Below are 136,143 nucleotides of genomic sequence, written 5' to 3'. Positions count from 1 at the left end.
TACACATTTCTTACTGTATGCAGCACATACATTCAGCCATCTAAAGCAGCCCAATTCATTCACTCAAAATGTATTTATTCGTACACTATTTTCTGCCTATCAGTGCAGTATGTAGCTGTAATGAGACGGCAGGGCAGTGAAACCCTATCCCTACTCTTTCCTCAGATACCGAACATGATAAATCTGGTGTTGGGATTCAACAGTAAAAAAAAACAGCTTTGTGCTGCAGCTGATGGACACTCACTGAGTCTCAAGGGACGCCCGATTCGTCAATAATTCAGAGGAGGGCGAGAAATTTTATAAAGAAGGCAGAAAGATAGTGGACAGTAAAAAAAAAAAAAAAAAACAGCAGGGAGGAAGTGCAAAGAGAGTAGATATGGGGGAGAATGAAGGCTAACTCTTGTTTGCCTGTTTCTGACCCAGAGCAATAACATGTCAGCGGAGGCTTTCAGGGATTCCAGCTGTCAATCAACAACACACTCAGTGCAGGGGGAACGATGGAGTCAATGTGGAGTCGAGGAAAAGAACCATTTTTCTTCCATTTTCTGTGCCCAGTGTTCTATCAGAGAAATACATGTGATAAGAGATAATACGTGAGCAAACCGGTGTGCTACAGGTATACAGGAGACACAAGTGCAGACAATGGATGATGGAGCATTGATCAGTGTCTGCAGCGCGAATGCAAATCTCTGCAGAGAATATTTGCATGAGGCGTACTTAGCAGCTTGATAACAGTATGAGTGATGATGTGAAATATTAAACTGGCCAGTAGCATGTGTGACAACCAGCCTAACAAATGACAGAGATAATGATCTACAAAAAAAATGGTGTACACAACAGATGATTTGCCTCATGGAGGACAAAAGAAATATTGTACAGACAAGGTGAGTCTTGTTCTTATTAAGAGAAAAGATCTGGATCCTGATGAGTTAAGGATAAAAACATGTTTGATTATAATTATTACAGGTGAAAACAAGAAACCTGCTCAATAAATCACTCTCCTGTTGCTGTTTTTATCATTTTGTTAGTTGAATTCAAAGCTTACATGTAATAAGAAATACCCGATGGGGCAGATCATGTTTTCAGTCTCAATGATCCAGCATCCACAAGCACACATTTCATGACACAGTCCAATAACTGCACAAATTCACAACCTGACACCACAGAATAGATGTCGTATCAATGCAAGAACAAAGGCTTTTTTTACTTGAAAGCAAATAGCCAAAGGCTTGTTACGTCTAAATGTTGCTGCCAACTGAACAAAGGGAGGAGTCTCGCAGTGCTGCACAGCTCCTGTTCTCCAGAGGCAGAAATTCCCAGCAGGTATGAGGCGGGTCTTTTGTCAGGATCAGGGTACACTTTGAAAAATAATGACGCTCTGTAGAGTTTCTTAATCTGCTGTGCATATCAATGGATCGATGGAGACGGTGAACAGGGTGAAATTCAAAGACTATTTCTGTATCTGACAAATGGCACAAATGCACAGAGAAATTCTGAGAAATACAATCACTTTGACAGGGCTGCTTTAAGGCTTTAAAGCTTTGATTATTGCCATAGTTATCAACATCCACATCAGTAATCAAATGCTTAATTTTTCTATACCATTACCCCAAAAGCCCCTAGCCCATAAATTAAGAAATAGTAATCCAACATTATTTACTATGCATTAATGTTGAGTATTAGTTATTCTCAGACAAGACGGGCCTAGTTTTGTTACTCGGACAGTTTGACCCAAAAGTGAAGTGCCAAATATGCAAAAGGAAAGCTAACACTGTTGTTGTTATTTCTGGCTTACATGCTGCTAACTTCCTTTACGTCCTTTGCCCGTTGCCAGGCAGCCAACTCGGCATGGTATATATGCAATATCAATTTTATTACCAGCATGGGTAACTTTGTGTCACATGGCTTGTGTGTTAGCGCATATGACCATATTGCTGCATGTTTTAACATTTTATTAAGATCTACAGAATGGCTAATGTATTTTATCTATGGTTACTTTGTTTTGCTGCTCTGCATGTCTGCATGTAATAATAAGCTGTGTATTGGTGCTTCGTGTTGCTTGTATGTCTGTTTGTGCTAACATGCTGTTTGTTGCTGTTGCGTTGTTGTATTGTACTGACGCTGTGCTGTTGATTGTTGTTTTGCATGGCCTCTGTTATATCTTGAGAATTTCTGTTTGCTGTAGTTAATGCTGTCTTTAGCACCGTTTTCACCGAGCAGTACTGTACTGTTCAGTTCAGTTCAGTACACTTTTTTTTTCTGTTTCCACTGTGAAAAGTTGTAGATGGTACCAATGGAATCGTTCCATACCGTCCCTATTTTTGGACCCTCCTCTGTTGGTGTACCAAGCACACAGTTCTGGTGCTAAAAGGTGGAGCTGTAAACAAGTCTGTTGATACAGGACGGTCACTCTGCTTGTGGCTGGTTTTGAGGCTCATGAAGCCACTGCTCATACCGTGGGGGGTTTTATTACTGTAACTATAAAATGAAAGGATGTTTTACTGCCTCTTCCAGCAGCTGGAATCGGAGAAAAAACTAACTTCATTCACTGGGCCGACTGCCGGCAACTTTTAAGGTGGAACGTTAACTTGTTATGTTACCCAATGTATGAGTTGACGACATGAATCCATCAGCGCACCTTAAATTTCAGTGTGACAACTCTTCAGTTTTTATATGACATACACTTTTGGTAACAAGTGGATTTTCAGGCATTTTGACTAGGTTATGTGAACAGCATGTATTCTAATCCTCACTCAGAGAAAAAAAAAAAGCTGTTCTGTTCTGAAAATGTCGGCGTGTAACCTCACTCTATGGACAATAAACGAGGTGCAGACTTCCATCTGTGTCACCGGTAATGAGGAAATACAGTGAGTGCTGGACGGAGCATTGAGTGACAACAACCCCGCCCACATTTAAGAGTACTGTTTCCAGTGGAAACACTAGGGTCCAGGTATCATGTCTAAAGGGTTAAATTTGGTTCCAAAGGTACCATACTGAAAGTGTTTGGTGGAAACAGGGCTTTTATGTCTTTAAGCTGTCTTTGTCCTGTGAATTTTATCCTTTTATTGGTTTCATAACATCTTGCCAAAGGACTGCAGTTGAAAATCAGCCAGCTGGCTAACACTGATATATTTACAGAAATGTTGATTACTGTGTGTTGTCCTTATAAATAAAATTAAATAAATGAAATCAGTCCTAATTTTTGGGAATGTGCTATAAAAAACAAAATGACCTGACAAAATAAGTTACTTTTTTTTAATTATTCCCCTACTGTATCTGTATACAACAAAAAAATTACTTTCATTTCTTAAAGATAATAACTGTATCCACTGCGACAATTAGCTGCAATAACAACACTTCTGATTTGACTGCACCTTTGGGGTCCGTTAAGCAAACTGGCCCTGAAGTGCCACTATCCTTCCCCCATATGCACGCCACCTCCCATCTACTCACTGGGGCACGTACATGCAAATGACAATCTGCTGCCTTACTAATTAAGGTCTAGGTCACGTGAAAGAGAGCTGTGCGACTCCTCGAGCTCAACGAGGCATTTTTTTATGATCCAATCAAACTGTGAGCAGCCTGTTGAGGCAGGTAAGGGCTGTGATGTTATGAATAATGTGTCAGAAATCATCTTTGAAGCAGCATCTCAGAGGCTTGCCATAAAAAGAAGTAAAAAATAAGAAGCCGCATGATGTATTCTGCCCTGCCCATAGCATGCCCACAGGGGGTTTCCTTACTGGCTTATCGTCAATCCTCTCCGGGAAACGTGACTCAGTTCCCCTCTGCAGTCATCCGGGGAATCAATACCATGATGTCACTGTGACAGCAGGTGGATATCAAAACCAATACTGATAATACATCAGGGAAAGTGTAATCACAAATGCAGTAACATAATACTGAGCAGATGTTTCCAAAAAGTGCATCAAAAACCCTGCTGCTAAATGATTTTAATATTTCTTTCTGCTATGTGGATAATTAAAAGTGCACTGTAGGCTGAGCTGCAGAAATAACATCACATATAACATCATCTCTACAGAGCCAAATTACAGAGCAGCTTTTCTTGATGTAACAGCACAGTACAAACACGGTAGCAGGAGGTGACACAAATAATGCTTTGACAATCAACTCCTGTCTTTTAGAATGAACGCTCTCTTTTATCATCTGATCCCGACTCTGAAACACATCAGCTCAGATTATCTGAAAGTCATTTCATTACAGATCTGAACACTTCAATCATGCACTACAGCAAACGCTCCAGTTTACTACACAACATCACATTTTATAAATGACACAAGCCTTTTTTCTCGTGTCACACCGTGTTTACCGAAACCTTATTTATGACTGCTAGCATTCCTCCTTTAGTGTCGGATGAATACGTGTGTCTTTGTTGAAGCGGTGACATGTGGAGAGCAGCCTTTTGCTAATGGAGTCTGGCGTGAGTGATCTTAGCAGGAGACCTACACGGTGTGACGGCACTACAGTCTCGGTGGGATTTACCGTCAGCTTCAGAGGACACCCAGATTCCCGGTCGCCTGGCCATTTGTGCCAGACTGACTTTGACAAATCATCACGCTGACCACTTCCCAGTCTTCAAAGCAGTCATTGCAATCCATTAACAGTGACAAGAGTGATGGGATTGGTTTTAGAAACTCCAAAGAAAACCAATGTATAGTCTACATCTTTCTGCACTATACGGCTATTTACAATTCATGTAAGGAGGTTATCAGCATACTGAATGTAGAAATATTATCTGATGCTACATCAAGCTACAATAAAGCCATTTAAACCAGCAGTGTAACCCTCCCTTATCTATTCTCTGTTATAAGTTGTCAGACTTGTTCAGAAGTAGCCGAGTGTTTATCTCTTCAGCTTCAGTAACACACCTCAAAACAGAGACGTTTTATGACTGCGGGTCAAAATCCCTCCTCTGACGGGAGACCAGGTAGAAACTAACACCTACGCTGATAAGAAACCATCGTTCTATGCTACAATTACTTATGTTATGAAAGGACAGCAGATCTGATTGCTTTGTACCCGACAGAAGCAATGTGATCCTCAATATTGATCCAGTTCAGCTAAAACCCAGAGGTCTCAGACTCTGTAATAACTGCTGTGGTAGGAATAATGATAAAGACTCTCCCATGTTGAGCAGACACATTTCACATTAAAGGTTCAGTATGCAACTCTGGGGAAGTCGTCACATGCTGATGACTTTGGGTTGGTAGTCGGACCTAATGACCAACCCAAAACATTGGTATTGGACGACCTGGGAATGAGATACAGCAATCTTTCAGCAATAAGTATTGCCTGATTGCATGGGGCAAGTAAAATGCCACGTTGGGCTAGTAAATCTTGACCGTCTGGGCAAGTGGTGAACACAGTAGGTTTGGGGGGGGACTGAATAAGGACATAGCTGAAGATTGAGCCATCTTGTTTCCATCTCATCTTTGTTGAGAGTCGCACATGCACATTACAGATCAGGCACTTAAATGGTGGAGGGTAAAGACAAAGTTTATGAGCTTGAGAGCAAACTATTTTAAGTATTCTACAAACAGGAATTAAGTTGTGGTGTTAGAGGATGTGGGTGAAAGTTCAACTATGCATTGCGCAGTGTGCCATAAGTTTGTTTTTCAAAGGCAGATCAAGTTTCCGAAAAACATCACATCACAATTAACTCTGCTCTTTGTTGTAATTTAACAGCTAATAAATAAAACAGTTTGTACAGGGGCGAGTAAAAACTGACTTTGGGCAAGTAGATTTTAGGGCTGGGTGATATAACGACTATGTACGATGTATGGATGTATTTTCAAACAAGATATAGATTTTAAAAATGCCATTTAAATCGATATAGGGTCAAGTTGCATTATATAACACCGCTCTGCCAAAAGGCAATACCAGTTTGCATCTCTCCTCCTTCACTCTCTCCGCACAGCTCAGCCCCACTCACTCATTCACTCACAAGTTCTCCAACAACACTAAGACAGACACAGAGCTGCTACTCTGTTTAATCTGTGTTAATTAGTTGTCAGTGCGATATCCGTCTGTATGTTACACGTGCTACGCTAAATCACTCTGTGAGATGAGTGAAATTACCACAGCACCACACGTGCAGCCAAGCACTGCGCTGCATGTGGGAGACAGAGCTGCTTGATTGTGTCAGGTGAGCTAGTTTGTGTGTGAGGTGGATCGTAGCGCATCGCTGTTGTTCTTGGTAGTTTTAGTCTAATGTGGGACACTGAGACAGCGCCTGGATGCAGCAACAACACAGACGTTTCATATACAAGACATATATAAGATGGACAGAGTGACTCTTGCTCCTTCCCTCCCTCAGCCCCCCTTTTGATGCTATGCCCATAAATAAGATTAAAAATAGCACTAGATTCATTTGAAAGCCGTGGAAAACAACTTTTTAACTCCCCCACAAAAAAGATTTTTAATTTTTCCAAACTGCAATGGCTTTAGGCCTACTTGATACTTTTATACTCATGTTATAGTTTTGTGGCCTGTGCTGCAAACCTCTGTAGCTCCACTGCTATGTGCAAAAATGTTCATCTACAGCCCTGCTATCTACTTTATATAATTTTTCAATTACATGTTGTGCAGCTGTACATTTTCAAACAGGAAAAAGTGTCCCTATCTTTGCATTTTAATCATGATCACTGTCTGCTTTTATAAAAGTGCTTGTGACATCTCAAATGTGGCTTTGACTTGCAGCTGAAAACATGTTGCCCATTAAGCCTGAAAATACCGAGATATGAATTTTTGTCCATATCACCCTGCCCTAGTAGATTTCTGAAAAAAATAAATAAATAAATAACATTGAACCCTGCCTTTAATTTGACACCTGACTGAGGAATACTCTTATACTTAGAATTTTTGAAACCCATGTATATCCAGTACAGAGAATGTGGAGTCATATCACACCATGTGGGACGGGGCCGCCATATTCTGAGGATTGTCCCCTGTTATATCTATTACCAAAGTGCAAGTACTCAGTCCAAAAATGAGAGGTCACAATGTGCGGGAGTGGAGGTAGAGTATCGAGGTCTGTAATCTAACTTTCAACAGACAAGTCATACCAATCTATGAATCGTGATTAGTTTGTCCAAATACCATTGCTTAACCACAATAACACAGTGTGATCCTTGGCCCGTGGTGGCCTCGTCCAGAAAATTTAACATAGCGTAACGTCAATTTCACATTATCTACAAACTGTGTGTAAAGGGAAAAAACAATCTATGGAGTTTTAATAGAACAATCTGGTGTAGTCCAGATGGTGCATTCAACATTTCTCTGAAAGAGCTGAGCAAAATAAAAGATTGCAAGCTTCAAAAAACATTAAAACAATCATTACAATAATGACATTAAAAAATATATAAATTTAGAATGAAGACACACAAAAGAAATATGTAAATCCATCTATCAGCCAGAGCTCCACCTGTGAGGCCAATACGTGGGTGTTCATCCAGCCTCCTAACGTAGCCTCAGAAATATCCGAACATCACAGATATTTTCTCCCTGTCTTTTGTGCATAGCAGGATATTCCCCACAGCTGTTGATATCTGAGACAAGCTCTTGATTCAGCCTCATTCCAGCAGAGACGTGTGAAAGTCAAGCGTCTCTGAACACACAGTGAGACGCGTCTGCAGCTTCAGACTATGAATACATTATTCATCAGAAAAATCTAACGCTTGCAGACCGGGAGGCTTCCTCTCTTATGAAAACTGGTCAGACTCAGGCCCTGTGGCACAAATGATGCTCTGCTCAAAGGCATGCAAAATAACCAGACACTGGATTTACACCTCATGGAGGAGTCACTTAAGGTTTGGTTCTAGCTATGGAACTTTCTTAATCCAATATTACATTAAATGTTTCTGCTATTTGACACAGTTGTGATCAGAGCAACCTGGACACTGAAATAAAGGTAGGATGGCTTCCAGTTTATACTGCACATGATGTCAGACACAGGCAGAGGCTCTTCTGTATTTATATGTAAATAAAAACACACTTTTCATCTCTTAACAGAACCACTAGATACACACATGAAATGCTAAATATTGTGCGCCCAGAGAATCAAACCTAAAAGAAAGCAATCAGTATTTCTCTGCACTCAATTAAGCTCTTTGGGGACAATTTGGCAAATCTCTCATTTTGATAGCAATTATGTGAGGCATGCTGGGGTGAAATTTCGTTTCATAATTAAAAACTCTAAGATGTGAGAAATGCAAATCCCCCAGCAGACTGAGGCAGGACATGTTGCTTTGACGGGGAAATCCATATTCATAGCGTGTATCCTGAGATAAATGGTGTGTGTGTGTGCATCATTTCAGCACAAACTGATGACGGAGCCTTTCATTTTCTTTCTCCTCTTCGAGACATTTGTTGTGTTTCCCTGATTTAAAAGCCAGGTCTAAAAGCTAAGTGAAGCTAATAGGCCTTTCCCTGACACCTCAGTAATCAAATATCATTCCTAAAGAGCAAAGTACAAGATAAAAACAAACAAAAGCAAATCATGCTCCTGATTCCAGGAAAAAAAAATAAGGTCATGAAAACATATCAATATGATTGAACTTTCTGCCTTCCAGGGTTGTAGGTGTAAGATAAGACTGCAACATCCAAAATTCAACGACAAACAAATAATCCCCCGCACAAATGACCCACATCGCCAAAGCCTTTAAATTTATGCTCACACAGACCACCCAAACAACACACACACACACACACACACACACACACAGAATGACAAAATAGAGGCCGTGGCAAGGACATCATCTATCATGCTGACATGCACAACACCCCCTAAAACAGACATCAACACACAAACACACACAAACACATATACAAACACATGTACCACCTACAAGAGCAATAAATACATCCTCTCTTTGCTTTACAAACTCTGTTTCATCCTTTTTATGCCACTGCAACACATAATTCAGTACTAAACACCAAGCTAACCATTTATTAGATAAACCTGTAACATGTAATGCACCGTGTAAAGGAAGTGTGGATGCATCTGTAATTTCCCTTTTTTTACATGATATTATATGATATTACACTAAATTACATTACATTACATTACATTACATTATATTATATTATATTATATCACATTATGATCAGTGTTGGGAAGGTTACACATTACTAATTACCCTGTTAAAACTTTAATAAGTAAACAATTTTGATGTAACTGATTTAATTTGGGGCGGCACAGTGGAGCAGTGGTTAGCATTGTTGCCTCACAGCAACAGGGATCCTGGTTTGAACCCTGGTTTTCTCCGGGTGCTCCAGCTTCCTCCCACAGTCCAAAGACATGCAGGTTATTTGGTGACTCTAAATTCCCCGTAGGTGTGAATGTGAGTGTAAATGGTTGTCTGTCTTTATGTGTCAGCCCTGTGATAGTGTGGCGACCTGTCCAGGGTGTACCCCGCCTCTCACCCGATGTCGGCTGGGATAGGCTCCAGCCACCCAGCGACCCCTAAAAGGGCTGAGCGGTAACGGAAAATGAATGAATGAACAAGTTAATTTGATTACTTTTTTCTTACTTTTCTGTCAAATGTTTCAAACTGGGCATGTTGAAAAGCTGAAAAGTCCTAAAACCACAAATTATGTCCATGTTGACAGCATTTTCACTGCTGGAAAACAGAGTTTACACTGAGCCCTTTTCTGATTTCAGAAGGATTTTTTTTTTTTTTTTTAATTTCCAGCACTGAAAGGCATTGTTGTTGGACAACATGGCCACCCTACTTGGTATGGTGGACTGATCAAGGCACAGCAAACTCAGGCTGCAGAGCAATGTGCCTTGATTTAATTGCAGATGAGAGGTGGTGCAAATTTCAGAATCAAAAACCAATCAAAAACTATGATCAACATCTAAGCCCATACTGTCAAATGACTGCAAATGACTGGCGCCTGTCTGGACGTAGAGACAGCTCCTTTTAAGCCATCCTGTCCTTTATGGTGTTGCACTAAAATTTGTCCCAACGACTTTGCTGACCCGCATTGTCCAGATATATGCCAAAAAAGTCATTCTTGCATGGTGAAAAGATGCAGAGCAACAAAATGAACGTTACTGGAAATAATATTTTCAGATGTAACCCCTTTGTGGTCACTGACATTTTGATTAGTAACTTAAGTTAATTAAATCACATTTATTTTGTAACTTTATTACATGTAACTAGTTACTCAGAAACACTAATTACTTTTAATCAAGAGGCATTTAGACACACAACTGGAACATTATTTTCCCCAATAGCAGACAGGTCAGTGTGAGTGCATATACACAGCTATGATGTCTATAAAGTATTTCTTTATTAAAAACATTTAGTGTTAACTGTCATTTTAATGTAAACATATCATGAAAATCAAATCACATTCTTGAGTGTGTGCGGTGTGTTTGCAAAGGTGTTCTCCAAACGGTCACATAAAGAGGATTATTACACAGCAACTCAGACACGACCCTGCCTCCCCGCCATAAATTCAAGCCACTTGTCAGGCAGCCGCAGCGGGAACGTGACAGACTGAGCGCTGCACACACAAAGTGATCATGACCACTTTAATAACTATCAGGAAGATTTGTACTTGTCACAGGCTCCTTAGATATAACATCCCATTTTCAGTGTTCATAAGCTGGTAGATAAATCTTTCACTACCCGGCCTACAACAATAACAGCAATATATCAAAACAGAAACGACCCATAGGACTGAAATTGATTTTTTTTTTCCTAGTGGCTGTTAAGGTTCACTCAACCTTACATGTCAAGGTGCAATATTATAAAAATCCATTACAGTACCAGAAAGTGTTTCAGATTTAATCACACTAATCACCTCTGTTAAAGTCAAACATGCATTATTGCTAACAAAACAGTAGAAACTGTATACTGGTGTTTATTTGGCTCATGTGCTCAATTTGCCAAAATTGTCATCACCAAAAAGAAGACATTTAAATTGTATTTACTTAGCTCCACCTACACTGGGGTTTTCCAGGTGGTGTGTATGCTTTGTTCCAAATGTCACTGTCTATACTGCTAATTTGACTGCGTTTATTATCTTCGTAAAACTAGTCTGTAATATCTCTTCAGTTTCAAAGGCCACACTGGCAGTTCATTAGCTTGGAGAGGGGGAGAGGCAGCTAGTTAGCCTAGCATGTTATGTCCAACTCTCTGAGTGGAGACGAAAAGTCCGCAGCACACCGGGGCCTCCCAAATGTTGACTGTTGTAAGGGTTAGATGTTTTAGCTCTATTAGTACTCTAATAGTATGTGAGCCAGTTAAAAAAGGGGGTGTATTGATGTTAGTATGCCTACATTAGCCTGGCATCGCCACAACCTATCAGAGCAACAGACCTACAACCAGTCAGAGCAACAAAAAATGACATAACACTGAGTGACAGACGAATGTAAACAGACTACAGCGTGCAGAGAAGAGCTCTGATGGTGGAGCGTCAATATGTCTGTGAATGAATTTTGCTGTTTTTGCCATCAGAGTTTGAAAATACTTCTTCAACAGGAGGCTCCACATCAGCTGCAGCCATCTTGGTTGTTTTCAGAAAAGCCTTAATGGCGCTCTGTCTCTGTCCTAAGCTAGGTTTATGCTCGCCATAGTGTCCACGGCGCTAAGGTGCATGAGCCAAACATTTTGCCTAAAGCACAAAGGCTCTGCAAATTGTCAGTCACCATCTGAAACACAACCCACTAACTAGATTTAAACAGTTGTAATTGGCCCAACCAGGTGCAGGTCGGCTGGAAATCTGAACGGAAGAGGGGCCAGAAGCATCTGCTGGAGCAAATAAAACATGAGCTAATGGATTTGTCTGGTTCCCAGGTTAGCTATAAATAGCCACAACATGTTGCATTCAGTAGTGAAAAAGCTGCAACCACCAGAGCTGAAAAATGAAGCCAACGACAAAGTGCAAAAAAACCTGCAGTTCCTAAAATGGCCACTTGAGGCTGGCTACAAGAGCGAGTCAATCCCCGTAGGCCCCCCATATTAAAATGCAAAAATTTACAGCAGCAATAAACATGTTTACAGCCTGATACAAAATATGTTTTGTTATGTATGACTAACTTCCCCCTTCATGACAACTGAACAGGGAAGAATTTTTATATAAAACACCCGTTTACTTTTTATCAAGGCTTAATCGACGCATTTTCAAGGGCAGGGCTGCTTTGAGTGACAGGCTATCTATGAGGCATCACTAAAGTCTGTGAGTTAGATCCCTCCCCTCGCTCCTCCACAGCTCCACCCTCTTATCCAAATACGTTCACATCTGGCTCCAAAATACCAAGACAGCTGACATGCTGAACTTCAAAATGGCAGTCCGTACACCAATGGGTGACGTTGCCATAGCTACATACACTATTTTATACAGTTTATGGTAGCGTGTTTCCTAGCAATACTGGCCCTCAAATGTTGGCCAACTGTTGTCATGGAGATACCCACTGAAATGCTTCAACTTAGACACCATTACTACAAATTTACATCTGAAAACAGTTTTATCTTCTTTTGAAAAATTAAAAAATTAAGCACAATAGACGCAGCATTATTGTAGTTTCTCACACAAAGCAGGTTAAACTTCCATTTGACAGCATGATTGTGGCTTCTCTGTGTACATTTACTATTAACTAAAGTCATATTATTCCACTTGAACCAGACTGTACACAACAATGTGACAAAAACATATGGATTCACTGTATTTAGCTGAGGCCATGTGCCCAATGTGTAAATTATTAATTAAACATAAAAATGTAAATCTAAGCTGTTTTTAACAAAGCCAAATAAGAGGCATTTGGGTGTAGGGTGGGAGGGGATGTGCTGGAATATGCTTACACTGACTGAATCTTTCTGAAATTTACAATTGGCCGACCCAATTCAACTTCATTACAGCTGTCAACAGAGATAAGCAGTTCTTTCATGTCCGCTCAAATGTACATGTTTTTCCACCTCGAACACACGCAAATCCAATTATGTTCTAATTGAGTGTTACAAGGCTCATTGATTATGACAGAGGCAGTGCAGCAGACTGAGCCGGGGAAAAATATCCCCAGTAATTAGCCCCCTGCACCCAGGAGGCCCTCAGGAGCCATGATTTAATACTGAGGCAATATTTCTCAATATTACTCAATTTGAATTGACTTTGCCAACAATGAAACGTCGGAATTTCAGAGCAGATGCAATTTCATTTGTTTTATTCATAGGAGGCATCTTAAATCAAAAGTAGACTGTGTTGTTGCAATCTCCGAAGTGTACTTAAAATAATGCCTGCTGCAGAATCAAATTCATTCTCTGTAGAAGGACACTGTGATGGCACATTGCTAACTCAGTTATATGTTTTCCAAAGAAAAACCAGAGTCAGCTGGTTAATAATTATGATGGTGTGCTTGTCCTCATGGTATGATTACTCTGCTTCCTCCAGTTATTTTGAGTCACTAGGAAACAGCAGTCAGGGGAGGATGTACTCACTTGCTTTTATGGAAAGGTCATAAGAAGGTCATCTTTGGTGTGCGGAGGAACAAGTCTCGACTCTTTAGGATGCATAAAAAGCCCGCACTTGAGATTTCCACTTCAGTGTTGGCCGCAGGAAACTAGACAGGAGAAGAATAACAATTAGCTCTTGAATTCAGACTAATGGACACACAGTTATCAGGTCTGAGCCGTGAAGTTAAAATCCTAAAATACTAATGATGCTGTTGATATGAACAGACTGTAATTTGTGAGGTCAATACAGACAGTCCCTGTCCCTGCTCTATAATGAGAGGCAGTGAAACACAGTGGAGTCTGGTAGCTAAAACGCATTTGTAAAGGGCATCTTTGTGCACACAATCCTGATTTAATAATGCCAAAACAAGAAGAAGCTTATTTTAGTGGTGACGTTTTGTATTATAACAAGCTCCACTTGTATGTGTGGCTGGATTTGAGGGGATAAGATTTTTCCGCCTGGTTTGGAAAACTCCAGAGAAATGAGATATATGAATGTCCCTGGTGTTAGTGTAACACCAGAACTGGTACTTGGATAGAGCTTAACCCATCTCCCTTAGGAATCACAGAGCACTCTCTGCTACAAAAAAAATGAGTTAATGATGTTATTAACAAGGAGTCCGACTTCATGAGGGGACACAGTGAGCACTAGCCTGAACACCAGACAGTGCATTTACAGAAGGATGCAGTGCAGAAATTGATGGCAAAGAATCTCTCACCAGCTTTGACATTAACCTCTCACAATGTCAGCCTCTGTGCTGATGAACTTCACAGTCATCACCTCTGCCTCATTCCCTCTGCTGTGATGGGACTCTGTGATGGGATGGCAGCACAATGATGCAGTGGTTAGCATTGTCACGTCACAGCAAGAGGGTTTTCTGGTATGGGCTTCCTCCCACAGTCCAAAGACATGAATGTTAACTGGTGACTCTAAATTGGCCGTAGGTGTGAATGTGAGCGTTAATAGTTGCCTGTCTCTATGTGTCAGCCCTGTGATAGTCTGGCGACCTGTCCAGGGTGTATCCTGCTCTAACCCAGTGACAGCAGTGTTTCAGCATCAAGCCTACATTTTGGAGTTGGTTAATGCATGTTGATGCAACTATGGCAGGAACTATCCCATCTTTGGCCTGAAATTGCAACAGAGCAAAAAAACCCAGCAGGTTGTCACAAAGGTCACTGAATACACAACATTGAGACGCAATGTTAATGCCAAATGATATTTTTTATAACCTACCACCTTTCCTTATTATATTAATCATGTTCATGTTTCGAACTCTTGTTTTATTTTTGCAGATTCAGTGCAGTGGTCAGTGATTTGTTGAAAATGGAGTATCGCACTGTAATCAAATACCTTCACCTCAAAGGAATGTAACCATCTGAAATCCACCAACATATGCTCAATACTTTACATGACAACACCCCCTCATGTGCCACAGTCAAACACTGGGTACAGGAATTCAAGCATGGCAGGGAGAGTGTTGAAGATGGGTGCTGGGTCCCAACCTGAGAAGTTCTTTTCCACTGGGACAAAGGCACTTCAGCCCTTGTTGCCCTTGAGGGGGGATTATGTTATCTTGTTGTGTTTCCTGGAGGCTTAAAACTTTTCAGTCACCCCTTGTATTGGCAAGGGTGTAAGTTGTGATTCAATATTGGGAGGGGGCCCATATGAATCAGGAGGGTTTGGGGTCCTCTGCTAATTTTTTTTTTAGCAGCAAACACTTAATTTCCTGGATTCTGGTGACTTCATTGCACCAACTTGTGCCTTTTCTGCATCAATTTTTGCAATAAATGAAACTATTGCACATTCTAAATATTGAGGGGGGTATATCACCTGCTTCCCCTTTAAATCTGCCCTATGTATATTGGTTTAGCAGCCTAAAATATTAATTTCATCCAAAGAGTCACACCCAAATGATGAAGTGTTCTCTTTGTTTGCTTGTAATTTCATTAAAATTCATTCATTCAAATTTAATCACTTCTCATGTTGCAAAATGTCAGCAATTCTCAGTCTCGACTTGAACTTGACCACATTAATCACCTCTATATGTTTCACAACACCTTTTCCCCTCACTTTGCATGCAGCAGCATGTTTATGATGTTCTCACCACAACAAGATAGAGACCGGTCAAAGTCCCAACCACACACTGCATGTGAGGTGTCCAGAGAAAGAAAAGCTGCTCTTCAGATTGTTGTTTTGTTTATGTAATTATTGGATTTCTCTGAGGTGGGTGTGAGGTGGGAAAGTGCTGAAAAGTCAAGTCATCTGAAGTTCCCCAAACCAAGAGAGGTGAACACAAGGTAAGATCAGGATTTCATTCTGTAGTGCATGCTGTAGGATACAGGCTGCAGTATGGAGGTGTTTGGGGAAATTAATATGCTCAGGCAATGCAAAACAATGCAGCCTATTTAGACTGTATACTTGTTGGCGCTTGATAAAGTTAGCTACTGGTGCCAGCGGTCCTGCTTTGACATTAATCCACCTTCCACGCCCACCCGGCGCTGCAGCACACCTGCAGGCGGTCGGTAAGTAGCCTCGCATCTCAAAGTGCATAAAACTAATTAGCAAGTGTAGCTGATGTTAAATGCACTCACACTGTAACAGCCAGTCGATGTGTTTCCCTTCAGGTGCGCACGCAGGTCGAGTGATACACGCATAAAATACACGTTTAATTCCTCCTGTAAGTCGCAGGTGGTGCAGCAGGCCCTGCACGTGAAACAGAGGCACAGGTGACTAAGTTACCTGCCGTGACTCTCAGGCTCAAAGTCTCTTTGTTGTCAGGAGATCAAGCTCAACTTCAAAGGCATGAAATTTGTCCATGATGTCTGTGTGAAACAAAATCCAGAGGAGCTGCTGGCTGCTGCAGCAGTCATCCACAGAAAGCAGAGACACGCATGCTCAGCTGTGGGAAGTAGGACACCAATAATGCGTCTGCTGCAGTGCTGTAATGTTGTGTAGCAAAATAAAAATAAAGTGTCATTTAATTCCATGTCCCTGAATGGTGATATTGAAGTCACCTTGCCTAAACTGACAGTATTTTATCAGCTCTGATGGTCATAAACTAATGAGGTCAGAACTTTTAAAGGTAGAGTCAACATCTTTTATATTCATGCATTCATTTTTCTATTGTATTAGCGTCTGTTTTGAAGCACTGGAGGTATTTATTAACTGACTCTCTTTCACTTTTAATCAGTTTGTGGATGCCTGACTTGCCGCCGTCCATGGTGTTGCTATTTAGATTGTTAAAAATGGATTAGTAATTTAATTATGTTAGTTTTTACAAGCTCTCATGCTTAATGTATTTCCAACCAAAGGGCTTTCGAGCCGACTTCCTAAACCTGATACAAGTGAACTGTCTGGCTCAATCAAACTGTGGCTCTCTGTGATGTAATTATAACTGTTCAAAGCATTCTTTGTTCAGTGACCCCTTTATTTGCTGGGCTGCTTTTTTTTTTTTTTTTCTTTTTTCGGGAACACATTTGATTTGGTGGCTTACTATGCTTGAGAAAGCGTGTTTTCTCAGGAGTGTTAGGAGAGAAGTTTTGTTGCTTTTTAAAGTTTTGTGACTGTAATCCCGGCATAATGAGTTTATGCTGACACTGAGGCAGTGTTGCAAAACTGATTTAGTCTCAGCCGGCTGCAGCTGAAGGCAGGAATAGATCTCTGCAGACGTTTTGCACAAGTTTCATGGGACCCTTTTGTGTATGTAGTAGTGCACTTAAACATAAAATTTGAGTGCATTTGCTATCAATTCAACGTGATGCATAAAGAAAATAATTCAAGCGAAGGTGTTGCCATGACCCTTGACCTCGGTCTGTCTTGGTAGCACTCACATGCTTGTGCTTTACTTACGTTGGAGGCTCTTTGTGAGCATTTTACCTCTATTTATACTGCTGTTGCTGTCATTCATTCTCTCGAATTCAGAAGGAAAAACCTGCTTCCCAACTCGGCTTTCCTGTCTGCTTAGACATAAGTCATATTCCTATTTTGAGATCTTCTAACTCTTTTCAGAAGAAGGAGAAAGAAATACTTGATAACCTGTAATGTAGTGGAAATTAACCCAAGTGTTTGTGAACCACCTGTTGGCTGCAACATTCTGATGAGACTTAATATATAACAGAGATTTGTCATGACTCAGGAGTCAGGGCGCTTCTGAGGCCAAGATCCAACCTGGTGGGGTGAGATGACCCAGGTCACACTGTCACACTGTCACACTGTCATATGACAGTGTGACCCAGGTCACACTGTCATATGAAATACAAGACATGCAAACAATCTCTTGTGATTTTATTCAGTTTTGAAACCAAAAAGGATTGTGACTGTTGATCAATCTGCACATATCTTGAAATTACTCGATTGATTGGTTTACAAAATGGCAGAAATTAGGAAATCAAATAACAATCTCAACTTCTCAGCAACAGTCCAAAACCAAAAGTGGTGCAAAACATAAACAAGCTGCAAATTCTTACATTTCAGAAGCTAGAGTCACAGCACGTTTGCTCTTTCTGCTCTGCAAATGATTTCATGATTGATATATTATCAAAAATGTCAGTGATTCAATTGTGTTTCTCAACTTATCAGGTAATCAACTAACAATTTTGGCACTGATGTCAGTTAACCAGGAAAGTAGTTAACCTTTAATAGTGCACTAGACTTTGCAGCATTAAGTTGAACTTGTTCTCTAAGGCTGATATTCTGACGTCTACTCTCTTTTGTAAGTCCATACAATGGAGAGTTGTCCAAGTTTATTGTTGGGTATTATTTGTGCCTCATTAGCTGACAAAAGACACCATCAGTATGAAAAAATAGCTTCGATGAAATTCCTTTCCTGAGGGCAGTGTGACTGTACCTATTGTTAAATCCAATTCATCCACATATCATGTCCTCATATCACATTGAAAACATAGATTCTCTCATTGTATGTGTATGATCTTTATCAGTTGTTTACAGGATGAGTTTTGTCATTGGGAAATCACCTGTTGTCACGTTTACGATAAATCATGTTAAATAACATATTAAAAGAACTTGATACCAATGCGGCAAACGCAGGTATCTGGTTTAGAAAGCTGTTTCCTCATGAATATACCCTTGGACATCTTTATCTTAATTTATCTGCTGAAGACAAAGTACTGGGTTGAATGACCTCTTCCTTGATCCTTATCACACTGAAGGTGCAGAGTTATGTAGCGAGGTGAGGTTTAGTCTGACAGCATGCAGTTTCTTTCATCCTGCTTTATTTGGTTCCATTTGGTAACCTTTCACAAATGAAACCGATCCATGACTGAGGGGAACAACGTGAGAATTTCCCTGTTATCATCATGGCTATCTGCTCCGATAGGAAAGGCTCGTCGTCACTCACCGCTACCCACTCGGTCTCAGCTGGAGTTTTATAACTCTGCACATCTGACCTCCACAACCACCGGCCACACGTCCAATAACACAACCCAAAAAGTAGATGTAATCCAAGTAAGCCGCAGGTGGCCTTCCAGATTGGCTGCCCAGATCTCAACGTTTTCCCTCCTTTCACACACTGCCCCCCTCTCACTCTCTCACCAGGATCCCAGTGTGGTGGTTACCCTCAGCTGAAACAGGGCCTTTGCAGGGTGGAGGCAGCAAGCAGCAGCCAGGACCTGTCACATTACTCTCAGCTCCACAGTGGGACGAGGGCACCTGAATACAGCCTGTGAGGGAGAGTAACACAGTGTGAGACTTCACCAAACACACAGGAAGGCAGCGACGCCTCTGCAGCAGCAACAGAGACCGACTCGGGACTTGGGAGAAACTTTTATCTCTTGAGTCGAGGGGATCGCAGCTGTGTGTTGCCAGAGATTGTGCTTAAAAGTCCTCTAACCTGCTTTGTGAGACTTTGGACTTGTTTAAAAAAGAGACAGCACAATGGATAAGGATGCTCTACTGGACTATGAGTACCCTGACCTGGATCCTTTGCCATCCAAAATTGAAGCAGAGTAAGTGCATTCTTACCATCTCTCTGAGTACTTAACATAGTTGGTTTAGGCTTAAATGTCATCTACTTAGTTAAGTTTGTATCCCTTTAATGTTTGTCTAAAAATCACTAATTTAACGTGTATTAGTGCTTCGTCAAACTTTTTTCAGTGAGATACAGCTCTCTTTGAGATATTAGGTGACACTTGGCAAACTTCTACAGTGCTGGTGTCAGTGTGTGGTCTTGTTTCTGCTCAGTTCACTTGTCAAATTACAGCAGAGGCCGTTTTATTTTCATGCCTTGAAAACGCAGGTTGTGTAGCTTTTTCCAGTATTAGAAAAAGTTCTAAAAGTGCATTCAACCTAAGATCACTCACTGTTTAAAATGTTTTTACTGTACTTTTTTTCAGCCTTGAAAAGTGAAGATGTAGTACATGGTCCCGTGCAAAGCTGGATGCAAAGCTGATAGTAAAACATCATTCTTTGCTCCTGTCCCATCCCACAATGCAACAGGACACACACAGTATTCCCAGTTAGTTCTTTTTGGGATGCTCTCTTACATCTAAATTGCATTTTCATGTAAACATTCGCAGAGAGTGATTACTAGGACAAATATTATATTTAATAATGGCCTCAGACGAGCAGTATGACAGAAATACGATGGAGCAAATGTAATTTATCCGCAGCCACCACGTTCAGCTAATAACCCGTCTGGCTGTCATGTAAACGTATAAGTTGTGCTGAGATGAAAAGCTTTCATGTAGCTCACTATATTTCAGCCAGCTGATTTGTAAACACTAAAACGTCCTGCTGCACCTCCTTCTCAGCCAGCTCTGACTCTGGAATGTGAATTTTGACATCACCTTAAATTTACAAACCGTCTGCTCTCTGAGTGCCAAGTCACAAATTCACACATTGTTTGGACAGGTGAGAGACTGTTGTGAAAAATGTCACAACATCCATTCTGGTAGCTGCCATCTCTACGCTCACAGATCATACCCAATGTGTAGTATTTTTCTAAATAAGTCTCCCAACCTAGAATAGCCTTCTCTGGATATAATTACAACCCCATGACCAGGCATTCCTGCTCTTCCAGTGTACGGAAACGTGAACAGAGGGCATTAGTTGTTTTCCTGTGTCACGCTGATACCAATCCGTTTAAATGCAAATCTCTGCTGCGGGATTTTCAGCTGCAAAGTTTCCAGCCACAAATGGTCCTGACGGTGACGTATGAAAGGTTTAGTGAGGTGTGGGTGTGCCCGGTGACTCAAATCCTTGACTCTTAAGTTTGATTGTTTTGCTCATGTGTGAATGTGTTGTTCCTTTTTTTAGAATAATCCCTCCATGTGACCCCACTGCTAATGACAGGCTCTACCACATATGCATCACTGCGATATCTGTAAGTATGCTTAATGTGACGCATTACGCTGCCCTGTCTATCACTGTCATTCATTCACTGGGTGTATGATATCACACCTGGCTGTTGTTTATAATGTGTTCTTGTGATAAAGTTATGCAAGGTTTGACTGTTAAAATCAACCTTGTTAATGTTTCAGTCATTGCTGTTTGTTTGGCCATTAGCAGAACATCTCAAAAAACTGTGAACAGGTGGGGATGAAGTTTGGTGAAATCAAAGGGCCCTTGTTCAACAAAGAAATGATGGTTTTGATCTCGATCCAGATCCAGGCATGGATCCATGGCACACGGGATGATTCACATCACCAAATATGTCTATATGTCTACTGTTGTGTCTTTTTGATCCTGGCCCCAAAATGTTGACTTAATGTATCTGATTTATAATATATTTGGTGTCCAATTGATTTCCAGTTGCATAATACAAATCAAATCATACAAATGAAAAATTGATGTATAATAATAACTGAGTGCATTAGATTCACCAATGTAATTCTAAGGGCATATTGGTAAATGTTGTCACTCAACCATTATGCATAGGCTGCATAAAATAATGGACATAGACATTGTGACATCACCCACTGGTTTGTGGACTCCCATTTTGAATCTTTAAGTTTGGCATTTTGGCCGTCACCATCTCAAGAAAAGAGGCTGGAGCTATTGATGAGCGAGGGGTGGGTCTGACTCATAGACTGTGGCGACGTCTCATAGGCAGCCTGTCGCTAAAGTGAACCCACCCTTTAATATGCAGAACTTTAAGCCTTAATACAATTTAAATGGATGACTTAAATGAATATTCACCTCTGTACAATTTCCATTAATCATAATATTAGCTATAGAGACCAAAACTGTTTTCGTAACAGGCTGTAAAGTTGGGCCTTTTAACATAGGGGTCTATACTGATTGACTCGCTTCTGGAGCCAGCCTCAAGTGGTCATTCATGGAACTGCAATTTTTGGCACTTCCATGTTGGCTTCATTTTTCAGCCCCAGATGTTGCTGCTTGTCATTATGAGATCCAGTAATGTTCACCACCATTACCATTTGTGCTAATTATTTCTCATAATATTTATGTTTTCCTAACAATGTTTCTTGTTGTGCACTGTCTCTTCACTTATTTCTGCTTCAAAGATGATCTTGGTAGTTGGCCCAGGCCGACCCAATTCCTCCCATCCTTGTGTTTCCTAAATGTGTCGCAGGTCACAACAGGTCATTGAACTCTCACTGGTCAGTGATCCTGACTGATGACAGTTCATCCATGGGGAGCACTAATGAGACACCGCGGTTTGGCCTTTTGTGGCATCAACTCATTTTTAGTCTGAGCCAGAATGTGGTCTGATCTCTGGGGGGCCCACAGCTGCACGCTGCTCTGCAGATAAGGCTAACTGATGTTTCCTCTCCTCCTAGCTTGTCGTCATGCTGATCCTAGCAATCTTAGCCAGACGAACAAAGGTGGGCGACAGACAGAAAGGACTCCCAGGTTTACTCAGGTAAGACTGTATTTTTATCTTTTGTCTCTTTTTTTTTGAACGACATTGTCAGCCCCTTTGAATTGCATATAGTTTACATCACTGTTACCATTTTCCAAAGTATACATCAGATTTATAGACTGATTTCCTGTCTGCAGTTTTTGGCTTCCGTTCATTTCTGGAGAAATTGCATTTACGTTTAGCTGTCAGAATGTACACAACATAAACACATAGATGCTGAGATAAGAACTGTGTCACTGGGGTAGTCATTTTATGAGGGTAACTTTTAGCCGATTCTTAAAGGTCTTGTGTGTAGGATTTAGTGGCATCTAGCTGTGAGGTTGCAGATTTCAACCAGCTGAAACTTTGCCTGAGTGCCAAGCTTGTAGGAGAACTTCTGTGGCCAGCACAATAATGCAAATGGCTTTATCTAGAGTCAGTTTGGGCCATTGTAAAACAACATGGAGAACTCTGAAAAGAGGACCTGCTCTGTTTGTAGATATAAATGGCTCATTCTGACATAGCGAAAACACAACAATACTTATTTTGAGGTGATTATACACTAAAGAAAACATAGTTATTAATGTTATTAATTTCTGCCAATATATCCCCCTAAATCCTACAGACTGGACCTTTAAATTATGGATAACTGATGTTTCTCAAAAGCAATGGAACACACAGACAAGAAAAAGCTTTCGAAGTAGTACCCATTTGCAACTTAATTTTAATAGCACAAATGTTGTCAGCACTAATTTTAGTCTTATGACTGGCTGATGTACCCTCAAGCAATTAACCCCCAAATCTGCTCTGGTGCAGCTGCTCAGTGTAACTTCTAGGTGTGACTGTGTGTAATTGTGGGTTTTTGGAGGTGGGCACTGATGAGAGCTTTCATGCTCAGTGAACCTTCCCTGGATTAATTGAGGTGGAAAACTGTGATGGACTTTTCTATCTCAAGCAAGTTTCAAGCCTCGTTGATTTTAGTATACTGACATGAATGGAAGCCAAGGATGGCCCGGAAGGTAGAACATCACACCCAAAATATCTGATAAACTTGAAGTGAGCTAGTTTGTTGAAACTTTTTTTAAAAGTGTGTCATTTCTGCTCAATAACTGTTTCATCCAAACGTGAGGCTGGTAACATGTGGGCTCTAAATACCTGCTGCTTGATTTCACAGTCCGGTCAACTTCCTGGATCATACGCAGCACAAGGGCCTTGCAGTGGCTGTGTTTGGAGTGCTCTTGTGCAAACTGTGGGGCCTGATCATATCGCCAAACCCGCTCCCCTTCACGACAGACACAGAGAATAAACGTGAGGAGGTCATCTTGGTTCCTCCTGCTCTAGCTTTCATTTTCTTTACATGAGTGTGAATCTTCTAGAGCCATGTTTTAATCTTATCCTGGTAGTTTAGGATAGACATAAACATTATTTTTGTTAAATATCCGTTATGTAATTGGATTATTATGTTTCCATGTGTCTGTTATTTTTCGACTAAGCTTTACAAGAAGCCTTTTTTTCTGTGATGAAATTACATAAGAACTGACTGTAAGGATAAGGACAATCCCCAAACAGTACAAGGTTCAGCAAAGTAGGGAGCAGAGTTAGATCTTAAACCACTTGTAATTTCTAGGGAAAGTCATGTTAAGTGTAGGAATGAAGCAGAATTAGCTGTTAAAGTTTCAGTCTTGTGTCACATGTTTCATTAAATGCCGGCCTTCACACATTTATTTTGTATTCGCAGAGAACTGGGTGATTCTGGGAGTCTTCTACTACCCCGCGCTATACTACCCTCTCCTGGCATGCGGCACTTTACATAACAAAGTGGGCTATGTACTTGGTAGCCTCTTGTCATGGACGCACTTTGGTGTTCTGGTCTGGCAGAAAATTGACTGTCCCAAAACACCTCTGGTGAGCAAAGACAACATCTATAACTGCTTTTATGCAACAACGATAGATTTAGATGGTCTAGATTGCCTCTGGATTAATCGTCACTTTCTTTGTAATGTGTCATCTGTCTGAGTTTTAAGGATTATTTCAAAGACAAAGCTGATTTGTTCTGGTCTGGAAACCCATTAATTACCAAACAAAGCTGGTCTGTAGCAAAGGTGGGAGATGTGATTTGAAAAGATGAATATCAAGCCCCTTCAAATGGATTCACGGACACATGGTCGGAGCTTTCAACCATACTTGATCCCTGATTTTGTGCCACATCCACAGTGTTTGGGGTTTCTTAGCAATGAATGTCTATGACTCAAAAAAATTAGTTCCACTGTCTGTTGGTCTTAATCAAGAGGCTTTGTCACAGTTAATCAGTTTATAGTGTGTCAGTAAAAAAGAGACATCCAGGCTTTGGATGGGTTTTTTCCAATAGTGGCGATAACTGTCTTTTTATCCCACCATGAGCTGGCACACACCAAACGCTTCAGGGAGCATTTGAGCTGATCTGCATGACTAAGCCTCATCACATAAAGACAAAGAGTACATTTTACTAAATTATCTATTTATTTTTAAACATGGGAAAAAAATCATAAAATTAAATCCCAGTATTTGGGTGTGTAAGTTAAGCTGAAAGATTTTAAATACATGAACAATTTCTCTGTCACTAAATCGTAACTATTTGGTCAGTGAAGGTCTCAGATGTTTGTGTTGTGTTCAGGATCCCATTTGGCCAATATGACTCCCACCACAACACACAAAACCATTTGTGTCCCCTTTTTGTGTCAGTTTTAACATGTATGTGTCATTCCAGAAGTCCCAAAACAAGTTGTTAGGTGATTAAAAGTCTTATTTTATTCCTTTGCAGATACACAAACACTACTCCCTTTTCTCCAGCCTGCCCCAGATAGCTTGCTTGGCATTCCTTAGTTTCCAGTATCCCCTGCTTCTATTCAAGGGCTTAAAGGGCACTGAAAAGAACAATGCCACAGAGGTAAGTTTTGACCCTTTGCCATGTCTGCTTCAGTTTGGTTGTACAGCCGTTATAGTATTAATTGTTTGGCCTGTTTACGTAACAAATGACAAGTGTCTACGTTGATTCATAGTCTGCGTTCATGTAAACCTGAGCTATTAAAAAAAAAATCTCTAAGACGCACATTTCTTCTGAATCTGTGCACGTGAGGAACCTTTATAAGCTGCCTGCTAATCAAGGGGCTTATCGTGCTCATACAGTCTAGGCTGAGGGAAAATGTGAAGTCCAACGCAGCATGCTGGTCTAATCATTTTAAGTAGATTTGACGTAATTGGTTTATGTTGTGTTCTTGATCAGATTATGAAAAGGTTGCCTTGTTTTTTCACCGAGGACGCACAATGCTGTGTTTATTTGATGCTAATCTCAGTGTGGGTGTGACAAAGCTTGGGTGAGGCGATTGCCTGGAGTTTACACTGCCCCCCTCCCATTCCCTCCACACTCCCCTACACCCCACAGCAACGTACCTGACACCATAAATCTGCACAGATACAGATACTTATTTTAAAGGGACAATTTGCCAGTTTATCTGTTGTGCGGCTTATCAGTCTAGATTGTTCTGGTGTGAGTTTTCAGGTGTTGGAGATATCGAAGATGAGAGATGTCTGCCTTCTCCATAATATAACAAAACCAGATGACACTGATGCTCAAAGCACCAAATATGTATTTGAAAAACTCAAAAGCAATGTCTCTACCCAGAAATTATGACCCAGTTTATCAAGATAATCCACAGACCTTGTTGTGAGCAGTTTCATGTAGGAACTATTTTCTTTCTACCGCTACCTGCACCTGCCAACCGCATCACTGTGCAGAAGGAAGCACGTATCTACTCATGGACAGACCGAGATGTAAACATTAATGGCATCCTCCTCAGCTGAGCTGTAACTTCATATAGCTCAGTGATGATAGGTGACCTCGCAGAAGCACGCTTCCTTCTGTGCGGCGTTACGGTTGGTTTAGTTTGGTAGAAAGAGAAATAGTTCCTACATGAAACTGCTCACAACAAGGTCTGTGGATTATCTTGAGCGGGACTATCCAAACTTTTTCGAACAGGGGCCCGATAACATAATGTGAAGATACCTAGGGACCAGCTGTTTCTCAGATTGTATGAGTTATAAAACACGCACACACACACACACACACACACACACACACACATACAAATACATACAAATGACACAAACACAACTGTTTCATCTTTGAGTGGAAAACTATCCATCTTTCCACTGCTCCTGAAAGTGGCGGCCCTTGCTGTCGACTTTAGGCTCCTTTTCTGTGGCCATGTCTGCTACTTAGCAGGAAATGTCTACTTTTAGGTAATCATTTGTTAGTTTGTTTACCGTCTGTTCATGAAAAAACATTAGCTTGCTCAGCGTAGTTCCTGCTTGATGCATGTCTACAAACTGTATGATAGTCCTGCCATTGTGAGGTGAATGGAAAAAAGGCAAATTGAACTTGCTTGATTAACCAATATTGTGTAGTAGGCCACATGTAGTATATTTTGGATGACAAGCCGGGGTCAAGCCGATCTTACTGTGTCACTGCTGTTCAGTTTTTCAAATGTATCTTTTTGGCGCTTTGACCTCCACAAGCAAAAAGTCATCTGGTTCTATTATATTTGAGAGAAAGCAGACATTTCTATGGCTGATATCTTGTATGGTTGCTGTCCACTTTTTTAAGGATCTCAGCAGCAGCTATTACAAAGACTACGTGAAGAAAATGCTCAAGGAGAAGAAGCCCACCAAAATCAGGTGAGAATTACAGCCTGTTATCAGGAACACGACTGATTTGCTGCATTACTACATGTCATGTTGTCTCCTCAGCTAAAAGGCAATGCACAGTTTTGCAAATTACAATTAACTTAAGCCTCGTTTCATTTTGTGTGTAATTATGAGCTCTTGTCTCAGAATAAGAGACTTGGATTGATCTAACTACGGTCGATGCAAATGACCATCGTGTCATGCAGTGGTGGTCGGTGGATGAGCACCAGGAATTAATACATCTTCTCTTCCAGTTGGAGAGAATGTTTGACTCTAAATACATAGATACACATATTTTTTTTATTTGATGTATTTAAGGATGATGGCAACTGTGGCTCATTCATTCACAAATGTTGTTTCTCTGTTTACCTTTCACCTCAGCACATCGAGCACAGAGACGCCAAAGCTCCCTCAGAGGATAATGGATGCTGTAAAGTCATACATTTACACACCAGAGGAAGGTACACATGTTGTCTCGATCTTGTGTTATGTCTGTTCATGCCTTCCTGTGTGTTGTTAAATTTGTGTAACTCTTCTTTTTTTCTTTTGTCTCAAACAGCTTTCCGTTTTCCACTGAAGTTGGCTATATCTGGTGTGGTGTCATTTATTACCCTTTATCAGGTACTTGTCATATCTATTAGACTGTATAATGCAAATAGAATCCACAGCATAATACAAACAAAGTGATAAAACCTTAAAACCTTACATGCATATAGTCCACTTTTGATACTTCTAAAACCACCAGGCGATAAAAAAGTAGATATGTAAGTTTTACCTGAATCTTTATTGACTAATCCAAACCCTTAATTTGTCCTAATATCTTTAGTCCAGACTCTGAATATCAACTTTGACACTTTCTCAAAGTTTTGATGACTGAGAACCAATTTGAGGAGCCAGTACATGAGTGGGCTGTACAGGAAAAATGCACTTGTGAGCTGTCCACTGAAATTGCTAACTTAAGCTAACAGCTCTCGCATTGATGATGCAATTCCTGTGACACTCACATGGAGCCACTAGTTGCCATGTGACCAATAGTTTTATACAAGTTGCCATTTCCGACCTGACAGATGCCTGTTAGGGGGGTGCAGCTTGATGCAGTAGCCAAGCAGTGTATTAAATGTAAAAGAGTAAAAGTATTAAAATTGAACGCAGATCATTCAAATGTAATGAATGCACTTCATGTCATGGCGGGGGGCCACAACATGTTTCTGTGGGCCTCACTTTCAGAAACTATGTTTTACACTATTATATCAGCTGGAAGTCAGTTGACCAGTGCTATACCTTGTATTCACCTGCTGGTGGGTTAGTAATCAGTAGGGGTGAGAATCACCAGAAGATCCACAATAGGATATTATTGCGATATATTCTGATTTAATTTCTTTTTTCAACAGTAAATTTTGTCCCCAAAGGAAAACTTTGTCAACATCTGTTTTATCTAATGAGATCAAATTCTATCTGTTCATCTCACCTCAGCCATTTTTTGCAGTAGTAAAATATGTCCTGTGGACTGGAAAATCAATTTATTATATTATTCTAGTAGGCTCCCTAAAGTTGACTTTGTATTTGTCATATTAATAATTTATATAATAAAAAAAATCCTTGGCACTGTGTGGCAATACGATATTGCCACAAAAAATATCGCAATACTATGCTGTATGGATGTTCTCCCCCACCCCTGTTAATCAGTAGTGGACCTGTAAAAGCCGTTACATCACCATGCTAGAGTAAGAGTTTTTCCAGTAATGAATAAATGTCCTGGTTTGTTTTTTGTTTGTTTTTAGGTGGGTCTTCTACTGATCTCAGCCGTGGTACCAACTCTCCAGACTGCTCGCTCTGGAGTCGATGAAGACGTCGCCAACCTTTTAGCTGGCTTCAAGATCATGCTGTCTCCAGACAAACATGAAGTGGTCAGAATAGTGATTTACTACATGTGGTGTGTAGAAGGTGAGTGAAACCAGGAGTTAGATGCAGAATATGCATGTATTTATATAGTTAGATCACATTAGAGTCTGAGAACTTTAACATGTCCCTCCTCTTCTTCTTGTTTCACATTTGCCATGCTAATTGTTTATGAATGACATCCTCCCACCTGCAGTGCACAACCTGAATGTCTTGTTCTCTTGTCCCCTGCAGTGTGCTATATCTCAGCGATGACACTGTCTGGCTTGGTCAACCTGGCCATGCTCATGCGGTCCATGGTTCTGCATCGGTAGGTGTAACAAAAAAACAGCTGTCTTTTTCTTATTTTTTCTATTCTCTTCCTAAACTGTCCAAAGTATCACGAGCGTGCTTCTCATTCTGGTGCCTTCATTATAATGTAATGGTTCACAGAGGAGTTATTATAACATAATAGAGTACTAATCATCCAGACAGACAGAACAGCATTCACTCTGTGTTAACTGCTGCTAGAACTGAAAATGGCTATCAAGATAAGAAATGAAATACTGTGCCATTACCATAAATTACGTCGTATTAAAAGAAATGGGCTTCTGTGTCGAGTATTGAATTGCATTTCGGTCGTATCCAGAGCTAAATTACCTCTTCAATTAACTATGTAATTTGTGCACTTATTGATGGATTTGTTTGCGTTCCGCGCAGTGCTGCCATTGTCTTGATTGTGTCTTTGCATCTGTAGGTCAAACCTGAAGGGGCTGTACAGAGGAGATATCTATAATGTTTATAACTGCCAGAGAAGCATCAGGGCGTCGCGGCCGGCGCTGGTCTGCTGGATGGGATACACCAGCTTCACTGCAGCTCACATGTGCATCGGTACAGCTACATCTGAATGCTAAAGGAAACGAATATAAATTATTCTGATTTTTTTTCCAACTGTATTTCCAGTATGTTTACATTTTTTGGCTCTCCTTTGTTTTTCTTTTTGTTTTATTACTTCAGAAGCCTCGGCTATACCTTAGATTTTGTGTTTCATATGGCTACTGTACCTCTAAATAGAGTACAGATAAAATGATAGGCCAAATAGCCTCATGCCGTATTAAGCACTGTCTGTTCTCCTCCTGTTTGTATTTGTAATAGCAACATTAACTCAGCTAGAATAAAGATTTGTCAGTGTTTTATATGTGAGGATAGGTTTCCAAGAGAAAGTCATAGCTCACCCCTCCCTCTGCTGTGTTATGAGAGCAGAGTGGGTGTGCAGGGTGTAAAGCGTTGAGGCCCTGAAGCTCTGATCTCTCCCCTGCAGGCATGATCATCCAGACCATGGTGTTCTTCCTGTGCCTTCTGATCGCCGTCTTCCTCATTATCATGCCCGTGCTGCACGGACAGAATCTGATCCTCTTCCAGATCCTGTGGAGCATGTGGTGAGCGTTGTCACATCTCTGAATCATCAAACTTCTCTGTTTTGAATGAACTCAAAAAATGCGTGTCAGCTCTTTAAAACTTGACGCCTGGAACGGTTTTCAAATCAACAGCAACAACGTGCTCCATGCACTTTATGTTGCACAGTAATGGCTTTAGATCATTTATATTGCTCTGTCACTTACAAAACAGTCTTTGTTGTATCGCTGCAGGAGATGTATGATTGTCGACTTTGTCCCTTCAGGCCCTTCTGGCTGATGATTCTCTTGGCCGTGTTGATTCAACATATCACCGGCAGGTTTTGCTTCATCAAAAAAACAGCAGGCACACGAGACCTAGACAACAGGTGAGCAACTAATATTTGCTGATTTGTATCATATCCTCATTTTTATGGTTTTGCTGTCAGATTATTGCAGCGTCTTCCTGTTTGTACAGGGGTAATCTGTTCCTGCTGACGTACCTGCTGTTCCCAGTCAACGTTCTGATCGGCGTGCTACTGGCAGTGTGGCGCATGATCATCACAGCCCTGTTCAACATTGTCCACATGGGACGCATGGACATTAGTCTGCTTAACCGCAACGTGGAGGCATTTGACCCAGGTGAGATTGATATTTTGGACTCTACAGATGGAGCCATAATGTCACTGATGGTTAAGCCGGTGAGGCCAAAGCATCAGGTCAAATTCAATGTCATCGAAATTAAAGGCATTTCTTAATATAAAGGATAGTTTGTACCTTGGCACCTCTGTGTTCAAATAAAACACAACAATACATTTTAGGTAATTCAGTGCCTTAGACCTCATGCTCAATTATATTTTAGATTTTTTTCCTTTTGGTCTCAGACACATGATGTTAACATAGTTATTGGTATTAACATCATGTTTTTACCTTTCAAACACCACTGTGTTTTTTTTCCCACTCTCATTGTGAAGGCTTAAAGAGAAGCAATTTCCTATGAGCAAATGCACTTTTACTGATCCCACTTAGAGGCCAGAAATGCGTATCCTCTCCACTTTACCCTGCCAGCAGCTCACTGCGGCTCGTATGATATCTGTATTCTGTGCAGTGCAAGGGACTGTAATTGCGCACCGATCTCTGAAATGGCTGCAGATTTAAGACATCTGTTGTCAGGAAAAGCAGGTGGCTAAAAAAAAAAAGAAGTGTGATTGTATGGCCCATTATGTGTGATTGCCTCAAAGCCAACATGGGGTGCAGTCCTATGTGTTTATTGCTTTTGCCCAGTCAGAGTGACCCCCCCCTCACTTCCCTCCTCCCTGTGTCTGTCTGCAGCCTACCGCTGCTATGCTCATTATCTGAAGATTGAGGTGAGCCAGTCGCACCCTGTGATGAAGGCCTTCTGCGGGATGCTGCTGCAGTCCGTGGGCCAGGAGAGCAATGCTGCACAGAGGTCACGGGATGCGGAGGAGGGTCTGTAGCACAAAACTTGCATCATACTCTGCAAAAACACGACTCATTTCCTAAGTACTGATGATTCAGCTCACACTGTGGGTTCAGTGTTTTCATACATGGATAAGACTGGTGTTTTTCTGTTGTTCTTATTGTTAACAAATCACAGGAAAAGACCAAAAGCGGATACATAAGTCCATTCCTAATAGTTTCTGACTTCTGTTCATTCCTACTGAAAACAGGTGACAAATATACAGTTAATTTTTTACAGGTGTAAATAGTAGTAAATAATGCATTTGTCAGGAACTATTTTCAGTCATAAAAATAATACACATTTTGTGCTCTACTGAATATTTACAGCAGCAGGATGGTGTATGTCAAATATTTTCAAAATAAGCTACAGCGTCCGTGTTTATCATAATAAAAACATGTCACCCAATGCTGTTGATACTATACTCGTTAGAGAGGCTGACTCACTGACTACGTTTACATGCACAAGATATTCCAGTTTTTGCCCTTATTCCAAAAAAGACAGTATTCCCACTAACCTGTTTACATGGCTGACGAAAATGAATATTCCACTATTGTTCTTGTTAACATGCAGCCGGGCATACTACAACTGATTTGCCCTTACATGTCGTTTATCACATGGAAATTTTGAAAGTGGAACAGCTGGAGCTGGGTGTGCGATTTGGCTTCTTTGCATCATAATTAGAGTCTTGCTAAGTTTACCACTGTTGGCGGACTTGTTCAAACGTGCAAACACGGCCTCCCTATTTCATTCCTTCAACCACCTTCTTGACAAGGTCGGTGTTGTGATATTTGTTGCATAATCAAAAACCTGTTGATGTTGTTAATGTTTAGAAGTAGGTGTGTTTCTTCTTCCAACTGGAAATGTGGGCTTTTCTTCTGGACATGCATCCTTACCCTAGTCTTACATGCTGTTGGTTAGCTGGTTTGTGTGCAGTGTATCCATGACAACGTAGTGAGCTGACCGTAAAATGTCAAAAGGCCATGTGTCACAAACTGTGGCAAAAACTCCGAGCCAAGAAACATATTCCAAATGCGCTGTATACATGTCCAGATAATTCTATTAAAATCCAAACAATACCAGCATATCCCACATGTCTAATCGGAAAATGTTTTATTACGAAATAGGCCTAATTCGGAATATCCAAACAGAATATGCTTTTTACATGACCTGCATCAAATTCAGAATAATAAGGGGATATTAGAGTGCATGTAAACATAGTCAGTTTGGTCATTGATGTTGTTTCTAAGAGTTTTTGGACAACAATGGAGGTCGATGTCACAGATGAAGAAGCTAGTCAGGCTTTGGCATCACCGGTACTGCATGTTAGATGGATTGACCTATTGTTTGTTTTGGTCTTTTCATGACAGTAATATAGGATGTGGCCAGCCTCATCCTTTAAAGATAAACGGCAAATTAAAGTCAGTGTTGCGTCTTCAGTTTCTCCAGAGAGGTTTAGAATTCAGGGGCAGGTCACTGTGACACATAATCAGATCATAACACCGTCTTGCACGCGCGGCAGAAATGAAAGCTTAGCCGTTCAGATTTAATATGTCAGGAGCAAATTGAGTCTCGCTGCGGAATAATTTACAGTCCTGCTGCTGGTCTCAATCAAATCTGTCATAAACTAATCAGCTGTTCTTCATGGCGTGCCCACACTCGCCTCAGCCTTCAGCCTCTGTCACCAGGAGACAGCGTTTTCCTTTAGGTTGCCATTATACACATTATACAACCAGTGTGTCATTTATGTAATTCACACAAAACATGGACAGCTACTTTAAGGCTGGTTGCTTTTCTGCGGTGATGGTATTGACTCAAACAGCAAGTGAGTGATAGTCGCCTACACATGTGGTGACAAGAGGACGTAGTGAGGAATTAGCAGGGAAATTCATCAGGCTTCATCAGTTGTGGTGGAATTCAACTCTGCCTGGTGTAGCCACAGTTTAGTCTAATTATAAATGTGTTGTGGAGATGTTGCTTGTTTACATCTATGGAACAATGCATTATCAGAAGTAATCTATTGTATTGCAAAGATTAGTGCTGGAGTAGCTGATTACACAGATGAGCTACGCTAATTGCCTGTTTCATATTCATGCAGCCCAGGGGGCTTAAGCTTTCAGTGTGTTAATGGCATGCCCAATATGCTCCCACCATGCTTAGAGGATTAGAATATGATTGCTTTCTATTATTATTCTTTCTGTAGCTGGTCCTGGGTGGCCTTCACGTCTTTTACCATCCCAATGATGATAAAAAAAAAAAACAGTTATGTATTTGTGTGGTGATAGGAGTTATACATGACATACCGTTGGTGCTATCATGATGTCTGAATGTCCTCAGGGATCCAGCTGGTCCATCAGGAGAAGAAACAGCACAAAGTGTCCAGTGCAAAGAGAGCCCGCAGGCACTGGCAGCTCCTCTACACCCTGGTCAACAACCCCTCCCTGGTGGGCACCAGGAAGCACTTCCAGCGTCAGACCGCAGAGAGCTTTCTGAATGGAAGCCTCAACCGCAGCGCCAAGGAGGGGAGCAAAAAGGAGGCAGCAACCAAGGAGGCAGAGGCCGCTGCCAGCAACTGAGCATGAACGTGACCCTGATTAAGGATTGGCTGCAAAGTCTCTTTTGGTTTTGGGCAAATTCTATATCATTTGTTCCCATCTACTGAAATAAGTGCACTTATAGATCAGCGCCACATGTAGAGATATTCACCAAGCCTCTCCTGTCTGGAGACTGTGTCCACTTTATGCTCTTTGTGTCTCCCTGGTTGTTTATACATGAGGGCCACAGTCTCCAGTCTGAGGGGAGAGCTTGTGTGGCGCTGATCTCCCATCTGAACACACCCATTATGTCTCATTTTCAGCACCTTAATGTGCTTATTTTGGGATAGCACTGGTTTGCTCTACGTTTCAGCCTGCATACGTTAATCACATTTGTTCTCCAATATTTTGTTATTATCACATTGTGCAGATAATGATGCAAATTTGTTGTTGCCCAAACAAAACACATGGACGTGCATCCCCATGAAGCATCCTTTTAAAGAGGGTTTCACTATTTATGAATTTTCATAGCCAATGTGATACATTTCTTTTTTTTTCAACTGTACACATTTTGTGTAATTAACAATAACCTGTGGAATAGGAACAACCAGGAAAATTGAACTGTTTGTAATTTCTGTTTTATTTGTTGATCTCTACGTCCAAAACCACTTGCTGCTACCAGCGTTTTCTTATTGTTGTCTTTTCTGGCATTTCAAAGGCCGACGTTTAAGTGAAAATATGAACACCCGAATTTTCCTCCTGATTATTACTGTGAAAATAAAACTGAAACAAATGTTTTTCTCTATTTTAATTATTTGTATGATTGGAATATTTCATTCTAGAGGAGGTTCATTTAAATGCACGGTGAGCTGTGCGGGGCCAAAATGAAGAAGTGAAGACAAAGGGAGGCTTTGTGTTCATCATCGCTGGTTTTTTTCTTTGCCTTCTGCATAAACACCTTATCCAAAATGCCAGAGCTTGTATATTTATTTTCGTATTTTGTAACAAAATATGATAAGACACACTCCTACAATAAAAAGGCATCAAAAGAAGAAGAAAAAACGCATAAAAATGAATTAACCAGGCTGAAATTTGAATCGATTTCAAACGTAATCTGGTGGCAACAAATTATTTTAATTCTTTCAGATAAATTTAGAAAATCATATTTATTTTTTCCGTAAACATCTCAATCTGCAAAGTCAAAGACAAATCCAGAAAGAAGTCTGCATATATGTTTCATGTTTTATTAATTCCACTTACATAAAATGATATCAAAAAATCTGGAAAGGTCACGGCTTTTGTTTTTCGTTTCGTTTTACAACAGTTCACAAAAACTCACTATATGCATCCAATTACAAGACAGTCAGTGCGCCCTTTTTGTCGAGGCTTCATAGAAACTTACCGTCGTTAAAAAAAGAGAGAATAATTTTAAATTCACGTGGCTTTACATCACAGGTTGACAGTAACATCTAAAGTCCTCTAGACTACACTAAGAAAAACCACACAAGGAAATACGTGTGACATGCCATGGACACGTTCATTGTAAAAAGCGAAGAATATAGCAAGCACCCGTTGATTAAGAGGTTAAAGTCGCACATTTTTTTTAAAGCCTTACATTACGTTAAACAACATTTTGTTGGTAAATAACCTGGGGTTTCCCGTTAAGCACAACACAGCTGAAGGTTAAATGTCCCTTTCGGACTCACAGGACAGCGGGCAGGTCAGCACCGGAATCAAAATCAGCATCTTGAATTAAATATCCAAATCTGCGACACCTGAGGAGATGGACGCATCCTCATCCTGACGCAGACGCACACTGATCAGAAGTGCAATCGGTCCCTGATGTAGGTTTATTTTAAATGGCTTTAAAACATATGGCACTTTTTTTTGCTTGTGTTTTGTGATCTCTTACATTTTTAATATCGTTTTCAGTTGCGCGGCGAGCTCCGTTTGCGCAATTTACGCCCCGTGCCCATCTGTGTCTGTCCTGCAGAAAGGGAACATTTTGCTGCTTCTTTGTCAGTTTTGTGGTCTTATAAAACTGTAGAAACCTGTGTGCTTGCATTGTAAACTCATGTTGCTTATTTTAACCTTACAGTAGACAACAAATGTCACATGAATCAATTCACAATCTCGAGTGATTGACGGAGTACTTTCTGAGGTAAAACATAAATTAAAGATCCACCTTTTTTTGTATGAGAGGCCATCGTTGTTCACGTGAAGTAATAGTGGGTGAGTTACCTGCTTGAATGTAGGCTACTTTAAAGTAAAATATTTTACAGTGTGCTCGCAGACATCCGCGGAGCTCAGCGGCTTGGCTGCTTGTAGTTGCCGTTGATCTCCTCCGAGATGTTGACTGCCTCTGCACCCAGCGGTAATCTGTCACTGTACTCCGAGCCCACTTCAAACTCCTCCTGGTTGGTTTTGGATGAGGATCCCGGGATGGACTCTGTCACCACGCTCCCATCAGCCTCCCCTTCTCCGTCTCCATCCTCTCCCTCGGCCTCTCCCTCCCCCTCGCCCAACTCGCTGGGGTTAAAGGTTTTCTCTGACTCCACAAAAGACGCCCTGGGATCAAAATCTCCAGTCATTTGTTTCTCCATCTGATCCGGATTCTGAGCCTTCATGATCAGCTTGTAGGTCTTGCCTTGGTATTTGTATAACAAGTGGCAGCAGGTGGCCCCCAGCAAGGGCACAGTGGCCAGGCCCAGGAGGAAGATACTGACAACCACGATGATAAGCAGGGAGGGGATCTTCTTCCTAGTTGTGAAGACGACTTGGACTTGGCAGTCCTGCCCCCCATAGGTGAGACAAAGTGTGTAATTGGTGCCGGGCTGTAAACCATGGAAGCGGTATGCATTAACCCCCTCCTCTATATTGGACCACTGAACCATTGAGTGTCCGTTACCTGTATTTATACAGAGGTAGAGCATGTCCAGGGTGGCTTTACTGGATGAGGACTGGTACAGACCAAAGGCGTCTTTGTTCACTGTCTCCTGGTTTTCAGTGTGACTCAGGTGAAGGTTAGATTTGGTGCTGTGAAGCTGCAGCGGATTCAGCTGCACTTTGGCCTCCGTCTCGGACACTTCTAACGCAATAACACCAAAATCAAAAGTGTACTGCTTCAGGTCATCCAAGCTCAGGTTGAAGGCGTGGTTGGAGATGTACTCACTGCTGTCCCTCACGCCACACTTGCTCGCAAAGGTGGGGTCCTTTGAAGCACCACCGACCTGCTCCGTGTTAAAACCTTTGCCTGATGGACCCCCAGGACCGCCTTTTATCTTTTCATCAGGCTTGGTCAAGTCATTGAGACTGGTTTTGGAGATCTTGGGGTCCGCAGGCTTTTTAACAGACGGACGGATCCTGTCTACTGTAGAATCGGGCTTTGACTCGCTGCCATGTTTTTGGATGGCTGCCATAGCCAGTTTAACACTGCTCTCCTGCTTACCTAAATCATTCACCGCAGAGCAGCTGTAATTTCCATCTTCCTTTTTACTCATCTGAGGGATGATGAGAGAGCCGTTTCTAAAGACAAGGAATCGATTGTTGGTTGTTTTATCATTAATTGGCACATCATTTATCTCTCCAGTAAAGGGCAAGGGGAACAGGTAATTCTGATTTCCTACAGTCACCTCCCAGCTGACCTGTGGTGTTGGGTCCCCTTTTGTCTCACAATTCAAGATGACCATGGAGCCCTCATACAGCTCCGTGCTCTCAATGTCCGGCTGGTAGGTTATTGTGACAGTAGGGGCGTTACAGTCCAGTTTGGGGATCGCTGTAACCATTGTGCCCTTCAGGTGCTCAGGAGTCTCACATGAAATTAACTTTGGCTCGGGGACAGAAATCTTAGTTGTCGTGATCCAATCCCTGAGCCACTCCAGGCTGCAGGAGCATGAGAAGGGGTTGCTAAAAATCTGAAGGTGGGACATGGAGGAGAGAGCACTGAAGGTACCCTGCACAATGGTGGTGAACTTGTTGTTGTTGATGCGCAGGGACCTCAGGTCTTTGAGCGTGGAGAAGGCATCCTTTGGAAGATTCACCATCTCATTATTGTTCATTTTCAGAAGCTGCAGAGCTGTGAGGTTGTGCAGGTCCTCCCATGGAAAGTTCACAATTTTGTTGTAGCTGATGTCCAGGTTGCGGAGCTGGATCAGGGGGGCCAAGGTGTCTGTCTCTATGGTGACTATCTCATTGTGGGCCAGCCAGAGAGAGGTGACTTGGGTGATATTGACGAAGCTTTTACTCTTCAGTAATTTGATCTTATTGGCAGAAAGGCTCACGGTGGTAACATTGGAGGGGAGACCCATGGGTACAACCAGCAGGTCTTTGTAAGCACAGTCGGCAAACTTTTGGGCAAATTTGTCCTGGCAGCTGCAGAGCTCTGGACAACACTGCACAATGCCGACCACAGTAGTCCACAAGGCAAGGAGCTGCAGGAGCCGTCTCGCCATTTTCTGCACCTGCAAACATCAATTACCAGACATTAGCCGAAGGTCAGATCTTTATAAGACATCCACACAGCATCCATTATGTCCATTACACCAGCGGAAATTCACAGTAAAAGCTTTTGCATCTCACATCTACTCAGATATACTGAGTTGGTTATGCTTTTTAAAGGGGCATCTGCTGTTTGATGCAGCTCAAAATTGCATTACAAACTGGAAGTGATAACAACAACAACCTCAGATGAATACTGCTGCAGTCAGGCAATCTGATTTAAAGCATCCCATGCAAAGTTTTCTTTTTGTCTCACTTTAACCAATGCACAAAAACAACATAGATTTGTTGAAAGTTTTGGACATCAGTGCACGTTATAAAAGCATATATGCACATATACAGTGTGTCAGATTGTGCAGCAATTTCAGGGTCAGATGGTCTCCTGCTCTGAGCGCGTTTCCGCAATCCAGTGCGGACAAACAGGCGCTATTTAGGATAATGAAACCTTTTATTTTTGCACTTGATTACAAATACTTTACTTCCAGCAAGAGTTAAATTGCAATATCCCCATTATCAGTTTACATAGAGGTATTGCTTTTGCACTCATGAGCAGATGCCCTTGTGATTCATCAGAGTTGCGATTGACTCACAGGGTGATGTTTTACACCTTAGCTCAGATCTGGATGCTTCTTATATAATCTTTTACCTGCATTTACAGCCCCATTAACTACTGAATCGTCTTACCTGTCCAATGTTAACTTCAATTCCCGTGCGTTATTAATCACTTCCCGGAGTTTACAATCCTCTGAAACAAGTTTAATGGTCGAAAAAACTCGAGTCCTCATATATCGCGGATCCTTTCACATGACTTTCGCAGACAGCGTAGATGAAGGGCGGTGGAGGGATCATTTTTCCCGGTGAGTCGCTGTTGCGGTCCGACGGCGCTTTTTTCCTCTCCGGCGAGTGTGGGATCCACTGCGCGTCCCCGACGCCGCGGAGCGAGAAAAGGAGCCGTGAGCGCGCAGCCTCTCCCATCTCTCCTCACTATTAAAGATACAGAAGCTCCGGGTCCTCCACCCTCAAAGAAAATTCATAATTTAGGATTGGATGTTTAATTTATTACCCCGACCCGAGACTAATCTTTGACCTCATTCGCTTTGACTGCAGCCTATTGTCTTTAATTATAGGACTCAGACTGGAGTTTCCAAACGCACTGACAGGTTTTAAGTTTAGATGTGCTGCGTGTAGCAGACTACAAATAGAAATCCCAGCAGTGCTGCACTGTAAGAATGTATCTTTAATATAATAAAGACACAAAACAAACAATGAGACTGGCAAGAAGCTGAATTCAGAGGAGAAAATCATCACATCATTTGATGACATTTCATCCTCAAAGCATTGAAAATGATTTAAAAACTTTATTGTGTTGCAACCGGAAGTGGCATATAAAGCTAATCAAAACAGCTTTAAGGTAAATCACAAATTAGTTAATCTTATTAACCGGAAATATTTTGAATTGCAAACATTGTCTGTATTTTTTTGTGACTAATCCGCTGTTTTGTTTTATTTGTGACTTTAAGCCAGTCATTCTTAAATGATTATTATTTTACATAATTGTTCCTTAAATGTTTGAGTCATATGGATTAGGGTTAGTATCTGAGGAGACTTGTTTCCTGCTCAAACACTGCCATCGTGTGGTGTGTTGCAGTATGAACGCTGTGTCACTTCAACACACCACTTGGCCATAACAGAGCTAAATGTACAATATTCACCATGAAAACAGTATACGACATGGTTCCTTTTGACATGGTTTTGGTGCTTAATTTTCATATAGTTCATATTTTTGACTCACTACAAGCAAAAGAGGTTCTTAAAGGGGAACACCACCTAAATTAAGAATTCCAATATGTTATTTACAGGGGTTAAGAAAGTTCAATTAATGCACGTGAACATGAGCTACTATCTCTCAAAGCCAGAAACCAGAGAAGTGAGTCTCAAACTTGTGATGTCCTAGGGCAGGGCTGCCTTGGGGCCAGAACCGGCAGGCCAAAGGGTCCAATCCAACCCATGAGATGATTTAAAACACCTAATGTTGATGCACATATGGAAGCTGAGAGGTTTCAGGAGTAATTCAAACAGTGAGCAGATACTTAACGTGAAATGCTGCCTCAGAGGCTTTTCTGCACTGACCAGAATACAGCTCTCTGAAATAAGAATAAATACTTTCTAGTCATAGGCTATTTAAAGATATTGAACATTGTGGAAAATATTGTCAACCAGCGGATTCAGAATAAAAGAATCTGTATCAGACTTCTGTCTTAAAACAGTATTAGTGGAACCCTGCTGCTGCGGCACTGACAAAACCTCAGACTGTAGGGCAGGGGACAACTCAACCTGCTTCTTCAACAGCCTCCACTTCAGTGGAAAATTGTGAAAAACGTCACATGTAATGAAACTGTTGAATTTGCACACACATTGTCTTTCTTCTTCATTTGGTAAATGGATGAACATTTTCAGAATGAAAGAAACATTTGAAGGGGTTGATATTTATAGGTTATTATGCAGTGGTTCCAGTGGTCTGGCCCACTTGAGATCAAAATGGGCTGTATGTGGCTCCTGAACTGAAATGACCTCTGTCACCTCTGTCATAGAGAATAAAGTCTGGAGCAGCTCCATAGACAATGAATGAGATCCTCATTTTATGGACCCACAGAACATTTGTTTGCTTTTTTCTTTATACCCAAATGAGCGTTATTCTATTGCAGTGTTCTCAGTCCTGAAACAGAAAACATTCCCATATACTCAGTTCCATGGGTGCTCTCATTGTCATCCATAATAACTTATAATAATGATAATTGCATTTGTACAGCACTTATCTAAATAAGGGATCCAGACTTTATTCACCTTCTGCATTAATAATTCATAATTATCTATTGGGTGAAATTATTCACCTGTGCAAAAATGTTCAGGACACAGCTTTATCATGCTCATAACTGTACATATTTATGTTTACTTTTATTCTTGTTTATTCTATTGATGTATATAGCCTATTGCAGTTAAATTTCACACTTACAGCCTCAGCACAGTGACAATTTATATTTTGTTTTTAATATTTTAATATCTTAAGTTCTAGTGCTAAACACTGTGGCATAACGCACATTCTGTTTTTTTAGTTTTTATTTTAATGTACATTTTCATTTCTATTATTTTATTGTATTGCTTTATATTTACTTCTTATAATTCTCTATTCTTTCTGTAACAAGTCACAATTTCCCTTCAGGAATCAATAAAGTATTTCTGATTCTGATTCTTTGTTTCAGGGTTAAGTTTAGACCTGGTTAAGTTAAGTTTAGGTCCAGTTTAGGTTAAGACAGTGTTGGGTTTGACAGTCGGTCAACAGCGACCCCTGTTGGCGAAATATCGCAACTACAGACATAATTCTCATATAACAAATCTATATTTACACTTACACATATTAATATTTTTGGGAATGTTGAGAATTTAGATCTACAAATCACACAGATTGAGATAAGTTTATATTTGTTTGTATTTGTTCCACGAATTACTTAACACTAGCAGACTTCCAAGAGGCTTTCCTGTCGAAGAGGAAGAAGAGGAAGACAGGGAGCTGTAAATTGTGGCCCAAGTCCTCTGGGAACCAAGGTCTACGTGGTCTCATATCAGAGCACAGCAGAGGCTCACGGTCACTGTATCTCAGTTTAGACTGCAGTGCGGCGCCATCTAGACTCAGAGATGCTAAGAGAGATCAGCTAAGAGATGTTGATACTCAAAGAACCTCTTACAGGAGGCTGGCAGAAAATTCAGTGATGTGTTGCTACAGTATACAGTGTGAAGTCAAATATATTGTCAGCAGCTCGAGCACAGAGGGTCTGGAATGAATTAAACAAGGTGGTTCAAACAATGAGTCATGCAGACACCACAGGCAAATTACATTAACCACAGATCCATGAAAACATATTTTACATCTCCACCGAACTATGACTAACCTTCTCAGCAGTCTACAGGTCAGACAGTCACTTAACCACAGGAGGCACTGAGCTGTCGGGTCGGGTGTCATGTTATCTGCTTAAGCCAGACACCATGATCTCCATTAAAGTGACCTGACAGTGACACACATGTACAGCGGGTGGGTCATCTGTAATCATGCTGTGTCACACACCGGAAACAAAACAACAGTTCACAGCTGTCAAAAGTCTGTGTTGTAACCTCATATAAAAACAGCTGACACAATTTGTGGTCTTGGTGGAGCTGGACAACACATTTCATGTCATATATATATATCATGTGAAGTCACTGTTGTGTTGAAAGAAATATATTCCTGAACTGAGGATGACATCCCAACATAGTAACAGCAGGGTTTGGTCACACACAAGAGAGTCAACACGCCTAGATGACTGGGCTCCTTCATTTTGGTTCTTACAAGAAGTGGGACCAGGTTGGTGTTTTACAAGTTACAAGGAAGTCTCAAGGAAGTTCTTGCACTTAAGTCCCAAGTCCCAAATCCTGAATATTAAGGTTTGAATCTTAAAGTAGACATAACTAGTCCATACCCATTGGTCGCTTTGTCACCTTCTACCTATGCCAATCCTCAATGCCTATGTGCAGTTTCACATAGACTGACCACGTCAGTGAGTAGAAAAACGTGGGACAGACAGAATGACTGACTGACAGAATGACACACTGACAGTTTCCGTGATTATGTACAGCATACCATACCATGACTTAGTCATACCAATTAGAGTTAAATTTCTCCAGTCACCTTGAGGCGTCCTGTTCTACATATCTACCAAGTTTAGTAAAAATCGATATGGCGGTTAGGCCTAGATAAGAAATTAGCTCTCTAGCGCCCCCGTTTTGTTTGATGGGGTCAATAATGCAGAGGGCCCCTCAGATTATGTGTGGTCATATGCCTACAAAGTTGCGTGGTGATCGGTGAAACCCTTGAGATGTTATACACCTTTATGTGATGAGCCACGCCCTCCACAATATTCATTGCCTTATAGAAGCTCAGTTTTACTAAGTTTTCCAACTTTTGCCAAGAGGGAACTTTAGATATTGGTCCCTAGATTATGTTCACTTATCAGTTTCATGCAGATCGGTCACAAGAGATCGAGTTTAAGTACTTTTCAAAAAATTCAAAATGGCTGAAAATCTATATAAGCGGAAGTTATGGGTTCTTGAGGCAAATTTGTTTCTCAGTGAGGAGAGGCATCTCTGTGCAAAGTTTCATGTCTCATACGGGGTATGAGATATGCCCATTCAAAGTTTGCAATTTCAATCGGTTGCTATAGCGCCCCCTTTGGCCAATTGATGTAATATTGCTTCATTCGCATCCTCCCATGACCCTCTACCACTGTGCCAAATTTCACATGGATTGACGAGGAGAAAAATGTAGAGCAGACACACAGACAGACAGAGTTTTCGTCATTATATAGTAAAATATACTCTTCACTAAATGTAATGTAATTGTACCAACAGATGATAATCAATTTATTCCCCTTCATTTCCTGAATCAACTATCATTAATGCATTTAATTCCCAGCAAGTCCCATTCACATTCACCACCCGATTCACTTTGTTTGAACCAAACCGAGAGCATCCGATCAAATTGCAGCAGAGAACTATGAAGAACGAACAAAATTATAGCAAAGATACTTTTGTACACATGCAAAACTACAAATACACATACAATTAAATACAGATCTTAAAACGCATTCATGATTTTTGTCAATTTAACATCATCTGTGAAGAATGTCTACTTTAGGATTCAGACCTAAAAGTTTAAGAATTGGGACTTGACTTTGGACTTGAGTGCAAAACCTTCCTTGTGACTTCCTTGTCACTTGTTAAATGTCTTCTGGTAAGAACCAAAATAAAGGAGCCCAGTCATTTAGCCGTGTTGGCTCTCTTGTGTGTGACCATACCCTCAGTTTAGGAATAGATTTCTTTCAACACAACAATGACTTCACGATATATACAACATGAAATGGGAGGTGTCCGGCTCAAACAAAGCGGATTTGGGGAATTAAGTGCTGACTTGCTGGGATTTAATAGCATTAATGATAGTCGATTCAGGGAATGAAGGGATATCAATTGATTCATGGCACATTTTTTAATTAAAATACTTTAATTTTTTTTGACTTGGGGGAAGGTATCAGGCATTTTCAAGTCAAAGGGCTCAAGTCCAAGTTAAGTCACGAGTCATTGGTGTTAAAGCCCAAATCCAGTTACAAGGTTATTTTGATTTTGTCAAGTCAAGTCTAAAGTTGTCAGGTCTCTGACTCTATTCCAAGTCAAGTGACTCGAGTCCACACCTCTAGTTCTAAACTCAGTAAAACTAAATACGAGAGAAGTTTATTTCTGTCCAGTGGCAGAAGTTTAAAAGTGTTCAGTGGAAATCAGATTTGACTTTGCCATGTGGTTGTGTAATATGAATATTCATCTAAGATCTGAAAGGACAGAAATATAAACAGGGTGAGACTTCTAACGAAGCTTTCAAACATCAGTTACTGAAAATCTGACAAGGATTTCCCTCCAGATGATTTCCAGAGAGATACGGTGTTTCTTCTGCTTGCGTCAACAAGATGTACTCACTCGTCATTGGCAGGGTTGAGACTTGAGATCCAGGAATAAGACTGATTAAGATAAAGATCCTTAGTTGTTGCCTTACTCTGATACGGCTGCACGTGGTTCACTGAGTGCCACGTCTAATGAAGCCGTGACCTACTGAGGACGAATAAACTACTTTCTTGAAAGCCCTTATGAGTGGATTGAAGAGAGACGTGACTCCTTGTGAACAATGTTACAGATTTTCCATTCTTTTTTATTCTATCAAGCAGGAAATCAATAATAATCACATACATTCTTCGGGTAGCATTTTGACGTTATCATTATGAAAAAATATACTGTTTTTTAAATAATGACACATATTGCAAATATAAAAATCTCCAGTATGAAACACAAAAGATTGTACCAAAAATACTATTAACATAATAAATATATAGCTTAGTAGTTTTTAAACATTTTTATAAGGGAAAATGTCTTGTTTAAAGTGGAAATGGACAACTTTACAACTTTTCTTCCCCTGGCATTTTCAAGTGGTATTATTTTTGATGTCGCAAAGACAACCTGATTACATTCCATTTTCCTCGGTGGCGAGCAGCTACAAAGAGCAAAGGACATGCTGCATTTTGGTTCCCACCAAAACAAAAGCACTGTTCCCTTCCTGCTTTGGCTGCACAATGGTCGACACACCTCCTTTGTGCTGTCATGTTGAGCTTCATTTTCCCTGGAGACTGTACACGGTGGTGTTGCATAGTCAAAGTGTGGCTTATAGGTGACCAGTCAAAATGAAGATGGTGTTATTTATTCAATAGCCATTACATCATACAATCAGTATTTACTTCATAATGATAAGTTAAAGCAAAAAAAAAAGTGTCTATTTCCAATTTAAATCAAAACTATGTAACTTTTGAAAGAAGTTCTTCCTTTTACAAATAAAACGTTGAACTTGTAACAAATAAAACACACCGCTGCTTCATTAAGTACACTCAGGATCTGCTGCTTTTGGTTGCTAAATGTTGGCTCATGTTAGCAAACTTTAGCCAGCTATTGCTCTATGATGGATATGATGAAGTAGATTCTCCGACTTTTCTCAGCATTGGCTGCTGTTGCACTATGTTTCAGCATCCTGTAATTATTAATTGTGGCATAAGCGGCTGCTGTTTGACGCAGTAACAAAGTCTTGCTTTAACATAAATAACTGACTAGAAAAGCAGCTCATATAAAACTTGAATGACAGACATGTGCGAAACTCTCACCTTCAACAACCATCTCAAATCTGCTCTACATCAGGTGGAATGTGGGACTTATCTATTGCTCACACTGCAGCTAACATTGATGTTTCAGTGTGTAAATGCAAAATGCAAAGATATTTACTTTGTTTTGTTGCCAAAATCTGTGTGAAAATGAAACAAGGTGCTTATGGTCTTAGCAGTCAGATGTTGCCTTCTCTGCAGCAAAACATTTTCATTGCACATTTTCCCAAACGCCTCTCTCCCCACTGACTGTTACACAAGTGGGAGCGCTGAACAAAACAGGGAAACTCAGTGAGGGTCCCTTGCTGCCTCCACCCTTCCCTAAACACCCTGATACAAATAATCAGTCAGCAGTGGACCAGAGCGGGGCACAGAGGAAATGTCCACAGGAACTTTACTTTTTTTTCTGACCTCTAGTAGACCAAGCTGGCCTCAACACGTTCTCACATTACTTCTCCGACACCACACCTACTTACTGTGAACTGTTCTATCTATGGTTCTCTGACCTGAAGCTTTTTCATGTATGATCAAAACGTTTTAAAGGTGTGCCTCTGTTTTGACAAAGAACTCCTCCAGATTACAACCTACACCTTCCCCTTTTTTCCCTTATCTCAAAGGAATGAGATGTACTCACTCTATGAACATTGCTGACATCACTGACTGATCATCATTAGGCACTGTTGGGGCCCCTCAGATCATTCGAGCTGCTGACCGCCTCTGCTGCTTTCTCCCTCAAAAACTCCAACCTCTTCCTGTTCTGGCTTCTCTTCTAAAATGAAACTTGGCTTGTTCCTGTAGACCTTTGGTTGTCGGTGGGAGTGTTCCTGCTGTTGCAGGCCTTATTGGTGTTAAAGTGGATTTCCTTTAATGCTGCCTGCGTCCTGGCATGAGAGCAATGGCAAGGACAAAGGGCCTGAGGATGTGGCTGGACCAACAGAAAAGCTTTCCAAAGAGTAAGGGGTGTAAAGTTGAAACAGTCATTGGTGCACACCCTATCTGAACATCCCCAACACCGTTACAGCCAGTCCAAGAGTGATCCACACTATCTGCAGCACGACAGCTGATGCATCATTTCTTAAGAAAGGGGTATTGCTTCGGTCAGTGTTTTCATTTGTGTCTTGGATTATTTGCTGTGCAACCTGATACGTTCTCACCACTTTGGTGTAGTTTTTCTCTTCAGAAACACACCGATAGCTGCCATAGTGCTCTTGTGCCACATTAGGAATGAGGTGCAGGCAGTTGGACTCCATTTGCAGACAAGGGCTCCTCTGGTCATTGTGCTCCCAGGTGTAGACAGCATGGTAAGAGTCTATAGGACAGGTCAGATAGCAAGGGTTACCCAGGGGGACCGAGAGAGTCGTTCCCAAATCCAGTGGTAATGGTGAAACTGTCTCTCGTCTGGTCCGGTTTCCTTGTCTTTGTTCTACAAGAATAAAAAGAAGATCAAATAGAGATGTCACCAAAAGTGTTTGAGCTCTTAAGAAGTTTGTATGAATAGAAGTTTCATCATTAGTTACCTCCGACTGGTGAAGGACACGCACTTCTTTTCCCATCAATGACATTTTGAATGCCCCCACTGTGAATGAAGATTTGTGAGAGATGAGTCACTATGACAATGCAACGAATGTTGTCTGAGTCTTGGTATGAATGCTGTCCACACTTACGTGACAGTCGAGGTGCATCCAGACTTCGTCCAGGCACAGTACGGATCCCGTGCCAGAACACATTCATCACAGGACTTGATCTCCTCACACCTCTGAAGGTCCATAATGGAAATTTTCTCCGAAAAACCCACCACCAATTTTTTCTGAACAAAGGGAAACAGAAACATAATTCTAATTTAATATTATCAAAGGGGTTTTAGGCATCTTTGGTGCAATGCAAGTAAACACAACACTGACATATTATCACCATGTAAAGTTGCTGCGGGGAGCATGCTGGCATTTGATTGGCTATTTGCACACCCAGCAGACATGAAGCAAGAGTAACATTTAGTTTTTCGTTTCTAATGTATAAAAGTCCCATATTTCACTCCTTGTAGCTCTGTTTTGGTCTCCACCAACTCATGAGGAAAATTATTCTACTGCTAAATGCTCCACTAGTCTGCTGTTTGGTGCTAGGCAGGTAGCATGATGAAAGCTGTAAGACGGAATTTGTACTTCTGCATTGAATCGACGCTGTACCTACGCCGTAGCCCGACGTGCACCTCCCCAGAAATGTAACTACACGTCACGGCGACGCAGACTTCCTGTCTGTTTTTGTAAGCTGAAACCATTTCCCTCAGTGGAAACGAAGCTTTTATTTACTTCAATTTCAAAGATAAGAAACACTAAATTGTGTAGATAATAAAGCCTCCACTAAAATATAATTTTAAGTCTTGTGTGTAATTTATACTTCGGGATTTATCCTGGCTTAATATGAGCAGAGGAAATCTCTGCTTGTCGCTAGGCTAATTTATACAATGTAAAATGCCATAGGCTTGTGCTAATAACGTTAGCATGTCATATTTGTTTGGAAAACGTGTTTAGTATAAGACGGTTGTTTTGTCGGTGAACCTTGTGAGTTGTAACAGAGTCGATTTTTTCAATGTTACCTTTGTTTAATGTTATGTTTGTTAAGACTAAGCCAGTACAGAGAAGTTGTGGGCCGTCAAACCAAAACAGTGAGCTGACAGATACTAAAATATTCTTTAGAGCTATGGGTAATAATTTTCTGTGGCTCTGTTACTGTGAGCGACCTCTTTCACAGAGCACAGTCATTTGATCCATTTAATATAAAAATATTGATTAGTGCAGCTTTGAAATATTCAATTGTGAGAAATCACATTTCACTAATGTAAGAACAACACCACAATCTATAATGCATGAGATTGAAAATGGTATTTTAAATACCTTTTTGGAGTCAAGCTTCATTGATTGAATGCTGGATCGGCTGGAGAGTTGGGTTTCAGAGATGATGAAAGGTTCTGATCCGGCCTCTAAGACTTTATGGATCTTTCCAGAATCTGTTGGAACCATTAGCATTTGGTAGCATTGTTATTACAGGAGTGATGCTGTACTTTTAGCCCATTGTCCCTCCCAGAGATTATAAACAATGCATGATTACAATCCAAAACAAAAGAGAAACAACACAAGGTACACACTGCTAAACAAAGTACGGAAGACCAGGGATAGTGTATTTGTTCCTAACCAGAACATACCAGTAGCCAGAAGCAGAATGTTATACATGCGCTGGTCTGATGCAAGAACACGGTCCACTACTATCTTGGTATAGTTGTTGCCGCTTACATAGAATGGAGCGGAATAATGTATGGAGTGAACCCAGTGAGTCATCTCTGGGTAATCCTTCACCATATTGACAGTGGCCAGTGGCAGGGTCCTGCTGTTTTTCACACACTGAAAAATAAAGAGACACAAACAGTGTTTTAATTTAAAGGACTTTAGCTGTGAGGCTGCAGATTGCAACCAAATGAATATTGCTCCCCTTCCAAGCATGTAGTAGAACCTAAGATGGCTTTCAACTAACATAAAAACAAAGTGGCAAACCTCCGAGGCTGAATAATAAAACCAATGCATAAGTGCCAAAAACTGCAGTTCATCAAATGGCTACTTGAGGCTGGCTCCAAAACAGAGTACATCCCATAGACCCCAGTGTTAATATGCCTAACTTAACAGCAGAAATAAACATGTTTACAGCCTGGTACAAAAACAGTTTTGATCTCTATGGCCAATTTCAACATTCACTCACTCACTTACATGTTATTAAGGCCTAAAGCTACACATATTTAAGGGTGGGGCCACTTGAAATGACAGGCTGTCAGCATGGTGTCACCCCACTCTATGAGTCAGATCCACTTTGCACTGCTCCACAACTCCACCCTCTCTTCCAAACATGATCACATCTGGCTCCACAAAACGAAGATGGTGATGCCCGAGATGCCAAACTCGACGCGACAACATGGGAGTCCACAAACCAGCAGCTACATCTGTTATTATACAAAGTCTATGGTAAAAATGTATCAGATCCTCTCTAGTATGTCCATTCTGGGTTACTCTCGAAACATGGTGACCTCCAGGGTAGAGGACCCCAGGTGCGTATATATAGACAGTGCAGGCAGCGTGGTTTCACTGGGGCCTGTGAGATGGGGGACCCATAGAGAGTGGACTCTTCAATAATGTGTTGGGTGGAGAATGGGCCCTTATGAGTGATTGCCACCTTGAATATATGCCAAAACAAGAACTTTAAATAAATTTAAAACAGTGCCATTTGCTATATATGCCCTTGAAAAAGGCAAACCCATCTCTGTCATGTTTATTTTATCTTTTTTTGTACAATAGTCAATAGCATCTGTAACAACAGTATATGCTTATTCCATAACTATAAATATACAATTAAAATTGTTAAATTAAATCAATAATTTCTTTGGGATTTTTTGTTATATGCAGATATGAAATGATGACTGCTAGGTCATATGTATGTTAATTCTATCCAATGTCAAGTCTCCGATCATGTGATGAGACAATATGTGCATGATAGCATGCACTAGGGCCACTGGAGGACCTGCTCCATATGTAGATATAAAGGGCTCATTCTAAACTAACAAAATCACAATTCTTAGTTTCAGTTGGTTATACACTAATGAAAACATATCCGTCAGTAGACACCCCTAAATCAACACACAGGTCCTTTAAAAGTAGTTTGTATACTGTAGGAAATGTGAACATAAACTGAATGTTTACAGGACTCTCAGTTTAAGCAATTCCAACGTCCTCAGGTATACAAAACTGGAGGCACCTGAAGTTGTGTAAAAACAAACCAGACAAATATTTCTTCTGGCTATAAGCTGACCACATTGGAGACACAGGGTTTTCTTTACAAGCCATAGCAACAAGCCCACCCCCTTTAAGGAACCATTACTCAGTGAGTCAGACTGTTTACTACAATGAGAGGAAATTATGAAAATCTATGTTTGTGGGGCCCCTTTGGTTCCCTAACTACAGGGCTGAACTCAAATAGACTTCATGTTTAAAAAAAACTACAGTTTGAATCAACAAATGGAAACACTGAACCACGTTTGATTGGGATGAATGATACAGACGCACATTTTCCACATTTCCACCCATTTATGTAACATGTCTGTGTTTTTCTTTAAGCTACACCCTCACTCAGTGACATGTGATATACAGTGGACTGCCCACAATAAATGTGAGTGATGCCAAGATGCATGAGATGGTTGGAATCAAAAATAAAACCCTCAGAGGACGTATTCTGTCTTTGCAGAGCAGCATAGCAACAAAACAAATGGTTACCGTTCCTGGCCTTGGTTTGGGAATCTCATTGTCGTAGCCCTTGAAAGTTGAGTTCTCAAATATATCTTCTATCATTTGTATTGTGTAGATGCACACTGCAGTGGAGTTCCTAGAAGAGAAGTAAGATAAGTTAGCATAAAAAATACTGTTTTTATCTCTTTATTAGTTGTTGCCTCAACAATGGGTGGTAGTGGTTAGGGTTATGATGTCCCATTGCATCATTCTGTTCGTCTGTTAGCAGATGATCTAAAATGTAATGATTGGATTTTTCTTGGCATAGGGCAAAGGAGAACTGAGTAACATCTATGGGACTGGCCAAATGGGGTGCGGTACTCCCAAAACGGAACATTGATGCAACTCATCAATCAAACTTTGTATCTGACAAACTCTCCATTACTCTTACAAATTATTACATTACCAAATCAGACATAACAGCCCCGCCAGTTTTAAAGAGGCTTGGTCGAGTGCTACTGGGGCAGTTTCCTTAGCCATACAGCTCGATCCATACTGAGGACTAAAAGTCAGGATAACTATTGATTTTGAGCATCCTTTTTTAAATAAGTCTCGTGAGTCCTCCAACTATACAGAAGTACAAAACTTAATTACCGGAGCACCTTGGTAAACAATCTGAAACCTGAGCAAATTGGGTTGGTTTCTTTCAAAAACATGGGAAGAAGGCAAGGAAAGAGAAAATGAAACAAAGAATTAGCAAGAAATTAGTAAAAAGAAAAAATGAAAAACAAGAAAATTAGTTAAAAAAAACAAAAAAAACAAAGACCTGAAAAATTAGCTTAAAAATTTTAATAATTCTGTAACATAATTTTAAATATGTAATAGTGATAATTACAAATATATATATTTTCCCTAGCCCTTTTTAAAAATAATTATCTAAATCTATTATTTTTTTGCAGTTTGTGGAACATTTCTTACCAAGTTACTCACTGCCTTTATTCCCAAAGTTTTTGGAAGAAATTACACCAATTTGCTCCAGGTTCAAAGGTTTGAATACTCACAAAAGGCCTCTGACAGCAGCACAAGAAAAGTGATGTTGCTCCAAATTTCTAAAGGTTAAAGAAGCTGTATGTGACAGAGCATATCTACTGTGTGATTCAGGGTCTGAGCGAGCCCCTCTTAGGAGCTAACATTGCTAACAGCTCTAACAACGGCAGCAGTACTGACAGAGCTAATGGTGTTAACTTGGGCGTGGTGGCCAGAGGCTGTGCGCTATGCTTCTCACTCACAGGAAACTTACATGCACTAAAATGCTTGTGCATCCCGACCATCTACCACAGCAAAGAACAGAGAAGCTCGGATTACAACATACAGAGGGAGCATGACTTCATTTTCTGCTCAGGATGCCATTACTATATATTTACATTGGAAATACTTGTTTGCTGCTGTATCAGTGCTTTGAATTTTGCACACAGCCCCTTTAAGCACACAAAGCACAATCAGGCAAATGTGTGCATCTCCTACTGTCAGACTAAAAGGTAGCAGAGAATAAAATGAACACTCATCTTATGTATGGCTCTAATCTTTATGAATGGACCAACGCAAAAGAATATAGAAAATGGAGCAGGTTTGGATTTAGTCTTTTGATGCTTTTTTTTGTCATCAAACAAGATAAGTCATGTGGCCAACCCACTCGCCTTGGTGTATTTAGTCGATACATAGATATACTGAGTAGGTCAAAACCTACTGGCCAAGGTTAGTTTTGTCTCCATGGGCACAAAGTATTTTAAAATGCTGAGCTTTCAGTTTTAAGTGAGAACCACTCTGTGTTACCCTGTCAGCATGTTGCTCAGGGTGTTGCGTAGGTGTTTATAATAATATAGGAAGGAAAAGCGTCTCACCAGCTGCTTGTGAAAAGGGCATAAACTCTGGTGTCGCGCCAGTCGTCAGCGTGCATCACATATATATCTTGGAGGCGGTTAAAATAGAGCGACTCGTCTGGAAACCCACAAACAAGCCGGGCCTTGAGGAAAGATGTCCATATGTTCTGGAAGAATCTTTTTGATCCACCTTCATCTACCTGTGAAATAAATGACACCAGAAAGACGCTCTTTCACTTTTCTCTTGCAAGCTGAAACTCATAAACTTGATAGGAGTGTCATTACATGGACCATGATACCTGAAGCAAAACACCTAACCACCTTTAGGGCAAGTCTTGTTTTGCACTGATGTCAGGGGTGTTCAAAAGATTGTATTTCACCACAAGAACAGCTGGGTTAGCCCGATTCACTGGTGCAGGTTGTGGGGATGAAGCCACCGTGCTGCAGATGGTTGCACTCCTGCATTAAATATGTGTAAGCCTTTGTCAAAGCCTGGCACTGTATTCACGTTACTGCAGGATATTACCTTGCCAACAATACTGCTATCTCCCTTTGCTATTTTTTTAAGCACAGTGCAAGTAAATAATAATTTCCTGCAAGGTTATCATTTTATCCATGATGCCAGCCTCAGCATATCATTTATCAGACTTATAAACCTGTCGTAAATAGTGGCTGACCTTAACCATTGTTCTCAGAACAAACACAGTTGTCAGCATCAAATGAACCTGGTTTGAATGACGGTGGCCTTTCATCTCCTTTGTCTGGGAAATGCAGGTTACTAACGGAGGCACAGCCAACACTCTCATAGAACATTAACGTCAGACTCTGCTGCAGTGTCCCACAATTCAATGTCTGTTTGTTCAAGTGGAAACTAGAGTTAGAATATAATACGTGTGAGCATATCATGGAGAAATGTATTCATTAACGTAAAACTTTGTAAATCTAATGAAAGCGTGGAGCGCAGACTTTGCCCTGTTTGGTTGATTTGTTTCAGTTCATATGTGCAGTCACAGTTTCAAAGTTCATTCTCAACCTTGGGAATAACAACTGGATAAAATAATCTAACCGCAAGATCCACTTAGAAGGGCTTTTGGTGCTTTTGATCATATTACATGACCTTCATTAATATGGACTAAAGGCCATGTTGGTCCTTTGATCACATCAGACCAAAATAGGTGGAAGTATGGGAGGGGTGGTGGATAGGAAGTCTTGTTTTAACACCGATACTACAGCGTAAACAGGACAGAAGAGGTGTTGGGGAATTTACTGTTGGAGAGTAGAAAATACAGAATCGACTTAAAGGCCCTACTTACTGTCTGTAAGCCACCCAGCTGTCTGGGCCCAAAATATATCCCAGATATGTTTTCTGAGTACAAGGCGGTTAGATTTCTCAGACCTGCAATGACTTGACAGTAAGTGACCTGCAGTGACTTGACAGTAAGTGACCAGAGTTAAATCCAAATGTGGCTGCCCACTGCTGGACTCAGTTCCCCTTAGACCTAAAATATGCCCCAGCTGTAGCCATTTTTAAAACTAAGCTCAAGACTGTTCTCCTTTCTACGGCTTTTTATTAATCATTCATTCATTTTCCGTAACCGCTTATCCTGTTATCCCAGCTGACATTGGGCGAGAGGCAGGGTACACCCTAGACAGGACGCCAGACTATCACAGGGCTGACACACAGAGGCAGACAACCATTCACGCTCACGTTCATACAGACAATTTAGACTCACCAATTAACCTGCATGTCTCTGAACTGTGGGAGGAAGCCGGAGTACCCGGAGAAAACCCATGATGACACAGGTAGAACATGCAGACTCTGCACAGAAGGGCTCCCCCACCCTGGGTTCGAACCAAACCCTCTTGCTCATTGTCAACTCATTGTCTTGTACTTTTATTAAACTTCTCTTTGCTTTTATTTATCTTACTTTGTTCATCTGTTTTTTTATCTTTTTATTTTTCTAATCTTTTGCCTGTAAAGCACTTTCAGTGATAAGGTGCTACATAAATAAACTTGCCTTGCCTTGCCTAGTAAGATGATAGCTTCACTGACGTAAGCTGAATCTACTTCAGTGTCCGGCGTACCTTACAGACTCTGGCAACCCTCGATATCCAGGGATCGGCCTCCGGGTTGTTATCGGAGTTCTTTTCACGGAAAAAAATGTAGATTTTCTCGTTGTCAGGGTCGTCTCTCCGCCTCACCCAGGACGCAGAGATGAAGGTGGGCTCTGAGGGAGGAGGATATGTTTACTAAACTGCTTCACCGTTTACAGTACATAGCAGTGTCAGCAGCAGGCAGTATATGATGAGAAGGCTTGGCATGTGGGACCAAAACAGAAGATAATTAAAGTGCACTGACGAGTGGCGAGAACAAAATGAGTTCAGGACTGAGTAGTTTAAAGACAAACTGATACTAATCAGATGCATCTTCATGATTCATCCTACATTATAAATAGATATTACCCACCTGAGACCCAGTTGTCATACATCCACACATTCGTTCTGCTGCCAGCTTTCCTTCTGAATTGTAATGAGCTTCCATCTGTATCCAAAGGCGCTGCTGAATATAGATCCCCCTCTAAAAATAACAAAGAGGCATCATGTGAAAATGAGCAAAAGATGCTCAATTATTGAGTATAATTCTGTGAAAGTGCACTCGTGCCAACTCTGCTATCACACATGACTTGATGCGGTTACATAATCTGCAGCACTGAGTCACATTTTTAAAAACATGGGCCACTGCATGGTTGTGCAAGAAGCTGTCTTTAACATACCTACTGTGAGGGAGATGGAGTTATGCGTGTACACAAATGGAGAGATGCCCGTCCCCTCATAGCTCTCCACGATTTCATTTGACTGGTTGTTCACCGAAGAAAACTGAAGAAGCACAGACAGTAAACAGAATATTGTGATGGAAAAATATCTAAACATCAGCCACACAACACTGCTGAAATTACAGACAGGGTGCTAATTAAACTTTAATCAGAGCCACAGCCATTACATCGAAACGCTCCACGCTTTAATCAGCTTCGACCTGCTGTTGCCAGTAAAATAAACCAGCCACGGTAACTGCGGTAGGTCAAACAGATGCGACGTGCAGATGTAGTGCAACATATATTAAGTGACGTATGCAAACACTCACCAGCTTCCAACACTGTGGTTTGTGTCCATTTGTGCCACAGACAAAGAGACTGTCTTGAAACTTCTCGATCACTGTGATGACATTTTCGCATTGGCCCTGCAAATACAGAGACTGTTACTGCCACGCCATCACACAGATTCAGTTTTTTTTTATTTAAAAAGAGCAAATCATTACTTTCTACTCACTAACCTCTTTGCACTGCTGTTGCCCCGGGGTTTTCAGAGAAAATTTCTATAGGGAGACATCAATTGGAAGACAAATTAACAAAGCTTACACTTAAAAACAGTTTCAAATGAGATATTATAAAGAGAAACTGAACATTTCACACATCTCCTTATCATTTATTAACCAACAAAGAATGTTGCACTTCAGGTTCTGCCTCAAAAAGGGTGTTTTTGGTGGTTACATATTTGGAATAGCTGCATGATAGATAAACATGAAACATCTGTAAGGTTTCTTTCCCAGGTGTTTGCTTAAGCCAAAAAAATATCCCACTCAACATGCTGTCTTCTTCTAAAGTAGTTTCAGCTGCTTCTGCCACAGACTAGTATCCATTAGTGAAATGAAGATCTATATGTCTGTCTTATGGTCAGAACTGAGGCCACGTTTGCTCTGATTTCTTGGAAAACGATCAACAGTCATTGGTCCATTATTTATTATTTATTGTGTTCTGATAAACACAAGTCTAGTCATTTGACTTTTCTGGATTATTATATTACAGAGATTTTCATGTGTCACCAGGAGGGGCTGGTTGGTGGCTTCTGATACAATGCCTGGCATCCTCTGATGAGTATAATTGGAGGCTGACATTACTGTCTTTAAGAGGATATGGTGCGCTCATCTTTTAAGATAGCGTGAACCTTCTGGTATCTTGTGAAAATAGACAACCCAAGACATCCATTGGGACCATGCTGGTATCATGTCTGCATAGCTTGTCAGGAAAGGGGCTAAATAATGCTCCTAAAGTTAGGCTAGATATTTGCAAGGGAACGACTGGCATGGCCATTTTCAAAGGCGTCCCTTGAAGTCTCACCTCAAGATATCTGAATGAAAATGTGTTCTTTGGGTACCGACAGAGCAATGAATCACCCGACACAGAAACAGGATTTTTATGGAACTAAAAATGCAAACTAAACCATGCTACACGACGCACATCAAAGAATAAGTATGTGATTCCCTCACTCTCACAACAACAGCACAACTGAACTCCTGAAATTCAGTTTTTTTGGCTTTTGGTGTGCCACACTAAGATTTTCAGTGGCCCTATCTGGCCACACCTATGAACAATCTCTGTTGACGCCATTGTCACCAGTGTCTCAGTGTCTGCTTGTGACATGTGTTTACCATTAGCAGTTAATAAGCAGCTGCTGGCTTTGAAAGGATGTATCTGTTGGCGGGCGCTGCTGCCAGACAGACTCCTGTAACAATAGATCTGTGATAGCCATCTGCTACCGTACAGCATCTAATTATGGCCCCAGCTGCATCACAAAACTCCACTGCCACTGTCATGAACCACACAAAAAATAAAGTGGGAAGCCCATCAATAAACCATGAGATGATGAGTAAATGGGCAAATGCATGTAGTGAAGGTCAGGGCTGGGCGGTATGGAGATAATCAAATATCCCAATATTTTTTTTTACCAAAAACCTTGGTATTGATACTGTCACAATACTGTAGGGTTGACTATTGGTACTTTCACAGTGAGAATTTATGAAAAATAATCGTTAGTATTGGGAATATAATGAGTGGGTGGCTGAAGGCAAATAAAAGAACAGCTAGAACAGTTTGGTAAGTTCAGAAAATTAAATTACTTTACTGCATTGCAGCCTTTAAAACCAGGTGAAGACAACACTTAAGATATCATGATATCCCAAATCTAAGATGTAAGTCCAGTCCTACTGCAGGTGATAAACAAAATTATCAATTCAAAATATAAAAGTTAAGAAGCACCCACCTCTATAACATGATAGTCATCTGCATCAAGTTTCAAGACAAAATCAGTCCCTCCAACATACATCTCCTCAGAGTCCTCTTGGTAGAAGAACACACTGTGGTTCTGATGGACTTGGTATTTGAACCCCCCACTGAGTATATCTGAGGAGCACAGAAGCATCACGTTATCACACTTAATATATGACCCGGAGGGATGTGAAGGTCACACGGAACCATATCAATGACTGTATTGTGCACTGACATTTAACATTGCAGATAGTCTCTGGTTGCTCACGTTGGAGCTCAAAGTTGTGTTACCTAAAATGAACTAGATGTTATCAGGCTTAAACAGGATTTGAAGACAGGATTAAAGCTGTAACTGACCTTTCTAGACATCTTATTCGACACACTGATTTTACATGAATATATATAAAACACTGCAGTCGTGACGGTGAAGAGGTGACATGTGGATTTACCTTTGATGACAAGTCTGGGATTATTTTTAGATCCAAGAATCGGTGAATTGAGGACTGGGTGAAAATCCGCAACGAGCAAAATATATATTAAAACAAATCGCCTCATTTTGCGCCTTGCGCGTGTGAACTGTCCTCAATCCCTGTCTGTTCGCAAAATGAAATCCTCGGAAAGCTCAGACAGGTGCCCTCTTCTCATCAGCCAAAACCCTGGTGTCCGACGCGCATTTTATTGCTCGATGAGCATCATGCAGCAGCCACTACCAGACTGAAAGAGCTGCCTCTAGGCGGAGCAAACCCACTCAGTGTGGCAGAGGTAGTCCCTGCAGGTGGTGGGCGGGCTGCAGGATCTATTATCACCTGTCAATGTGACATTACCACAAAAGGATTTATGTAAATATATTAAACAGATCTAGAAGTACAAGCCAATAAACACAAGAAACACAGACTTAAATATATTTTCAAACGACATCACTTTCCTTGTGCTGCTTTCAGGCACCTTCGCAAGTAAACGCTGAGCAAATTATGTTTTTTTTTCCTTCCCACAAACATAAAAAAGGCAAGTGGTGAAAAATGTCACAGAAATTGCAAAAAATAATAGATTCAGAATTAAAAAAAAAAAAAAAAAATAGGGAAAAAATAAAAAGCTAATGGAAAACTATATTTATTATTATTATTACATTTAAAAAATTATGTTACAGATTTGTTTTTTTTAATAAAATTTAAGCACCTTTTCCAGGTCATCTAATTTTCTTGTTTTTCATTTTCTCTTTTTACTTATTTCTTGCAATCTTTTGGGGTCATTTATTCCTTCGTTGCTCATTGCCTTCCTCCCATTTTTGAAAGAAATCAAGCCAATTTGCTCCGGGTTTAAAGGGTTAAAATAGGCAATACCTAGGCCTATAAAAAATGATAAATGTTTTTAAAAGGTAACAAAAGTGCCATCATGTAAATGTATACAGATACAGTATGTGCAGAGACTAATAGGCTGTTAGGTGGTGGACTTGTGAGGACAGGTGTATTACAAACAGCCTGTTGCAGTAGTAATTTGACAAAAAAGAATTCTGTAGGCTATGGAGGGAGAAGCTACTGTAGTAAACAGAATAAATCATTTAAATGCAAATCTACAACTACAAGAACCACAGCAAAACAATAAAACATCTTTAATGAGACTCATTAATATGAGTGAAATCATATCTGATTGCTTCCTTGACATAAAGTAGAGACAAGGTTCAGCTGCAGTCTGAGTAATTCATGTTGGTTAGCAAAGGCATTAGCTCTGATACACATAGTGGCATTACTTTAAGTACTTATTCGCCCGATTTATAGTCCAGATGGGGCTCCAGGACTTGGAAACTAGACTCTGTTTACCGGATCTACTGACTCATCTGATCTGAAACAACATTTCCTAACTGACTGATATGTTTCCTTTTCCACTGGGCATAGTATCCCTTCCACATTTTTTTTCCAGTAAATATATATAAACATCAGCACAGGGTTGCAGGTGATGCAAGCTCTTTCGTTTTCAGCTTTTTGGCAAAGTTTGTTTGTAGACAGATTGTTTTCATTCCGGTCCATATGAGCTCCTGCAGTGATCTCTTTGCATGTTGCAAAGGACTTTCTAACGTAACATAATTGTAAATCAAAGTTTGTCTCACAACATATTTCTGAAAATTTTGTTAAAGGGATAGTGCACCCAAAAATGAAAATTCAGCCATTATCTACTCACCCGTATTCTGAGGGAGGCTCAGGTGAAGTTTTAGAGTCCTCACATCCCTTGCGGAGATCCAAGGGGAGAGTGGGTGGCAGCACAACTCCACCTAATGCAGCCCCTCTCTGTGCAACGCACCCACGTGTGCATGCTTGCGCGAGACCATGAGACATGGGCACCGCCTTCATGTGTGTTCATGTGCTTTTGCTGGTCTCGCACACACGTGAGAGGCAGTTAGAGCTACAGGCTACAATGTGGCTAAAAACAGAGTTCATATGATGTTTTACCAAACAACTTTTTGTGTCGGGGCTTCAGGACACTTGGATCACTATGGACGAGCAGTATGGAGATATTTTGTGGTTTCAATTATGTGTTTTTGGACGTTTGAATCTGGGGCGCCATCAACCTGCCTTAGGTGGAGTTGTGTTGCTACCCTCTCTCCCCTGGGATCTCCGCAAGGGATGTGAGGACTCTAAAACTTCACCTGAGCCTCCCTCTGCATATGGGTGAGTAGATAATGGCTGAATTTTCATTTTTGGGTGCACTACCCCTTTTTGTAACTGGATGTGGGAGATGAACCATGCAGGCATAGGCTAATCAAGAAAAGATCTGGTATTTTAAGATTAATCACTCTCTTTACTTCCCACCACAAGGTGGAACACACTTAGACCTCACTGTCTTTTATAACTTGCATCCTCTAAGTCAATCTTTCAACTATCAATATACCAAGATATTTCAATTCTTTAACCTTATACTGCTGGTTACCTTGTCATGTTTTGTAGTTTTATTAGGGCTAATTTTCTGCAGTGTACCTCTGAAACATGGCATCAGTTCAAATTTTATTCGCACAAAATAATGTACGCATCAAGATGATGACACAACGCAAAGTTGGCTTTTGAGCTGTGGCCAGAAATATGATATACACGAGTTGTCATGGTGTCAATACAACAACAGCATCTTCCTGTGTCTGAAGGACAGCCCACTTTCCACTTTCGTCCAATCAGAGGTGAGGAAGCTGACGCGACTTCCGGTTCAGCTCTTCCGTGTACAGCTAATCAGCTGACTGACAGCCATGGTAAACACGTCTTATAATCTTATTTTTTAATACGTTTTGCTTACTTAGAGGCCAGTTTATTTATAGGACATTTACGCGGCATGATTTATAATGTTTTAGATAGTTATTTGCCTCAGGGCGATCGGTGTTTTATCCGGCTTTCAAGTAGCTAGCAGGCTAAGCTAGCTAGTAGCCTTAGGTGATGGAAAGCTAACGTAAATGTTAACGTTACAGTGTTTAAGGAGTGACTTTTGTTTCAGTACAGGAAACAACATTTAAATTACGTCTTGTCTTTTGTAGCGGTTCCGTTTCTGTGGAGATTTGGACTGCCCGGACTGGGTACTCGCTGAAATTAGCACATTAGCGAAGCTTGTGAGTATTTATTAAGTCCAGCACTTCATCAACTAAGGAATGCTATGTTTTTTCATTGCCTGTTGATATTTTTTTCATATAGTAATACCTGTGTCTTCTGCCTCATTAATGTAACAGTCGAGTGTTAAGATGAAACTCCTCTGTGCTCAAGTGCTGAAGGATTTGCTCGGGGATGGCATTGATGTAAGTGTTAATCATATCATAACTTCTTGTTATGTAACTGCACATTCACTCACACTAACCAGAGCTGTGTTCTGTCTCTGTCCCTTTTTTAGTATGACAAGGTTGCAAAGCTTACTGCAGATGCAAAGTTTGGTAAGTCTCCCTCATACTGTTAATCCAAGTTGGAAAAACACTTCAGATATTTTAATGTTTTACTAAAGTTAGAGCAGCAACACTACAAAAAATACCACAAGTAATTGTATATATATATATTGTATATGTATGTAATTATATATATATAAAGCAACATTTTTGTTGCAGATGGTCAAAGATAATCAACTATAAATACTGACTGAATAGTTGATCCTTTAGTCACATGCTTTGTGTTTAAAATCTACATCTACTAGTAACTAATAAGCTAGCTATTAATGAATGAATGCCTTTATTTTGAACCAAAATTAAAAATAGTAATAATAAGAAACAACAAGACAGAGATAACTATCTGAAAAGGAGTAGGTAGAAGTACAATTTTTATGTTCCTAACCCCTTCTTACATTTCTTCTTTTAACTCATATATTATTTTAACAAATACCCCCCCCCCCCCCCCCCCCCAATATACATGAGTCAGTCATCCAGGTCATGGTAATCATAAGTGCTAGGCAACTGGACTTGCTTGCGTTTCTTGAATATAGTTTGAAAGGAGGCGTGAAAGAGGCCATCTACGTCATACTGGAATGACCACACATGATGGCCAGGTGGGTCAAAGACTCACATGTGACTTCAACAGCTCTGTCAGAGTTCACACCTACACTGAATTTAAAGCCTGTAACTCTGCACCAGTCATTTAGAACTGAAGAAGCTTCTTGGATGAGAGGTGAAACGTCATCAAGAAACACAAGCAAGTCCAGTTGCCTTCCATGTAGCTCTTATAACTAATATACAGCTATCCCCAGTCTATTTACTACCCAATTAAAACAGTAAGTAATAAACCCAGTTGTCAAATAAATGCAGTGGAGTAAAACGTTTTGCAGAATATTTGCCTCTTAAAAACTACTACTAAGCTTAAAAACTTAAGTACAAGTGCCTCAAAATTGTTTGTTAGCAGAATACTTCAGTAAATGTACTAAATTATATTCTGCTACTGCTGGTATTGCTTTTAAATCTGATTCTTGCATCACATATTTTTGTTATAAAACATTAATTAATGACATCCATCCATCTTGCAGAGAGTGGAGACATTAAAGCCAGCGTGGCGGTGCTCAGCTTCATTTTCTCCAGTGCAGCGAAGCACGATGTTGACAGTGAATCTCTGTCCAGTGAGCTGCAGCAGCTCGGTCTGCCTAAAGGTTAGTCCACTGGGGTTTCCATATTTGGTATAAAAATGATGATGTTTCATAATCAAGGACAGACTGGTTGTTACATAGATTATACTCTACAGTGTTATATTTGGAGCTTTCTGCATTGTATAATTATCTATTGTGTAACTGAAGTGTGTATTCACTGTAGTCAGCTGGCACTTGAAGGTGACATCATGTGCGCACAATGCCCTGCTTGGACAATGGCGTTTAGAGGGGAGGGTGGTGTGGTGCATTGCGATGTTTGTGCATTGATAGTTTGAATCACAGTTGACTCTAGGCCAGCTTGAGATTCTTTTTCAGATGTTGTGAATCCACTTTATTTGATGGATCAATATTTTCAAGTACTTTGTGGCTATTACTTTTTTCTTTTATTGATTTGTTAATGCTTTACTAATGTACCTTCACCTTTGCTAATAGTGTGTTAAAATATCTTCATGTGTTTATGCACTTAAAATAAATCTTGACCCGACTTTTAATTACACACTCACCTCCATTCTTTTAGAACACACGACAGGTCTCTGTAAATCATACGAAGACAAGCACTCTGCACTGCAAGGCAAACTGAGAGAGACGAGCCTGAGGTGTAAGTACTTCTGTCCATCTTTTCGAACTGGAAGCCAAAAATAACTGATGATGTGAGCTGTCCTCTGAGGTCGCTGACTGAGAGTTACCGTCAATTCTGCCCTGTAATGAATTTCAGTGGGCAGTCTGGAGGCTGTGTCATGGCGCATCGACTACACTCTGAGCTCCAGTGAACTGAGGGAGGTGAATGAACCTGTGATTCAGCTGAAACTGCAGGCGCAAGGAGCAGAGTCAGGCTCCTCAGAGACGACCGTTGTTTCCATTTCCGCCAACAAGTTCAGAGTATTGCTGGCAGGTTAGTTCTGCATCTTGTCAACTCACGCTTCTTTTCTTACAGCCAGGATTATGTTATGCTAATTATTTTCCCAATGTGTGTTTCCGCAGAGCTCAAACAAGCCCAAGCGAGGATGAATGCACTACAATGAGGAGAGGAAAATGAAGTATGAACTTGAGAGCTGGACACAAATGATGCTGATAGCTGCCAAAAGTGCCATTTTTATATCTTGTACAGTTTAAGTTCATGTATGAATTTAGTCATTTCAAAATTCATTTGAATTTCTCATTCCTTATTTGTATTGACTGATATTTAGTTGTATTTTTTTTCCACATAAGTGTTAAATAATTGATAGAAATGTTTCCAGGCTGAACAAGAATACTGAATGGTGCATTTTTGTAAAATATTGTAAATGAATTCACATAATGTGATTTGAATTATGTTAATTATTTGTGTTTTACCTTTCTATGCTCATAAATAACAAAATAAAACGTAAAACACGAAGATATTTGCTTCCTCGCCGGCTTCCGTAACGCCTACGTTTCCCATCATGCATCGGGGCTCAACGGTTTGCTCCTGCTGTGTTTCTGCGGTGCGTTTGAAAAGCTTTGTCTTTTTTCTGCTGTTTCAGTGAAGTATTATATGAAAATTACAGTAATATCCAGCTAGATGAGAAACACCTGAGTGATACTTCATTCAACGAGCGGAGAAAGCATCGAGATCTCGCGACACTTCCGGATGAACGAATGATCCACGGTGATATAACATGTTTGGTAACATGCATGTTGCGAAACTCTGGTACAGTGCTTTACCTGCACAACGTGCAGGTTTGCAGAGAGGACAAGAACCCAGCAAACTCCACAGGTTACATGACTGCAGTAAAACTCAGAGTTTAACCAACGGTGGTGTCTACTTCCTGGTTTGGGTGAGTTGTTTTACCATGATGCTTCTTGCAACTCAAAGAAAACGCCTACTTTGACGTTTTCAGCGTGCATACTGTTTTGGTTCGTTGTTTTTTTGTTCGTTGTTGTTTTGTTCAGACTGGGTTTCATGGTCAACAATTTACACCCAGGACATGATGTGTGGTGATCTTGGAGAGACTGTGTAGTCTGAAGCAGGATGTGTGTAATTTTGCAAAGTCAAAGCTCTGATGTATCACGATGTGTAGTCTATGTGAGTAATACTTAGGGTATGAGGTCGGATACTGGTTTTAGGATGTGCATGCATGCTTTGTTGTGTGTATGTCTGCACACATGAGGCTCCAAACTGAGAAAAACACTATTGATTTAGAGCTTAAAGTGTCTGCCTGGAGGAATGCACATTTGGTCCCTCTTCTGTTGTGTGGCATAGAGGCCAAGATTTTAGAAATTCTTAGGTCACAAGTCCCCAACACACACTCCACAACTATTTGAAAAATGAACAAAAAACAATGTCTTTTGTTTTAACTGTTATTTGGATTTTTCAAAATGTATTGTTTTATTTCTCAATAAGTCCTAAAAGCTATTTCAAAGCCATCTCCACTGTTTCAGAAATATAATTCTGGGAGAGAAGAGTTAAAGTTGACAGCATTTATGTTATTTTTTTGACCTGAAATTAGTTTTAATGTAAACAAATTAAGAGCATGGATGGATTAATGAATGGGCCAGCTCAGGGCTACTAACAGGCCTATAGGCTACCCTGGCCTTCACCTGCAAAATGTCTCCTAAATTAAAACATACCAACCAGGACGAGACTAAAAATGACTACAAAGACACTTAAAACAACTACAAAGAGATGCAAATCAACTGGAAAGAGACACAAAGAAACTCACAACGACTACGAAAAGGGGCACAACAACCACAAGAGACACAAAATGACTACAAGGACGTGCAAAGAAACTACAAAAAGATTCAAAATGACTACAAAGATACACAAAATGGAGGAGATGTGGTGAGGCCCTCCGCATGCCTTTGCCTAGGGGCCCATTGTCTCATAATCCGCCCATGATTCAGTGTTCAAACACTTGAATACGCTTCTGAAATGCCCACCATGTAGAGTGTTAACCTTCCCAAAAGCTGTAAAACACACACACGGGCTCCCAGTGTTCATCAAAGGTAGCTACGACCCTGGGTGTTTCATTTTGTTATGTAATCTTTGCTTATCCACTCTGTTCTCTGCAGCTGCAACACAGCTTCATTTGTTCCCAACAAAATGCCTGAGGGACCCGAGCTCCACCTGGCCAGCCTTTACGTCAACAAATTGTGTGCAGGAGTGGTGTTCACTGGAGCAGTCAGAAAATCTGAGGTCAGCAAAAGTCCCGATGTGCCCTTCACCTGTGAGGCCTATCGCATCACTGCCACTTCCAGAGGGAAGGAAGTGAAGCTCACTCTGACGCCCATGAAGAGCGATGATACAAAAAAGAGAGTGAAGGCAGGACAAGCAGACCAGCCCATGGACATCGTCTTTCGCTTTGGCATGTCGGGCTATTTCCGCTTCACCTCAGAGGATGAGCTGCCTAAGCATGCCCATCTGCGTTTTTATTCCAAAGAGACACCCTGCAGAGTGCTGAGCTTTGTGGATGCACGCAGGTTTGGCAGCTGGCAGCCCGACGGGACGTGGCAGCCTGACAGAGGGCCGTGCATCATGTTTGAGTATGACAGTTTCAGGTCAGTAATGCTAAGAGTGTCACTCCAGTCACCTGCTCAACCACATTAGTATTATTCCACTGACCAGTTACTGATTTTGCAGGAAGAATGTGGTGTCGAGCCTCTCCGACCGAGCCTTTGACCGACCCATCTGTGAAGTTCTGCTCAATCAGAAGTACTTCAACGGTATCGGGAACTACCTTAGAGCTGAAATCCTTTTCAGGTAATGAACATGAACAACCCTCAAACTGTCCGATATGTGTTGGGACGCACCTATATTGACCTTAATAAGTGGATCAGGTATCAGCCATGACACGACAATCCACTTTATATAAGGGCCTGTAAGTAACACTTCAATTTTGGGATAATCTGAGTATGGGACCTGCCTACCAACTGACCGACAGTCATAATAAGACAAAAATTGAATGTCCCGTAGCTGAAAATGTCATCCTCAAATTACTTGTTTAGTCCAACAAGCAGTCTAAACCCCCCATATATTCATTTCACGAATAAATAACACACCAAAAAGCAACAAATCTTCATACTTGAAAAGCTGGAACCAGTGAATGTTTGGCATTTCTGTTTGAAAAAACACTATTTGTTAGTTATCAAAATGGTTGCAAATTAATTAGCTGCAGATCAACTAATCTTTTCATCTTAAATTAAATTCAACGTTTTTGTCAATGTCATTATAAAATGTTTTCTCTAGCAGCTGCAGTCAGTTCGGCCGCTGACTCAGTTTTCAGTGCCACAGCAATCCATGGCCTTGTGTCACCTTTCATGAAAACAAAACCAGTAGGCGCCATTCAATGAAGCAGTGGGTTTAAAATGTTTTGTCCAAGGCACATCAAAGGTCAAACCAAAATCACAAGGCACACCTGTATTTATATCTGTGCACAATAGCTTTTATAACGTGTGTTATCACTTTTATCACGACAAAAGACAATACAGATTAGAAAAAATGACAGGTGGCTTCCGTGATATTGTCAGTTTTTTTTATTATCTTTTCTTTCGGTGGTAGATCGTCTTAGCTGGTGCTTTGATATTTGCTTCGTACAATAAAGCGATCCATTGTCCCGCTCACGCCTTTCTCCCTTTAAATGTTATCGTCCCTCATACTGGCTGCCAATTGGGGCTCAGGATGTGTCACAGCATTATGATTCCCACACATGGACGGGGACAAAAAGGTTCCCTGTGAAGGTTTTTTACATTAAATGAAACTACATTTTTTAGCTAGAGTTTGTCTCTTATCACACCTTACTGATACAGTCAATTAAAAAAAAAAAATCCTAACTTTTTGTATAGGCTCAGTTGAATATTGCAGTATATTGCGTGGTTATCACAAAATCCCATGGCACACCCTCTGAGAGCCACTGCAGTAAGGTATATAGATATAAAATTTGGGAAAAAGGAAGCACCCAGTATTTGGTATCGACGGATACACTGAGTTGAGGTATCAGAATCAGTAATGGGAGAGAAACACTTCAAACAGTGCACCCCTAATAATGATTACAGTATTTACTCATTTACAGTTAAACAACACATATTTCTATAGATGTGCACATATGGACAATTTGTAGTTGCTGATGTTAACTAGTGGCCAAAAATTGAGATAAACAGGCACACACACAAAGCAGAAAGCTGTGTCCTGACAGACCTTGGTGAACAGTAGGTCCACACACAGTTTAAAAAAGAACAAAACAACAACGTTAGCAAGAAGGCAACAGGGAGTAGCTTTGCTTTAATGCTTCTCTCTTACAAAGGACAAACTTTTCCATTAACCTCTTTAAAGTGTTGTTCCTGTGAGATTCTGGTGTGAAGAAAAAACCCCATGTTTTGTATTGTTAGAAACAGAACCAGCTCTCGTGAGTTTCAAGGTCTGTTTCCCTCCAGATAAAAAAAAAAAGAAGAATGGCTTTCTTTCACTTTTGTTTCTTACTTCCAGCGGGGAGGCACAGTAATTCAGACGCACTCTGAAAACAAAAGAGCCTTTCTGTTTGGCAAAAGAATGGGCCTAACGTAGTCTATCTTTCTCTAGGTTGAACATCTCTCCCTTTGTGGCCGCAAGGACCGTACTGGAAGGCCTTGACTCAGAAGATTTATGTGAAAATGAGAAGCCTGTGAAAAATGAGATCACAGGCACAAAGGTGAAAGAGCCCAGACAGCGACTCCCCATTTATTTAGATCATCAGACACTCAACAATCACCGCTTTAAATTTTCTAACAGTGTCTTCTTTCTTCTGTGCACCAGACCTCAGGGAGAGCTAAACAGAAACGAGTGAATAAGGAGACGGGTGACTTGCTCAGACTGTGTCATACAGTGCCTCTGGAGGTGGTGAACCTAGGTTGGTTATCATGTGGTTAAGTGAAAGACTTTAATGATTCATTTGGAGATTATACACTCAGACTGTCGTGTGAAATGCATCCTGGTCTTTTGTATCTTAGGTGGAAAGGGCTACGATCCCCAGAAGCAAGACTACTCTGGCTTCCAGGCATGGCTGCAGTGTTACTATGTGGATGGAATGAAATCTCTACGGGATCACAATGGCAGAACTATGTGGTTCAAAGTGAGTAAAAAGCAAAAGCCCGTATTTAAATCTCAAGCACAGAATTTAAGTATCACTGATACTAATATCTGTTGTTCTAATTTCAGGGAGAGCCAGGCCCCATGGCGCCTAAAGGTACTTTGAAAACATGAAACTCAGAACTTCAGCTGAAATCAGAGAGCAGTCAATGTATCTGACTAAACTGATCCATCTTTCTCACTCAATAGATACAAAGTCACCCAAGGCAAAAAAGAGAGCAAAGAAAGAAGATGACCATGATTACACACAGAAGAAAAAGGTATCTATTAATCACTACTTTTTGCTTGACAAGCAATAAACTCCAATGTAACTCTAAACACAAGTTTGATTTCATTAGGCCAGAAGTCACCCAGAAAGCACCTCAAAGAAGAAGGGAGTCAAAAGGGAAACTAAGACCAGAACACCAAAGAAAGGACAGGATTCATGTCCAAAGGAAGCCGGAGCCAAGAGAAGAAAGGCCGAAAAGTCCCCAAAAGTAAACACACCTCAACATGAAAAGAGATCAACTGCACGTAGGAGGAAGAGCAGCAGCGTGGAGCCAACTGCAGGTGGGCTCATGGCATTCTCTCAAAATGAAACAAGTCTTCTTTGCTACTGGGGGGAGTACTGGAAACAGTACTGAAACAGAATGTTAATCTCAAACTCATCCTTGCAGGTGCACAGAGGCAGAGCGGGAGACTGACCAGACAGAGCAGCAAATAAAGCGAAAGGGGAGGCATCGCTGTATGGCACTGTTTTAATGTTTTTATCAAGGTGTTATCTCAGGGGTCTGAGAAGTGAAGCCAGTGTGCCAGTGCTGTAACACCTGCATTCTTTCTAATGGTCAGCCAACCATTTTCCATATGAGTTTATGGTCTCCATGCTAGTTTCAATACAGCATGATGTTCACTTTGTAAATCATGGTCCCCTTAAGAGTAAAATAGAGATAAAGCAGGTTATATTAGGGCAGTGATTCCTAATTCCTCGTGGGTCCATTCTGAATGGACCGCAAGTGACTCACAAACATGTCAGGTTACAAAGAACAAAGTACAATGAATTTCCAGCACAGAGCTTTTAGTTTGAAGTGCTGTTTCTTGCCGTAGACTGAGTGACCAATGGACAGCTACTTGATAGAGACAGAAAACTAGCTCAGCGACGTGGCCAAACACAACTATGACACTGAATATATTGTACTGTGGACCCCGGGGGCTGTATCAGTCAGGAACCACTGTATTAGGTCATGGCTTCCTTATGATAGAGAAGTTGCTACCACTGTGGTGTCCTCAGCTTCTTAGTCAGATTCACCCTCTTGTCCATTTATGGTCAACTCTGGCTCCAAAAAGCCAAAATGATGACCAGACTCAAAGCTTCAGAACAATTGTCCACAAACCATTAGATGACATCATGGTAACTACATCTACTACTTTTATACAGTCTGTTTTTTATTGTTTTTAATACACATTTCTACAAAAGGTCTGCAATTGTTTATTTTTTGATGCACAGTAATTACATTAAATTTTGTCATACTATCATCTATAAGTATCTCAAAAAGTTTGCCCTTTATTTGAAGTCTTAAAAATTCCAGCACCAAGTGATACATTGGAAAAGGTTTCGCTAGTTTCCACTTTTAAGGTGTACTACCCTAAGGTTTGGTAAAATGCTGTTTCTATTACAAGACAAGGAGAAGTGACACAATTTGAAAGGGACTGAATTTCAAAGTGATTCCCTCTGATGTAATGCGTGTTGGTCGGGTGGAATCTGGTCTCTCCAAGAGATCACAACTGAAAGGGAGAAAAAAAAAGTATTGTTCTTAGATGACAATACAACATGTGAATGCCAGACGTCAGTGAATACTTTAAAAATAGAAATACTCACTGCCAGGCTTTCCTGACCGGAAGGGCGGTGCAGAGAGCTGCAGTCACACTGCTCCCGTGTGACTCGAAGAGTCGGACTACAAGTGCTCCCTTCCTGTCCTCGGCCTGTTGTGGTAAATAGAGCAAAAGCCATTAGCGGGCAGAGTGGATTAACAGTCGAGCTAAGTCATGCTTAGTATTTAATTGGATACCTGTTTAATGGTCTCAAGGATGACTGCTGCAGAGCTGACGGAAAAGGCACTCCAGGGCTCAGTGTCAGGAGTGCACTGGATTGACCTCAAAGGGAAGTTGAGGTTGTATGCACTCTGGATGACAGAGGCATCTTGGAAGGATCCTTTATTGCAACACAGAAAACATTATGAGATCCACAGACAGAGTTTAAAGATTTACTGAGAACAAATCAATCCTACCTGAGTGTGGCATGATTGCATAGGTGAAATGATGAGTCCCCATGTCAGCATTGGCATCTGGTGCTTTGGGTGCTCTCAGTCTGGAACAAAGACATCTACTGTTAGATGAAAGATTTATTTCAATATGATGAAAGTGAATTATACCATTAGCAGGGTTCCCACACCTTCGTAAACATCAAATTCAAGAGCTTTTGAGGATGTTCCTGACCCAATGTCCTCAAATTGACAGACCAAACAGGGCATAGTGTGGGCCACGGATCGAGGTTAAATACTGTTACATAGTTATGAGCTCTAGCAGGCTTGCAGAAGCTCAGGTAAAATTTAAAGAGAGTGAGGCTTCCCAATTGTGCTGCCTCGGTGGTGGCAGATGATATCAGAAGAACTAAATTATATTTTGTACAAAATATATGACTTCAAGCAAGTTCAATGACCCCTGTTTGTTTATTTCTGTTTTAAAAAAAACTTTCAGTGCCTTGATTTTTCCCCCATAAAATTCACATCTTTAAAGGATTTCAAGGACCTGTGGGAACCCTGTACTAGCATTGTTGCATATGAGCAGTGGGAAACCTCACAGGGACAGCGTCATAGTGTTCTTGTGGACTGAGTAGCCGTATTTGCAGTCATTCAGCAGCGCAACCCCGAAGTTGTGCTCCGACAAATCGGCCCATTTGTGACCCCAAACCTGAGAAGGAAACCATGATGAAAAACAGCAAAGACAATACAAAGTATTTCAATTTGTTATAACAGCATCATGGAGCCCTGTCTTCCTACAGTTTAGACGTGCAGGGCTGAACATTGGCCTACTTGCACAGTGTTGTACCTCAAATCTGGCCCAGTCCCATGAAGTGTTCCTGTGTGTGGGTCTCTGCAGATGACCAAACTGGATCTCATATGTAGCATTGGGGCTGTGTACTCGCACGGGGAACTCCACCTTAAGAAACTTGTGTGACTCTGCCCACTTCACCTGAAATAGAGGATGCAACATTTCTCGTATTCTGATGAGTGATTCTCTACATTTCTTCATATCATATCATGCATGATATAAAGTACCTCAGTGTTGAACCTGATGTAAGGACACATGGCGTCCAAGACAATCTCCTGTGTGACGGTGCTCTTATCACTGATCCTGAGAGTGAAGCTGACACTGCCTCGGAGCCCACCAGAGGACACCACACAAACAGGCTGCACCACCTCCTGCACCGGCTTCCTGTGGGGTCAGTTCTGCAGTTAGGTTTTTGACATGTCTGAAACACCTGCAAATACTGTGATGAAATGTAACTAATAATCGACACCTTGTCTGCAGGTGGTAGTCCATAACATCCCAAGCATCCCAGTACAGAGGGACATCATCAAACATAACAAACTGGTTCCCATGACAGCTGTCAGAGATGGCCTCTCTGAAATCAACACACGTGTTAATTCATTCATGTTGACGTTGTAAGAGAAAACACACAGGTGGTCACATGTGATCCTACAATACCTGTTTGCATTGATCAAGCAGAGCGACGCCAAAGTGCCATTTTTGTTTATGACAGTCTGTAAAATCCCATTCTCCATGAGGACAGTGCCGTCGGCCTGTGATGTTAGACGTCTCAGTTAGCCAAATTAAATTACAACACAGCTAAATGAATAAACGCTCTATATATAGTACGTACTTGAACAGTGACGGAGACTGGAGCCTCAGGCTGTAGTGCCTCTTTGACAGGAGACCAACCAATGCTGGGAACTCTCACCAGAGCTGCAGTACAGATACCACAGAGCATCAGATATGCAGTTGTAATCTGGACAGCAATGACATGAATATTGTAAATATCTACGTATCATACCCAGATGAGGTTTACCAGCACCATCATGAGTCTCAATGACTTCATGACGCTCCCATGGCAGCGAGTTGAACACACCAGCGGAGTTGCCTTTCGGCCCCAGAGCTCTACAGGCGTCACGCAGCAGCGTAGCACCGTCTCTGCGGATATCTGCCACACAGTGTGATGTACTTTTTATTTAGGAAAACAATAAAACAATATAGCTGTGGTTTTAATGGACAGCTGGAAACTCACCTTCATAATACCTGAGTGCATCCTCCACAACCATCTCTATACAGCTGCCAGGAATCACGTCATGGAATTGGTTTAGAAGAAGCAGCCTGAAAGGGGAAAACCAAAGAAACTATTTTTATACTGTAACAACAAAGGTTATTTATTTATTCATCATCAATCACTGAGTGCCTCCGGACCTCCAGAGCGCCTGCAGTGTTTCCACAGGATACTGAAATGTCCTGTCGTGACACAGTGCCATGCTGCTGGCTATCTCGATGTCATGAAGCAGCGCCTCACACTGCCGGTTCCCTCGTTTAATCTGGAAACAACAAAGCAAGCATGAAAATAACTGCACTTAATGGTACAAAAAAGGCATTTTAAATGTTTTTGTTGTTGTTTTATACTTCATACATTTAATGTCTATTTCCTGGACAAGTACGACCCTTTGTCTGTGATGGTGTTTCCTGTGGGACTGTATTATTTTGACTGGTTATTATGCCTGCCACCTGCATAAATGCTTGTGTATCTACCTTTATTAATATGTATTTATTAATAAATAGTTATATTTAGCAATCAATACTACTGGTATGATTGGTAAGATGTAACAATCCAAGTCAATCCTACATGTAAATACTGTTTCCCATACAGTCTTTCTGTGTGTTAAAGGCTGCTATAACTCAGCAGGAAGAGCAGGTTGCACTAATTGGATGATCGGCAGTTTGATCCCCGGCTCCTCCAGTCTGCATGTCACAATATCCTTGGGTAAGGTGCAAAAATGCTCCTGATGGCTTTGGCGGGAGCAGTGTGAGCGCATGTGACTGACTAACTGATGAGCAAGTGGCCCCTTGTGTGGCAGCCTCAGCCACCAGCATATGAAAAAGCAGTTTGAGTGGTCAGAAGACTAGAAAGGTGCTATTTAAATGAAGGTTCATTTAACATAAAGCTGCACCATCCAGGGAATATTTACACCTAAAAAAATATTTAGAAATTCTATAGTTTTATTAGGCACACTGTTATGGTTATGCTTTATTTTCTAGCTTAATTGTGCGCTTGAATTCCTATTGCAAAGTCTCATTTCCTCCCTATAATGAGGACTCTGAACACAGTACCTGAGCCTGTGTGGTGTATGTGCCATTGTGCAGCTCAAGGAAGAGCTCTCCGGTCCAGGTGCAAAGCAGAGCTGAGTCTGCCTGAAGCTGAGAGAAAAGCTTGTCAGGACTGGACGTCAGGACCCTGAGAAACACAAGAATGTGAGATGGAAGTGACCAGTTACACCTTTGTTATTCATTCTGACTAAAACATGATGATATTGACCAGTATTATAAAACCACACCAAAATGACATCAGTAGACATCACTCATATCCTTTTGCATACAGCAGACTTGGTGGAGACTCCTGCCTACGTGCTGGCCCACCCGATTATAAAAACACCACAGTGCAGGAAAAGTATGGTGAATATAGTAAGTCATGACTAATTCACTTGTGGGAAGTGTTTCCACCTCAGTTTGGGCTTGGCTTTTGTTACTAATGAATGCTGAGTTTTACATGTGTGACAGGAACTGACTTGGGAAGTCCATCTGTGTCCTGGACGCGGTGCAGTCGGTCTAGCATCAGCTGTGTGGGTCCACCTCCACCATCGCCAAAACCAAACAGCGCTGCACTGTGGTTGGCTCTGCCTTTATCTTTGTTATTCTTCACAGTTTTCACCAGCTGCGGGCAGAGAAAAACTACAGGTATAAGATTTGTGAGGACTGTAAACACTTTCTTCACAGACTCAGCATTCGCCATGTCATGTGAGCCATAAACCAAACTCACGTCTTCAACCTTGCCCTTCATCTCGTAGGAATTTCCTGGTGGGAAGTGCGTTAAAACCTTCGAGCCGTCCAGACCTTCCCAGAAAAATGTGTTGTGCTTGAAGAAAAAGAAATCAAAACTAAAAATCAAAACTAAACAATCCAAGAAATGTTTTTGTTTTCCAATCAGTGCCCACTTACAGGAAAGGTGTTGACAAGGTTCCAGCTCAGCTTCTGTGTCAAGAAATTGGAAATGCCCGAGCCCTGCATTATCTGAGGAAGCTGAGCAGAGTAGCCAAACGTATCTGGAAGCCAGAACTAAAGAGAGAACCTTATATTATGCATGTGTAATGAAAAAAGGCCAAAAATGCAGAAGACAGAGGTCAACTCAGGATATGTATTTTTTATGAATCCCTACCTCTTTGCAATGAAGCCCAAACTCACGGTTGAAGAAGCGCTGGCCTTCCAGGAACTGCCGCACCATGGACTCACCTGACGGCAGATTGCCATCCTGACAGGCAAACATGTAATTTAGGATTACATCATCAGCCCAAATAATACAGTGAATATCATACACATGAACTACATGAAATGCAATTGATTTCAAATATCAGGTTCACCATTTCCACCCACGTTCCTCCAACTGGGATGAACTGGCCTTTCTTGACGTAATGCTGAATCTGAGAGAAGAGTCCCGGGTACCAGCTCTTTACCCACTGGAATTGCTGGGCCTGGACAGAATGCAAAAAAGGTCAAAACTGAAAAGGGTCGCTCAGATTTGTGGAATCTTAATGGCTCATACAAAACTGTGTTAATGGGGAATTACCTGAGAGCAAGTAAAAACAAACTCGGGGTTCTTCTCCATTAAGCGGATCACTGTCACCCAGCTTCGGCCACATTTGCGAATGGTCTCCTCGTAGGGCCACAGCCAAGCTGCAGATACAGAGTCAGATGTGTTAACTAGTTTGACAAAAATACTAGAAGATTTTATGAGCATTTTCAATCCGTTTTACTTCCTTTTTTTAAAGATTTTTTGGGGGCATTTGATTGCGTAATTGACAGTGCAGCTTGAAAGTGACAGGAAAGGGGGGCATAGAGAGTTGATGACATGCAGCAAAGGGCCACGGGTCGAACTCAAACCTGAGCTGCTGCCAATGACTCAGCCTATGCCGGACACACACTCTACTAGGTAAGCTAGAAGTCGCCCCAGACTATCCTTCTGCAGCATGTTTTTAGTGCTGTGCCAAAAAGGATTTCCGTGCTTTCACCAAAAAAATGCTTTTCTACAAAACCTCCTTTCCCTTTAAACAAAACAAAAGCAGTCAGAGAAGGATGTAGCCTAAATAAAATGGTCAAACATTGAAAAAATTCTGATTTAAATCAGTAAATACCTAATCACTTATCAGTGAACAAAAGTACAGCTCTGACCAGGCATTCATCGCTATCTTTACTTCAGTTTTCCATACTCAGAAGGACACATTTTAGTCATGAGACAAACTGAGACCTGAGTCTATGTGGCAGTGACCCATAGCGTGAACAGTGTGCTGGCTGTCTCCGTTCCGCTGGCTGAAAAAGGCGTGAGCCAGACTGTGAGCTCTGGAGAAAGAGCTGGGATCAGAAGGGTTGCACAGGTTCACCATCTCATTGACAGTGAAGAGTGCCTGGTAGCCTCGTTGCTCTCCCTCTCCGAGTTCCTGCGAAGGAAGAGAAATGTTAGCAAATGCTTCCTAAAGTAAGATAATGTACCGACGTGGACCTTTTTGTGTGACTTTACCTTTACGATATCAATCAGCATCTCAAAATCTGTCAGCAGCTCCTGAACATCGCGGTTAAAAACCACCAGCTCAGCCTTCTGTACAGAGTACTTCCTGTTTGGATCTGGGGCTGCGATCATGGACCCCTGACCAGCTCCAAACAGCCCATTACAGGCCACCTCTACATAAAGGGTGACACTAAAGCACATGAATATATCTGTGAGCCAAGTTAAAAGTTACAGAAGCGGCAATTCACTCATGTCCTAGTTAACTGACCTGTGTGGCTCCTCGTCTGTCAGACAGTCAGACAGGATGTAACTCGTCTTCTCACCCTCTTTGGTCAAACCCTACAAACACACATCCCAATTAAATCCAGCCATGTGTTTAGCAAAGATTTTGGGCACTTAAATGTAGCTTGACTTGAATAAAACTGCTGCCACATTACCTGAACTGGCTGTTCATCTCTCCAAACCATTGCTTCTCCATCGCTTTCCCACAGAAGATGAACCTCCTTCCCTCTCCAGGACTCGGGGATTTTCAGGGTCACTTTAAACCAGCATGTCCACCACCTGTAACAAGCATCAAGCTTGGGTTATTGCCAAGATCAGAGGGAATAAAAAAATCTGAGGGTGATAAAAATCTGACAGTATTACTTACGTGGGTCCGAAGGTGTCACCCACTTTATACGGTGCAAAGGTCTGTTTGGAGGCTTCTGTGAATGTGATCCGTTTGGAGGACAAGAAGGAGGCGACGGACTCCAGCGGGCAAGAGTCTCCATGGAGTCTGCAGGGAATAATCATTCAGAGTCAAACTTATTAATATAGCCCTTAAATCAGCACATTACATATGAGATCCGTATTGACTTAACAGACCTTTTGAGCAGTGGTGTGCACTTGAGTGACATGACTTGGATTTAAGCCACAAATTTGATAACTTTAGGATCGACTAGACAAAATTAGGGCCTCAGCAAAACCTTCAGCCTGTGCCACTTGAGGTAATCCATCATGGATTTCGAGATATGTTTAGGATCATTGTCCTGTTGTAGAAGCCATCTTCTGTTCATCTTCAGCTTTTTTTTTTTTACAGACACTGTGATGTTTGTTTCCAGAATTTGCTGGAATTAAACTGAATCCACTCTTCCCTCTACCTGTGAAATGTTCCCCGTGCCACTGGCAGCAACACAGGCCCAAAGCATGATCGATCCATCCCTCGTGTTAAACACTTGGACAGTTGATCCTTTTTTCTTCAAACACACCTCTGCTAATTGCGTCCAAAAATCTTTATTTTAACTTTTTAACTTGTTTCCAAAAAGCATAAGGCTTATTTAAACGTTTCTTTGCAAACTTCTGACGCTGTATTTTGTGGTGAGGACATAGAAAAGGGGTTTTCTTCTTTTAACTCTTCCATGAAGGTCATATTTGTACAGGTGTTGCTGTGCAGTAGAGCAGAGCACCACCACTACAGAATCTGCGAAATCTTCATGCAGGTCTTCTGCGGTCAGACAAAGGTTTTGATTTGCCCTTCTAGCAACCCTACAAGCAGATCTCTCTGGAAAGTTTTCTTGGTCATCCAGACCTCAACTTGACCTCCACAGTTTCTGTCAACTACCATTTCCTAACAGGTACCTGAAAAACACTGCTCTCTTCCGATTGCCTCTTCCTGCTTTGTGGGCATCAGTTATTTTCATTTTCAGATTGCTAGGCAGAAGAGGAGCCCATGGCTGCTGATTGATGGGACAAGGTTACCAAGCTTATTAAGGTCTGAGACCCTAGTAAGAGTTGAGTGCTCAAATGTCTTGGGGTGCTCAAACTTTTGCACAATGCTCATTTCCTTTTTTCACTCTAAATTTGTACAAATCAAAAATAATACACTGATCTTGCTTAAAATATTGGAAAGCATGTTTCATCTTCATCTTCTACTCACTTCACTATTCACAGTAAATGAACTTTTACTCTGTTGTTAAAATGACATTATGACAGGACTCGAAACTTAAAGTTTAGCCCTTTGGACCTGAGTGCAAAGACCTGGGACTTATAAATGACTTGCAAAACAATGACCAGGTTTCACCTCTGCTACTGGGTATCATAAGGACAAATGAATCACTGCAAGATCAGATAGACTGGTATAAAAACACTGTGTGCATTCGTGTGTAAGCTATGAATGAAAAACCTGTAGAAACTGTAACAGAAAGCAGCAGAGACACGTCTGGTCTAGTGCACTACAGCTCACTGCAGTCAGAGTCAGTGCAGCTGCGTGACAGGAGCTTACCGTCCTCTCAGGTTGCAGTCTGTGAAGTAAATATCAGAGATGAATCTCTCTGCTCTCTCGAGGAGAGTGCGCCTGTTCTTCAGCACAGGCTGGTGATACATCACGGAGCCTTCAGATATCACAAACACCGGGCTCTCACATCACGGAACACGCTCCACAGAAGACCCGGAAGTAAAACGGATTATTGTAGTTAATATAATCGGCCACTAGATGGCGGGCATGTTCAACAACTGGCAACGAGGTGGTGTTTTGTGTTTGTTTCCACTCTCATGGGTCAGGAAGGGCAAGTGAACTTTGTCACCAGTGTCACCAGTGGGCTTGTTTTTTGTTTAATGGGTACAGTTTGTAAAATAATGTAAACTATTTGTTTTTTGTGAACAAGTATTCAAGGTCAAAATAGGTCATACAGGTCAAAATATGACTCTGTAGGTCACTGAATCACATTTAAAGCTACAGTTGGTTTCTTTTATCAAAATAGCTACTGGTCATATTTGCTTAAACTGTCACTATATTCTGTTTTCAGAAATATTTGGCGTCCATAACTGGAGATGATCTGTAAAAGTGATTAATGTGTCAGCTGATATCTCTGGGTCCCGTCCTTGCTCTGTGTTCGTTTATGGGTTTATGCTAAGTGGATGGAAATAAGATGCAATATGATGTGGTGTAAATGTTGCATGACAGCGTGTGTTACTCTGCCAAGAAGAATGTGCACACCCTTGTATTTTTCCCTTATTATTACTATTGTTTTTAATTTTAAATGTTGTTTGTACATCTGTAATGAACTGTTTGTTCTAATGCTCAGAAAGCAGAAGAAAGGTTAAAAAGTTTAATCATAAAAATCTGTCACTATATTCTGAAAGAAGTACATGAGACAGATAAAAAAAAAAAATCATGTCCCTCCCTCACTTCCAGCTGCTTCTAATGCCATTTGCTAAAATCTTTGCGTGGGGTGCCTGCTCTACCAGGTGAGCCAGCATGTGCAGGGGCCCTGTTCTTGCTGCAGCAGCTGAGGTCTCAATTCCAACCCATGGCCCCTTTCTGCATGTCATTCCCCCCCCTCTCTCCCTTTCATGTTAATACTGTCCTATTGATTGAAGGCTAAAAGCCCTAAAAATTATCTTTAAAAAAAATCTCCTCAGCGTACCTAAAATGCGTCAATCACTGCTTGAGAGCTGAGGTCAAACTGCCAAATACAACTGATCAAACATGAACCAAGATTGTTACTGCCTCTCAAAGGTTTTCAGAAACATATTTTAGTGTACTGTTTAGCTGTAAAATGAAAACGTTTGTGACCTGGCCACCACATTGAAAATAGTCAACTGCCTGACCACCAGTCAGAGCAAACTTTATCATTTTAAAGCTAAACAGAACACAAAAATATGTCACTGAACACATTTTAGATGAAATGGGTGAAATGAGTTATGCAGTCACAGAATTTTGATTCATATTTGATCAGCGCTGCCTCGTTTGGCAGTTTGACTGCAGTTCATAAACTGTGATTGACATGAGGAGTTAAGAGTCTTCTCGACTGACTGGTTGTTTTCATTCATGTGTGTTAAGGCCATTTAAAGCATGACAAGGCAACAGAGTAGGCTGAGGAATATGAATTTTTTTCAATAATTATCTGTCTATATTGTGTGAATATGGAGACAGTTTCAACTACTTTTTTTTAATAAAAGTTACAACTACAGCTTTAAGGTAAGGCTGCTAGACTTGGGATTTACTATTGAGAGTTATACAATGCAATGAAAATTACATTTAACTTAAAAACATATTTATTCTTTCTTCTGGGACAGCAGTTATTTACACTCAATATACACAACTGAAGAACATCATGGCACAAATAAAATGTACAAAACAACTACAGTTTAACACATGGAGTGGCACATTGTTTTAAAATATGACAACAGGATATTAACAGTAAAATGAGGCCACGAGCAGCAATGAAGAGGCAAAATAATCTGATAAATGTCATGGAGGATTGTGCGCACTGTCGTAACACTTTACTGTAGAGAAACAGTCACCCTGTGCTTCTCTTTACCATGCCATTTCCTCATTTTACCAGATAGCTTATTTAACGGTCTAAACTACAGTAAAAGTGTCACCTTATATGCCATCAGCATGCATGCACTGTTCACTGAATATAAACTAACATCTAAAATGATCCCAAAAGAAATGCATGAATATAATAAAGGCAGAGGAGATGGTGAAGGGGAACCCAGTGAGGACGGCATGATGATGCAACAACTTCCCAGTGTTAACTGAACAGGCTTCAGTCTCACTGAGAAGCTCTCAGGAGGGCCAGGGAGTTAGTCTTGTGATCAAAGAGGCGGACAGGGGTTAGGGGTCAGCCCACGTGCAGCCTGAAAACACAAAAGCCTTTTTTTCCCCTCAGCATTATTCACAGGGAAAGAGCTGTGTGTCTCTGTGTTTGTACGTAGCCAAGCGCCCTTTTATTATGAAATCCATAGAGCAGCTCTAAGTACAGGGTTGGTGGAAAAATGTGGTATAGCCCATCCCTCTCAGGCCACCCTACCATCAGGGATGTCTGTCAAGTCCTGTCCCCCTATTGTTTGGACTGGGTTTGGGCTTTTTACCACGTCAGGACAGCCCGGGTGCCACGGTCGGACTTGACCTCAGAGTCTCACCAGTTCAGCTCTGGCTTTACTGTGTTTTTCTCTCCTTGAGATACTCACCACATCATGCCAGATAAATAATAGGGGCATAAGAGCGGACAGCTGTTTTTCTTGCTCTACGGAAGTAATCATACAGCATTAAAAAACACCCAGCATGGAGGCCAACCATGTTCTGCCTGCCACAACACAGCGATGAGGGTCCAGACTGTGGCTTGAGAAAAAAAGGAGTGCTTCCCAAAAACCCCAGAGCTGCATGCAAACTTTACCATGTGACCGACTTAAACCTTTCATGCTTCCACAACTGACCCATATAGGACACAAATACAGAATGAGTGATGCAATGGGACAATGGTGTCATGGTGAGATCGGAGGGACAGAATGATGGGCTATACTCTTGAGCCGTACTCGTCTCTCTCTCCGATGTTGTATCCAACACCTTTGGTTTTGTCCCGCTCGGCACCAGATCTACAGAATAGAAGAACCATAATGCATTCAGCACTTGATTAAATCTCTCAGTACTCTTGCTGAGGTTTGTTTTGCTGTCAAGATAATATTTGCTATACAGTTCCATGATATATGATTAAGAAGTATAAACAGAGATTGCTGCTGATGATTTTTGGTGTGGGGAAAGAGACGTCAAAAGAACATTCGAAGATAGGAGACACATTTGACACTGTTTAATGCAGACAGCCTGCCACCAACCCATCTGTGATGAGACTGTTACTCAGCCTTACACCTCCAGAAGCGGATTTTGCAACATTAGCATAAAGAAATGAAAGAGCAGACGTGGTATCCGCTGATGTGTTGACAGCTTCAAAGCACATTTTACCTCCTGAGTGACTCTTATTTACATATTCTGTCTCAAAGACATGCTCATTTTTCCCCAGATATATTTGTGAGAGCAGAAATATATAATGTCTTCATACTCTTGTGTCTAAAGATGTCAGATTTGGCTATTTCGCCATTAAAATCCCAAGAAAAGTGAAATTTTTTTGACACTGCAAACCATGAAAAAAAATAAAATTAAATGGCCCCTGTTTTATTTTTAAATGTGCCAACCTCTTCCAGATGTCTGTCTTTAATTTTAAATTTTGCAGTTTTCTAAAGTTTCTTCCATCCTATTTTCAATTCAATTAAGCCATTTGGGCTTATATAATATTTTCATCCACTCCATATTTGTTTCCTCCTGAATGTAGAAGTTAATTAATGGTTATATAACATAGCACCTACGCAGAAATTTCCTCTACAGATTCAGTTCCTCAAATACTAAAAACTGAACAGTTTAGCAGGCGTGTCACCTTGTTAGTGATCTTGTTTTACAGTCCTGTAAAAAGCAAACATTGTCATTCCTCTCGTGTTTGCTGCTTTAAGAAGCTACAGTTACTGTAACTCTTACACTTCATGCCAAAGTTAGATTTCTCCAATTAAAAAGTCTATTCTCACATGCATTGTAAACTATGTACCGCAAAACAAAACAAAACAAAAAATCTCTGCAAGTCACACAGTGATGCAAACCCTAGAAAATATCCTCTAGGGAACTACTACGGTAGTCTATTATAGAAAACCACAGTTATATAAAATGGGCTCATAATTTACGCAACATCACACTGTCGAGGATGACTAAGAGCGGCACAAGTTACTGTACATTCTCAAAAATCTCAACTATAATGAGGACACCACCCCTATAAAGTCTTTGATTCCCTTTCTAAAAAAAACATGGAAGTTAGGGTCAATTTAGGTGAACTATGCTCTTGAGGTATCGTTTGCAATCGTCTATTTTATATAAATAAATATATGAGAAATGGACAAAAACATTGTCATTTATCTCATGTTTGCCGCTATGTACATCTACAGTAACTGTTAACTATTTCGCATTTTTCCAAAGCTACTTTTCTCAAATTTAAAAGTGAATTCTCAAATGCATTCTACTGCAAAATAAAAATATCTTTGCAAGTCACACAGTAATGCAAACCCTATAAATTATTCACCAGGGAACTACTACAGTAGTCTTTTTTAGAAAACCACAATTATACAAAATGGGCTCATAATTTATGCGACATCACACTGTCGAGGATGACTAAGAGCGGCACAAGTGACTGTACGTTCCCAAACATCTCAACTAATGAGGACACCACGCCTATACAGTGGGTTTAAAAAAAATCCTACATGATGGGGTCAATTTAGGTCAACTGTAGGTAGAAATACCCTTTAAAAAAATAATTAATTAATTAAATTAAATAAATTTAAAAAAAAAAAAAGCAGGGTAATGTGCCATGCCACACTGCACAAACTGCAAAGGAATGGCCCGAGGATCATGAGATAGTGCTTAAGGCCTCAAACTGACCTCCAAATTCTCCAGATCCTGATCCAATTGACCATCTGTGGGACTTGCTGGCATCCCTGAGGTCCTGTGTCCATGACTCAAAAGGTCAGAGCCAGGTCTGATCCACGGTGGGGCCTCTGGCTTGTCAAGGCACGGACACAGGACCTCTGTGGGTGTCCTGTGGTGTCTGGCACCAGGACATTGGCGGCGGATCCTTTGAGTCCTGTAGGTTGCAAGGTGGGGTACTGGCAAGACCCAAGGATGCTTGGTCAGACTGGGATCTGGGAAATTTGGAGGCCAGGTCAACTCCTTGAGCTCTTTGTCACATTCCTCAGATCATTCCTGAGCAGTTTTTGCAGTGTGGCATGGAGCATTGTCCTGGGCCACTGCAACTGGGGAATGCCGTTGCCATGAGGGGATGTACTTGGCCTGCAACAGTGTGGGTGGGTGGACCCAGGACCCAAGGTTTCCCAGCAGAACACTGCATCACGACTATTCTACTTTTCTTTGTAAGCTAGTTTTCTCCAATTTAAAAGTGGATTCTCAAATGCATTCTTAACTATGCACCGCAAAAAAATCTCTGCAAGTCACACAGTGATGCAAACCCTAGAAAATATTCTCTAGGGAACCACTACGGTAGACTTTTATAGAAGACCACAATTATACAAAATGGGCTCATAAGTTATGCGACATCACACTGTCCAGGATGACTGAGAGCGGCACAAGTGACTGTACACTCCCAAACATCTCAACTAATGAGGACACCACTCCTATAAAGTCTTCGGCTCCTTTTTAGAAAAGCCTACATGTTAGGGTCAATTTGGGTTAACTGTCGTCTTGAAATGCCCTTTGCAATTGTCCATGTTATATAAATATATAAATGTCACCACCTAAAATAATCCATGGAAAGTTTTGAATCTGTTCACTCGGATTCAGGCGTACAAATGTCTTCGAACAGTGTGATGTGCACCAGGTTTGACAAACAATTCATAAGCTTGTATCACATGGCTTAATGAGGGAAATGATGATGATGATGATGATGATGATGATGATGATGACACTTTTAATACAGCATCAGCATCTCAGCAAGCGTATTTGTGGTCTTGTTTTGCCCTTCGCTTACCTTTTTAGCCTGACTAGACAGCATATTAAAGAAACAATAAGAACAAGTCCCAGTGCAGAGCCCACCAGTATGGGAACCAGTAAACCTGCAAAGCATGGAGCAACAGAAGCAGAAGGGATTATGTGATAATTAAGGTCTCTATGTTTTCATTTGGTATGTGTGTGTGAGTTGTCTAATCATAAATGGGAATAAATCACTGTAAATTTATTTAATCGACAAAACTTTGACCCAAACAATTAAATCATTCACTTGTTACACCAAATGTTTTAGTAGTATGAGAAATAATCATTATGTTGTTATATTTCACACGTCTCTATGCAATCTATACATTTATTTTATTATTGGTTTAGTTGGATCATTAATTAAAGTCATGATTTCTGATATTATTTTCCTCTATGAACTAAATCAGACAGAGAAAAGGTCATTTAAGTCTTCTGTTGTCTTATTTGTTAGTGGCCTAAAACAGGGGGATCCCTCGATGCTGCATATGAAATTAAAGATGACATACAAGAGATAAGAAGCACAAAATATCCAAAAGCAACATACCAGTGTTTATCCAAGAAAGGTCAGCTGAGTAACAGAGAAAAAGAGAGAAGAGAGAAGGTGAAAGTGAAAATCACAGAGGAATAGACACCTCAGATTTGGCACCATTTGGGGAAAAAGAGCTAAAGTGTTAAAGATTTAACAAAGAATTATAACTTTAATGCCTTTTATATAAGAAACATATATTTTCATGACACAAGCTGGCAGTATAGACTCGCACATACTCAAACATGGCGCACTTGTTGTAGAAATGTTTAAACCACATTTAGGCCGTGTCCAGCTGTATACAGATATTTTTGAAAACATATATTTTCCTCTATGTTTTGGCCCGTCGTCCACACGCAAACTGAGTTTTTCTTCACTAATTAATCTCCTCAGTTCATGCATTTCATTGTTGCTTTGTGTAATGAGCACGTGCCAGAGACAATAACAACAATGGCGGTTTGTAAATGCCGCGTTGTTTACGTTTTGTTAGCACTACTCGGTCTAAACACTACTATACCCTTAAACTATTGTATTGCCGCACCACTTCACAGACGAACGGAGCTGTCCGCTGCATCCACTGTTAGCTGGTCCGACAGAAACTGCGGTTTAAAGTCGGCCAGAAACAACAGCTCTGAATTAGGCCCGCTCAAACCCGCAGATCAAGGGACGATTTCAAAAATGGGAGTAGCAGGAAAACTTATATAGAGCATCACTCTTATCTTTGAGTGAGCTTTTTCATCTTTATATCGAAGGGGATCATCAGTAATGAGATTTCCAGTAGGTGTTTCCACAAAAAAAGTTAGCATTAGCCTGGACACTTTACCACCTTTGTGATGGGGGCAACCTGGGGAAGACAGCTAACACCTGTCAGCGTTTGGAGTCGTTTTTGCAATCTAGTGTGGATGGAAATTGTTACAGCATTTCTAGCAAGTCCTAGTTTCCTATTATTTTTTGAGTCACTTTAATGTGCCACCTGACCTGGCATCTCGGGAACCTTTAATTAAAGGCAGGAGTGCTCAAGCTAGTGTGGAGCATGAAAGACGCCAAGGGGTTACAGTCTGAAACCGCCATGTTTTTGGGGGGTTAATCTTAGTTTTTATTGTTTGATGAAGTTGTTTAATACCCCGTCGATTTGAACTTTGTTTTTGTGAAAACCTATTTATTTGGTGATTTTTTTTTCTTTTTTTTTGAACGGGACAGTCAAGACAATCTGTTCATAGCGTCATCTTGCAATTCTCCACACATCCTGCACATCAGTCAACTCTAAAACCAACAGAAGCACCCTGGATCATCAAACAGTGATTAAAACTAAACCAAAGACAGTGAGTTCATCATATCTCCCGTTATGGCGTCTGTGGGCGGCTAGTTTTGAACTTATTCGGAAGCAGCAATAGAAATATTTTGCAAATAAAGGTCATGTGGGAGGGGGGAAATATCCCTTTTTAAAAATACATGTATACAGGACCTTAATGTCAACACTCTGCTCTTAGAAATCTTCCCTGTCTGCTTTAACATGATGTCAGTAAAATCATCTCAGACATTCCTCTTGATTGGTAATATTGCCTGGTACACACATGCTCACAAAATCCAAGCCGGTCTTAACCTTTACCTCTTAAGTAGTTGAGCACCAAACATTTAAATGACTCACTTAAATAGGCATACTTAATGAAGTCTTAATGAACACAACTGTAGCACAAATCATGTTATATATATATCAACTTATGTCAGTTACTAGAGATTATGCCGTATGGAGTCATTGTTTTCCCAACATTTTGAGTGACACATGTTGCTTTACTGTTCAGTTAATATTGTCGGCTAACCTCCATGAGAGCCCTGGACCTGAACAGCCTCAGTATGAGAAACGGTAAAGTATCTTTCCACCATCTCCTCTGGGTTACATGCTGCATTCTGATTTCTGCCGCCCAGAATCTTCTTGCTGAGACATATATTACTGAACATACATAAAGACTATACCATAATGTTTAAATGAGACAGTGAGTCTATTTCAGGCAGTTTGGCACAGTTATCGCCCAGTGTGTGCTGGCACACACTCCGGCCCTGTGCGTTCCTGAAAAAGACTCAATTTTAAAAACAAGTTCACAGTGAAAGGTGCAAAATGCAGCGGGGAAGAAATCTGCAAAATATGCTTCATGTAAAATGCTTTTATTGATTCCCTATGTACAGGAGCTGTTTCTTTCTTTATTGTAAATGGCATTTTGAACAGAAGAACAAATTGTGACAGAGATATGACGTAAATCCCTTAAGCTCTTGCAAGTGCTTTGGTTAAGATGCATCCTTATATTGTGCAAGACAGCAATTATAGCCCCAAAATTACCGTACTATAGAACAGAACTTGGCGTACACTATGACACTAAAAATATTCGTTTCCAGACATTTTGTGGACTATATGTAGCTTGTGTATATAGATTTTACAGCGTAGAGTATGTGCGTTGTAAGCATTTTATGGCGAGGCAAAAAGGTGCAAACAGAGCTAAAGTCTTTGTGAGAAAGTAAATAATTTATATCGAATGCTTCTTGCAGCACTGAGTCACTGGTGATGACTGGTTATGCATAGGCGTATGTTTGCAAAGACAAAAACTACAGTACATTAACTCAAACTACTTTTTTTCGTGAGAAAGTATTATTATGTGCACATACTGGCAAAAATAATTTAATGTTAAATACATTTGTGAGAAAGGCTGAAGGAATGCAGGGCATGGCTTGAAAATTAGTCTTTCATTGTGGGAAACACAATGATGTCTGCTACAAAAAGTGACATAATGTGAGTCACAATTATGTCAGGAATCTCTCTAGTCTTCCCACTCCATTGGCAAAAGCCAAGGATGTGGATAACCCTGGCTGTGTGGTTTCTTGGGAACAGTAGCTGGGGAGAAACCGCCATATTTTGTAACTGGCACGCTTTGTTTGATTGCCGTGGAAGCCTTGCCCTTATTCATCAAGGCTTTTGTCAGAGAGCGATCTAACTCCAAAGCTTCATCTGTTGGCCGTCCACGGAGAATGTGTCGGATAGTGGGGAGGGCTAAGTCTGACCTACACTCCAGGTAGCTCTTGAGGTTGAGCTCAGGGAAGGTTGCATCTTTGAGAGCCTGAACTAACTGGTTCTCAGCATGAGACTGTTTGAGCTGATGGAAAACTCTCTGTTCCAGTGAGACGTAGCACAGTGCGTCCTCAGCCAGCCCTAACTTTCCCACAGAACGGTTGGTCTGGCTCTTCTTCCACAGGGATGGATTCAGCGTTTGTTGTTTGGATTTGGCCAGAGTGGCACTTTGTTGGTTCTTGAGGTCTTTCTTCTTGCCAGCATGGAGCTTCTCTGAGCCACTTGGTAGGAGCTTATAGAGCCCTTCATCGGCCAGGTCAGCTAGGTCGCCGACCAGCAGCTGCTGAACGATTTGCTTCCTCGTGAGTGGAGATGCGGCTGTAAGAGTACCTTGCAGTCCTCTGCCTGCATCAGACACACAGTCAATCACAGCTCGTTAAACATCCCAGCCTGTGGGATATTCCTTGGCACGACTTTGAGCCTTCACGGCCAGCATGCAACACCACTGCCCGTAGTGATAATCTAAAAGCACAAGCCATCGCCTACTAAATGCCACTTGTGAAAGCTGATAGCGAAGGATTCCTCATTGCCATTAGAGAAGCATAGCTCAGAGAGGGAAGCTTTGCAAATGAGGAAAACATGCACATTCATACCACACTATATGGAGCTAAATACCATACAGTGTGGTACACCAGTCAACCACATAAAAGTAAGCCTTTAAAGACTAATTTAAGGGCTGCAGACTCCCTCAGTATGCCAAAGAGGATGGTTAATTTGTTGTGTCTTAAAAGATGGCCTACTTTCCAACAAGCTCATCAAAGTCAATCAACTTTGAAGATAATTAAGAGAGACGTCAGCGCGACAGCTCAACCACAAGCAGGTGATAGCATAGAAGTGTGACAACCCTGAAAAATGCCCATACATCATTCAAATGTGTCCCTTTGCCATTCTTAAAGCAGCGTAGTGGCTATGTCAATTATGTGACCTTTGAAATCATGCTGAAACAATGAAGCAAGCCCAGTTGGTAGACCATACTTACCATCCTTAAAAGATACCAGAACAACTCGGCTGTCGGGGTGCTGCGGTTTCCTGAAGTTGCCATTCATAGGCATGGGGGCTGAGTCCTGGGCATGGGAGGAGTAAAGGGCTGTCGCCAGGGCCAGGAACTAAAAACACACAACAAAACAAAAGCATTTTATGCACAGAGAGTTTTCCACGCCAATTAAGGTTAACGTAAAGGAGAAGACCATGTCTGAAAACACAATTTAACACCAGTATAAAATTAAATTTATTATTCTAATATTAAATCTGTACCTGTTTGCGAGATATTGTGACATGATTCCTGAACACTGTCCACAGCACACTGGGGTAGCATGGAGGAGTCGTCAGCGACCCGTCGTAGCGGTAATACTCATCCAAACGTGCAGGCAGCAGGGCTCTGATGTTGAAACCGGGCACCTGTACTCTCTGATCTGCCAGAAGAGAAGCAATTTGTAACCGTTTAACAACTATTTACACCAAGAGAAAAGTTCAGAGTGACCACACGAATGAGCTGATGAAGACTTTGAAGATTCTGACTCCAAAGAAATGTCTATTTATCACTGGGTAGCTGATATTGGTCACTACTCATACTACTCATACAGACTTTGAACTCACCCCTGTATTTGATACCATTGATGAACTTCAGAAACTGCTCAAAGGCCGGATTGAACTCTCCCACCTGTATGACAAACACAGTTAGGTGGTTCTGCTCCACAGAAATTCACACACCTCCGTCCCCCTCCCATGATATCTCACCTCAATCAGGACACCCAGCACAGCAAGGCCGTCAGATTTGTCCACAGCCATGGACATATTTGGATACTGGTCTGAATTGTAGTGTACGACATGCATCTGTGGAAGAGAGAAAAAAGTCAAGACCCTGCGGAAGAAACAAAAAATACAAAAATAGTATGAAATTATCAAAATCTTGAGGTGATGGGTTGAAAAACCCGATTTGCTGAAATGAAAAGATGAAGATGAAAAGTAAGTGATAGAAAGTGTGGATCACTCATATTTTTTTGAAAATGTTTTGGAAAATTGGATGTAAAGTGCTTCAACAGATAATAAGATACAAGCTCCCTTTGAGGTGTGTGGTACTTTATCTCTCCAATTTCTCTGAAGAGAGTATAAAGGGAAGCGACAGATACTTGTTTAAACCACTATTTATAAGTTAAAGGGAATGTAGGAAATGGATTAAATAGTGTCCCCGACACGGGACCAATGACTCGTAATTGTTGAAGAAATCTCCTTAATGGAAAAACTGACACATATGGTGAAACAACAAGAAGCACACTTGGAAAGAAGATGGGAAAATGGACATTTTACAAGACGTTGCAACTTTGGTACAAAGCTACAAATGAATCTATCAACAGGACTGCATGAATAAAAAATAAATACAACATATGAATGCATGTTCCAAACTGTTTTTGCTACTGTGATTATTTAATTTTGTAAATATCTTGCCAATAAAGGTTTAAGAGGGGAGAAAATTAGTCAGACATTATTTTGTGATAAATAGTCCTGCTTGTGCAGCTGCTTTTAATGTTGCATGAGGATTCCTGGTTTGAACCCAGGGAGGGGGAGCCCTTCTGTGTGCAGTTTGCATGTTCTCCCTGTGTCAGCGTGGGTTTTCTCTGGGTGCTCCAGCTTCCTCCCACAGTCGTGGGTTTTCTCTGGGTGCTCCAGCTTCCTCCCACAGTCTAAAGACATGCAGGTCGGTGTCTCTAAATTGGCCGTAGGTGTGAATGTGATTGTGAATGGTTGTCTGGTCGGTGTCTCTAAATTGGCCGTAGGTGTGAATGTGATTGTGAATGGTTGTCTGTTTCTATGTGTCAGCCCTGTGATAGTCTGGTGACCTGTCCAGGGTGTACCCCGCCTCTCGCCCAGTGTCAGCTGGGATAGGCTCCAGCCCCCCTGTGACTCCTAACAGGTCACAGAAAATTAATTAATTAATGAAAAACAAATCTGAAGCCAACAAATGCCAGTAATCATAACACCTGCTCCATGTAAGGGTAGACGTTGATTGGATTGGGAATACCGTGTGGTGTTCAGGGGATGTAATATCAGCAGGAAGTTTATGACAAAAGCACATGGGAAACACTGCAGATGTATCGCAGTAAGTCATCCTTACAGCACATACATAAATACCAGACTGTCAGTTGTTTTGGTGACCGTATGTGGTACGTTTATATTGGGTTCAACACAAAGGCATGTTAGTCATTCTGGCAGAATATGACGAAATTGTATTCACGAACTTTGTTCTGTTTTAGACATTAAGGTGGACATTTGCACTATTTCTGGGAAATGTTCAATTTCCCATCATTCCATCCCTCCAAAACAACATGTCATCAAGGAACTGTGGTTCTGCAGTCTGGAGAGACTTTAAAAGATGCATGCTCTTCGACGTGTCCATTCAGAACTCCAGGTCAAACCACAGCACCTCACATGTGGCTGCGCTGCAGCTTGGGCATGGTCACATGAAAGCACACAGGTTGTAACCATTTAAGCTTCTAGCCACTGTAACTCAAATGATACCGAATTATATAAAAAAAAGTCTCCTATTTTTGTTCATACTGTATCGTAAAAAACACTCTTGCTTTTAAACTCCACTGTCTGCTGTACTTCAACTAGCCTATCAAAGTAAATGGAGCAAACTAGTGTGTGAAAACTGCTTACTGGGCTTGACACATTAAATAGCACAGACAGCCACTCCTTTCCAGGGGTGGTTGAAAACCGAAGCATATAATAGCCTGGTACTCTAATCTCCTTAAACCCTGCAGAAATAAGACATGCTGTCACACTGTACATCCCGAGGCTGACTGGAATGATGTCTTTGCCTTTTAGTGGGTGTAACTAAGTGATAAAATATACCAATTTTATAGGTAAGATTTATTTTGAAAATACAAACCGTGACCTTAACTGTCCTCTATAATCTCAGTAATCCAGATTTTAAAGACTAGTAACTTGCCTACTGTTAAAACATCCCAGTCTCTTTAATTAGACTGTGTTTTATACAAGTGTTCAATTGCACTTTACAGTCAATCACACAACAAAGTGGAAGATGCACAATAAGCGCTTTCTGGAAACTGTCTGACTGCTAAGTGGATGTCAAGTGAGTGTCTGCCACAGCGTCAAGAAACTGGAACAGTAATATGCAGATGCAGAGCTTTTGAGCTTGAGCAGCGTCTGTAAGCCTCCAAGGGAGTCAGTGTCTCCGATTCCTCTGCCAGTCAAGTGTCACATGTTTAAGTCATCAAGTATTAAATCATTTGTCTGGGGCCGGAGATGCTGTCAGCTGGCACTGCAGATACGTGAGAGATGTTTAATCACTATTTACTATTTACTAACCACAAAAATGTTATTTGGTCTATTGTCAGGTTTATGTATTTCAATTACATAAAAAAATTCCATTTAACTGAGTGAGGTATTTCAAACAGGAACAAAAAAAAGCACCATTTATGTAATTAAATTAAATTAAATTAAACTGAGATGAACAGACTATGAAAATGTATGTTTCTATAGCTCATTTACTTTACTACTTTACAAAGTTCATGTAAATATGGTCAATTCATGAACATCAACATATTTCAAATATATATAATTTATCAACAGTATTTACAAAAACTTTGTTAAAGTAAATTGCTGTGCTTTAGTGCTGTTGTTGCATTTATTCTAATAGTCTATTCATTTCATCCCTTTATTTGGTTTAATTACGTAAATGGTGGTGTTTTTTTTTTCCTTTTCCTAATGTTAGAATTACTTGACTTGATTGGATGGACACGTTTATATGTAACTGAAATACAGAAACCTTACAGAACAGACCAAATAATTAATCTGAGTGCAGTATAGAATATGAAAGTTAAATCAAAAGTCCTGCATTCAAAATTTTACTTCACTAAAAGTACAGTAAGTCAAGAACTAGGGGTAACTGCAGCTCAGATGAGCGGGTTGTCCACCAATTGGAAGATCGCCAGTATCCTTGGGCAAGATCCTGAACCCCAAATTGCTCCTGATGGCTGTTCCATCAGTGTGTGAGTGTGAATGAATGGTTACTGAGTAGCAGGTAGCACCTTGTATGGTAGCCTCAGCCACCAGTGTGTGACTGTGTGTGAAGTGGTGAGTGTGATTTAGTGTAAAAGTGCTTTGAGTGGTCAGAAGAAAAGTACTATACAAGTGCAGTCCATTTACCATATTATTAGCAAAATTAATTTAAAGTATACAAAGTAAAAATATTCACGTAAACTGGCAGCATTCAGAGTTATATATATCATGCCATTTAGGGATATTATTACTTTTATTACTGGGTGATGTATTCAATAACAATGCATCATGTTGTATGAAATCACAACCTACGAAGTAACTATTAACTATAACTGGCTGATGACATCAGTAGTGGGTAGTCAGACATGCAGTTTGCTTTGTTTACCTCTGCTGCGAACTGTTTACTGTTAACCGTGTGCTCAGAGCCTGCAGGTCTGTTGGAAGAGCCCCAGTGGAAATGGAGTTGAGCCGCAGTGTAGCGATGAGGCAGGCTGGAGATGTACATCTTAGAGGGCAGTGATATTTGCACTGTGGATCAGGAGACGTGACGCCACACCATACATAAGAAAGGAGGATAGGAGTTACTTCAGTCAACATCAATGGGTCAAGAAACATCAACTTGATCTAAACCAAGGAAGTCAGCGACACGTGGCCCACTCTGTATAGCTGTGTAGCTACATTTACTTTATGGTGGGGTGACGCAGGGCGCTTTCCACATGTTCGTCAGTGTGTGACGAATGTTTACAAGTGAAAAACCTCGGTCAGCTTATTCCAGACGCATGTCACACTGATGATGCCACTCGGCTTGTGGCGTTGAGGGCCATCAGGCATGCACACATAAGCATTTGTCTGGTGGTCGTTGCACATCAGCAGTTTACCTACACTCACATGACAGCACCAGCACAGGGCAGACATTACATGCATGTTCGGCTATACGGTTAGCCACTGAAACTTCTCATACACAGCATATCTACATCATGCTTAAAGTGACGTGTAAGAGACAAATGACACCAGCTCTGCAACATACTGTTTACACAACCTCACTTTCTTCTGACTGAAACAGCCTCTTATCTTCAAACACAAAACCATTCAACATCTATAATTTGGTGGAATAATCATATTCATCTGCCTGAGTCATCAAAATATTTTTTTTCTGTGTCATACAGGCATGCTTGTCTCTGTGTCTCTGTTCTGATTGCTATATTTAGCAAATAAATGTAAGACCTTGTCGTGTATAGATAACGGGTATCAAACCAAGGCTGGTGTCTTTTGTCAAGATGCATCAGACCCAGCGGAGGCAGAACAGATGACTAATCTCTGCTCATATTTTCCCAGACAAAACATGGAGCTCTTTCTTTGGCTGAAAGTGCAGCAAAGATAATAAGAGAGTGATTATGGAAAATTGCTGTGGCACATGTAGAGAGATGATCCTCCTGTCATTTTCTGTAGGTTGACCTAGAAATTAGGTCCCTACAGTGAGAACAGACTTCTGCATATTTATGTGGGACCATTTCCAATGAATACGTTGGCAATACATTTTCATTTGAAGAATGTCTCGATACCATGACCAACAAAACACAGCATGCACTTAAATATTTGCTCAGGTGAAAACACTGATTTTTTGTACTCACCCGAATGCCCATTATTTCCAAGTGTAAGCTGCTCATGGGGCGACAGGTTGTAGTTATGAATCTCAATTGGACGTAAGCTTGGGTCAAATCTCAGTAGGTCTGACTTAATGTCGATTGGAGACTGGAAAGTACCACCACAATATGGATAATTCTTGGGCCAGTGGTGCTCTCCCTCTGGCCCTGCGAAATAAGATAAAATAAGATAATCCTTTATGGTCCCACAGCAGGAAAGGGGATTATGGAAAACATGAAGCATCAGTTAAAATCATAAAGCATGATATAATAAATAAGTAACCAGCAAAAATTGCATCAGTGTTAATTATTATCAGTAAAACACCTTTTGAAGATGTCTGCACCCTAATGTAACCCCAATCTATTTTCTCTGCTTTATTATGCTGCACATTGGTGCTACATATATGCAAATCCTTAATCCAAAAAGTATATTTCACTTCAGAACAGTAGGAGGGATCCATTGCATGCTTGTTCAAATGTTAAACTGCTCCGTTTCAAAGGGCAAATGGGCAAAGCGTGCCACAGCGTGAAGCTGGACAGAGGATCGCTCCAAAAAGGGCCAGGGCTCGTCTTAGGCCCACTGAACATTTTATCTGTAATCAAAGTGAAGTATTATTATCTGTGCACAAGGCGGCATGGGAGAGGCCCTTGGCTTTGCTCTTGGCCCTCTCTAAATCAGCGGGAGTGAGAACCAGGCTGTTGTTTGCGGGAAAAGCCAGTGAGAACGCTGTCTCTCTCCAAATGAGAGGTTTCTATAAAGCATAGGACACCGAAAACGGCCACATTTGCAGATAAAGTCGTGCAGCGTACAAAGTGACCTCAGCTGCATGAGGGTGTCTCTCCATGGCATGTCTGCAGAGGCAAACTGGCCTTGAAGAGAATACCAGAGACAAAGACAAATGTTGGAGAAATGATGCAGGGGAAAGTAAAATCAGGAAGCTCTTGATTTCTGATATTTCAGTCAGTGTATTGATTGTGTAAAGAATGATGCTGAGCTTTTCAGACATTGTCCTCATTTTGAAGTGAGGCTCATAGTTTGCTATGAATAGACCCTATCAAATCTGAAATAACATGATTGTAGCAGAATAGAGGAGCCTTGAATGTACCAGAGCTCTCATCACTTCTGCATATTTGTCACTGATTCATTTTCTCTCCAGCATTCATCAAAAAATCCACCATTCACAATATGCCAGCTGACCGTGGTTAAATATGAATGATGCCACATGAAGCCTGCCCCCAACCCGACTGTCATTTCCCAGACAAATGTGGATTGATTGTAAAAGACATGCCAAAAGGCATCAAGTGAAGCTGTGAAATCACTGAACACTGGTTGGAAACAAAGTTCAATTTAGGCAAACCCTCCCTATAATAAGGAAGAAAGTTACTCCTATGGCTATAATTACTCAGTGTCCACTTCATTTGCTGTTTTAATTAGACCCAGTCTGCCCTTTAATAATGGCCTTCAGTGGCCTTTGGTGGCCCCGTGGCAGTTCTTGGTAGAACACACATGACTGTGGGTCATTTTTCAAGAAAATTTGGGACTTTTCTTGTGTTTTAAATGTGTGTGTCGAAGATTTATATAAGTAGATGGTCCAGCGTTACATCAGTGGTCAGTAGGAAACAAACCAGTATCAGAGTGGGGTGAGAAAACTACAGTCATCATCAACATCATTTATCTTACTCCTGTGTTAAGGTTCACTGTTTTGTCCTGTGCCAGAGGGTGGAGTGTTGAGGTGGAGATAAATGGCATGACTCAGCTGTGCCCTCGTCAACAGAAAGTGCTACCAGCCCTGCAGACGACTGACTACTATGACTATGACAAGGCCTCTTGACTCTTGAGGGTTTGACTGTAACTGAGGATGAAATCTACCACGCTGCACTTCAAAGGAGGCCAGAGAGTTTTTTCCTTTTAAACACATTACATCTTTCTTCAGTCGTCATCACAAGGTTTTCAACTTTGACACTTATTTAATTTGTTGTGTCTAAAATAACACAGATTTCCGATAGTTTGATTATTGCATTTTATGAAGCAAACTGCACTGTATGCATTTTTTTTAAAGATCCAAGTGTTTACATCCACGTGTATGACTGTGGCCAAGTGCAACGCAGGGTGAATCATCATTTATTTTGACACACTGTTAACATGATCCCCTGTGCTGACACATATTTTTTGACATATAATTTTCCTAATCTAATTTTGCATGTTTGTTTAGATGTTTTTTTTCAAGTGTCCACAAATAGGAGACGAACAGCTGTGTGAGTGGAATCCACAAAGGGCCATTTGCTCCCATTAATGCCAAGTCAATGCTGTAATCAAAAGGAGTGGATCAGCCTCTCTCGGAGGTCTGAATAAAACAAGTATAATTTTCTCTTACTATAATTATTCGACCATAAACCACTGTGCAGAGAAGTAGCTCTTCTCTTATTCATCCCTGATGTGCATTTAAAAGAATCTGTATACTATGAAGGTATTTGTGTTTAATTTTTTCCCATAGAATAAGCACAGAAGTGTTTCACCTGCCTACTTCTTGGTTTTAACATTTAGTCCTTGAATGCGACAAACTTTCCAGTAGCAGTGACACAATGACAAGAGGTCAAGCTCTGGACACAGTTTATGTAAGACACAGTCATGACTGCCCAAAGACCTTACGGCATGAGACAAAGGCAGTCAGCCACTTGTGAAATGTTGTAATTGCAGAGATTGTAATGACCCCTACAGTTACATGAGGTGACAGGAGGGATGTCAGTGCTGGTTGTCTTTGGGGGTCAACGAAGGGTCACAGAGTGTTTTTCCCCTCTTGATCACAAAGCATCCATACTGTTATAACTTGTGTTTTGTGGCATTGACAGCTCACAGTGGGGACAAAACAACCATAACACCTTCTCTGACTCAGAGCTGCATCAAATTTAATTCTAATACTCAATTAGTTTATGCTGGTTTAAAGGTGGAATACTACCGTGAGTGATCAAGACATACATGTGCACATGGAATGGGACTGCACATGCAGCAAAAGTGAAAATTGGTGATGTAAAAAAAAATATAAACATATTTCTTTTATGATCTACCACAGACAGATTGTAAGGAAAACATTATCAGACTTACCACTGTATGTCCATTTGGCACCTGGAACAAACAGGAAAAAATAATTTGGATGTGCACATTAAAATAAAACTGAATAGAACTTAAAGGATGCAGCATTATAGTCATTTTATAAATAAAATAAAACAAAAACAAATAGAAAATAATTATTTGGAACAGTATTCATCTCAGAGACAAGTTTCCACCCACAAAAGAGCACGTGCACGTGGATGGAGACACCTGCCTGGAGCATCTTCTCTACTCAAAACCCTTCAAAGTGCTACCTGGCTCAAATATGCTCTTCTTTCTTCTTAACACAAACCTATAAGTGCATCCAAAGTATGTGCATCCCATACTTTTTGCACTTCATAAAGCTCTTACCATGCAGCACAGCGAGGAAAGTCAGCTGTAGTAAAACGATGGGTGTCAAGCTGAGAAAGTGCATCTTGATCCCCTCTGCCCTCCCTTCTATAGTGTGTAGCCTGACGTTAACCCGGTACAGAGCAGGAGCTTTGGAGCACCAGAGCGCCAGCCTTCAAACCGGCTTTTATACCCATGTTGCCAGCTCCATTGTAGCTCGTGCTGACGTCAGAGCAACAACAAAACCAGCCTCCAGAGTCATCGGGTCACCGGAGAGTGACAGCTCGACGGCGGCGACCGCATCCAAGCGAAGTCACTCATTTAGGGGCTCGAGCTGCCCGCGGAGCAAAGATGCAGAGCGGGAGGCATGCACGTGTGCCGGTGCGTGGACATGCGCGACTCTGTGGACTCTGTGACAATGGAGGTAAGAAAGCAAAATAAAAGTGAGCTACAAATGGGTCTGCCAGATGTTGACAGGTGGGGTGCCACCTTCACACTTCTGCCCACCTGTCAACATCTGTAATCCTACCAAAATTACTGTCAAATGCAACGTCACGTTCATAAAATCAAAATTCACCCACTCAAAAACACTTGAAAATGCATGTTGGGAAAATCCGGGTTTCCCCTTTGCTTCACCTCAAAATGCGTTTAATTGGTATAATGTCCGCTGTATAGGCAACACAGGGTTACAGGTCAAAGTTACCATTATGAGGCAAAACAGCTCTCTATATAAAAAATGAATGCATGCCACAACAGTGTAGTTATTCCCCATACATAACTAATTTAACTGTGTAGACTTATGATACCTTTACAGTTACAAATTCAGATCAAACCATATCTCACCCCTGCTGTTTCAGACATATACCCACATGTAATCACTCCCTGGGCAGCACCCTGCTGTCTCCCCTCATGGTCCCTCACCACAGAGGAAACCACTGAACCCATAGCAAGACTATACAACAGAGCATACAAGATCCACAATAACTTCTCCCTTTGGACTCATCACTGCACCGCACTCTCAATTTTCAAAACTACACAAATAATCAAGCCATTAAATTCTGTTTTCTGTTTCACAGCACAAGACAGCAACATGCCACTAGATCGGTTTCTCATGCACTTGTTCCTGTACCACCTTACAAAAACAGTTATGGTCAGAGATCATTTTGTCACACTTACACTAAGATCTGGAATGATATCCCATACTACATTAGAGCAATAATAACTTGCACATTTCAAACACGCATATAAACACTGATGGAAGGACATACCTGCAACCACTGATTTAAATCCCATATCCCATTTGACTAACTCCACTTCAGTCTGCTACTCTTCATTGTCTGTGTAGCTGCCTACGTTTTGTTGTTTTGCCTACTGATTGTTTCTGTATTTATTTTGTACTGTAATGTGTTTTAGTTGTATAACAGGAACCTGCTGAACACCTGTTTTCACATCTGTCAGCTAAGAGGAAAACATTTGTCTGTGCTCACATTAAATCTGAATTAATGTAAGCATGATGTTGTGATATCACAACTATAGTTTGGAGGCCAGTGGTCTACTATGCAATTTAAAAGTAGAAAACAAGTGTCGCACACTCTGGATCCATCTGCATTTCTCTTTTCTCTTTTATTTGACATCACAGCCTCCAGTCTTGATTATTGACTATTGTGCAATACTTGTTTTCTGCTCTTAGTGATCAGCACCTCACTTACAAACCTTTGTTGTGTGTTACTTTTCTATATTATCAAATATGTATTGTGATGTTACACGAGTGTGATGTGAAAAGTTGAAACAAATGAGGGATATAAAACAGGAATAGGATAGGAAATATTGTCAGACACACATTAATCCATGTGGAGTATTTTTATGTCTTAAAACATATCTATCTATCTATCTATCTATCTATTGGAAGATCGAGAAGACAACATAATTGCAAGTTGTTTACTGTCTTTTGCCATGGCTCATGAAGATCACTCTTGTTTCTCTTCAGATTGTATAAATCTTTCGCCTTTTACCTTGGCTCATGATGAGGATTATGACACACTGAAGATGAAAGCCTGACGATGTGAGAATGGAAAGCTACTGTGAGTATTTAAGCCAAAATGACAAAATAAGAGGATAGAACAACTCCCTGAGGTAACTTCAAGACTTCAAGAAGAGGATTTAAACTTACTAAAAATGCTCTCTAATCAAGGTGAAGTTGCAAAAGGTGAGGTTGCATTTGCAGTCATTTAAATTGCATCAGGTAATCTCAGTTTTGAAGCATCGGGTCTAGACGTGCTCCGTCAAATGACAATAATGACCCTTCTATGGTGTTAGTTAGTCAATATACTTATCTATGCTAATGTGTGCATGCTGCCGCTGTGTAGCAGGTATCATGTGTAACTGAGATTGAATGTTCCTTGAATGAGGTGTGAAGTGTTTCAAATATAACACCCAACCAGTGGCGTACGGTAGAGACGTGACATTGGATAACATTAACATATTATTTCACAAAACATACAAATGAAAGAAAGTTATCAATTTAATTTAACAATTTTAATAGTTTATTGTAGTTTATTTGAAATGGGCATAATGTTTTTAAAGATGATATTGCCTAGTTTATAGAAAAAGAATAGGGCATCTTTCAACGGCATATATAGCAAATGGCACTGTTTTTAATCAAAAGAGATCTAAAGGGAGCTCTCCGCGGTGGCAATCACTCATAAGGGCCTATTCTCCACCCGACACATCGTTGGAGGACCCACTCTCTCAGTGGCCCCTCCACCTCATGGGTCCCAGTGCAACCACACTGTCTGCAATGTCTAAATTTACGCCCCTGCACCCAACTACAAAAACATTATCACACACTACTGCATCTATAGGCTATACAGAGGTGGTTATACCTGGTTACACCCTAATATAAAAACCCTCTTACCTGTTGAATAACACAGGTAATAAAAAAGAGGAAGATGTCGATCCCTGCCGTTAACTTTCAATTGCAGCAGTCCAAAGGTCAGTGATGACAACCCCACTCCCACTGTAGTTTACAACCTTCAGTCACTTCAGGAAAGACAGCACAAAGACGAGCCGCAAGATGAAGCGCCTGTTGTTTTTGGGGTTTGCTTTTGCTGCGTTCCACATCAGCCATTCGGATCGTCCAGGTACAGCAATCTGTTTTCTTCCTAATTAAAAACCGTGACTATAAGAACAGTTTACAGACCAGACGTTTTTCAGAATAGGCCAGGCTATTAGCACACAGGCTCAGCTTTGGTAAAAGTGTTAGTCTTGTGTATTGCTGCCTTTATAAACTGCAAAAATACTGTGTTTTACATGTCTTATATATGATTGTCAGTATTTTCTTGGAGACAAAGTTTCACCTTCAGTCCTTCCATAGCAACATGGCGGTTACACTGGCAGATGACTAAATAAACTCTATAAGAGTGATGCCTGCAAAATTATTAATTTCAATCAGAAATCAATAAGCTTGATGGGGAAAAAAAGCTGTTTCAGTACATTATGTAAGTCTAGACTGCGTCTCTCAGCAGAATATAATTGTATTTACCTTCCTTTCTGACTTCATGTTCATGTTGTGACGTGCAACTGAAGCCAACAATGATTGTCTTTAACTGTGACCCAAAAAAGAAAGTATAGTATTTACTATACGTTTACTCTCCTGGAAATGTTATTTACACACCGCTAACGATTGTGCTAAGCTGTCTGGACGATTCCTTCCTGTGTAATTCTAAACTTCGAAACAGTGAGATCATTTTTGTCTGAGCCTGAGCACAGCGAGGTGAACCTATGCAGCTCCATCTCACCTCACAGCTGTGCGTGTGATGGGAGAGGCACACATTTTGAGCGTCCGAGGATAGCCAGTTTGTTATGGTTACTTTCTTTCCAAAAACAAAGTGTATTTTGGGTTAAAAAGTCTGGAAGGAAGAATTTGAAACTACTTCCCTTCTGTGAAATCTATGACGGGCGGGAGGACTGAAATGACACTTTTTATTGCTGTCATAAAAAGAGGGAGTGGGTATCTGGTGATGAGGTTAGTTAAACATTATCTATGTGTAGATAATTTCCACTGAAACACCTATGGCAATGCTCGTCATACCAGCTTACTTTGTAGCCATTACAGCCACAATACTGTATTGAAAACCAGCACATTGTCTTTTGCAAATAAAATGCATCTAACAGTATTTTTATTTTTCATCATCCAACAGAATTCTGCTCGCTGCCGCATAATGAAGGTGAAGGCTCCAGCTTCACCTTCGCCTTGTACTATGATCCCATCAAAGACCAGTGCAATCCTTTCCTATACAAAGGCCAAGGAGGAAACGCCAACCGTTTTCAAAATGAGAGAGAGTGCATAAGAAACTGTTCCCTCAATGTAGATCAAATCTACCCCATGGACGGTAAGATGGTTTTAAACACAAATAATGAAGGTATATTGATGTAACAATTCAACTGATTCACCTCTAACTCTGTTTTAAACATGCAAAGTGTCTAATGTATCTTCAAAGACCACCTAAAAGCAGATGAAGCCAGTTTATAAAAAAAAATGAAAAAATATTCCTCTCTCTGGCTGTTGTCTGAGGACTTTGGAACATGGACTGGCTAATGAGGTAGAGTTTTATGGCCTAAAGGACCATGAAAGGAAACACTACATCATCGTCAAGTCTCCGCAATCGCAGCTGAGAGACAGAGAGAAAGAACCAGATTGTAATTATGTCTGAAGAGGAGCACGTTCATTATATGACCGCAAAATCTACTTATCTATGCCAGTGCTATTTTGCGTGTCAATTCAATTGACCCAAGTAACATTGAGTTTCACTTTTTCCACCTTATTACTTTATTTCTGCAGAGGCTGCAGCAGAGACACGTGTCAGCATGAGTGTTAGTAATGTGCCACCATGTGGCGAAAGAGCAGGACTGCTCATGACAACTGAAAGTGTGAATGAATGCACCTGAGGCATTTATAAACTGTTTGATAAAGTTTTAATCGTCTAGTACTTTGCTGAATTAGTAGCTGGTGCAGATCAGACATAATCAATCACAGTGTTTTTTGAAGTATTAGTATTATTAATAAACTGTAACCACTGCTACTTCTAATGAGATTGATGTTTTCTCTTCGCAGCGTCCAAGGCTTGCCACTTTAAAAAGGCCGTAGGTGAATGCAGTGGTCAGTATTTGAGATACTACTACGATTCTGTTCATGACAAATGCAAAAAGTTCCTCTGGTCTGGATGCATCGGAAACGGAAACAGATTTTTTGACCAGGGCACCTGCAACGCCACCTGTGAAGGCATCCACGGTGAGCACTACTCTCTTATTGGCTGATAACTATACGTGTTTATACACCAATATGTCAAAGCATGCTTTAAAACTATATGACACATTGATATGTTTTTATTGTTTTGGCTCTAAGATGATCGTGACGAAGTAGAGGAGGATGAGCCGGACACTCCTATTGGTCAGTAGACACAGGCAGATCCCTGTTTTAGTTCTGTGCATACTTTTGTTTGTATTTAATCTATTAACATGAACCCTGCTCATCTGTTACCCTGTTGTCTTCTTTAACAGCCATCATCTGCGGAGTGCTGCTTGCTGTCATTATTGCTGCCATCGTGATAACTGTGATCGTCCTGACCGTTCAGTCAAAGTAGGACTATTTTTCCTCGTCTGTGGTTTTACATAAAAAATGATGACAGACTACAACTAGAAAGCAATGGCATTTTTTTTTTTTTTTTTTTTTACAGTTAATAACAACTGTCCTCTAATTATTGTACTTGTTTAGGAAAAACGACCCCAAGAAGAAGGGATCAGGGAAGAGTAAAGACCCCCAGACTGGCTCACCTCTTCAGGAGAGAGGGATTGAAATGGCGTAGAGAACCATGTCACCTCAATAGCAACATGTGGAGTTTTATCAGCTTGGTTTTGTATTATAACTCTCCTAAACATATCAACTGATTACGACATTTAAATTCAGTTTAGTTTTTTTGTACTGACATATGTAATAGCCATTGCATTTTTTTAAATTCTATGTTTTGTTTCTCTTAGAACATGTGCAAAGTGATGTTTCTTAACTTGTTTTTTCCCCTGGGAGCTTCCTTTATGCTGTACTTTCATTCAGCAATCCCAAATGAGGTTGATTTGTTTAAATGTAATAAAAAAATACCAGAGCTGAAACGATTAGTCAATTAATTGATTAGTCTGTTAGCTGTTCTTTGCCTTATGTGATACTAAACTGAATATATGTGGGTTTTGGAGTGTGGGCAAAACAATTGGAATCCAGAAAATAACAAAAGATATTTCTCACAGACTTTCGGCACATCAGTTATTAATGAAATTTGTTGTTGATTGCTGCTTGAAAAACAAACAAAAAAACAGCCATCATCAAACTTTCTGGAAAATGTTCCATTTAAAGGAAGTCAGTGCTTTTAATGACAAACATTCAAGTATGAACAGGAGCACCACTACATCATTCAAACTTCAGGTACTCATCTGCTCGTGCACAATTACCTGAAATGATTTTAACGATGTGGTCTCGTAACCCTCTCAGTGTTTCCAAAACAGCACTGCATCATCACCTGGCTCAAAGATTTGCTGAAAACTGTCTGAAGTCCTCTGAAGGCACGTGCCAAGTCTAAACCCCACACATATATTTAGAGCTGTTTTTGTGAAGTGATGCCCGCAGCACATCCTCTGTTATTATGTTTTCCTGCTCAGCACTTGTGAATCTTTTGTTTTAGGCTGTAAACATCTCAACATAAAAATGTCAAAAACAACCTTTCACATTTTTTTTTTCATGTTCATTCTTAAAATGTGCAGCTGTAATATCAAATGCTTTGTGTTTCAGATATAAAAGCAGTTTTGCGGAACAATCTCTTCTTAGTCTGTTTTATGGAAAATGTTCTGATAGAGTTCCAGTTTTCAGAGGATGGTGTACATGTTCATAAAGTATCTGATTATTATCATTAATTTGATGAGGTACTGTGTAACAGGTTCATCTTTCAGTAAATAAAAAGGCTCAATTTCTTACTCTCAAGGCTGAGATCCCATTTATGAATATTTGATACAGATCTATAGGCCTACATATTAAATAATCATATCCAAGTGTAAGGGTGGCATCTGTTCATGTCCACTCAATCATTCGAGCAGTCATCACATGTGAGGAAAATAAAGGTTAATAGAATAGATCGCTTTTTAAATTAGTCATATTGCTCTCAGACTCCCTTATCAATGTTTAAGGCCGTACATACAAAAAAATTCAACCTGTACGTGAATAATTATTAATGTCAGTTGTCTGGTAGCCTGCAGTCATGATGCAAAAAGAACAAGCGAGTCTGGAGATTAAAGAAGTAACTTTCTTATTGTGCAACCAATCACATCAATCAAATTAAAATACTTTAAAATAATCCTGGCCTTTTGCAGGTGGAGTGGTGTTACTGTCTTATCTGGTAATGATTCCACTATTCCAGAGAGCATGCTCAGGCACTTCACAGTCATATAATTATAATGTGTACTTATGTTTAAACAATTTCACAGTTTTAACAGTTGACCTTTACAAACTGTTCAGGTTAAATTTGACCCATTTTGATATTTGACAACAGCAAAAACACCCTTAATGCCATTCTTTTAGCTTGTGATTCAATGTTTTTTTCCTAAAGTGACACAAAATGCACAAAAATAAAAATATTTTTTAATTTTATACTTGTGTTTTTATACTTTTTGTACTGATGCTACACATTTTTGTACATTGAGGCTGTTTTATCCTTTTTTTCATGATTATTTTTGGGGGTTTTGCCTATATTGTAGGACCGCCTGAAAATGAGAGGAAATGGGGCAGAGAGAAGCGGGATAGCATAAAACAAAGGGCTATAGGTTGGAATCAAACCCATGCCGCTGCAAAGACTCAGCCTACATGGGTTGCAGGCTCTACCAGGTGAGCTAGAGATCATCTTGTTTTTGGAATCTTGACACTGTACATGCCAGATCTGCGTATATTTTTCATGAAACAGTGCTGACAGAGTTCAAGTGAGACCTTAACACTGTCATGAGAACTGCCTGAGTTCCCTCCATATTTGCCCAGGTTCCCACTGAGACAGGCACCTGTCAGTCTTTGAAGTGTCATGGGGAAATCTCATAATAGTGAAAGAGTAAAACAGCACAGGCATGATCAAATATGGCTCATATATGGAACAGAGTACTTGCACTGTTATGTGTAAAATAGATTAGAGCAAGATAGATAGATTTATGTGACAGTCATAACATACACATACAACTGCTTCACCTGAAGACACTTATCACATAAATCTATAACTGTCAAGGAGTGAATTACAAAAGAAAGCAGCAGGCTTATTTCTATTATGATCCTCTGGCAGGGCAAGATGCCAGGTCTGGTAAGACTGACAGGTGCAAATAAAAAATCATATAATTACATACAGCTGTTAAATAAACATAAACGCACAACACTGTATTAGTTTTTGCAAGGTCCCTGTTATAATAGACTATTTGCATACCATCTCTTCAAAGCTTGCTTAAACTTTCTCTCTGCTTCAATCATCAGATATACTGCTACTTTATACCATTCAATTTCAGCAGTGTATTAAAAGGTGTTTTTACCAATTGAACTTTATAAAAAGAATAAAATCTGTTGGGCTGGGTCTCCTTGAATTGTTGTGATTGCCTAGTTTGCAATTCATTAAGCTTTTTTGTTACATAATGCTGAATAAATGATGATGATACCACTTTTGACATTTGGTTCATTATCCCCTTCTGAAATTAGGAGGAAAGTTACCATGATTACACCGCGGACATGGGCTTTGCATAAACATTTAGTTGTGTCCCTTTTCTCCAATGTAGACTCAAGCCTTACAACACATGGCTGGAATTAGATAATAGTTAAGGATTTTTTAAGATACACAGCAGTGAAGGCAGTGTTTTATGGTCATATAGGCTAATAAACCCTACAGTTACAGAATGTACTTGCCATTTTCAGTTTTAATATTTATATTTACATCATAACGGTGTTTATGCTTTGATCTAGATAAAGCAGGGTGATAGTAGATGCTTTATCTCCATAAACCAGTGGTGTAAAACCTAAAAAATAGTTTCCCTGCTCTCTGAAACATGAATTAAGAATTAATCTCACATTTATTATTGCAAGATGGGCTTTTTTATACATTGTAAATAGATCTGTGGTTCCATATTTGGTATAGACACTTGTTATGGTGAATTTATGAGGAGAGGATTGCATGGGTTAAATCAAAACTCGCTTTGAACTCACAGTTCGCTTTTATCGGTATAGGAAGCGTGGCAGTGGCTCGCTATAACGCATGCGCGACACTTCAAAACAAGTTAAGTCTCACAATATGGCGTAGTTTTGTGTAATATTAGAGCTTTCCAATATCAGTAAGTATCAATACGACGTTAAAGGCTACAAACCTAAATATGAGGCCCCTGCATTATCTCTAAGCGGCCTGGGGAGTGTAAGCGAAGGCGGAAGTAGTCAGACGTTATCCCAGAAGCTTTTTCATCTTTGTTGTATAGTTGGCAAACGGCCGAGCCGGCAGACAGCACGTCACTTCCTCAAGTTATTTCCATTTGTTTGTGGCAAACGCCAGCAGTTATCCAGTACGTTAAACACCCAAGAAAACGTTACTATTTTAACTTACAGTATGTCCGGGTGGAAACGACATGACCGTTATTTTCTGTAAGCCGCCGTTCCCTGAAAATATGCAAGAAGTGTAGTACGTTAGCTACCAACCGTGTTAGCGCGAGCGAAGACAGGAAAACGTGCGCTCGCGAGCAGAAGTAGTTGGTCAGCTAACGTTAGCTAGCTAGTACAGGTTAATTGGCTAACTATTGTTATCTGCCGTGTTCCTGGTACAGTTGGTGTTGTGGTGTTGACTAAAATTAGCTGACTTACTCACAATTGTGAGCTGATGGAGTGCCCTCATCTGAACTCAAGCGTGAGCTCTCCTGCCGATACCTCCAGGTTCCCCAACGGTACCCCGTCCTCCTGGTGCTGCAACGGTAAGAGAAGTGTTTGTCACCCGTTTATTTAACGTTGCTAAAATCGACGGTAACGCATACATAAATTGAAGGTGGATCCAAGCCTTGCTGGAGCCGATACTGCCACACTTGTGCCAGCTAGATAGATAATGTAGCCACAAGTCAACAGCTATCACAAGGGCAGATCACACATGAAGGAATACTCCATTTAAAAGAAAATCACAGCAATACAATGTGCCATTAAACTGTGCACTTTTAAATTAAGGCTTCATCTTTTATCTCCAGTTTGCAGGTCCAATAAAAGTCCATGGATTTGCCTTACCTGTCTCATGGTCCATTGTGGAAGGTAAGTTGTCCTCCTATTGTGCTCACAGTAGCAAACACACCACACTAATAACTCAGGTAACACTCTGGTGTGCCTTAATCCTTCTGCTTTTGGTGACCATTTGACTTTGTGTGCAAGGTTTTTAGTCATACAGTGGTCACTGAAATGGCTGTTTTTAAATAAGGCCCTTAAAACCTGAGGTTAACAAAATACATGTTAAGTATTTGGCTGGAGCATCCTCCCAGAGCTGTTATCGTATAGGATATGTCTGACTAGCCCCAGTTTCTGTCTTTTGTGTACTACATTTTCATTCATGTCACAGAGCTAATCATCTTTTTTTCCTTTGACAATCTTTCACAATCAAAGATCTAATCTAATCGAGCAAGGAAAGATGTCATTTCCAGTTACTGTCTTATTTTGGATAAGGGATTGTAGTCCAAGCTTGGCAAATAGGTTAAAAATCTTTTTTATTGTGCAGCAGACCGACTGTTTTTTTATCCAGATGGTAAAAACAATCCTCGAGGATTCTTGAAATACTGTCAAAACATTAGCATGTGGTGTTTAACAACTCTCTGGGGCTTTTCAAAGATTATCAGGGATTTTTCTTTGAGAAGAACAGATGCTCTGGTCGATAAGGTGCGCCGTAGTTGTGCATGAGATCAAAACTGCAATATTTATTTTAAGGTGCAGACTCTTTGATAACATTTATGAGCATACGTTAAGGCCAACACCTGTTACTGTTTATAATAGGATTATTTTCTGGAAGGTCCAGATGTTGTATGTTATAAAGAAATCTCTTTCCGCATAGATATGTCAATGGACACGCGAAGAAACACTTTGAAGAGAGCCAAGTCGTTGGCATTACTCAAAAGAAGGGCGAGAAGCAGGAGAAAGAGAAATCCCATCATTCTGTCTGCATGGATTGCAGCAACTACAGCGTCTTTTGGTGAGTGTCCTTCATGACCAACCTGTCTTTATCGGCAATCTGTGACTCACTGTGGGCCCTGCAAAAGAACAGTCACCGTCATAAAACAGTCAAAGGATTGTTATGGTGTTGTAATAGGGACCAACTGTTTCTTTATGCCATCATTATGGATTTATTGAAGCTAATCAGTTTCTTTATAAGTGATCCAACATTCCACTGGTTACATGATACAAATGATCACATGTTGATACAAGCAAACTGTGATCCAAATTGTATGAACTATATTTAGTAGGGTTTGCTGAAACTCCCTTCTGCCACATTTACACCTGCGGTTAAATGTTGCAATCTACCAAAGTGAAACAGAATGCGGTACATTTATGATATCCTGTTTGTTATGGAGTTTTAATGGGTCCAAACTTCAATTAGTTTATTGATTTGTAAAACATTTATGTGTCTTGACTAATGTGGATTTTATAGTTACAGATGCGATGACTTTGTCGTCAATGACACCAAACCTGGGCTGGTGCAGAAGGTGAGGGAGCATCTGCAGAGTTTAGAAAAGTAAGTGCCTCATTTGTTCTCTGTCGTTATTACACTCACCAAATTATATATATAACTAATTAAAATGTAGCTGTAGTTTTGATAGTTGACAATGTTTGATGCAAAGATGTATCTGCACATCTGAACATGCTCAATACAAGAGGAAAATGTTTTTCCCTCTTACAGCTCGGCGCTGATGGGTGACAGACAGAGGAAAAGAAAACTTCAGGAAAGCCCAGCTCCAGACAGCAAGTTGTTGAAAGACAATGTAAGTGGGTTGAAAATATCCTTATTGATTTCTTTTGAAAGAAGAAGCTGTAAGTTGAAGCCACTCCACGATTGTGTGCCAGCACAAAAGACTGTACTACAGCTCAAATCATTTTACAAGTCTTTATTCACACTCTCGGAGAGTGTTCCAATGAAATTAGTCACAGCAGCCTTTTAGAGAGCTCTACACCAGCTATTTTCAGAGTGCTGGTGGGCTGCAGCCGTACTGCCAAATGGTTAGATTACATTTATATTTTTATCATATTTTTTATTTTATAAAACTAGTTATTTTTGTATTTAGATGTGCTCAAGAATTCACGTAAATTAAAGAAAAATCATTTATCAGTCACATACTACAAAAGTGATTTGCCCCTGTTGGCTCGCTAACGTTCCCTTACATGCAGTGACACAAAATGGATCGGTCCTTAAACTAAAATGTGACATGAGAGACAACGCGGTACCAGTCAAAGCTCCAAAAAATGTGGTGAGGAAATGTGATCCTGGATAAATGTGGATTCATAATGGCAGTCAGTGTTGCTGAGCTGAGAGCACAGCATGTTGCATGTGGTGAAATCCTGTCAAATGAGGTGCTAATACCACAGAAGCTCCAGACACACTCAAACACAAAGCACCCGGGATGTGTTGGGAAGCCAAAATAATACTTCTGAAGCAAAAGGCACGGTCTTCAGGCACAACAGAAAGTCATCACATTAACAGCTGTCAGTGTCATAACACATTTACAGCCCAGTGTATTTTTTCCCCTCTGTTTTGAACCGTCTTATTTTCCTCATTTATTTCGGAAGGTGATCCTCAGAATTTTTTTTAACAGTCAGAAGTGGGCCTATAAGGGGTAGTTTGGAATTTTTTGAAGTGGGATGTATGAGGTACTAATCCATAGTTAGTGTGGTACATACCGCAGATGTCGGCGGGCACGCCCCCGTGTCGGTACTCCAGCGGGCAGGAGTACTGACATGGATGCCAGGCAGTGTACTGCTATGCTGAGCTAACCCTTGTAAATACCGAAGTCACACAATAACACACAGAAACTAAGCGATCGAAGCAGCGGTAGACAATGTTAAATTACTGTTTTTCTCAGCGGAGTCTGACTTTGATCAAAGCAGTACAACGGCCTCAGTTCCCCATTCGAAAGGGCTATCTGACAGTAAGGTGCCTTGAAAATATTTTATATATAACGTACACTGGGTGCGTGTAGACTGACATCTACTGTGTGTAATACTGACTGTGAATAAGTACCTCATACAACCCCACTTCAAAGTTGACCAAGTTGACTATCAAGATATCTTTTAAATGTTAGCTTAAAAGTGATTTTTTTCTAAGTCATACATACACTCATCTTTGTGCATTTTATTTATCTCTGTCAGGACGGAGCGGCTTCAGGTGCTACAGGCCTGCGGAATTTAGGCAACACGTGCTTCATGAATGCCATCCTGCAGTCCCTCAGGTAAGGCTCTGCACTGAAGATGAGGGATGTGTGTGGTAAAATGGGTCTGCAGCATGGTTCAGTTGCTCTGCCCCAGTAGACCCAGGGCCCCATGACTAGTCATCCTTTATTAATACAGTCTGGGGCACAGTCAGGGGAATTACACAGGCTGCTTAGAAACAAGACACAGTCAGAGGACAGATTTCCCAGCTTACACAATTTTTGAGGTTTCTAAAGGACTGCCGTGTTTTCACAATTACCTTATCTCAAGTACATTGCTGAGCATTTACCAAAGCATGCTGTAGATTTATTTTAAATAAACATCCATTTTCCTACTTTCCAGGCAGCCATTAGTTTTCATTTATTTCAGTAGGGTGTAGAAATGAATTTGCAGAAACTTGAAATGTGCCTTATAAAGCTGATTTTTGCTGTGAATTTCTACTTGTATTTAGTATGTAATATGATATACAGCAGTTAGTGTATTTATATTTTCTTTGCATGGCAACCTCGGCCTTCTCCATAAAGTCAATAAATATTTAAAATCATCAGCAAATTCAAAATACCGGCCTGATTTGAAAGGGGGTCAGAAATATATTGTAACATAGACCTGACTGGGGCGACCTCTAACTCACCTGGTAGAGTGTGTGCCTCATATAGGCTGAGTGCTTTGCAGCAGCCTGGTTTGATTCCAACTTTCGGTCCTTTGCTGCATGTCATTCCTCCTCTTTCTCTCCTACTCTCCTGTCCATCTTCAGCGGTACTGTCAAAAAAGGCAAAAACCTGCCCAAAACATAACCTCAAAAACATAGACTTGATATATCTGCAGTTAAAAATGCAAAAACATCACTAACTTTTTGCATTGTATTCAGTTCCTTTGTAACACCATAGTGATAAGTGTACCCGCCTGTTACATTTTTTGCTAATTTTCCAAATGTTGGCTGTCAAACATGTTAACCCAATCGTGTTTCTTTGACAGCAACATCGAGCAGTTCAGCTGTTATTTCAAGGAGCTGCCTGCAGTGGCTCTACGCAGTGGTAAGACGGCAGGAAGACGGATGTACCACACCCGAAGCCAAGGGGACAACAGTGTGTAAGGTCCTCTTCTGTAGGAGGGAGGATTTATGGGCTGAGTGCATTGATCCAAAAATCATTTTCAGCAAGTATAAGATTGACAAAATTGTTACTTGTGAGTGATCACGAGGGCAACCTTCTCAGAAATCTTCTCTTATGAGGCTCCTAACAGCAGTCATTATCTTATATCAGCAAGACTAGATGACACACACTGAGTAGTACAGATATAGTGTACAATGAATGACCAGAAAAATAAAACCTATTGTACACTGAAATGCAATCTGACACAGGTTTGGGTATGGTTTTGATAAGGTTTAGTGTCTTGTGTTGACTTCTCTTTAGTCCACAGAGCATTAGACAGGCTTTAGATGTGGATTGTCTCCGGCTGTGCGGTGGAATAACAGCGCTGCTTTATGTTGAACAGGTCTTTGGTGGAGGAATTCAGGAAAACCCTTTGTTCCCTGTGGCAAGGAAGTCAGACGGCCTTCAGTCCAGACTCCTTGTTTTATGCTATATGGAAAATCATGCCAAGTTTCAGGTATGCAAACACTGCATAGAAAATGTTCCCAGAATTAAGCTCCTTATGCTGAGCAGTAAACAGTTCTCTTTTCTCTCGGTTTGTTGAAAGCTACAGTTGGTAACTTTAAGGAAAATAACTGTGTCATATTTGCTGAAAGTGTCGCTATAGTCTGAAGGAAGTGCATGAGAGAGATAATCTGTGAAGTAAATCATGGCCCTCCTCCCCCTACTGCTCTAATGGCATTCTTTGGATTCAACCGTGGTGCACCAAGAAACAAGCAATCAAAGCAGAGGAGTCTTTAACACAGCTCTCAATCACTTTGTGAACTGTGGTAAAACTGTCAAACCAGGCAGCGCTGATCAAGTATGTACCAAGGTGCTGTTACTGCAGTGCCCGTTTCTCACCTCAAATGTTTTCAGAAACATATTTTATTGTACTGTTGAGCTGTAAAATTAAGGTTTGGGACCCAGCCACCATGTTGGATACAGTCAATCAAAGTACCAAGCACCCAGCCAGACCAACTTTCTCATTTTACAGCTGAACAGTACGCTAAAACATGTTTCTGAAAACATTTGAGATGAGAAATAGGCAGTGCAGTAACAGAACCTTGATTCGTATTTGATCAGTGCTGTCTAGTTTAACAGTTTGACCACAGTTCACAAAGTGTTTGACATGATTGACAGCTGTGTTAAAGACTCCTCGGCTCTAATTGGTTGTTTTCATTCATGTGCTGTAAGGCCATTAGAGGCGTGATAAGGCAATAGAGAAGGCAGAGGTGCATGACTTTTTTTTTTAACAGATTATCAGTCTCATTTAATGCTTTGTAAATACAGTGACAGTTTAAGCAAATATGAAAGTTACCCACTACAGCTTTAAGTGTAGCATATTATAGTCAAAACATTGTAGATGCAGCATACAAAACACTGTTGTGAGTTATTACAGGAATGTCATTTAAAGCCTTTTTTTTGTGTGTGTCCAGGGGCTATCAGCAGCAGGACGCACATGAGTTCATGCGTTACCTGCTGGACCATCTCCACAGGGAGCTCCAGTGCAGTCGCAACGGGGCGTCACACCCAGTCTCACCTCAGGATGGGGTCAGACTCTCCACCACAGAGGGCAAATGCTGCATGTAAGCCCACGCACCTTTATAATTATTTTGTGTGGTGTTTGTGCTGTTTTCCAGTTGATTTTATGTTGATAAAGAGGCCACGTTTATCATTGTAGACATGCTGCCGAAGTGTCTTTTTATTCTTCTTTATTCACTGTCCCATTTTACTGAAGCATTTTGGCACACTGTGTTTGATTTTTCATGCTTATTTTCTTTTTGAAAGCAGCCAAGTTTTTACTTTTATTCTTTATAAGTTGTAATGATTAGATGCACAGGTAGCATTTACTAGTCAGTGAACATTCACTAGTCCACATGTAGAATATGACGTTTGCATATTTGTTTGCCTGTGCATGAATTAAACACCCAAAGATTTTAAAGTGCATTCAGTGATTAAAACTGCTTTATGTTTGGTTTTTGTTTTAATCATAGAAATGGGACTGCTAGTGTTGTCACATCCAATTTTGGTGGCATACTTCAGAATGAAGTCAACTGCCTGATATGTGGAACAGAATCTCGGAAGTTTGATCCATTTCTTGGTAAGACAACAACTTTTGTTAGTGAACAGCCAAATATAGCAAGTTGAAGAAAGGCTCTGTGTTTTTCTCTTTTTCCAGTGAACAAGAAAAAAATCAAACACAGTTACTGAGGGGAATATAATTACATCACTATGATGTGTGATATGAAAGGATTTATTTCCGTTCTTTTTCTCTCAGATCTGTCTTTGGACATTCCCAGCCAGTTCAGACAAAAGAGAAGTAAGGACCAGGAGCCAGGGCCCACCTGCACGTTGCGTGGTAAGTTTCACACTGTCAGAGGTAATGACTCATTAGACACAGGGTTCATACAGATATTAGAAATTGATATTCAGGGATTTTCAAGTACTTTTTCCAAGCACTGTTTTTTTTTTTCCCATTTTCAAGGACTAAACTCAAAGCAACTTATTTGTTTCCAAAGATACATTTTTATTAAACTTAAATAAATGATGTGATCAATGTCTCTTTTCAGTGAAGGCTCACTTGTCACATTCTGTTTAATTGTATTATCAACTCGTTACAAAAAGGAGCACACAAGATGAGAATGGAAAAATCATCCTTAAAATAGAACTGTCCTATGCATAAGGAAACGTTGTCAGCTGGATATATAGTTACGCTCTCAGTTTTCTGCTGACCTATCACAATGGCGCACTGCTGAAGGGAGAGGAAAAACAAATCACTGTGAAAAACCGGGTCATTAAGCTAAGTCATGCTAAGTTTTGTCACACTAAGATAGACCTACTCTTTTTCCTGGAGTAGAGAATAAACTACAGAGATTGGCGTGACATTATGAAGGTTATGAAGAAAGGAGAGGAGAGCGTGCTGTGGAGATGGTGATGTGTTAGAATTAATAAAGAAAAAGCTGAGCGATTTCAGATTCTGAGCAATTTAAATAATTAACTGAACAAAACATTGGTCCAAATATAAGACTGTATTACATGCTTAATCTGAATTTCAAGGACTTTTTAAGCACCTTGTTGAAAAAGGGGTTCTTTTAGAGGTGTAACAGTACTTGATTTTTTTCCCCTCAAAATTCAAGCACCTTGTGTGAATCCTGTACACAGTTTTTTTGAAGTATTCATTTCTAATTGTGTACATTGTCTATTTGTCTATTTGTTTTTGTTTTAGACTGCTTACGTAGCTTCACTGACCTGGAAGAACTTGATGAAACAGAGCTGTACTATTGCCATAAGTGTAAAAAGCGACAGAAATCCACTAAGAAGTTCTGGATCCAGATGCTGCCAAAGGTAGAGACAGAATTTTTTTCATTTAAGTTTAATTTGAAAGTTTATTCTCTGAAAGCAGAGTAGTTGGGAAGATAGTGTTTCGGTATAATTGGAGGTTTTATTTCCTATATTATCAGGTTTTGTGTCTGCACCTAAAAAGGTTCCACTGGACAGCCTTTTTGAGAAACAAGGTGGATACCTATGTGGAGTTTCCACTGAAACACCTGGACATGAGGGGCTACTTACTTGAGGTGAGCTCAAAACAGAAGAAATGCTGATCATCAAATTTCACAATAAAGTTTTCAAGTTTCAGACAGGAAATGGTATAAATCATGGTAATTTGGGAACTTTTACAAACACAGTTAACATCAGTCTACAATGAAAAAACAAGGAATGATAAATATATGAAAATGGAAGTGCTGCAGTTTAGTTAGGAAACAGTCCGCAGTAAGAGCTGTAATGCGTCAGAGGCCAGCTGTGCTCTTTAAGAGACCTCTGTTGAAATTAGCTGTAGCTTTGCAAAATAAATATCCCCACAAAGGCTTGTATTAATAATCCAATCCTGCTTTTCTGTGTCTGCTGTAATGGAAGATTCCAAGAGAAATACAAGTAAGGCGAAGTGGTCATAAGGGAAGTTTTATTGGTATTACTCCAGTCATACTTGCAGGAAACAACACAATACCACAAGAACTTTGAGTACTTGTGCCAAATTAAAACCTTTGTAATGAAGGGGTATGGTTTGGTAACTTAAAAAAGGAGTCAGGACACTAGTCACAGCATGGAAAGATCTCAAGCGAAACGCTAGACAACTGATTTTGTAATGCACGTGAAACATGACGGTGAACTAAAATGGCTGCACTGTGCGTTGGGCACAAACACAGGAGCCGCAGACATCATAAAAAAATCAACAATTTGAATAGATATAGATTTAGGAGTTTTTTTTTTTTAATACACATAAATCTTAAGTCTCCTTCGCTAAACTGGTGATTTAGTCAAACAGAATTTTTCCTCTATATCCACAGAGAAAAAAGCATGTTGTGAAGTTGGCAACTAGAGAGATCAATGTTGGCCTCTGCTGGCAGACCAGAGATACATTACATCCATAATAAAATGATGCATCATGCGCACTAATAAAGCTGAAAAACAATTGGTTCATCAGCATCAAACTTATCTGCAACTATTTTGATAGTTGATTAAGTCTTTAAATAGAAATGCCTAAAATTCAGAGTCTTAAATGTAAGGATTTCTTCATTTTCTATGATAACTGACTGTGTTTGGGTTTTGGACTGTTGGTCGGGCAATACAAGACATTAGAAGACATCGGAGACGTGCGGAATATATTACCGTTTTCCAACACTTAATCAACTGAGCGATTTATCAAAAAAATAGTTGACAGATTAATCAATGAAAAAAAAGCTGTTAGACTTTAAAACAATAAAATAAAGAACTCTAAATGTTACATTATGAATGAAGTGTGATGGGCGGTGAGCTGTGCCACAGCACCACCATCTGTAGTGCATTGATTATTTATTATTTGGATCACTAGGTGATACCTGTTTTGGTGACAGATCTGCAGCCAGCCATGTAGGACACCCGCATTTGTTTCCATGACTGTGCATGTCACACTCTTCTTTTGCTTTCTTTTCTTTTTGGAATTAATTGTAAAATTCTGCTTTCAGTTTTTAAATCTCTTAATGGACTGGCTCCTGACTATTTATCTGATATGTTCTCTGATATGTTTACTTTGTAAAGCACATTGAGTTGCACTTGCTGTATGAACTGTGCTGTACAAAGAAAGTTATTATTATTTCTTGTTTCCATGACTGCATGGCACACTTGCTGCTGATGCAGTTTTGATAAGATTGCTATATTGTAGGCAGCTGGACTTGCTTGCATTTCTTGAAGACGTTTCGCCTCTCATCCAAGAAGCTAAATGACTGGTACGAAGTTGCAGGCTATAAACCCTGTGTGGGTGGGAACCCTAGCAGGGTCATAGGTTGCTCACGTGACCCCTACGTCATTAAGAATCGCAAGCAAGTCCAGTTGCCTACGATATAGCACTTAGGATTACCATGACCTGGATGACTGAGAATCTTCACCGACTTTTGATAAGATTATCTTGTGCATTTCTGTGTCAAAGATTAGACTCTTAAGTTTCTAAACCAATGCCTCCAGGGGTCACTGTTCAACAGCAGTTCTGTTATCTGACAAACTCGGAGCGAGGTACTCGTGTAAACTGGAGTTTCCCGATTCAGTTTGTCTGTCGGCATGATTACAAAAAACCACTGGCCTGATTTTCATGACACTTGGTGGAAGTGTTTAGCATAGGCCGAGTAAGAATTTTGGAGTGGATCCGAATCTCGGGGCGGACACACAAATTACTTTTCACTTTAGTTAACACTGTCAGATATGTCGTTTGGCCTTGGCTAAGGTCTGCCCTCTCCATACACCCTTCTATTTGATATCATTCTTTAATGGTTTTTTGTCTTTCTATTAAACACCTGTGAACCTGTTGTCATTCTCACCACCAAGGTTACCATCATTTTCATGTCCTTTCTGACATTTGTGTGTGAAACCTCGGTTTTGCATACATGTCCAGATGCAAAGTGTCTCCTCTCAGTTGTAAATCTCTGAGGCGTGATGTTTTTAGTGGCATTTAGAGCCCAGAAAGGAAGTATCTTATTTTGTCTTTTTTATGTTTGAAGCCAGAGAACTCATTACCAGAAAGCTGCCTGTATGACCTCGTCGCTGTCGTAGTGCATCATGGATCGGGGTGAGTTGATGAAGTATCCCTGTTCAAACACACAAATGGAGAAGTTGAAATTAATATTTGTTCAAGCTTCATCTGTTTGATTATATTTGCTTTCTTTTAAATGAGCGCAAACAGCACATAGAGCACTGCAGCATCTTGCATATTTGTCAGACTTATTTGGGGTCGAGAGGTGTTTTTTCCCCCTCCTCCAGCCGACAGCTGATCATGTGCTCACACACATGCAAGATGTGCTTCTGTCACCATGGTAGCACAATTAACATCTGGAGAAGAGAAAAGAAAAGTCAGCACTCAACTATGAATCTAAACATCATTTGCCGAGCAGTTCTGCCTACCGCAGTTGGCTGTCTGTCTCCCGCTTGTTATATAAACAATTCAGATGTAATTTTGTTGAAAAGCCTTGTGGACAGCTGCTGTTTAAAAATTCATGCAGCCACTAAACGCTGAAAGGCATTAGGCTGAGAGTCCTTGAAAATGCGTTAAGATTTGCCAAGAACTGTTCATCAAAGTGCTGCCGTTTTACCTTTGGCCTCTAGGTGGTGGTGTTGCACTGCTGAGCTGAATGCGTCCTCACTTCAGCAGCAATAAATGCAGCCTTGTAAGAAGCCAGACAGCAGAACGTGATATATGTGTCTGTGTTCACAGGGTTGGATCAGGGCATTATACAGCATATGGCAGCCACGAGGGCCGCTGGTATCACTTCAACGACAGCACGGTGACTCTGACCAGCGAGGACACAGTGAGGAAGGCCAAGGCCTACATCCTCTTCTACGTGGAGAGGACTGAACAGGTGGCCTCAGACAAGACTGCCACAAACAAGCCTGCTGTGGAGACAGCAGCCATGGTCAGTGGTCCTTCAGAAGCAGTTGCTCAGGACAAGACTGCAGCAGACACAGTCACCGCAGATACAGTTTTGATGGATGTGCCAGCCTCGCACGTGAATACCCACGACGTGGCAGCCTCAGATAATGCTGCATTGGAAAATGTGGGTAAAGACATGGCTGAACTGCATGAAGCTGACACAGCTTCAATGGAGGCAGCGACAGATAGAGATACCTCAGACAAGGCTGCAATAGAGAAAGCCAGTCAAACTGTGCAAGCCGTTGCACAATGATTCTGTCAGACTGCCTCAGACCAGCTCCTCACTCCATTTCGACTTCACCTCAATCACATTTCTCACAGTGCTTGATTTTAAATAGTTAATTTCCACCTTTAACATATGTGCAACTGTTTTGTTTTTTATGACCTGCATGACAGCATCAAGTATAATTTGCTGCTTGGATTTTGTTTAGTATGACTTTATGCGTTTATTTCCTTGATGTTGTATTCCTCAGTCGAGGTAGACCTCTCCGTACGTAATAGATTCCAAAGGTGATTGTTTAAAATAGTGAAGTAAAGCTGTAGCCTTGGAAAACCTCAGTTGGTCCAATGTTTAGTCTAGACTGAAGAGATTGATCGTGTCGAGACACTGTCATTGTAACAATATTTGGAGTTTCTATTGTTTTCAAAGAGTCTAATTTTGTAATTTCCACCTCTTAAGAACCTCATAGTTCTGTTTTCCAGTCATTAGGGGAGATTTTAGGATATAGAATGCAATGCATTTATTGACTGACAAGTGCTCAGTAGGGCTTTAGCAAGTTGTTTTAACTTCTTGACCAGAACCAATGTGAAAGAAATGATCATTCTCAAATTGTTTTGTTTGTCTGTGTCGATGCTGGAGTATAATTTAAGATTTTATGTTGATCAGAAATGGTCTAGAAACGGGCCCTGATGAAACGTGTATCAGACAAAGTGAACATGACAAAATACAATGAAGAATCTTTTTCAAATGCTTGCTTGTTTGTTTTTTTATCTGTGGAAAAAAACCTTTAAATTTCACCCTTTTCTGAACACCACTCTTTTTGAAGCGACCCAGCAAATTCATTATGACAGCCAGTCAGCGTGGAGACAGGAGGACAAGGTTGTTTATTTCTGCCATTACTTTTTAAGCAGTTAAGTCTTTTTATTCACTCAGTGCCAATGTTTTTGGTAATCTTTAAAACTGCATGAGCCTATTGTTTTGATTATTAAAGTCAGAATAATAAAGACATAGAATCCAGCCAACTCACTCTTGTAAGGAAAAATGCCAAAAGATTTACAATCCAATCAGAGATTTTGTAATTCACTGCCATCGGACTTTGCCATGGTATTCTAATTTGTACAACAAGGACAGTTAATGTAGAGCTGAAATGGTTCATAGGCCACTAAAACATTAATTTGCGACTGCTTTGATGATCAACTAAGCATTGAAGTAATTTTTGAAGCAAATATGCCAGACATTAAAAGGTTATTGCTTCTCAAATACGAACATTTACTGTTTGTAAGAGGCTGGCTGCAGGTCCTTAGACAGTCTTAAAATGTCTTCACTTTAATAACTATTAGTCCTTTAAAGTCATTAAGTAATCTTGAGCTAGAAGGTCTTGTGAGGTCTTAATCGCCACAGACAATATTTTCTAATTTACTGTATCCATCTTGTAATTTCTTTTTGCCCAAATGAGTCAAACTCTTCTGTGTAACAATTCACATTCCTGCTGTTACAAATCTTTAAACCACTTTAAATCACTGAACTTAATTCTGTGTTTTTACTTTATACTTGCACTTACCTCCTACATACAACCTGCCTCTGCACAGGACCACACATGTACACCTTACCTTTATACTGACCTGCAATGCTTGAGGAAGAAAAAGATGAATTTTCAGAAAATCAGTCCTAAGTTGAATAAAAAATAATCTTGAAAAGGTCTTTAAAGGCATTAAATTTAAGTGTCTGATACCTGTAGACACCCTGAGTAAGCTGAGTATGTTTGGGGTTTAGACGGATCCTCAGACAAAAAAACTTGAAGACTATCAATTCAATTTAATAAGCTTTATTGGCATGACATGTCATATGTGTTGCCAAAGCACAAATACAATTGAAGACAGTGAAAATTCAGTTAACAACAATGTATCATTACAAAATCATAGACATACATTTTAAAGAAAACAAACTCAAAAAGTGAAAAGTGAAGGATTAAATAAAAAAAGAAGAGATATATGTTGTTGTGTTAGTTGTCTCTTAGGCATATCTTGCTGCATCTATGGCGCTGACACTATTATCTTAGAGACTAGGAAATTGCGACATACATTTTTCACTATTTTTTTATGCTAAGACCAAAAAATTAATCAATTAGTAAGGAAAATTATTGGCAGATAATGATGACAATAATCATTAGTTGTGACTTTATATTAACGACAATGCTGGAGCAAAAATATCCTTCTATGCCTGGAATTCTTTCACTGTATACTGTAGCTTATGGGTCCTCAACAGGGGGTCTGAGACCCCTAGGGGGCCCTCAAAGTTACTGCAGGGAGGGATGCCAAAGTATTGTTTGATAAAAAAAATTTTAAAGTTTTTTTTAATCAAAAATTAATCTCTGAAAATAGAAATTAACAGGAATAGAACATATTATTAGCAAATATAAATCAAAAAAAGCCATTTACAGAAAAACACTGATGATGCGTTAACTGTTAACCATGAGTCCATGATGTAAAAATCTGAATGAATCTGTCAGTAACTGTTATTTTAATATCTTAGTATTGTACTCACCACTTAAGGCTATGTTTATACATGGCATTTTGGGGTGCCCTGCACATTTTGTAGGACCATTTAAATATGCAAATCACTTTTATCTGTAGCAGGGTTCCCTGCTCTGTCTGTCTCTCAGTCTATTGGTTGTTGGCCTGATAAATTTAAAGACACTTTTATTCAGTGTTTTGTGTCCTTTGACAAGTAAATCTAACATATAAACTATTTATACCGTATGTGCACAATGTGACGTACTGCTATTATAAATGTCAGGATGGACACATGAACAGCAGAAGACACACTGTGTTTATATTACTGTCGCCAACACTCTTATTAGCCCGTCCAGCCTCTGATAAATCCAAGTACGACCTTAAAGGAGAGAGAGCAAAACATTTTTTGCCAGCCTTTTTTATGTTGTTTTCCCTCTTCTCTCTAGTGAACATCTCCGCCCACACACACACACACACACTAACACGAGCTCCCCTCGGGACACGTGCCAGCCAGTCAGCCTCCTCGCTCAGGCAGGAACAAGCACTCCTGTATGATGACGAACAGCTGCTCTTCCTCGCCTGCTCACAGGTGGCTGTGGGCTCGCTACTCTGTCCCCATTAATGACACACAAGTGGCCTTCCCCCCGCTCCCCTCCTTTTTTTCTTTTCCTCTCTGAGGCTAGATCACAGCTGCTAATAATAAGCTCACATTGCATTATGTTTGTCAGATCAGAGGTCTGGTTAAGAACATCATGACACAGTGAGTCACGGTACAGGCTGTAATCAGCTTCCCAACAGTGGCATTTCCCAATGTCCTGTGTGTTTTTGGAGATTTGGCGTGAACAAGGGGAACAGGACATAACTGGTAATGCAGTGTGGAGTGATGACATATATTTTATGGTATTTTGCCATCCCAGTATGTTCTCCCTGCACCAGTTGAGCAATTTTAAAAACACTGAGTCATAGTTCACAGTGTTCCTTTGAGGCAGAGTCCTACGTAACACTGTTTGTGCTTGTGACTTTTACTCACGTGAAGGCTTTGCCAGGTTTAGGTTATTAAATTATTAGACTCTCTAATTACCTGTCAGGATCCTTAAAGTGGATAATTGTTATATGGTTAATATGTCATTTAGCCCAGTACAACAGGTTCAACAGGTTATACTGTACTACCTCTGTATGTTAATGGTTGATGCTGTGCAGCGAGGAAAACTCAACTCATTGAAGTTTCTGTTGTAGTGGACTGTATTATATTTCAGTTTCACCCTCATAGTTTTGCTCCCTATATGAAGCAGACACATATTAGTGGGGGAGACCAGGTATGGTTGTAACACTTTTTGTCTCAGCACCTATAATTCACTGAATTTTTGTGTTAGAGCTCCCACATTTTGACACAACGTACCTTTATTTGTCTACTACAAATATTAATGTTTCCAATTTTTCCAACTAGATCACAGAATTTATTAATTGATGTCAAATACAAGAAGTTCCATTGTTACAAGCTGCCCCACTACTGAGGTAAATTGTAACAATAAGAGTGAAGAAGTAATACAAAAATACACAATTACAAAAGAACACACATATACACAGCGGACAGCAAACCAGTTATCATTTTAGTGATATTAGGTGAGGCCTATTTTTAACACATTCTCACTCCGACCTCGTCTCATATTGACGTTTGGTCATGGACTTTCCACGTCGAGATATGACATGCAAGGTTGATGTTCCGTGTCAAGTTCTGCCTGTTACATTCATTGTTTTCAAAATACACATCTGTTTTCACAGGGCATGTACAGCTTCTTCCTCATACCGTCTCTATCAAAACAAATGTACTACGTCAGTATAACACCATGAATTGGCATTTTTTTTCCTTCAACGACAAACACGTGGTTTAGTCAACATGCACGTGGTTGGGTTTAGGAAAAAAGAACTAAGTTTGGCTTTATATTCAAACAGGAAGCGAACACCAGTCTCCTGGGTGACAGTTAGTGGTTGTTGGACTCCTCCCAACTACCCTACTCTGACTTTTTGCCACCTCAACTTTTGCTGTTGCCCTGCCGCGTTTCCGCCTGACCCTGAACAGCAATGGCGACCAGCCGCGTATAATGTTGATGTTAAAGGATTGCTTTTTTCATCTGTGTCTGACACCAGAAGTCACTGACTAAGCGCTGGTTTTCGACAACTTCCGAGTGGGTAGTTGCCATTTTAACTTTTTGCGAACCTCCGCAACTGAATTTACAACCAAATGTTATGTAGCTTCCTCACACAAGAAGAAAACAACCATTACTGGAAACAAGTAGAATAATAACATAAAGTAATAGACATGAAATACTTTTTTTATTTCATTCTTTGTAAACAATACAACATTACCATCACAACATATTGTCTTGCAAGTTTCGTTTTTCCTGTGCCGTCCAAAAGCTGTTTTCTAATCTGACGTCTACCGCCCAATTCCATGTGAACTCTGGTTCCTTCTCTGTGGTTTTATCATTTCTTGCAGGATCTGCTCAGTGTCACATGGCAGATAGAGTATTATTTGGGGACAGACCTCGCTGTCTTTCTCTGCCTCACCTCATCTGATGAAGACTGTAGTGTGTGTGCCTGTTTTTTTCACCAACTCTTCCCACGTGCTAAAAAAAAAGGATTAGAATAGACAGGTAAAATGTGTTTTGTTGTCACTGGGGTTGGTTTTAACACTTTTTAAAAAGGTGTTAACAACCATCTCCGCCCCTGTCAGCCAGTGTTTAGCTAGCTGTAGAAGCATGGTGGTTTGAAATGAGCAAAAACGAAATGCCTTACATTTTACCTAAGAGACTGCTCTTTAATCTAATACAAGCTAAGTAATTGGAATTTCATTACTAATCCAAATATACACATGGATCAAAAAATGAAATTTGTCAGAAAAGGTCAGGGAGGAAGTGGTCATACAGCAAATGTATTTCAATCAACAGAGACAAAAGAATGAAGTAAAGATATTATTCAATACGGAATATAAGTGTACAGATTAACAGATGATTTGTGCTGATTAAGATTTAACAGAAGCCTTTGGCGCCTTTGGGAGACATTATGTGATCAAGGGACGTCTGAGCTGCAGCAAGATAAATCCCCTCCATGGAGTCCAGACACTGGTGGAGTTGGTGGCTGATGACTCTGAGACTGATGGCTGATGAGGTGGATGAGGATGATAAATCCATGAAGACTAAGTGGTGATGGGGAGGTGGAGGGTGTGCACAACTACAGCAAAAGAGAACCATATTTACAATGTGGAGCAGTAAGATGACAGGCTGACAGAGGTGTGTTGCTGTGCTACTGGTTGATTGTGAATCATCTGATGACTCATTCGTCAGCCATGGACAATGACACCTAGAGAGAGTGAGTTTGCATGTGTGCAAGGAGTGAATAGCATGGTGAGAAAGAAAATGTACAGCCTGAGCACGAAAAGTATCATCTTCCTGAACACACACAACTTGAAATACCCACCAAGCCCAGACACATTTTTAGATTGAAAAATAACTAATGTGAAAACAGTCATCTAGTGTCAAATTGCACATACATCACTCTGCACAGTGAAGGTCAGATCATCATTGCAGGGCTGTTATATAGCAATGCAATCTGGAGGTGTTCGTCCTTTTTCGTGCCACACTCAGTGTGTATCTGTATCTGAGAACTAGGCCAGGCCAGTGTAAACATCTGGCTCAGTCCAGCGCCTGCCGCCTGTTGAGAGCCATGACAGATGGAAAGGGAGCGTATGGCTCAAACACTTCCATCTTTGACCGTGCCGCCAGTTGTCTTCCCAAAATAGCCTGCGCTCCACGGCCTTATATGTGCAGGCCTGCAGCGTGTGCCTGAGGAGGCATCATGTATCTGGGCCACACAATACTCGCTGCAGGCGCATTGTTGCTGCTTACCAGCAGGCCTGCAGCAGCCGCAGGGACGAGGCCTGTCTTTCTGTCTTGGGACGGCTCACCATGCACCTCACCCAGCTCAACCGCGAGTGTCTCCTCCACCTTTTCTCCTTCCTAGACAAGGACAGTCGGAGGAGTTTGTCCCTTACCTGTCACCTGCTGCGGGAGGCCTTCCTGGACCCCCACCTCTGGACTCTGCTCCACTTCGACTCCCCGTGTGAGCTGACGAGGGACAACTTTGTGCTGGGCCCCTCGCTGCGCTACCTGGCAGTGCGCTGGTACTCCAGCAGGGTCCTGCAGGTGTGCAACATTGAGGAGTGGCTGAAGAGCGCGTTTCAGAAGGACATCTGCAGTAAACATGAGAGCCTGGTCAGCACCTTCCTGGCCCATGTCTGCCATAAGTGAGTGTTTGTGTGTGGCTCTGCCCTCCTGCTTTGTCGTGTATTTTGTTATGAAATAGACCAACAAAGGGTTAATAACACAACACAAGGTGTCTACTTTACAGCATAGGCCTGCTGTAATATGATCTAAAGCTGAGGCTTGTTGGCTTGTGGCCCCTTAAACAGAACAGAGTCTGCTTGGGACAAATTCACCCAAAGGGGGATTTACCTGTCTGTATTTAAATAACTTTTTGAGTGCTTAATAAGTTTAATGATCCTAACAAAACAGAACAAAAGTTACTTAAAAGTCCCAAAAAATAGGCACAATATTTCTCAGACAGCTTTAGCTATCATTCAGATTACACTTTCACATACTCTTCCTGCCCAGTGCAAGCCATATCTCCAAATTTGGTGACTTTGAAATGTTCTGATAAATAAAAGGATTAAGTGTTCCTTTACTGGTTGAGACAATCCTCCTGCTTCTTAAGATGAGTAAACCATAAAAAAAACCTTAGGATTAGTTGGAAAATGCATCATCACAATGCTGAGCTCACTGGATTTAATTTTTACAGGTCTGTGGTTCTCACAGGACAGCACGAACAATATCTCAGCATGAGTACTTTTAATACTTTAAGTACATTTAACTGGTAACACTTTAAGTTTTTTAAGTTTTGAATGCAGGACTTTTTCTACAAGTATTTTCAAAGTGTGGAAGTGTTGGGACGGTTACTTATGAAATCTAATAGGTTACAGTTTCTGAGTTACACTATTTGAATTACTCAGTCAAAGTAATGCAACTTACTACATTTGATTACTTCTCTAACAAAGTTGAAAATAGGCACACGACTGACCTTTAACATTGAAATGTGGTTGAAATTATGCCAGTCGCCGTTTCAACATTAAAACAACATTGAAACAACATTTAATTCTGATGGTTGTAAAAAGAGTAATAAAATTCTTATAAATCAACATTGAAATTTCAGAAAGATCTGTTTCAACATTAAAACAATTTTAAACAACATCTAAAGTTTATGAAACAACACTGACATTGCAAAATCAACGCTGATTAATCTCTCAAAACCAGAACATAATTCAGCAGTGATTCAACCATGGTGTATGATGTTGATTCAACAGTGAATAAACATTAGAATGCCAGCTGGAGAAATAGGCTGTGTCCAAGGAAAGTAATCCTGCATGGCTATAAGATACAAAGCAACAGAATGAATGTTATATTTTACAACTATTTTATAACAAACTTTGTACCAAAAGGAATATATTCAGATGTAACCCCTTTGTAATGACCAATATGTTGATTAGTAACTGTAATTAAATGACATATTTTTGATTGATTACATTTATTTTGTCATTTAATTACATGTAACTAGTTACTCCCCTACACTGGTGCTACTTTTAGTCAAGTAAAGGATCTGAATACTTCCCCTATCACTGGACCACAGTACAAACCCCAGCCTCAAATATGACCATGAGCTGAATTAGCAACCCCTCTTGAATCAAAACTGAACATGAGTATTTTTAATCATTATTTTGGATACATTATGTTTCAAGGTGTTCCTGTTGTTTTGTCCACCCCTGCGTTTCACAGGAGCCTGAGGTTTCAGAGTTTTGTGTTTCACAGCAACATTTTTATCTTGACATTTGTTTTGTTTTGGTCAGATGCGTCTTGAGGTTGATGACACAATTTCCGGGTTTTCAGGGTCATTCACACCCACCACGGGGAACAAAATTGTTTTCATTTAGAGGCACATGTCTTCCTGAAACTGCCATGTATAGCTGTAGGCAGCAGGGGAAGAAAATCATTAGAAACAGACGGCGTATCCAGAGCTGGCTATAAAGACAGAAAAGTGACACATCTGTGGGACATAAGACTGATTCTATTAACTAACATAACTGTGGTCAGATATCAAATTATATTTGTTGAATGATGTGACAGTTGGATTTGATAGGTCACTGAAACGTAGCTCTGCTGGCACCCGGCCTTGTGTGCGTGGCTGGCTGCATGCAGGAGAGGCGTAATGAGGTCTCTGGATAATTTCTTCAAGGCAGCCAGTAATAACCGTTGATGTGAGGGAGCCTGGCCACCGCAGCTGGCTGGGACGAGAGCAGGGAAGAGGGGCTGGCTCATTGGCTCAGTGTATGACCCTGTGAGGATTTCCTGTATTGTGAAATTTGAGATGCAAAGAGCTGAGAGCTGCGAGACCAGTCAAAACTAGAACCACCTACTTTGTCTGGGTGCTGTATCTCAACGCCCTTAAGGCACACTCATTGCATACTGATAAACCCTCCCAAATTGTCTAAGGGAGTAGAGAGCAAGTGCACGTGACAAAGTGGGAGGAGGGGACGCAGAGGAGCTGTGGGGGTGATAAAGAGTGATTTAGCCGCAGACCCTCCCAGTCAGCTGCAGACTGGAGGTTTACGCAGGCAGGTGGAGCCTACAATTGGCTCTTTGTTGCTGTCAGAGGAATGAACATGTGCGTCTGTCTCTGCCTGCCTCTTCCTGGATAAGACTCCACGCAAACTCTGACGCCAAGCTCATGTGTCTTTTTTTATCTTCATGGGGAAAAAAACTATAAAACACAGCATTACTGTGGGCCTCTTTATCATGTAGTTTACAGTATAATGCCCCTCTGATTCCAGATTATGTTAAATCAGCGATCAGGAACTCACTTATCTGATTTTGATTATCTTTAGGTCACAGTTTTCGAGTTACACAACATGAATTAACATGCTCAGCATGCCATGTAGTGTGGGTGGCACAAGAAGCTTTGGCATGGGGCATTTATGGTTAGATATTTCTGAGTAGTTTCTTTCCCAAATTTCCTATACACCAATTGAATATCTTTTAAGTTGCTATTTAAGTTATGACTTCTGCTTACAAAGTACAGTCACAGCTGCTTTTAAATAATATTCATGTCTGAATATAGACTGTGAAAGATGTCCCAAATCTGTTCAGCCTCTCAACTCGAGAGACCAAAAGCAGCTGAATGTTAAATGTATGTTCCTTTTAGAGTCCACCAGATAATTTGACTGGACAAAATAACCGTTAGGGAACCAAACAGGTCATTAGAGAGATGATTACAGGTTAGCTGTGCGGTGTTCTGCTTGTGCTCAGCTCAGACCAGACTGCCCTCAGTGTCGTTTGCTTTAATGCAAACAGCATCATGGAAAGACTGCAGACATTTTGTAATAGATAGATAGATAGATAGATAGACAGATAGATAGATAGACATGTGCGCAGGATGGTGTGACAAGCATGATGAATAACCTGAAGACAAATTGGATGACGTCACTTGCTTTTCCCCTCCATGTTGCAGTAAACAGTACACAGCATTATCCCTGTGTTGTAAATGCCACATTGTGATTTTCATTTCACATTCCAAAGAGCTGCAGCTGAACCAGACACAAAGAACACAGAAGACATCAGTGGAATAAACCTGCTGCAGGGCAAAACCATTAATATCTTGCAAAGCAATAAACAGGCCCGATAAGAAATTCCTTCCACATACTGCGGTCCTTTTTTTTTTCTAAATAGAGGGTTTTGTTCTCTGATTTCCAGCATGCACTGGTTTGATTTGATTTTGTGTCAACTGTGGAACTTATTATTTAATCTGCATTCTTGTCGTTCAAGGAAATTGGGAAATGCTGATAGAAAACAGTTTTGCAAATGAAAAGAAAAATGTCAACAGACAGGGAAAATAGAGAAAGCCATCATCAGGGTGTGTTCACCACCACATGAAGCGCTCTGAGCCAGCTCCTTAATGTGCCTAAAACATGACTACGTCTGCGTGGAGGTATGTGTGTATTTGTGAGTGAGAAGTGAGGAATCCGATGAAGACTGATTAAGACAAGGTGGCATGCGGATAGTTATACGCTTTGCTAGGGAAAATAACAGCACAAAAATATCTGCACAAAGCGAGGGGAGGTGCCGTGAGAGGGTGGATTATGTAACAAAGGTTGATGAAGTTTTTATTCCTGTCATGTTTACCTCCATTCACTTACACACCAGCTGTAGTCACTGGAGACTGCTGAGTCTCTAAATGCTGCTGGCTTTGAGCTGCTGTGCTTCCACCGTCCCACCTCCTCTTTTTTTCTTTTCTTTTATTAGTTAATGTCAATATTGCCACATCCGCTGATAATAAAGCCCCACATCGGCCGCACGTAGCAATGCAGCGGGGCACGTGGATTGACTGTGCTACCCCATGTTCAGAGGTTACTGGGGCAGCACCCTTAACACTTGCAGGCAACTGGAATATGTTTGGCTCACATGTGGTAAAGTGGTAAGATTATGTAAGTCTTTATGTAATCTGCATCAGTGAACGTGAATGACATCCTCGCTCCGCTGCCATCAGAGTGTCTGTGTTGCCAGCTCTGTGCTGCTGGCCTGCCAGTAGGATGCAGTGCACTCCTGATACTGGGTGGAAACACGCAGTAAACACATGCATTTCACAGCAAACAATTCGCATTGATTTCTTTAAAATGAATCCTGTAGAATAAAGCATGGGAAAAAGCATTTTTGTCATGCTATAATTCATCACACATCCTGTAATTGTTCCCCATACTCCATTTGTTCACAAAAGCTTTTTTAGAGGACGGAAACACATGCCCACATGGGACAGTGTGTGAAGAGAAGATAGCTTGGTCTAGGTATTAAACCGCTTTATCGTTAAACAGATCATGTTGCTGCCTCTCAGTGGTGTTGTTTACATCTCATTCACGCACGGCTCACATCAGGCCCCCAATCTCTATGTTCTCCTCTGTTATCTGATTCTATTCACAAGACCTGGAGAGCATTCATCTGAATATGAGCACACACGCCAAACAGTAAAGCTTACTTAAGACTAGTCCATCTCCAAACAAACTAATCCCTCCCTGCTATACAATACACCCTAAGGCATGATGAGTAAAAATGACACAGAACAGGTCCTGCACTGGTTGTCCTCCATCACCTTTGTGAAAACCTGTAGTGATGTAACCGTCTGCTGTCTGCGCTACAGGTGTCCCAACCTGCTCTGCCTGGCCCTGTCTGGCTGCGGACACATCACTGACCAGGATGTGACCTCCGTGCTGCAGAGCTGCAGTAAGCTGCGCCGCCTCCACCTGGAGAACTGCGTCCGTATCACCGACTGCAGCCTGGAGGGCGTGGCAGCTCATGGAGACAGTCTGGAGGAGGTAAAGGTGGACTTCTGCAGGAACATCACTCAGGCAGGGCTGCGGGCTGTCAGAGAGAAGAGGCCACACATCCGGCTGAGTGCAGAGAGGAGCGCTGATATGATCCCAGACAGCAAGCCTGAGGAGAGGGTGTCAGTCAGGATGACGCTGAAGAAACTCCTGCAGGTCTCCTGATGGAAATGCTGGATTAGTTCCTAAACTTTTGGACTTTTAAAAACTTGATTGCTGGGGCGGATTGGTATCTGTATTTAACAGAAGTGTTTTTTCATCCTTTTTATACTTTTTTACAGACATATTAAATATGAGTCTTCCTTACAAATACCTTTCCATGTTATCCTAACCAGGAAGAATTCCAGACACACTTACAATGAAGTCTTATAATGTATCGACAAGTGGCCTTATCCTGAATTCTTAATCGAGATGGTGCAACTACAACTAAAGGAATAGTTTGTCATTTTGGAAATATGCTTATAACTTTCTTGCTGAGAGTTAGATGAGACAGTCAATACCAAAATCACACCTACAGTAAATATGAAGCTAAAGCCAGGCTAGCTGTTTCCCTCTGTTTCCAGTTTTTATGCTAAGCTATGCTAACCAGCTGCTGGCTCCAGCTACACACTGACTAGCCAGACTAATAACTGTAGATGGACATCTTGACCAGGCGCTCTCAGGGTTTGGAGTGAGTTACTGCCCCAAGCATGGAGTTCAAGTGTTTTATTGGGGTCATGTTCATGAGTGAGGGTAGAATGGAGCATCGCTGCGCTAGACCGTCGTGGTGAAGAGAGAGCTGAGTGATAAGGCAAAGCTTTCGATTTATTGGTCCATCTACGTCCCAACCCTCACCTATGGTTACTAGCTCAGGGTAATGTCCGAAAGAATGAAGTTACGGATACAAGCAGCTGTAATGAGTTTCCTCCGTGAGCTGGCTGGGCTCAGCCTTAGAGATAGGGTAAGGAGCCCGGACATCCGGAAGGAGCTTGAAGTAGAGCTGCTGCTCCTTCCCGTCGAAAGGGGTCAGTTGAGGTGGTTCGGGCATCTGATCAGGATGCCTCCTGCCTCCCAGGATATTTTGGCTTCATATTTGTACAGTGGATGAAAGTGAAGATGCATTGTCTATCTTTATATACAGTCTATGATTCAGATGCGAGATTGGTAGGCTATCACTCTCATCTAACGCTGGACAAGAAAGCGAACAAGCATATTTCCCAAAATGTCAAACTATTCTTTTAATAGCCTTTGAGAGTTTGATTAAAATATTCCACACCTCCCCCAGAGGAGTTACGCACACCTACACAGTACAAAAGAACAAAAGGCGCGTGGTTGCTCTGTGTGCTCTGTCTCTGTTATGATAAGACATGTCAGAACTGGGAGGAAGGGTTCTCCCGGGGCAACATGGCCTTGTGCCTGTTATTGGAAACATGTTATATAAGACTGTGAGACATATGAAAGTAGGTTGATTAGGGGAGTGTGTCTGTCTGTAAATGCCATGTGACAAATGTATTGCAGGCTGCTGCTGCTGCTGCTGCTGCTGCTGCAGGGGGCTCCCTGTCCTCTGAGTGCATCTCTGAAGGATGACCACAGATTTTCACAGTTAATGAAGAACAAGCCTTTTTTTTCCACGTCCACTGGGATGTGCACTCAGATATTGTTCTTATACTGGATGTAGCAAATGTTCTGTTTCCCTTTGAAACACCACAATATTTTTTTATTGACTGTGGGGTTTTTTTACTTAGTGTGTGTGTGGGGGTTTTTTTTGGTCATTGCTTTTTTAACTTATCTATTGAATGTGTGAAAGATATTTTTTATTCTGTGTGACTGACAATAAAGGTTTTCTAAATGTGAAACCAAATCTTTATGATGATGACTCTTGTTAATTAGATCACTATTAAGCTTAATGTAATTCCCTCTAATGGTTTTTATGAGCAGCTAAAATAATAATTAGAAAAAATGTTTATTTGGTGCTGTAATTCAAAAATAATCAGGATTCTATGCAGGACCACTGAGGTGTTAGCCGGTGTGTATTGAGCACTTGTGATTGTAAAGTCTGTTTTCAAGTAAAGCCACTTTCTCTCTTCATCATCATGCGAAATGTTCCTTGGATAGATTGCATTCAGGAACATTAAAACATATATGGGTAAACTCATGGATGAAAAGAGTCAGAGTTCCTCCTGGCCTCCACCTGCAAACTGTCACTCGAATTAAAACGTACCAATCAGCAAGACTGTAAATGACTACAAAGGACAAAAAAAGACCACAAAGACAAAATGCCCTCAAAGAGACACAATGTGACCACAAAGAAACATAAAGCAACAACAACAACAACAAAAAAGAGGCAAAACCACTACAAAGTCCATGTGTCTTACTCCTCTGTAAGACTCCTCTAACTCTGGGGGGGTATATTTGCATAATAGCATGCACTAG

General features: G+C 40.7%; 10 protein-coding genes across 10 annotated transcripts; 6 read left to right on the top strand and 4 right to left on the bottom strand.

The window, feature by feature from the left end:
* Window positions 1-15,686: 15,686 nt before the first annotated feature.
* stra6 (signaling receptor and transporter of retinol STRA6) lies at window positions 15,687-35,407 on the top strand. Its single transcript, XM_050074160.1, has 18 exons — window positions 15,687-15,776; window positions 19,033-19,442; window positions 20,752-20,818; window positions 22,239-22,321; window positions 23,475-23,608; window positions 24,039-24,205; window positions 25,101-25,226; window positions 26,943-27,013; window positions 27,404-27,483; window positions 27,582-27,643; window positions 28,804-28,966; window positions 29,156-29,231; window positions 29,658-29,791; window positions 30,222-30,339; window positions 30,582-30,683; window positions 30,773-30,936; window positions 31,627-31,764; window positions 34,112-35,407. The coding sequence occupies exons 2-18, from the start codon at window positions 19,372-19,374 to the stop codon at window positions 34,348-34,350; spliced, it is 1,995 nt and encodes a 664-aa protein (XP_049930117.1). The 5' UTR covers window positions 15,687-15,776; window positions 19,033-19,371; the 3' UTR covers window positions 34,351-35,407.
* A 126-nt stretch (window positions 35,408-35,533) lies between these two features.
* islr2 (immunoglobulin superfamily containing leucine-rich repeat 2) lies at window positions 35,534-39,785 on the bottom strand. Its single transcript, XM_050074159.1, has 2 exons — window positions 39,490-39,785; window positions 35,534-38,768 (listed from the first exon to the last, which is right to left on the bottom strand). Exon 2 carries the CDS (start codon window positions 38,757-38,759, stop codon window positions 36,615-36,617), a length of 2,145 nt encoding a protein of 714 aa, XP_049930116.1. The 5' UTR covers window positions 38,760-38,768; window positions 39,490-39,785; the 3' UTR covers window positions 35,534-36,614.
* A 7,013-nt stretch (window positions 39,786-46,798) lies between these two features.
* sema7a (semaphorin 7A) lies at window positions 46,799-59,536 on the bottom strand. Its single transcript, XM_050074161.1, has 14 exons — window positions 59,276-59,536; window positions 58,822-58,961; window positions 57,056-57,097; window positions 56,867-56,962; window positions 56,499-56,601; window positions 56,192-56,302; window positions 55,810-55,952; window positions 53,746-53,924; window positions 51,893-52,001; window positions 49,783-49,978; window positions 49,475-49,587; window positions 48,248-48,390; window positions 48,101-48,159; window positions 46,799-48,006 (listed from the first exon to the last, which is right to left on the bottom strand). Exons 1-14 carry the CDS (start codon window positions 59,379-59,381, stop codon window positions 47,576-47,578), a joined length of 1,971 nt encoding a protein of 656 aa, XP_049930118.1. The 5' UTR covers window positions 59,382-59,536; the 3' UTR covers window positions 46,799-47,575.
* Window positions 59,537-61,976: 2,440 nt separating this feature from the next.
* commd4 (COMM domain containing 4) lies at window positions 61,977-65,293 on the top strand. The gene is made up of 8 exons (XM_050074172.1): window positions 61,977-62,058; window positions 62,338-62,409; window positions 62,527-62,592; window positions 62,685-62,724; window positions 63,798-63,917; window positions 64,432-64,512; window positions 64,630-64,806; window positions 64,896-65,293. The coding sequence occupies exons 1-8, from the start codon at window positions 62,056-62,058 to the stop codon at window positions 64,934-64,936; spliced, it is 600 nt and encodes a 199-aa protein (XP_049930129.1). The 5' UTR covers window positions 61,977-62,055; the 3' UTR covers window positions 64,937-65,293.
* A 48-nt stretch (window positions 65,294-65,341) lies between these two features.
* Window positions 65,342-71,447, top strand: neil1 (nei-like DNA glycosylase 1). Its single transcript, XM_050074170.1, has 10 exons — window positions 65,342-65,710; window positions 66,945-67,430; window positions 67,513-67,632; window positions 69,448-69,556; window positions 69,661-69,754; window positions 69,855-69,976; window positions 70,063-70,090; window positions 70,183-70,253; window positions 70,332-70,542; window positions 70,650-71,447. Exons 2-10 carry the CDS (start codon window positions 66,976-66,978, stop codon window positions 70,694-70,696), a joined length of 1,257 nt encoding a protein of 418 aa, XP_049930127.1. The 5' UTR covers window positions 65,342-65,710; window positions 66,945-66,975; the 3' UTR covers window positions 70,697-71,447.
* On the bottom strand, window positions 70,824-80,271 carry man2c1 (mannosidase, alpha, class 2C, member 1). Its single transcript, XM_050074158.1, has 26 exons — window positions 80,109-80,271; window positions 78,498-78,623; window positions 78,286-78,409; window positions 78,117-78,187; window positions 77,861-78,038; window positions 77,591-77,780; window positions 76,913-77,019; window positions 76,707-76,817; window positions 76,505-76,597; window positions 76,288-76,404; window positions 76,109-76,204; window positions 75,858-76,003; window positions 75,403-75,526; window positions 74,491-74,612; window positions 74,315-74,400; window positions 74,084-74,230; window positions 73,913-73,995; window positions 73,738-73,832; window positions 73,550-73,654; window positions 73,308-73,464; window positions 73,078-73,221; window positions 72,830-72,939; window positions 72,258-72,337; window positions 72,039-72,181; window positions 71,849-71,952; window positions 70,824-71,754 (listed from the first exon to the last, which is right to left on the bottom strand). Exons 1-26 carry the CDS (start codon window positions 80,207-80,209, stop codon window positions 71,643-71,645), a joined length of 3,072 nt encoding a protein of 1,023 aa, XP_049930115.1. The 5' UTR covers window positions 80,210-80,271; the 3' UTR covers window positions 70,824-71,642.
* An 8,702-nt stretch (window positions 80,272-88,973) lies between these two features.
* ca12 (carbonic anhydrase XII) lies at window positions 88,974-100,056 on the bottom strand. The gene is made up of 9 exons (XM_050074169.1): window positions 99,962-100,056; window positions 99,605-99,625; window positions 96,490-96,669; window positions 95,244-95,386; window positions 91,574-91,669; window positions 91,433-91,496; window positions 91,091-91,248; window positions 90,816-90,942; window positions 88,974-90,181 (listed from the first exon to the last, which is right to left on the bottom strand). The coding sequence occupies exons 1-9, from the start codon at window positions 100,023-100,025 to the stop codon at window positions 89,529-89,531; spliced, it is 1,506 nt and encodes a 501-aa protein (XP_049930126.1). The 5' UTR covers window positions 100,026-100,056; the 3' UTR covers window positions 88,974-89,528.
* Window positions 100,057-102,980: 2,924 nt separating this feature from the next.
* On the top strand, window positions 102,981-106,802 carry si:dkeyp-73b11.8 (BPTI/Kunitz domain-containing protein). The gene is made up of 6 exons (XM_050074171.1): window positions 102,981-103,080; window positions 104,140-104,331; window positions 105,054-105,230; window positions 105,345-105,389; window positions 105,500-105,578; window positions 105,714-106,802. The coding sequence occupies exons 1-6, from the start codon at window positions 103,014-103,016 to the stop codon at window positions 105,802-105,804; spliced, it is 651 nt and encodes a 216-aa protein (XP_049930128.1). The 5' UTR covers window positions 102,981-103,013; the 3' UTR covers window positions 105,805-106,802.
* Window positions 106,803-109,392: 2,590 nt separating this feature from the next.
* usp3 (ubiquitin specific peptidase 3) lies at window positions 109,393-122,488 on the top strand. Its single transcript, XM_050073789.1, has 15 exons — window positions 109,393-109,954; window positions 110,219-110,279; window positions 111,067-111,204; window positions 111,661-111,744; window positions 111,910-111,991; window positions 113,373-113,452; window positions 114,408-114,521; window positions 114,927-115,040; window positions 116,002-116,151; window positions 116,560-116,666; window positions 116,844-116,924; window positions 117,792-117,910; window positions 118,027-118,140; window positions 120,595-120,662; window positions 121,305-122,488. The coding sequence occupies exons 1-15, from the start codon at window positions 109,864-109,866 to the stop codon at window positions 121,771-121,773; spliced, it is 1,872 nt and encodes a 623-aa protein (XP_049929746.1). The 5' UTR covers window positions 109,393-109,863; the 3' UTR covers window positions 121,774-122,488.
* Window positions 122,489-128,046: 5,558 nt separating this feature from the next.
* fbxl22 (F-box and leucine-rich repeat protein 22) lies at window positions 128,047-135,763 on the top strand. Its single transcript, XM_050074040.1, has 2 exons — window positions 128,047-128,556; window positions 133,548-135,763. The coding sequence occupies exons 1-2, from the start codon at window positions 128,219-128,221 to the stop codon at window positions 133,894-133,896; spliced, it is 687 nt and encodes a 228-aa protein (XP_049929997.1). The 5' UTR covers window positions 128,047-128,218; the 3' UTR covers window positions 133,897-135,763.
* The last annotated feature ends 380 nt before the right edge of the window (window positions 135,764-136,143 follow it).

The sequence above is a fragment of the Epinephelus moara genome, chromosome 20 (assembly GCF_006386435.1).
Source record: "Epinephelus moara isolate mb chromosome 20, YSFRI_EMoa_1.0, whole genome shotgun sequence".
NCBI lineage: Eukaryota > Metazoa > Chordata > Actinopteri > Perciformes > Serranidae > Epinephelus > Epinephelus moara.
The sequence above is the reverse complement of the archived record's forward strand: the minus strand, read 5'-3'. Positions and strand labels throughout refer to the sequence as shown.

Coding starts and splice junctions, on each gene's coding strand:
- stra6 (XM_050074160.1), top strand. CDS start 19,372: ATGGATAAGGATGCTCTACTGGACTATGAGTACCCTGACCTGGATCCT. Junction 30,340..30,581: donor CAGATCCTGTGGAGCATGTG/GTGAGCGTTGTC, acceptor TTGTCCCTTCAG/GCCCTTCTGGCTGATGATTC. Junction 30,937..31,626: donor CGTGGAGGCATTTGACCCAG/GTGAGATTGATA, acceptor GTCTGTCTGCAG/CCTACCGCTGCTATGCTCAT.
- islr2 (XM_050074159.1), bottom strand. CDS start 38,759: ATGGCGAGACGGCTCCTGCAGCTCCTTGCCTTGTGGACTACTGTGGTC.
- sema7a (XM_050074161.1), bottom strand. CDS start 59,381: ATGAGGCGATTTGTTTTAATATATATTTTGCTCGTTGCGGATTTTCAC. Junction 55,953..56,191: donor GTATGACAACTGGGTCTCAG/GTGGGTAATATC, acceptor CTCCTCCCTCAG/AGCCCACCTTCATCTCTGCG. Junction 52,002..53,745: donor GCCCTTTTCACAAGCAGCTG/GTGAGACGCTTT, acceptor CTTCTCTTCTAG/GAACTCCACTGCAGTGTGCA.
- commd4 (XM_050074172.1), top strand. Junction 62,725..63,797: donor TACTGCAGATGCAAAGTTTG/GTAAGTCTCCCT, acceptor TCCATCTTGCAG/AGAGTGGAGACATTAAAGCC. Junction 63,918..64,431: donor GCAGCTCGGTCTGCCTAAAG/GTTAGTCCACTG, acceptor CCATTCTTTTAG/AACACACGACAGGTCTCTGT.
- neil1 (XM_050074170.1), top strand. CDS start 66,976: ATGCCTGAGGGACCCGAGCTCCACCTGGCCAGCCTTTACGTCAACAAA. Junction 69,557..69,660: donor ATGAGATCACAGGCACAAAG/GTGAAAGAGCCC, acceptor TCTGTGCACCAG/ACCTCAGGGAGAGCTAAACA. Junction 69,755..69,854: donor TCTGGAGGTGGTGAACCTAG/GTTGGTTATCAT, acceptor TTTGTATCTTAG/GTGGAAAGGGCTACGATCCC.
- man2c1 (XM_050074158.1), bottom strand. CDS start 80,209: ATGTATCACCAGCCTGTGCTGAAGAACAGGCGCACTCTCCTCGAGAGA. Junction 76,818..76,912: donor TTGTTTTTACTTGCTCTCAG/GTAATTCCCCAT, acceptor CATTCTGTCCAG/GCCCAGCAATTCCAGTGGGT. Junction 73,833..73,912: donor CAGTCTCCGTCACTGTTCAA/GTACGTACTATA, acceptor CTAACATCACAG/GCCGACGGCACTGTCCTCAT.
- ca12 (XM_050074169.1), bottom strand. CDS start 100,025: ATGCACTTTCTCAGCTTGACACCCATCGTTTTACTACAGCTGACTTTC. Junction 96,670..99,604: donor TGCCAAATGGACATACAGTG/GTAAGTCTGATA, acceptor CTTATTTCGCAG/GGCCAGAGGGAGAGCACCAC. Junction 91,670..95,243: donor GTAAACAGTTCGCAGCAGAG/GTAAACAAAGCA, acceptor TCTCTTCCACAG/ATGCATGTCGTACACTACAA.
- si:dkeyp-73b11.8 (XM_050074171.1), top strand. CDS start 103,014: ATGAAGCGCCTGTTGTTTTTGGGGTTTGCTTTTGCTGCGTTCCACATC. Junction 103,081..104,139: donor CAGCCATTCGGATCGTCCAG/GTACAGCAATCT, acceptor ATCATCCAACAG/AATTCTGCTCGCTGCCGCAT. Junction 105,231..105,344: donor CACCTGTGAAGGCATCCACG/GTGAGCACTACT, acceptor TTTGGCTCTAAG/ATGATCGTGACGAAGTAGAG.
- usp3 (XM_050073789.1), top strand. CDS start 109,864: ATGGAGTGCCCTCATCTGAACTCAAGCGTGAGCTCTCCTGCCGATACC. Junction 116,152..116,559: donor ACAGAGGGCAAATGCTGCAT/GTAAGCCCACGC, acceptor TTTTAATCATAG/AAATGGGACTGCTAGTGTTG. Junction 116,667..116,843: donor GAAGTTTGATCCATTTCTTG/GTAAGACAACAA, acceptor TTTTTCTCTCAG/ATCTGTCTTTGGACATTCCC.
- fbxl22 (XM_050074040.1), top strand. CDS start 128,219: ATGCACCTCACCCAGCTCAACCGCGAGTGTCTCCTCCACCTTTTCTCC. Junction 128,557..133,547: donor CTGGCCCATGTCTGCCATAA/GTGAGTGTTTGT, acceptor TCTGCGCTACAG/GTGTCCCAACCTGCTCTGCC.